The following is a 118379-nucleotide window of genomic DNA, read 5'->3' on the forward strand; positions in this document are numbered from 1 at the left end:
TACTCACAACGCATCCTTCAAATCGGGCAAAAGAAGGACACATTTGTCGGCAGCATCTGACAGACTTTACGCGCCGTGCTGTGATGTAATCAGCCCACAAGTACGCACTTGGAAGGATCCAGCCCCTGAATTGGGACACACCCTCGGCCTGCACATGGATCCTCCTCCTTCCTGTATATTGACCAATAGGAGAGGAGCTGGAGAGAAGAAGGCAGCCCTCCTCATTTGCATAATGAAGCAGAAATGCATACGGCAAAGGAAAAAGAGAGACAAGGAAATGTCAAAAGAAAAAAGGCATGTGTAAGGAAAACTAAAAACAAAACATTTACATTTCTTGATGAAAAACACATGTGTAAGGAAAAGGAAAAACAAAATATATATATTTCTGCTTTTATTTTTAATTTTGCCTGGCTCAAACATTAGAGGGCGCTGATCTGTTTAGCTAAAATGCTGGCACTTGGGTTGCAGATGCGCTGCTTCTTCAAACTGCAAATGACAGAAACATTATGTTTCAAATCCTTTTAAAAATGGTTATTTAGGAAGAATAAATTAAATTTTATACCTCAGGGATATGTTTTAGAGAGCTAGAAGAAGTCTTCAATAATTGTTTTATAATCATTATCTGTTTCCGGTTTACATGTCAGGCTCTGACACACTATAACATTAACTTCCATATGATTTCCCAGGGTGAACCACTCTCTTCACCACTAATGGAGAAAAGAACAAACCAGTGTATGTGTTTTAGACATGCCCTAAATGACAATCATTTGTGATAATAATTGAGAACTTCAGAAGAATGCAAAAGACATGGGAGAACAGTGTTATGTTATCTGTAGGAGATCTGAGTGGACAGCCACAAGGACTCATGTGCTTTAAGATTCCTGGGGAACCTCAGGATCAGGACTGAATAAAAAAAAACATTGAAATGTTTGCTAACATCTTATTGAAGGATGCAGGAAAAAAAAGAATATTTGAATGGGATGTAATCCTGCATATTTCTTATTTTTAAAGGGTTACTTTTTTAAATAAATAAAAAATATTTCTATTCTAGTTATAATTGCAGTAATAACTAAACATAACTGACATAAAATTGTTTTCTGTAAAAATCCCAGTTTGTAGGTGAAACTATATGTAAGTCATTACTGATAAACAAAAATGCAGTGCGTTATCTTTATTTACAGAGCAACTTCTACAAGAGATGCTGGTTAAGTTAGTCTGCTTTTGTAATTATAATTATTTGCCCCTTAGAGGGCCCCTGGGTAGATTTTAAGCATGAATGAAGCTGCTCTCCGTCAGTCATTAAACTCTTGTTGCTGCTTGTCCTTTGAGATCTCTGTTCACCTTTTAGAAGGTGCAAATACTCTATAACTGCTCTGCAGTAACTTACATCCCTTCTCTCCTGTCTTTACCACTTGATTTATCATTTAATCACATGTTCTCTTTAACCTCTCCACTTTTCCTCCATCCAAACCTTTTCTTAACCTTTAAGTTTCTGATTCCCACCCTTTTCAATGGCTTGCCCTGATCTAGCCCCCAGGTACCTGCTCTTTTTTGAAATACCAGAAAGGGTGAAGAGGCTAAACATTATATCTCTATATTTTCATAATATTTCTTCCTACTTGTGATGGATGCAAAGGTCTATCTTCCAAGAAATAAATGGTTTTATAACAGTTTAGTAAGCTGGCTTAGACTTGTGGAGCACTGCTTACCTGTGGAGTTGCAGACCAGGATGATGTCAGTCCCTGTTTTCAAGAAAGGGCTCAGAGAATGTGCTCCAACTAAAGAGGGACCACATATCTTAGCTTCTCTGGAAATGTTGCAGCTACTCTTGAGTGTTGGAAAGGAGGCTTTGACAGACCTCTGAATCCAGTAAGCTGTATGGTTTTCATTCTGGCTATGGAAGAGTAGTCATGGGAGTTTGGTCGTCCAGATGTGTGACTGTTTCCTTTGAAGGATATCACGTGGGGCCTTGCAGCAGTGTGGAGTGCCGATGGTGCGATTAGAGGCTTGTCTTGTGTCCTTGTGTGGAAATAGGCTGGAGGATGTCTAGCTTGGAAACCTTTAAGGGGTCATCTTATTGTGGTCCTTATATATTGGTTAACAAATATAAAAATATATATTTCTATTGTTGCTTTAATGCTGTTTCTAAATAAGTAGATTGTTAATTTGTATATAACACAAATAGATCATATAAATTAGGTATTCAGTATGCAAATCAGCTAAAATAGGCACAGTTGGACATAAGTGATTGCTAAATGGTGGCAAAGGGCTTCCAATATGATTCCTGGTATGTGCAAAATATGCATCCATGAGTATTAGTGGTACATAGCATGGCAGGGAATGTGAAATACAGTTTTCAATAAACTGCTGTCAATAAAGAAAGCATACACAAAAACAAGGGCCATGAAATAATCTTACAGAAGCAAAAACAGTAACCATTTTACTATGAACCCAAAAGCAACAAGAGAATCTCACAACGAGTGTATGAAGACAGGATGCATATATACTGGAGAATGTGATAACGATGCAAAACAAGGCAGTGATTACAAACGGGCAGCAGCAGAGAGGGAGTAGGATCAGAGGCACAGAGGGAATTGAGAGTAAATGGCTAAACACAATTACACAAGGGTAAAAATATAGCCAAATAGAACTTGTCCAAACAAAAAGCTAATCAGCACCATAAAACAACAAATTTATGAAAATAAAACCAACTTGTCCTAAATTTTCTTCAGCTTAAAAACATATTTTTGTTGATATCTTTTGTGAAATGAGTAAAGCAAAATACATTTTAGGGGCTGAGGTGTAATGAAATAGCTTTCTTTTCCAGGGATTAGAAAAACAGATTAAATATAGATATGTGAAAATTTCTTGATAAAGAACTAAATAATAAATGGTGCATCCTGATTTTCTTATGACAGTATACACAATCCCTTTTTACTCATCTATTAGTACTTGACCACACCCAGTCAATCAATCAATCAATCAATCAATTAAACTTTACTTATAGAGCACTTTTCACACAGCCAGATGTAACAAAAGACGGCAGAAACACACACATTAAAATGATTGAACTAAGTAAAGTTACAAACTGGATAAATAATTATATTGACAATAAAACACAGAAGAATTAAAAGAGAGTGATAAACCAATCAATTGTGTTAAAAATGTTTATAAAATTGTTAATAGCTAAAGATGAAATAAAACAATTAACAGCTAAGACCTGAAGGGCCAGTGAAGGGTGGGGGTGAGATAAGACCCTTAAGAGTTTTACAGGACAGTAAGAACACCTTTAAATTAAATCTAAAATGGGCACAAGTCAGAAGTAAGGTTATCACAACTGTATTGATTGTGCAGCATTGTGCAAAGAAAGCAGATTAGCACAGAGGAGCAAGTCTAATGTCAGACTGCCTATGACTCACACTTCTCTGTCTGATACCCCATACCTTCTAAACCCACACCTGACTCAGTAAAAGGAACTTTTCACAGGAAATCTACATCACTTCTGCAATCAAGAAAACAAATCATTAGTGGGGTTTAAAGCATCCAAGAGCATTTTGTTATAAGCAACCAAATTCCAGCTGTTGCTGCTGAAAGCATACTTAAAACCTTCATAAGAGACCTAAAGCAATGCTTTCTATCAAACTCTGTTTAGACAAGTCCACATATACAGATACTTGACAGTAGGACTACTGGGACCAATCAGAGCCTGCCTAGCACCTCATCAGTTACTCACAGACACCAGTTTATATTACTGCTTCTTTTACTCTGGCTAAATCCATATATGGGTTTGAGATGCAGCAACAAGGCTACAACTCTTTACTTCTCTTTAAGGGTAATTCCTGATGAGAGGAGATGAGATGGTGGATAACAGAGAGCAGGAGGACCAGAATGTCCAGTCTGTCCTGTTTGGATAGCAGCTTCTCGTCAGGACACACCGCATACATAAACACACGAAGGGTCACTTGGCCTCAGGCCCTTTGGTCACCATGGGGTCTCGTTTTGCTGTTGGGGTCTCCGGTTCCCCAACAAAGGGTCAGATTTAAGAAACAGAGACAACCCCACCAACAACCATATACACTCACACTCAGATAGACCAAACCAGAGTGCCAAAAGTAAGATAAATATTATAAACCTCCCTTGAGGTAATTTGTTTTCACTTTCATGTACCAACAGTTTCACATTGGTCTTGTCAGTTCATTGGTGAAATACTTAAACATGAAGCCTTATCATTGTTTTAAAAGTAAATAAGTTAGTGAAACTGTGTGCTTGTGACATGTGGTGATCTTTGAGACTCCTTTCAACGTCAGGCAGCAGCAAGCTGAATCCTTGGTCTTTATTTAGACCTGGACATTGAGGCCTGGAGACACGAACTCCTGACCTACCTTTTACTTAACACGGCTCAAATGTCAGATGGAGGTCTAAAGCTTGATAAAAGAACGAAACAGCCCCATTTACGTTTACATTATGAGCAGAGTTGCTGATTTGGTTCTTCTCCATGAGAGGCTGACCTTCTTGAGGCTGCAGGAATCACCTGCTCAGCGCAAAGCCTCACTGGCTGGAGGTGTTTCACCTGCAACCAGATCTTCTCTCATAACTTACAATTACAGTCTCTTCCATCAAGACTCATTAAGTTACCCCAATACTTTCCTTTTAGGGTGCACTGGCACACATGACGTAATTTAGGAAGAGAGCGTCAGTGCGCACCAAGCAGCCTGGCAGCTGTATTCCTTGGATCTGATTGGGCGGAGGGCGGTGATTCCTTCTGTCACGATTTGGGTCGCTCCCACCGGAGGACACCGACGCTCGAGTCCAGCTTTCAACGAGATAGTCAGGAGAGGAGGCAGGATTCCTCTAAAAAGGCCTGGGCTGTCAGCTCGGTGTCTATCTCCGAGGAGTAGAGAGAGAGGGAATAAAAGATCATCAGCGCTGGAGCTACCAGCTGCCTTTTTCCTCCATCGGGGCTGTGCTGAAAGTCGTTCACGATGCCGGTGTTTCACACCAAGACCATTGAGAGCATCCTGGAGCCGGTGGCCCAGCAGATCTCCCACCTGGTCATCATGCATGAGGAGGGGGAGGTGGACGGGAAAGCCATCCCGGACTTGTCGGTGCCGGTGGCCGCTGTGCAAGCGGCTGTCAGCAACCTTGTGCGGGTGAGTCCCGAGTTTTTAAAGGCAGGGCGTAAATCCTGTCTAAGCTTTGCATTTATCTCCCAAACTTCCAGCATTTCTGCAGACCAACTGGATCGATGAATGGGTCAGACAGGCGGCTTTATGTTTTACTCAATCAGTGTCATGAATCATAAGGAGAAGACACCATAAAACTGTCCTGGAGCTACAGTTGATTATTTTCTGTGGCTTCCAGAAATATGGCTTGGAAATCCCAACTTGGTCCTCACTCGCCATTAAAAAGACATACAACTGTCATGCACCAGCTGAGGCTCATGCTTGTATGTGTGTTAGTTTGACGGGCTTAGTTTTTGCTTTTCTTTCAGTGCAACATTAAATGTCAAACTTTGCACGGTTTTGTACAGAGAGCTGTCACGTTTTCAGTTGAGCTTGGAGTGAGAGGGGGGTGCGATTGGGGTCAGTATTAAAAAAAAAACAAAAAACAGTGGGACATTACTGATGCCCAGTGGCGGTTCGTTCATGAATGGTCCCCCTGGGCGAGCCCCTCCTTCTGCTCCATACAGTCAGTTTCAGTGTTCAAGTATTTTAGATTTTGAATTGGAGATTATTAACCCAGATTCTTAAAAAGATAGATAGATAGATAGATAGATAGATAGATAGATAGATAGATAGATAGATAGATAGATAGATAGATAGATAGATAGCCTTTTAAACTTGGACTGTGATTCAAATATTCCCCTTCCGACAAACTTAAAGACGCCCGATTATTGATCTAGTCTACTCGGAGGGACGGAGAGACCGCTCCGACCTCAAATTTGGGATATTTAACATGTTTGATTGTTTTGGCCCGATATTCTCGCATATGGGGTGTTTCCCGAGGACAAGCGAGCACGTGGGCTGTTGAATATGACGTTTAATGTGTGACGGAAACACGGAAGGGAATCCAAAATGGGGGAAAGCTCAATAAAATATAAGAACGGATAACAAATGGATAACGCCGTTTCCTGAGAAAAAAAACAAAACACAACAACTCACCTCCATATCATAGTGTAGCAAGTAGAGCCCCAGCTCGTGCTGTCTCCACTCCTTTAACCAACACCTTTTTCTTCTTTTCTCTGTTAAAATTACTCCACAAACTATCGCCATTAATTCTTCCTCGTCAATCATGTTTATTTACTCTGAACTCTCGTTTAATCTCGAGAGTTTTTGCAAGATTTCCCGTCTGACATCTGAATGTTCATCTGTTGTGTGTTGTGCTTGCTGTGTGGCTGTACACCAGACACTGTAGGACCAAACCCTTTATATCTACGATTTTTCTATCATCATGTGTGGGCTCTCTCAGGTTTTGAAAATCAAACGACAATTTTAAAATCTTCCCGTGTGACCCAGGCATTAGACTCCAGTCATTGTTAATTCACCAAAAACAGAGAGACTTTAGACTTGACTTAGACTCGCCCCTTAAAGACTCGAGGTTTGGGACTTGAGCGTCACGAACAAACTGTCTCCCATGTAATCAAGTGAAAGTAAGCCAGTTTGTAGAGATCATTTTAGTAAATGTCCCCTGAACAGTAACAGGAGAAATGTCACTTGTGCCACAAGAAGACATGTTTTGCTCTTTGAGCTTCAATAAACCTAGTCAAACTACCCAAGGATTTGAAGTCTCATGAAAAACTCAGCAATAATATTTACTTAATCTCATCTTGACTTTTTCTTTTATTTCATCTCTGACACAATTGAGTCACAATGGTCATTTTGAGTAGAAAGAGCCCAGCTTCAGTCAGATATTGATGCTTCCTGTGTGTGCACTGGCTGGAAAAAAATCTGTATGGGCCACATCATTAATGCTGATCTGGGTTGTTGTTATCGATGCAAGCTTCACTCACTCACTTGGTCACTCAGGAGAATTTGACAGCAGGCAGAAGTAAACACGCAGTCCCTAACACTATGAAAACAGGAAGAAATGTTATCAAAAGAAATCCTTTTAAAGGAAAAATCCTTTTATTCTTTCATGTTTTGGATATTTTAATGTGATAGTAGTTTAATTGGAGCCTGATTTCCTCTCTTAAAATAACCCTGTTACTTTTGATGTATCTCCACAACAGAAACGTATGCTAAAATATGTTGTGTTTCTTGTTTGTTACACACAGCAAATGAAATAGTTTGCCATACAGAGTTACTCAGTATGCTAAAAGACAATTAATGCCTGAATCTCATTATTTCTTGCTTTTCTGATGTAGGAAAGTAGTTAAAATATGAATTTGATCAATAGGTTGCAGGCTGAATTGGAGATAAAAAGTGAAGGTTTTTCCGAAGCAATACTATTAATCTTGATTGGGTTCTTGCTGTCTGCTGGCTATTAGACATGTTCTTCTTTTCACTCTGTTCTTGTGGGTCTACTTCAACCAGACAGCGAGCAGAAGGAGGTTAAAAGCCGCCTCAGGCTTGTCGCTGAGTATCAGATCATGGATATGAGAGCCTGCAAGGAGGAATCAGGGAGTTGCATGGAAAGCTGTCGGACACAGAAAACAGGATAGAGATTTACAGTACAAAGCAGAGTGATGAGGAAGTTATCACAAAAGAGAAAAATAAGGATGCACTTAAAAGTCTTAGCATTGAGAATTGTTGGTGTATTTTTAGAAAAAGGAAAGCTTTCAGACTACATATAGGCAGAGGAGAAAAAAGATGCATTTGGTGACAGATTTGCGGAAGTGAAGAAGTGGGTGACAAGAGAGCACAAACGCTGCTTGGGAATGCAGCTTGTGAAATATCCAGCACTCTGTTGCTGGGGGGATAAATTTATCTTGATGTAAAGAACACCAAAATCAAAAGTGAAGCTGTTTGGAGCACACATGCCTTATTTTAGAAGGATGATTCATTTCTAGGCTTGTGCAGGCTGCGTTAACATGGTACGCTATATAGAAATATAGCAAGATGCCACCATTGCCACAAGGGTCCCATTGCACACTGATACAGTTACAGTTAACCCCATCCTGGGTGGGCTGAGGATGATGGGATTGAAGGGGTGTTGCATGCACTTAAGAACTGGGCCACTAAGGCTCTTACAAGCACTCTAGGCAGTGTCACTCGAAACCCCTCTGAGGTTGTATGTGGACTGATGCAGATTCAGCTAAAGATGTGGGACATGCTACTTCTGCTGGTGCGTCTGTTTGAAAGTGCAGGCTTTTTGAGTGATCTGCTGATGACAGAGCTGGCTCAGTGATAGTAGTGTCTGCTCCTGAAGGAGTCAACATAGACTCTTTCAGGAGTGTGTCTTCAGGGGGGAGGGGAGAGGAGGAATAAATAGATTTAGCACCGAGTAAAGTAAGCACACACTTTACTGAACAGAGAGGGAGAGGATGTTTGAAAGAAGAAGGCCCGTCTACTAAAAAACACACTGATGACATGATGCATAAGGAGCTGAGGATGACACAGTAGAAGAAATGCCACAATTTTGCCAAACAGGCTCTCTCCAAGAAGGAAATTTAATTTCAATTAAACTGCCAGATCTCACCAAGAAAAGTGAAGTTTCTCTGTCTTATTTCTAGATCAGACCAAACTTCAAGATGTAGAAATTTAGATTTGTCATTTTGTTTTTTGGCACACAAAAGTCAGTCAGTCAGTCATTTTCTACCGCTTATTCCATAGTGGGTCGTGGGGGAGCTGGTGCCCATCTCCAGCAGTCTATGGGCAAGAGGCGGGGTACACCCTGGACAGGTCGCCAGTCCATCGCAGGGCAACATACAAACAACCACGCACACACACGCACACACACGTTTTTGACTTTATGCTGAACTGTGACATTTTTACTGTAAAGTTTGAGTATTTGATGTATTGGAAGAAAATGGCAGTTTCTTCTTTGTAATAAGATCAGATATTTGTGGCTTTAAAAGTCTAGCAAACCATCATTTTGAAGCAATAGCAGACACAATGACTTCTTATACACATTAGGCATAACATTATGACCACTGAGAGGTAAAATGAATAACACTGATTATTAGTGGGTGGGATATATTAGGCAGCAAGTAAAAATTGTGTCATTAAATTTGGTGTGTCAGACAAAGGAAAAAATGGCAAGAGTAGGGGTTTGAGCGAGTTCAACGAGGTCCAAATTGGGAATGCTAGATGACTGGGTCATAGCATCTCCAAAATGCAGCTCTTCTGTGGTGTTCCTGGTCTGCTGTGGTTTGTATCTATCGAAGGTGTTCTAAGAAAGGTGAGGGAACAGTCATAAAACAGCAACAGTCATGGGCAGCCAAAGTCCATTGTGAGAGCGAAGGCTGGCCCATGTGGTCCAACCCAACTGACTGGCTATTGTAGCTCAAATTGCTGCAGACGTTAATGCTGGTTCTGACAGAAAAAGAGTCAAAAAAGAGTGCATCACAGTTTGTTGCATGTAAGGCAAATAATCAAGGAATAGTCATGTTGCTCATGCTGGCCATAATGTTATGGCTAATCTGTACATATGAGAAAGGTCAAATGCAGGGTGAATAAGAACATGAATGACAGTCTACATTTTTTTTCTCTTCAAAGGTCCTTAAAGCACCCCCAGCGTTTTATTTTGGTTAAACATGCTTTTCGATGTCTTTTTTATTTTAACACTGAAGTTTTAATAAAGAAATAGACCTGGAAAAAGCAGAGTAATTTTTTACATAATAAATTTCATCTAGAGTGGAACATTTTATTTTGATTACAACAGCAATCCTAAGCAAAGGCCCAAAACCTCATCCATCTTTTATCTATAGTCACCTAATCCTTGTAGAGTTGTGGGGGCTGGTTTCGTATCTCCTGCAATAAATGGATGAGTTCAACACAGAAAAGACAACAATGCACGTACACATTCACACCCAAGGGCATCAAACCCACAACTTTCCAACTGCAGGACAACTACTCCTCCAATTGAGCAATAGTCTTTTATTATGAATGGTCATCTATGTTCAGACTTTCAGGTTTACCGTTATTAATGCATTTAAAAACTGTTTGATTTGATGCGTGGTTGAGGTGTGTAGAGGTGGCTGAATAAAAGTGTAACAGCAACAATTCTTCATTTACATCAAACCTCTAAAGATTTGTCATTAAGACCAATACATTAATGTGCATGGCTGTGTTTTGTTACAAATAATTAACAGTAGCAATTGTGTAATTTGAGATCGTAAGAAACTGTATTAAATTATGAGTCTCAGGTGAGACAAAGTGCAGTTTGAAGGCTGTGATCAATAGCTGTCAGTTTCCTGCTGCAGCAATCATTTCTTTTGAGGATGTACAAACCCCCCATACCCCCTGCTTCAGTGTCCTCTGAAAACCACTTTACTGCATTAATAATGCATTGCATAATCAATAACAAGTGTTGCTGCTTACAGGAAACAGTTTGCCTGGAGGACCCTTTTGGGTCGCCTACACATGTAGAACTGAATTCCTTAATGTTATATTTTGAACAAAGAAAGTCTCCATGTGAGCTGCAGGTCACAGGTCATTTTGACAGTTTCAGTTTGACGTTTTTGCAAACATATTGCAGTGTAAAATGTTTTTCAACTGATTATACAGCTTTATAACTTCAGAATATTGCCCAAAAGTAAGTCCGCTAGGCTTTAATGATAACATTTTAAGTCCACAGGTTGGTTTACACTTAGAATATAGCGTCCATTTCTTATGGGTTGTAAAACTGCCTTATTTTTTGTTCTTTCCACAAATCAGATTAGGTTGACTTTAAAGTTGCCTCACATTAACATATGTCTCCACAAGATGCTGCCTTCCTCCACATCCTCTCTTTCAAACTCTTTTCCAGCTCTTACACCACATTATTCTTTTAATGGACAGTTTCTGGAAAATTACTTATAAGTGATTCAGATGGAGAAGAAACATTAGTTTGTTTCTGTAAAATCTCTAATCATTCTCCTTCTAATGTAACGATTGTCATACAATAGTATTATGTATAGTATTGAATTGATAAGTATGAATTTGAGGGCAAGAAGGTTTTGCAATTCTGAAGTCTTTTAACCTCAATTCTATAACTACATTTTAGTGTGTGCTAATAGATTCTTACTCTTTAAATGTTTCCACATATTATGTCACAGCCAAAAACTCCAATTACTTTTTGCGATTTAATGTCAAAGACAAACACAGAGAAATTAATAAAGCATAAGGATAAAAGCATTGCATAAAAGAAACAAATGTTAAAATACAGATATTAAAGGGAAATTTAAATCTGACTTTAGACTGAAGTTTTAGATTTATATCCTATCGAAATCTAGCCTTACGTCTCACACAGGTCACTACGTGGTTTGTGCTTTACATTAGTGATTTATACACCAATAATATCATTTTAAAATCTGTTCTTTAACAAACAGGAAGCCAATGCTGTGATTTGAGAACTGACAGAAAAAAGTCAATGCAAAAAGTCTTACAAGAAATACTTTCCTAAAGTTTGCCACATGTGATGTAGAGAACACAGGAAAAGTGGAAGAAGATCCTCTGTGGAGATGAGATCTAAATGTAACCCTCTAGCATGCATGCAAAATGCTCTGTGTGGGGTGGAAACCTAACACTGCACATCACCTTAAATATACCGTCCTCTGGGTGAAACATGGCAGTGGCAGCATTATTCTGTGGGAAACAATTATCTTCCCCAGAGAAAGATAATCTGGTCAGAGTTAATGGGATGGAACCTAATACAGGGAAATCTGGTAGAGAAAACTGTTAGACTTGAGTCTGGAGTGGAGGTTCACATTCCATCAGGAAAACAACACTAAACATACTCCTAGAGCTACAATGGAATGGTTTGGTTGGCCCTGCCAAGGTCAACACCTAAATCCAATGGAGAGGTAATCTTTGGCATACTCCCTACCCAGTCTGACTGAGCTTGAACTATTTTGTAAAGATAAATTGGTAAAAATTATAGTAGATGTGCAAAACTGCTAGAAACATACCGCTAAGACTTGCAGCTGTAATAGCAGCTAGAGGTTGGTGTACAAGGTGTTGGGTCAGGGCTGAATGCAAATGCATGACATACTTTTCCGATCTTTATTTGTAAAATAAACTGTAAAAGCATGTTTCATTTTCCATCCGTTTTACCATTATGCGCTACTTTGTTTTGGTATATAAGATAAAATGCCAATAAAAACAAATTTAGTCTTATGAAGATGGAAATGGATGAAATTAGAGATTTCTCATGGTCATAAAATCAACCACCACTGAAGAGATACATTTCTTGATACATTGCTCAGACTAAAGTGTAAATTATAGCCATGAATAAAATGTGTGTGGTCAAAATAAGAAAATCTTGCACCTCATACCGACTGCGCAACCAGATTGCCTTCTCCTGAATCTCTGGAGCCAGAAAGTCTATTAACAACATTTCACTGAAGCAGCAGCAAGAAACTGATGTCATCATTTTGCTGTAATTGCATCTCAAATATGCTTTTGCTCATGTGTGTGTGTGTGTGTGTGTTAGTGAGAGAGCTTGTTATATCACATTTTTAAGGACTTTAAACCAGGATTCCGTTGGGATTCAGAATCTCTGTAGAGACTAAAATGTTGGATCACACAAATTTCTCTGGCTTTTTTAAAGCTATGAATGAGGTTTAGAATAATTTAAGCTGTGATTATGAAGTTTAGTGTAAAGGCTTTGCAAAGTGAGTGTTTGTCTGTATAAAGTAAGGGTTGTGTATGCTTGTGTCAGTGAAGGATGTCGTTTTGCAGCTATGAACGTCTTAAGAAGAAGCATCCAGTGTGTTGCTCTCTTCAAAGCAGCCGTAGCAACGTTACAATTTGTAAAATTACATAAAACTAGATTCTGACTATTATTTTTACCTGATTAAATAGTCAAGACAGTTGCTTTTGCGGCAATGTTCCCTAGAATCAGTGAAGTCACTTGATCTGAAAATTCTGCAGCTTAATATAAACAAGTTTTCCTGCTTTCATGCAGAGTAACAGACAGAAGAAATGAACAAGCTGCTTTCCCCCCCAGCTCATGAGAAATGATATGCATGCATGGTTGGAATAGGCGTGAATTGATACACACTCATTCACCCTTTCAGTCTATTAATAGTGCCCTTTAAAAACATTTCCTGTCTTGCTGCAGCCAATGATAATAAAATAAATTTGTTTGTGTTGCAGGTGGGGAAGGAAACAGTTCAAACCACAGAGGACCAGGTGATGAAGAGAGACATGCCTCCTGCTTTTATTAAGTAAGCCTGTTGCTGAACCAGTGCACATGTTGTGTAAAAATAAACAACTCTGCTGCTGTATCTCTGTCTGACAGGGACAAAATGTTGGAAATTATGCACTTTATCTCAGCACACAGAGAACTTGTTCAAATGAGGTTTCCAGGCGTTTTAATGTCAGGAAACCTGGCTCTGTTCCCAGCTACAACAAAGAGCCACTTCTGAGGCCGAGCCTGGTGCTTGTCCAGCCCCAGCATCCAGACCGCTTAGAGGCTGTTAGCTGTTTTCCAGCTCGGTTCCAAAGTGCTGACATATAAGCTCACGGTGCTCAGTGAGAGCTCCTGCTAACTGGTTCTGGGAATCAGTGTTTGATTGCTTCTTTGTGTAAATGTCACTGCTCCAGCTCCATGGTTCTCAACTATGGTATGAGTACCACTGGTGGTACTTGTGTTGCATTTAAAGAAATGCAGAACAAATTTTGGTATCAGCCATTTACGAGGTGAATGCAAAGGTATTTCATAACCAAAACCATAGGTTAAAGACACTTATATTTGCATCAAACGGAAACTACTTCAATGTGCTGCGGAAAACTCCCCCACCCCAGTTAACTGAAACGGATAAGAGTGAACCCAAACATTTTTCCTGCTACTTGTTTCCCTCTAAAGCCTGAACTTGGATTTAGAATAATACCAAAATCAAGTAAGCCAGACCCCAGTTTGAAGTCAGAAAACCACTGGTGTCTATGATAACTGCTGTGCTCAGTGACAAGCCAACTGCTATTAGCAATACAAGCTAATAATAGTTTTGTGTTTTATATTTTAAACACAAAAGTACCAGTATCAGAAGAGCAAATAAAGGGTTAATTGCTGCTGCTATCACTGTGATTTAAACAGGCAGCATGAATGCTGGATTCTAGGGTCAGGGTCAATATAAAAATTTAAATTTCCCACTTGGAAATTTCTGTATATTTCTTCGATTTGGAACTTGGAAATTTAGATTTTTGAGAAAAAACACAATTAAACGGCATCCTTCAACCAAACATCCAGTGTCAGACAATAAGAATGGTGCTGCGATTTTCTTTTTTTGTCCTTTTGAACAGACAAAAGACACTGAAACAGTAAAACTCCTGCTGTAGTTCTGTTTTTTAAATGCATGTTGATACTCTTGGTATGCTATAACGTATCTGACACATTAACAATTTCAAATATTTGCAGGTTCACAAAAATTATCCGGATCTCCAGCAGGTCGATTCTGTTGGTCTCACTTATACACGGACTACTGCACCATAAATCTGATTTGTGGCGCTTAGGAGCAGGGGCATGTGGGAATGCGAACCTGCCTAAATATAGATGAGCCATCAGCCATTGATACTCTGACCAATGGGGTTAGAATGAGGGGGGATTTAGCTTTATTTGAATCCTCATAAAATTCATCCCCTGTGGGTCAATCACTGACTCAAGGAATATTTAAAATTCGTGTTTAAAATTCAAGCCCACATTTCTTTCTTACAGTTGTCTCAAACTGAAGATAAAGTAAAGTTAATGGCATTGTAATTTGCACCTCTCTCACGTTTTTAGTCTGCTTCCAGGTTTGGCTCTCAAAACAAAGCAGACACACTCTGGACTATGTATCCAGTGAAAACAAAATTTTAAGGGGCATTTTATAATCTTGCTGAAGTCTCACTTTTCTACACATAATCAGCCTGTGATTTACTATGCTATAGCAAGGTAGGTTTCAAATTCTTTTTCTGAGGACATCTTACACACCATTCAAAGCCTAAATGTCCATCTGCAGTTTGTTTTCCCACAAAAACATGTTGTTTGGCAATAAAAAAAACTGTTACACAATCGTACAGCAGCTGTAATGGAACACTTTAGCTCAGACAAAATAGTCCTGGTGCAGTTAATAATCTTGTAAAAGAAAGCATTTTCTTGCTTGACAAACTTCTCGTACTCGTCGTCTTCCGCTTATCCGGGACCGGGTCGCGGACAAACTTTATGTTCACTAAATTGTGTTATGTACTCTTCCTTCAGCTTTGGCCAATTGTTTCAAAATCCTGGGTGAAAAGTGTTTCCAACCGAGAGACTGTTTTTGGTGGGTGAGGAGAGATCCCTCCTCCCTGCCCGTGGTTACTTCCATGGTGCTCACCTACAATTCCTGCACATATAACAAGTGCATCACAAGTGCTCACGTTATCTCTTTTCTCTCCAATAAGAGGCCACACACCAATTTAACATATTCTGCTTAAAGAGGTGTAACTTTTTTTTTGTCAAGAAGACTATTTGTTCTGTGACCAATGTGAGAGATTTCTGGATGGGGTCATTCTATACATTACGTCAGCGCTCGTATATGGAAGTGTATATCTGGTTTTGAGGATGTGACTCAAAAAGCGTTAAAGAGTTAATTTAAAACAAAATTGTTTTTATCAACTTCATGGAAACACAGATTGTGATTTATTTATTGCATACCTTTTTCAGATTTAGATTTTCAGATATTTTGCCTCTAAAATATGTATAACTAAATAAACATATATATATATATATATATATATATATATATATATATATATATATATATTATTTCCCTGAATATCACTTTACTTGGTGATTGCCTGGAGGTACTAGTCAATCCTTTTGTTGCAAAAAGATTTCCAAAGTCACCTGCATGATTTCAGGGTGGAGAACTCATGCTCGAAGCTCGTCCAGGCAGCTCAGATGCTTAAGGCAGATCCATACTCGGTTCCTGCCAGGGATTACCTGATCGATGGATCTAGAGGGATACTGTCTGGAACGTCCGACCTGCTACTTACCTTTGATGAAGCAGAGGTGTGTGTTTTCCTACTTGCACCAATATGCATTAGTGTCTTGATACTCACCATCCCATCAGAGCATGCTTTGGTCTCTTTCAGGGAATTAAAGCTTTATTTAGCAGCCACACAGAGGAAGGAAGAACTCTTGGAGCTGTAATGGAGGCTCAAATGCAGCTAGATCTAATCACAGAGATCAAATTACCTCCCTCTGTCATAACTCTGGATTTCTGAATGTGTGTGTTTGGGCATGTGTGTGATTGCATGATGGATCGATGGCAGCTCCCTAAGTGAAATCACATTGAGCACGTGATTAAGCTCAACATGTCTCATCACCAGCCTCATTTTCAGTAGAGCAGCTTTTCTCAGTCACAAGATGAAGATCACAAGACTCTAGACGCACACACAAAGACACCACAGAAACAACAGGAGGCAAAAAAAAGCTCACAGAATGAATGTAGTTGTTGTTGGAATGAAAGGAAGCACTTCTTCTTTTGTTCTTTGAGATCTCACCTGTTATTGCATTGTGTTTGCAGGTGCGTAAGATCATCCGTGTGTGTAAAGGCATCCTGGAGTATCTGACCGTAGCTGAGGTGGTGGAGACCATGGAGGACCTCATCACCTACACAAAAAACCTCGGACCAGGTCAGTAAAAATTACACAGCTTGACTACAGTGAGAAGATTCTATTAAAGCCAACTTATCTGAACAAATCAAAAAAAAATATTTACAGTGTCTTGCAAATGTGTTAATACCACTTGAACCTATTCATTTTTTCAAGTGAAAACCACAAACTTCAACGTATTTTATAAAAAATTTTTGCAACAGACCAACACAAAGTAATTTAATTTTTCAAAATAATTAAAAATAAAAGCTAAAAAGAATGGCTAATGGACCATGTTCTCCGCATCTATTGTCGATGCTGCTGCCCGTAGCTGCGGCCCTAAGGTCTGCGGTGCCTGTCGCAACGGCAATCCCCGAACCCGGTGGTGGACACCGGCAGTAAGGGACGCTGTCAAGCTGAAGAAGGAGTCCTATCAGCTGTGGTTGGCTTGTGGGACTCCTGAGGCGGCTGACGGGTACTGTGGAGCCAAGCGTGCCGCGGCCCTGGCGGTGGCAGAGGCACAAACTTGGACCTGGGAGGAGTTCGGTGAGGCCATGGAGAAGGACTACCGGTTGGCCCCGAAGCGATTCTGGAACCGTCCGGCGCCTCAGGAGGGGGAAGCAGTGCTTTGCCAACACTGTTTACAGTGGGGGTGGGGAGCTGCTGACCTCGACTGAGGACATTATCGGCCGGTGGAAGGAATACTTGGAGGATCTCCTCAATCCTGCCATCACGTATTCCCTGGTGGAAACAGAGGCTGGGGACTCGGGGTTAGACTCTTTCATCACCCAGGCTGAAGTCACCGAGGTGGTTAAAAAGCTCCGTGGTGGCAGGGCTTCGGGGTTGGATGAGATCCGCCCTGAGTACCTCAAGTCTTTGGATGTTGTAGGGCTGTCATGGTTGACATGCCTCTTCAACATTGCGTGGCGGACGGGGACAGTGCCTTTGGATTGGCAGACTGGGGTGGTGGTCCCCCTACATAAGAAGGGTGACCGGAGGGTGTGTTCCAACTACAGGGGGATCACACTCCTCAGCCTCCCTGGTAAGGCCTACACCAGGGTATTGGAGAGGAGAGTCCGGCCGATAGTCGAACCCCGGCTTCAGGAGGAGCAGTGTGGTTTTCGTCCCGGCCGTGGAACACTGGACCAGCTCTATACCCTCTACAGGCTACTCGAGGGTTCATGGGAGTTTACCCAACCGGTCCACATGTGTTTTGTGGACCTGGAGAAAGCATTCGACTGTGTCCCTCGTGATGCCCTGTGGGGGGTGCTCCAGGAGTATGGAATCGGGGGCCCTTTACTAGGGGCCATCCGATCTCTGTACAAGCGGAGCAGGAGTTTGGTTCGTATTGCCGGCACTAAGTCAGACCTGTTCCCGGTGCATGTTGGACTCCGGCAGGGCTGCCCTTTGTCACCGATCCTGTTCAGGATTTCTAGGCGCAGCCAAGGGCCGGAGGGGGTCTGGTTAGGGGACAACAGGATTTAGTCTCTTCTTTTTGCAGATAACGTGGTCCTGCTGGCCCCCTCTAGCCAAGACCTACAGCATGCACTGGGGCGGTTCAAGGCCGAGTGTGAAGCAGCTGGGATGAAGATCAGCTCCTCCGAGGCCATGGTTCTCGACCGGAAAAGGGTGGTTTGTCCTCTTCAGGTTGGAGGGGAGTTCCTGCCTCAAGTGGAGGAGTTTAAGTATCTCGGGGTCTTGTTCATGAGTGAGGGAAGAATGGAGCGGGAGATAGACAGACGGATCGGTGCGGCTGCCACAATAATGGGGGCACTGTGCCGGTCCGTTGTGGTGAAGAGAGAGCTGGCCGAAAAGCGAAGTTCTCGATTTATTGGTCGGTCTACGTTCCTACCCTCACCTATGGCCATGAACTTTGGGTCATGACCGAAAGAACGAGATCCCGGATACAAGCGGCGGAAATGAGCTTCCTCCGTAGGGTGGCCGGGCACTCCCTTAGAGATAGGGTGAGGAGCTCGGCCATCCGGGAGGGGCTCGGAGTAGAGCCGCTGCTCCTCCACATCGAGAGGAGCCAGTTGAGGTGGCTCGGGCATCTATACCGGATGCCTCCTGGACGCCTTCCTCGGGAGGTGTTCCAGGCACGTCCCACTGGGAGGAGGCCCAGGGGATGGCCCAGGACACGCTGGAGGGACTATGTCTCTCAGCTGGCCTGGGAATGCCTTGGGCTCCCCCCGGAGGAGCTGGAGGAGGTGTCTGGGGAGAGGGACTCTGGAGGACCTGCAGAGATCCACAGCTCAGGTGGGAGAATCTGTTGACACAACAACTATTATTTGTGAACTCCAAAAATTGGATCTTTATGATAGAGTGGCAAGAAGAAAACCATTTTTCAAAGAAAGCCATATGAAGTCTCCTTTAAAGTATTATCGCAAGTTGGGACGACAGCAAACATGTGGAAAAAGGCGCTCTGGTGAAATGAGAGCAAAGTTTTACTTAAACCACGTGTGGTAGAAAACACAGCACATCACCCTGAACACACAACCCCCCAATGAAGCAAGGTAGTGGCACCATTATGCTGTGAGGTTGCAGGGACAGGGAAGCTAGATAAGACTTGATGTAAAGATGAATGAAGCTAACTAAGGGCAATCCTGAAAGAAAGCATTTAGAGGAGCATACAACCTGAACTACAATGGAAAGATTCAGATGAAAGCAAATTCTTAAGTTAGACTGACCCAGTCAAAGTCCAGAACTAAATCCAGTTGACAATCTGTGGCAAGACTGATGTTCATGGGCATTCTCTGTCCAATTTGGCTGAGTTTGAGGTATTTTGCAAAGATGAATGAGCCATATTATCCCCCCCTACATGTGTAAAGCTGGTAGACATACCCCCAAAAACCTGCAGCTGTAATGACAACAAAAGGTGGTTCTAACAAATTATTGACTCAGGAGAGCTGAATACAAAAGGCAAGCTACTCTTTAGATTTATTTTTGTGAAACATTTTTTAAATGCTGTATCCTTAACCTCCAATTCACAATTATCCACTGCTCTCTGTTGGTCTGTCACATAAAATCACAACCTTTGAATATTAATGTTCAAGGGGTTTTAATACTTTTGCAAGTCATTGTATTCTGATAAGCAATTTTTAAATGACATTTTGGAGCAAAGTGCAAACAATTGTCCTGCATCTTATTTTATTTAATAGTGAACCATAAATCTTGCAAACTTAGGGTGAAGGTCAGGAAATACAGTCATAAAATCAGCAATTGTATGTTATCTATGAACAAGGATAATTCTTTACTTGAGACATGTATGATTACTCAACCATTAAAAATTACTTAGTAATTTACTACAAACAAGTTTATTAAACTGTTACATTAAGGACAAAGCTAAAATTATTTAGAATACAAAATTAAGTTGAAATATATTTAAAGTGTTTTTTAGGAGAGCAAAATGAAACAATTAACCTTTGCTTCTTATTTGGGTCAAAGATCCATTTGTTAGGACCTAGAAACCTAATTAACCACGGACTCCTCTGACATCAAGATACTTTTAGTGAGTCTTTCCACTGGCAGGAGGATCATAAACAGACCATTTATCATAAGAGGCATCGGGTTAATTACATTTTCAGAACGCTGTGACTTAATAAGCTGGAGAAACTCTGATGCTAAGGCTTCCTCACACTCCACTGATTCAGACATTGTTCAAGCTCAGTGGTTCATGAAGGAACAGTGTTTGAATGTGTCGATTAATCAGTGTATCAGCTGGGTCAAATTCAAAGTAAAAAACATTTACTGCAGCCTACCCACAGGAGAGATTGAGTCTAAGTAACCTTAAAATGTCATTGAAAATCATTTTGCCCTTCTTTCTTCTCTGTTCTGTTTCACCAGGTATGACCAAGATGTCAAAGATGATTGAGGAGCGGCAGCAGGAGCTGACCCACCAAGAACACAGACAGATGCTTGTCAGATCCATGAACACCATCAAGGAGCTGCTGCCCGTTCTCATCTCAGGTGCATACGGGTGAACTTGTGTGGGCTGAGCATCCAGCGGTTGCGTTAGTAACACTGGTAATTACAGTCATTAGGTGCTTGGGATGTGGGTCTGACGATGCACCACCCACATCAGCTACAGTGTATATAAATATATATATATTGAAAATAGGATGTATTACAGCTTTTACACTAGGGATGAAATAGGTCAAGTGATATAGTATGGAACACAGGCATCAAATAATATTTTTATACAAAGACATCAAAAAGTTGTTGAAAAATGTCATTTTTAGCTGTATCTTTATTTTTAATAGTTTTACAGAGACTTTTGCATAATTGTTACTTGTTTTCTGCTGCTCTTTTTCCAGAGTGGAATGATCATACTACGTACATCTTAAATTGACTTCAAAAAAGAAGAGTAGAGTGCACAAGTTTAAATTCTAATATTACATGTTCCTTAGCAAGTTGCACCTCAACCACATGGTAACCAACAAACACACGACATAATTCTGGCTAAATATTCACCCACTGATAGTTTATTCAAATTTGTTGATTTCTACCAGCTCCTCTTTTCAAACGTAGTCCACATATTTTTGTATAGGATTAATATTACCCTGTTTTATCTAATCTATAACCAATTTTGACTCGTGTTTGGGATCATTGTGGTGTTGGAACAACTAATTTTGACCAACTTTTAAACATCTAATCCAAATGGTTTTTTCAGAGGAAACTGGTTAAAATGATCAGGAACAGTTTATGAACCACCAAAGCTCAAGCCAGCCATCACCTGCCACAAACACAAGTGATGCTGTCCACAGTAAAACAAGATCTACATCATCATGGATTGAAAGTGTACTGATCAAGATAGAGGCCCCTGGTCCAAAATCGTTTAAGCTTGACTGAAATGTACGGATGCCCACATGGACAAGTTAAATTACTTCTGGAGAAGGTTTATATTCAGATGGCAGGAACCTGAGCTATTTGGACAGAGGACAAGAGGTATGTTTGGAAGAGTCAGCCTTTCACACTAAAGAACTCTGTACCTACTAAATGCATGGTGGTGGTAGCATCGTGCTGAGGAGCTGATGGTGGTGGTGCATTGCACAAAGGGGAAAGGACTACCTGCATATTTTTCAACTTCACCTCAAATCAGCAACTAGAGAGCTGAGATTTTTCTCCGTTTGGTGTTCCAACAGGACAGTAGTCCCAACCACACATCTTTATTTGGTTTGGAATGGATAAAGCAGTCCAGGACTGCATGGTGGCACAGTTGGTAGCTCTGCTGCCTTGCAGCAACAATGTTCTGGGTTCCAAATCCCAGGCTGGGGCTATTCTACATGAAGTTTGATGCTCTCCCATTGCGTGCTTGGATAACACCGGGTACTCCGGCCTCCTTCTACAATCGAAAACATGCATGTTAAGTTCATTGGTCTCTCTGAATTCCTCTTAGTGTGTGCATGCACTGTGATTGACGGGTGACCTGTCCAGAGTGTACCAAGCCTCTTGCCAATGACTAGTAGAGATGGGCAACAAACCATGCATAACTTGCTTTATTCAGCTTTTGGAAACCATCAATAAATAAAGTTTGCCAAAATGTGACTTTGAAATCTGATGTTGCTGTGGAACTCCCAACGTACAGAAACCACGCTTTATAACTTTATACTGTATATCTGGGGAAAATGGTTTCTGCACACCTTTGGACCAACGTACCCAATAGTTTTCCAGTGCATCTAATCTTAAACTTTAATTCTTTGGGTCAAAATCAAATATGTTCTCAATTGACGTAGGCTAATATTGATTCTGCATAAGCGCTTACCTAATGATTGGGAAAAAATGTTTTCTTTGAGGAATTTATAAAGAAAGAGCTAATTTAATTGACAATTTATTCATCCATAACATTCATTTGGGAATAACTGTAATTTCGTCTTCAGCAATAAAGATTTTTGTCGCAACCAAGAGCAGCCGAGGAGCGGGCATTGAGGAAGCCGAGAAGAACAGAAGGTTTACCTTTGAAAAGATGAGCACTGAAATCAACGAGATCATCAGAGTCTTACAGCTCACAACGTGGGACGAAGACGCCTGGGCGAACAAGGTAAAATCTGTTTGGCACAAGAGTTTTCCTAATTTTATACGCTAAAACCATTGACACAAAGTCAAATTGTAGACAAACACTCTCCCACTGAGGTGCATCTCTTTTACTTTCTATCTTCATTTTTGTTTTTGCTTGCTAGTTTAACTCCTGGTTTTTCTTTTTTCCTTTTCTTTCTTTACCTTCCTCCTTCATTCTTTTCCTCCCTGTAGAAGGTAAGCCTGTTTCTTTCCCCCTTTGTGGCTTCTACCATGCAAGCTTGTGGGTGTGTGTGAGTTTCTAAGTGTCTGATTGAAACAGAATTGTGTCCTCATGCTCACATTCTGCATATATGTAATTCAGGTATTCAAAAACAAGTGTGTCCTGTGTTTATGTCAACTTATAAGCAGATGTGGTGATGTAGAGTACTTCATCACTGCAGTAAATGGTTTTATGTGCATCTGTTTGTTCCTAGATGTCCATTTCAGTAGAATGGCCACGAAACAGATGACAGTTTTTTACTCATATTTGCAACAGCTGCTCATTGTGTGATTGAGCTGCCAGTAGAATCAGTAACTGTGCAGAAATGATGTTCAGAGCATCAAGAGAAAGAGTTTGTAGCCACTAATAGTAAAATTCAGATCGGTTTGACTCGTCCAACCTGTAAACCCTGCATGTTTTTCTGCACACCGCCTCCTCAGACAATGGTCTGTCTGTCTCTGTCTGTCTGTCTCTGTCTGTCTGTCTGTCTGTCTGTCTGTCTGTCTGTCTGTCTGTCTGTCTGTCTGTCTGTCTGTCTGTCTGTGTATAGTGTGGGAATACTGCATACTCAGTGATAAGCACTTACTGTCAGTGTGGAAGGGGAAAGCGCTGGTAAACGATGACAGCCATCCTCATGCCAGGTCATGAATTATAGAATTGAGCTGGTTGGTGTCCAGACACATCCATAATAGATGGCCTTTATTGAACTGTTCCACTTAAGCGTTTCATTCTCCTCCCAGCTGGAAGAAACTTTTCGCTTTCCTCATGGAAAGCAGTCAAAGAGTGATTTCTTTGTGTATGTGAGGTGGTTGAACTCAGTTATGTTTCCTTTTCTTATTCAGTGCTTCTTTTCAGTGAAATGTTTGTTGGTTTTTACATTTTAACTGACAACAATCAACTAATTATAACATAATTACATTTTTAGAAGCCTTTTTTCCAAAATATCTGGTAATATTTGTTTTACATGATATTATGTAATAAAATCTCAACTGTCAAAAGCAGCGTCACAGGCAGCTCTTAAATTAATGGCGATCTGGGCGAGTCTGTCCTTCTGCCGCCCTCACCTTCAAAGCACCTAAAAGCTAAACGTCAAATAGATTTGTCTGATATTAGGTATTTTGCTTTTTAGATAAGGACTGTTTAATGGTTAAAAGTTGCCAGACTGATGGAGTCCCTCCTTAATTTACCAAATCATGGCGGCCTTGTCTTGTCTTTCTTGTAACCAAGGGAAAAGTGTCATATCCTTGTTTCAGGCATCTGTCCAATGCACAGCAACGGGTGGGTGAGGGTCAGCACTACAGTAGTCTATACGACATACAGCCAGAAAAAAATTGTAACTCTGGCTTTTTTTGTAACGCTCTAATGAGAGGACTATAATGCATTGGATCGCTATGGTGTAACATTTAGTGGTTTCAAAACCTGTCTGTTTAAAACCTTAAACCTTGGTACCAGAAACTGGGCCATACCTGGTATGGACTCAAACTCTCAGTTGGATTTTTTTTCTTATAAGTCCAAATATCAACAGGTCATACTGTAGCTGCTGAAATAGTCTTGTATACACTATCCTACATCAACTCTCACATATTCTCACATATACTTATTTATGCTGTTTCCACAACAATACAAAAAGCACTAATTAAAACCAAACTCCTGGTTTATATGATACAAGAACATAACAAGTTTGTTTTAAAATAACTGTTGTTCTGAAAAAGCTCTCTCTCTTTCAGGACATGGAATCCTTGAAGAGATCTCTGGCTTTGATCGAATCAAAGATGGCGCAGGCCAAAAGCTGGCTCAAAGACCCGCAGGGACAGCCAGGTAGCACTGGATTCAGATTTTACATCTACAAGCCTTCAGCTAAAACACATTTGTGTCATTTAACATGTCTGTGTCTGTTCTGTGGCACAATGTTCTTGTCAGGAGACCCTGGTGAGGTGGCTCTGCGTGTCATTTTGGATGAAGCTGGTAAGGTAGGAGAGCTTTGTGCTGGGAAGGAGAGGAAAGACATACTGGCGACCACAAAGGCTCTGGGGCAGATGACTGATCAGATTGGAGATCTGCGTGTCAGGTAGTGTGTTTGTGCATACAGGTCCTTCTCAAAATATTAGCATATTGTGATAAAGTTCATTATTTTCCATAATGTCATGATGAAAATTTAACATTCATATATTTTAGATTCATTGCACACTAACTGAAATATTTCAGGTCTTTTATTGTCTTAACACGGATGATTTTGGCATACAGCTCATGAAAACCCAAAATTCCTATCTCACAAAATTAGCATATCATTAAAAGGGTCTCTAAACGAGCTATGAACCTAATCATCTGAATCAATGAGTTAACTCTAAACACCTGCAAAAGATTCCTGAGGCCTTTAAAACTCCCAACCTGGTTCATCACTCAAAACCCCAATCATGGGTAAGACTGCCGACCTGACTGCTGTCCAGAAGGCCACTATTGACACCCTCAAGCAAGAGGGTAAGACACAGAAAGAAATTTCTGAACGAATAGGCTGTTCCCAGAGTGCTGTATCAAGGCACCTCAGTGGGAAATCTGTGGGAAGGAAAAAGTGTGGCAGAAAACGCTGCACAACGAGAAGAGGTGACTGGACCCTGAGGAAGATTGTGGAGAAGGGCCGATTCCAGACCTTGGGGGACCTGCGGAAGCAGTGGACTGAGTCTAGAGTAGAAACATCCAGAGCCACCGTGCACAGGCGTGTGCAGGAAATGGGCTACAGGTGCCGCATTCCCCAGGTCAAGCCACTTTTGAACCAGAAACAGCGGCAGAAGCGCCGGACCCGGGCTACAGAGAAGCAGCACTGGACTGTTGCTCAGTGGTCCAAAGTACTTTTTTCGAATGAAAGCAAATTCTGCATGTCATTCGGAAATCAAGGTGCCAGAGTCTGGAGGAAGACTGGGGAGAAGGAAATGCCAAAATGCCAAAGTCCAGTGTCAAGTACCCACAGTCAGTGATGGTTTGGGGTGACGTGTCAGCTGCTGGTGTTGGTCCACTGTGTTTTATCAAGGGCAGGGTCAATGCAGCTAGTTATCAGGAGATTTTGGAGCACTTCATGCTTCCATCTGCTGAAAAGCTTTATGGAGATGAAGATTTCATTTTTCAGCACAACCTGGCACCTGCTCACAGTGCCAAAACCACTGGTAAATGGTTTACTGACCATGGTATCACTGTGCTCAATTGGCCTGCCAACTCTCCTGACCTGAACCTCATAGAGAATCTGTGAGATATTGTGAAGAGAACGTTGAGAGACTCAAGACCCAACACTCTGGATGAGCTAATGACCGCTATCGAAGCATCCTGGGGCTCCATAAGACCTCAGCAGTGCCACAGGCTGATTGCCTCCATGTCACGCCGCATTGAAGCAGTCATTTCTGCAAAAGGATTCCCGACCAAGTATTGAGTGCATAACAGTACATGATTATTTGAAGGTTGACGTTTTTTGTATTAAAAACACTTTTCTTTTATTGGTCGGATGAAATATGCTAATTTTGTGAGATAGGAATTTTGGGTTTTCATGAGCTGTATGCCAAAATCATCCATATTAAGACAATAAAAGACCTGAAATATTTCAGTTAGTGTGCAATGAATCTAAAATATATGAATGTTAAATTTTCATCATGACATTATGGAAAATAATGAACTTTATCACAATATGCTAATATTTTGAGAAGGACCTGTACTTCCTCTATTCTGCTTTTTCAGTTGTATACTGTTATCTCATGCTTCAGTTGGCTGTGTTTGTGGATTTTGACAGAGGCCAGGGACAGACTCCAGGGTGCATGCAGCGTGCAGGCCAATGCTTACAGGGCTTAGATCTGCTCTTTGGCAAAGTGGACAGTTCTGCTCGCAAACTGGAGGCTCTAATCAATGCCAAGCAGGCCATCGCCAGGAGGCTGGATGCTGCACAGGTCAGATAAACAAATATTCAACTTACTGGAACTTCTTTTTTATTCAATTAAAAACTAAAAAACTTCTTATCATTGAAAGATTTTTAAGATTGTACTATTTTCTATATGTTTCATCAGATTATGTGACACCCTTGTTTTTTCAGGCATGGTTGGCTGATCCTAATGGTGGTCCGGAGGGAGAGGAGAACATCCGAGCGCTTCTAGCAGAGGCCAAGCGCATCGCAGATCTCTGTGAAGACCCTAAGGAGAGGGATGACATCCTGCGCTCCATAAACGAGATAGCAGGACTCACAGCCCGACTCGTAGAGCTGCGGAAACAGTATGCTTTCCTCTGACTCGTTCTTAAACAGTAATTGAGGATGAATATTTAATTCTTAGGCCCTTTTCTTCCAGACCGAGACTGCAACCTCATGCCACCAACATGTGGCCTTTTTTGTCCACTTGGAAAATGTGTTGTTGCTTGTCAACCATGACCAATCCCTCCTGCATTAAGGTTTCTCAGAGTTTAAATGTGGTGAAATGGAGTCGCGGTGTCACAAGAAGGAGAACACTGGGTAGAATTTAAAGGGAAATACCACTTATAAAAAGAGCTGTTTACTCTAATTCTTTAGAAACGTATGTGTAAAGTGCACATATATATTTGTATTGCACCAAAATACAGTTGGTTGCAAAGGTTTTCACATCCCTTTAATATTAAAATCCTTTTTTACGTTACAACCACAAACATGTGTATTTAATGAGAGTTTATGTTATAGACCAACACAAAGTAGTGCATAATTGTGAAATGACAGGATAAAGATTTCCAAAAATTTAACAAAAAATAATCTGAAAAATGTGGTGTGCATTTATATTCATCCTCTTTTAATCTGATACCCCTCAATAAAATCAAGTAAAGCTGATTGCCTTCAGAACTGACCTATCAGTAGATAGTTGAGGCGTGTGTAATTTAATCTCAGTATAAATATAACTGTTCTGTGACGGGCTCAGATTAGAGCCCTGAATGAGGCTATTTTTTAATCCTGGTCCCACCTAATATTTTCAACCCATTCTGCCTGTCCCCACCTCTTTGATGCACTGTACAATTCAATAAATGTATATATGTATAGATTGTTTGTTTTATTGCAGTTGAAAAAGAGCAGTGTCAGTCTACTGCAGCTTTCTTCTAAAATGCTCTCTCTGAAGATGCACTGGACACACACTCAAAAGGAACCTTGCAAGCTCTGTCAGTGCAAGACGTTTTTTTTTTTTTGCTTTCCACCACTGAAGCCCCTCACATGAGTTTGGGACTGGATTGTCCAACGGTCGGACTCTGAGATATTCTGTTATTCTTCATCAATGGACTTTGGGCCTGAAGTAAAGAAGAAATATTTTTCCCACTCTGCAAACCCATCGTTTTTGTTTTGTTTGCTTTTTTTGGGTGGCATTGCATCCATGTCAAAGCCTGTCAAATGTTCTGAATGACTGAGTTTGGCATTTTTGGATCAAACTGGGCATAATCTAATTCATGTAAGTTGCTGTATTTATTTGAATAATTTTTAAACTTATTGATTATATTATGCTTTTATACTATTCATTTATCTCCAGTCCCCAGTCCTTGGCATTTCATATCAACCTCCTTCACTACAAACAATCTTGGGACCCGATGTCTATTTCAAGCCGCTCGCCCGCTTCTGCAAGATTTGCGTTGGGTCCCATGCAAACCATGGGATCCCAATCCCAATGCAGAGCTCTACCTCAGAAGTTTGTTAGAGAACATTAGTGAACAACCAGGATCATGAAGAACAAGATACACAGCAGACAGGTCAGGGATAAAGATGAGGAAAAGTTTAAATCAGGGCTAGATACTGCAAACGTGTGGAAAAAGGTGCTCTGGTCTGATGAGACGAAAACCTAACTCTTTGTTTGCATACAAAACGGATGTAAATAAAAACTAACACTGCAAATCACTTTAAACACATCATCCCCAAAGTAAAACATGGTGGTAACAGTATTATGCTGTGGGAATGCTTTTTCTGCAGAGACATGAACACTAATCAGAGCTGATTTGAAGACTTGCCATAAAAGACTTGGACTGAGGGAAACCACCTTAAACATACAGCCAGAGTTACAGTGGAGTGGTTTAGATCAGGGTTCTCCAAATCCAGTCCTTAATGGCCAGTTTCCTGTACATTTTAGATGTTTCTTTGCTTTTAACACAGCTAAATCTAATAGTTAGGTCATTAGCATTACTCTGTAGAACAGGACTGCATGCTGACGACGTAATTTAACTATTTTATTCAAGTAAATTGGGATGCACCAAAACCAGGGATGAACATTAAAGTTGCAGCACACCGACCCTCGAGGGCTAGAGTTTGAGACCCCTGGCTTAGATCAAAACACGATTAGGTGTTAGAATGACCTAGTCAATTAAGAATCTCAAGCAAGGCTTAAAAATGGACATTCAGAGGCTCCCCATCCAACTTGACTGAGCTTGAGCCAATTTGCAAAAACGATCTAGGTGTGCAGTGCTGCCAGTGACACTTGTAACTGTAATTGCAGCAATCCGGGGTTCTGTGAAGTATTTACATACTTTGTGTCCGTCTATCACATATATCAGGTAATACTCTGAAGTTTGTGGCTTTAACGTAATAAATTATGAAACGGTTTAAGGGGTATACATTTTGCAAGCCACTGAAGTACAGCAGTACATAGGCATGAGGAGCATTTCAATTATAAATGTTAGGAAGTTGATGTGGCTGTGCTTGTATACATGGGTGAATTATCATGCCCTTTCTAATCTGGAACAGGTTGTACAGCACACAATACACATTCCGATCATTCCTGTGTGATTTTATTAGAACTGTCCAAGGACACAAAATAAATTAATTATTAAGTTTTTAATCTTTTAGATTGTTTTTATTCAGAACATAAATATTTGTAGATTTTGTTGTTCTGTGAAGTGGGAAATTATAAATTTTTTATAAAACTTCAATTTAATCAAAAACAAAATAAACGGTCAAACTTCAAATAAATGCTTCCATAAGAGGTATTTCCCTTTTTAAGATGCCATCTAACGTATTTGTGGTGAGACCTTAACCAGGTGATGGGTTTGAAGGCTGGATTTAACGGATGGTTTTTTTCCCCTCTGTATATCATAAATCACCTTTTTCTTCCAATGGGTCATTTACTGTATGTGTTACCATCACAGGGGTAAAGGCGACAGCCCGGAGGCTCGAGCTCTGGCCAAGCACATTGGAGCGGCGCTGCTAACACTGCAGTCCAAAACCAACCGGGCCGTGGCCAACATGAGACCAGCCAAGCCTGCCATTACGCTGGAGGGTAAAATGGAGCAGGCTCTGCGGTGGGTGAACAATCTTGGGATGGATGACCGAGGTGTAGGTATGTTCAGATGCTCTGTAGGTGAAAGGATGGATGTTATGGTGCTCTGTATCTTTGTGTTTTTAGTTTGGCCTGTGATGATGATGGATTTAGTGATGAAAGATGTGGGATGTTTATTGTCCATGATGTAATGTCAGCAATTGTCTCACTCAGGAAACTGCCATTCATACTGTGATTCGACTCATGCATGATTCACTAAACGACTTAGTTTATTCTAACAGTATTGTTTCGTAATCCTTTGTTGTGCTGTCTTCCTGTTTTGTCATTTGATCATTTCCTCTCTTTCCCATGCTTCCCCTTGGGAGCAGAGTGTGAGAGGCTAGAGTGGAACACAGGTACCTGCTCACTGTAAGCCATGAAAGATAAATTGAAGCACTGTAATAGACACTGGCCAGTATTCTCACATTATGATAAAAGGACATAAAACTGAAACATGGATTAAAGAAGAAATATTTAATATACAGCTGCTAAATTTTGTAGACGTTGCCAAATATTACACATTTCTGCCAAGTATGACAAGCTTTTATTAGCTGGGTAAGCTAATAGCTTAGGTTATCCTCAGGTAGCCTGCAGTCAGCTGCTTAACAGGAATGAAGGTTATAGCTTGCTAACTGTAGTTTTAAAACGTGTTACCTTAATAGGAACAATTTTCTTAATAGGAGTTTCTAAGCTACTGCTGTCGGTATCTTTCCAAGCAGCAATGTCTTTCTTGTGCGCAAGGGCGAAGCGTAGGATCCTTGGTTTACCTTCATGACAGAAACGGGCACCAGCTTATACCATGCAGTTCAGTGAAAGAGTTTTTTCTTCTTCAGAAGAGATATCCTTTGTTTTTCCTTTCTTTGGTCACCCTTAATTATTTTAGATCTTTCAACTAAATTTCATATCGGACAAAGATAACCCGAGTAAATATAAAACTGAAATAAAAGCATTTTATTTATTAAGATGTCCTATACCCTATGTATAAATATTATTACCTCCATTGTTAAATCATGAATTAATTGTTATTAACCACATTATCAGGTTAATCAGACAGTCAATTTCATTTTCACCCATTGCTCTATTAGCTCTAGAATCAACAAATCACTTAAACAGAACCTGTATGACAGCATGAAGTAGGCTAAAATATCTTTATCCATCTCTCATGCTCCGATCTAAAGAAACTTAAGGACAGATGAGAGACAAAGTCATTGACATCCATTGTCTAGAAAGGGGTCCAAAGCCTTTCTAAGACATTCTTTTGGACTCCAGTGAACAACACTGAGGGTCGTTATCCACCAATGGAGAAAACCCAAAAACAGTTAAAACTGTTTTCTCTGTATTTACTCAGGTTTACAGAATAAGTGTGTAAAGCGACAAATAACACTGTTGATATTCCAGCATGCACATGTTTGACATGGTTGCCTTAAAGTCCACTTGTCATTGCTGCATTGTTTTTACTGAACACCAAGGGGGTATTCTTATCTTTAGGTGTGGAGTGAAATCTCTTTCTCATGACTCCACAGGTCAGGCAGCAATCAGAGGGATGGTTGGAGAAGGGAAGAGACTGGCGGGAGGCCTGTTAGGTCCATACCGACAGGACATGGTCGGGCGCTGCGACCGAACGGAGGCGTTGATGACAGCTTTGGCAGACATGGCAAGCAGGGGAGAGGCTGAGGCTCCTCATGCACGAGCCACAGCAGCACAACTACAAGACACGCTCAAGGTATCTCAGCATTTTACAACTCCTTATTACATTTAAATAAAACTATTCCTGCTTATTTCTGAACACAAACACATTTAGATTAAGATCACCAAGGTGCTTGGCAAATTCTGCGGGGAAAAATGCTGTAAGGACTATATAGGTGCTTCTCAAAATATTAGCATATTGTAATAAAGTTCATTATTTTCCATAATGTAATGATGAAAATTTAACATTCATATATTTTAGATTCATTGCACACTAACTGAAATATTTCAGGTCTTTTATTGTCTTAATATGGATGATTTTGGCATACAGCTCATGAAAACCCAAAATTCCTATCTCACAAAATTAGCATATTTCATCCGACCTATAAAAGAAAATTGTTTTTAATACAAAAAACGTCAACCTTCAAATAATCATGTACAGTTATGCACTCAATACTTGGTCGGGAATCCTTTGGCAGAAATGACTGCTTCAATGCGGCGTGGCATGGAGGCAATCAGCCTGTGGCACTGCTGAGGTCTTATGGAGGCCCAGGATGCTTCGATAGCGGCCTTTAGCTCATCCAGAGTGTTGGGTCTTGAGTCTCTCAACGTTCTCTTCACAATATCCCACAGATTCTCTATGGGGTTCAGGTCAGGAGAGTTGGCAGGCCAATTGAGCACAGTGATACCATTGTCAGTAAACCATTTACCAGTGGTTTTGGCACTGTGAGCAGGTGCCAGGTCGTGCTGAAAAATGAAATCTTCATCTCCATAAAGCTTTTAAGCAGATGGAAGCATGAAGTGCTCCAAAATCTCCTGATAGCTAGCTGCATTGACCCTGCCCTTGATAAAACACAGTGGACCAACACCAGCAGCTGACACGGCACCCCAGACCATCACTGACTGTGTGTACTTAACACTGGACTTCTGGCATTTTGGCATTTCCTTCTCCCCAGTCTTCCTCCAGACTATAGCACCTTGATTTCTGAATGACATGCAAAATTTGCTTTCATTCGAAAAAAGTACTTTGGACCACTGAGCAACAGTCCAGTGCTGCTTCTCTGTAGCCCAGGTCTGGGGAATGCGGCACCTGTAGCCCATTTCCTGCACACGCCTGTGCACGGTGGCTCTGGATGTTTCTACTCCAGACTCGGTCTACTGTTTCCGCAGGTCCCCCAAGGTCTGGAATCGGCCCTTCTCCACAATCTTCCTCAGGGTCCGGTCACCTCTTCTCGTTGTGCAGCGTTTTCTGCCACACTTTTTCCTTCCCACAGACTTCCCACTGAGGTGCCTTGATACAGCACTCTGGGAACAGCCTATTCGTTCAGAAATTTCTTTCTGTGTCTTACCCTCTTGCTTGAGGGTGTCAATAGTGGCCTTTTGGACAGCAGTCAGGTCGGCAGTCTTACCCATGATTGGGGTTTTGAGTGATGAACCAGGCTGGGAGTTTTAAAGGCCTCAGGAATCTTTTGCAGGTGTTTAGAGTTAACTCGTTGATTCAGATGATTAGGTTCATAGCTCGTTTAGAGACCCTTTTAATGATATGCTAATTTTGTGAGATAGGAATTTTGGGTTTTCATGAGCTGTATGCCAAAATCATCTGTATTAAGACAATAAAAGACCTGAAATATTTCAGTTAGTGTGCAATGAATCTAAAATATATTAATGTTAAATTTTCATCATTACATTATGGAAAATAATGAACTTTATCACAATATGCTAATATTTTGAGAAGCACCTGTATATAAAAATCAGACAAATATGATGTCACAAAAAGCATTAGTGCAGAGCTCCATCTTGTGGATAGTTGCAGCACTCTTTGCTTCTACCAGGAACTGAGACAGCATATGCAGGAGGTGATGACCCAGGAGGTATCTGATGTTTTCAGCGACACCACCACACCCATCAAGCTGCTGGCGGTGGCTGCAACAGCTCCTCCTGATGCACCCAACAGGCAGGAGGTCAATAATAATCAAAAACATGGTCCCAGCTCCTATGCATTGTTCTCAATTTTATACCACTAGACAATTTTAGTGTTATAATTTAAAAAGGATTATTGTGTCTAGAACAAAAGAAATGTTTCTCAAAGGTCTTTGAAGAGCGAGCGGGAAACTTTGAAACCCACGCGGGACGATTGGGAGCAACCGCAGAGAAAGCAGCAGCTGTGGGAACAGCGAATAAGACTACAGTAGAGGGTATTCATGCTGCTGTGAAACACGCCAGGGAGCTCACACCACAGGTGTGCATGTTTACTTTGGTTTTGCTTGCATAATGATGCAGACTGATGAAACCCGTAGCTGCTGAACTCAATCTGAGCGAGTCATGTTTGTTCATCTGCAGGTGACGTCTGCTGCTCGGATCTTGCTGAAGAATCCAGGAAACAAAGCAGCTTATGAGCACTTTGACACCATGAAGAACCAGTGGATTGACAATGTGGAGAGACTGACTGGTAGGGACTTTCTTGACCCACTTTAAATGGTGGAGACGGCTTTAAATTGAAGCAACTGTAGGTTCAGTTGATGTGGGTTTTTGTCCGTCTACACCTTAGGTCTGGTTGATGAAGCCATAGACACCAAATCCCTGTTGGATGCTTCTGAAGAGGCCATAAAAAAAGACATTGACAAGTGCCGAGTTGCTATGGCAAATGTGCAGCCCCAAATGCTTGTTGCCGGGGCAACGAGCATCGCGCGACGAGCCAACCGGGTTTTGTTGGTGGCCAAGAGGGAAGTGGAGAACTCTGAAGATCCACGGTTCAGAGATATCGTAAAACATGCCTCAGACATCCTATCGCACACCATCTCGCCCATGGTGATGGATGCCAAGGCTGTGGCTGGGAACATGCAAGACAAAGGTTTTAGCTACAAAAGCATTTCTGTAGGATGCTACTGTGAAGAGTAACTCTTATTTTTTGTCTCATCTGTTTCTTCTTAATGATTTTGCTCACAGCTCTACAGAAAGCATATTTGGACTCTTGTCTAAGGATTCTGGCTGCAGTGGGAAAAGTCAGAGAAGCCTTCCAGCCTCAGGAACCAGACTTCCCACCTCCTCCTCCTGACCTTGATCAGCTCCATGTAGGCACATGAGAACACTCACTAAACTTGAAATAACATGCTACTTTCTTCTTACTCTAGTTTCAGTTGTTTTATTTGAGACATTATTTCTCCAGGTTGGAATAATTATACAACAAACAACTTCCTCAATGACAAATAAGCTTCTGGTGTCCTTCCTGCAGAATTAAGAGACTGTGGCTCAGTAGGAAGAGTAGTTGTCTTGCAATCAGAAGGTTGTGGGTTCGATTCCAGCTTCCTCCTGCCATATGTCGATGTGCCCCTGGGCAAGGCACTTAACCTCAAATTGCCTACCGATTTGCGTATCGGTGTATGAATGTGTTAGTGAGTGCAATTGGGTGAATGTGGCGCTAGTGTAAAGCGCTTTGAGCGGTCTGTATGACTGGAAAAGTGCTATATAAGTTCAGTCCATTTACCATTTATTTACCATTTACCTTTAAACTGGGTTGTTTTCTAGCTCTGATACATTCCGACATGGCCCTGGTTTTCAGCTTTTTTAATACCTTTTCTGAGGTTGTGTTTGGTAGTACTGTGCACTGCCTTGACAGTTGGTTCAGTGTTTTAAAACCAGACTTTGACTCCTCCAGATGTTGTTTTCTTTTTGTCAGTTTGATCAAATAGCTCAATCTCAGTCTTGTCTGACCATAAAACCTTTCTCCAGAAGATGTTTAGCTTGTCCACGTGGATAATCACAAATTTCAGTCAAGCTTGAAAGAGTCCATTTTGAGACAGGAGGTAACATCTTGATTGGCACCATCTCAGTCCATGGTAAAACCTGCCTTACTGTGGACAGTAAGACTGGTGTGCTAGCAGTTTCCAGTTGGTGGCACACTTGGTTTTTTTTGGTGGTTCCTTGATTGTTTCATATCATTCTAAACTGTTTTCTTGAAATATGCAGCTTTTTGGAAATGTCTCTAAAATACTCTACTAACTTGTGAAAATCTATAATTTTCCTTCTTAGATCTTCACTGAATCCTTTAGTTTTTCTGATTGTTCTGACTGTTGGTCAGGTCAGTGAGTGTGGGCAAACAAGCCAGCTGCTTACCTTATTACATAAGTCTAGTAAAAAGACATTTTTGAACGATTAACATCACTTATTTATCACCCCAGGGTGAAAGACATCTTGGTCCATCCAGGTTTCAACTGCTGCGTTAAGCTGGTGCCTGCCCGACATGTTTGATTCTCTGGGGGGGTCTGCCCTGCTCTGTGCCAGGTGGTCTTGCTGCCAGGGGTTTGTACGGACCCTTGCTGGTGAACTACTTCTGTGCTGGGCATATGGGTGCCCTGGGTTTATGCGTTATGTCTGGTTGCCTGGGACTGCTGCGGCCTTCTAGAGCCGGGTCTACCTGCCCTTTGGTGTTCTTAGATGATGTGGATTGCAGGCCTTCTCAATATGGTATGCCTGAAACTCCACAACAAGACACATTAACAAAAAGCATTACTTATTTGAAACATTGGGGGAATATAACATAAAACATTGCCAATTGTGCATATAGGTATGAATTCCAATTTGAGCACCCAATTTTTGCTTTTAGAAATGATTGTGTACTGGAAACAGAGAGGTTTGAGTAAATGATTGTAAGAATAAAAGAGAGATTACATTTAATGCTCATTATGAAGCTAATTAGCAACTGTGAGTGTCAACTACTTTCATCTGTTCTTCTCATTTAATGTTTATTTTGATTTTCTCTTCACTTATTTAAATCTTTCAAAGGGATTATTTGCTCAGAAATTACCATTACTCTAAGTATTCTTATTGATTTTATATATTAAGAAGAAATATAAACATGGACATGAACATAAGCATGAATAACTTATGTTAAATTCATTGCTGTGAATCTTTTACACAGATTTGTTCCACTTGAGTATTTGTCGCCTAGCTATAGGAGTTACAAAACTATTATATAGCTATCAGATAATTTATTAGATAAATTAGAAGATTTAGGGGATAAACAACCATTCCCTATTCTGATTTACTTTACTAAAAGTAACTTGGTCTTATTTTTCAGGTTAGTGATGAACAGGCACCACCTAAACCCCCGCTGCCAGAGGCTGAGGTGCCTCCCCCGCGCCCTCCTCCCCCAGAGGAGAAGGATGAGGAGTTCCCAGAGCAGAAGGCCGGCGAGGTGCTCAGTGAGCCCATGATGGTGGCAGCCAGGCAGCTGCACGATGAGGCGCGCAAGTGGTCGAGCAAAGTCAGTTTAAACATACACAATCATAAACATTACAGCATAGAAACATCTGTGATAAATGTTTTAGTGAGAATGTTTAAAGATATAGTCTTAGAACATTGTCATTTCTCTCCATTGACAACAAGATGCTTTTCCTGTGATTTCCTTGCAGTTTGAGAAAAATAATTAATATCCTGAAATGTGGATATCAGTAGCATGATTCCACTTTCAGAGGAAAACTGGAAACTGTCATCTGTTCAGGGTGAAGTCATGTAGGGACTTCCACATTTACATGGAAAACTGTAAGAAATGTGCATAACACAAGGCACACAAGGATCGATCAGGGGGATTGAATATGCAGAGGAGCCTATATGTGTACATCAAGGTGTTTTATGTGCAGGACTGATATTGAATTGAATTTATTTGGTGATGGCACAACATTGGTACTTCATGACCACAGTCAAGTACCATCTCCGAGGGTAGAACACAAGAATGCCAAGAGCGTTTTTTTTTATTGTGGTCCTCCACTTTTGCTGAATATGAAGGATCAATGCCCTCTTATCATCTGTGTGTCTCATAACTTTTTTCTTTTCAGTTGCTCTGTTTTTCTAAAAGCATTTGTTTTTTTTATCTTTTGTACGCATGAGAAATGTGTTTGAAAACAGACCAAAAAATTACCTCTCATTAAGGTGATCTGTCATGCTCAGTTTCCCACCACACTGCTCAACTCTTAGACTCACCAATCAGATGCCAGACACTGATTACGGGTACAGGTGGACCTTGTTTGATTGTAAGTCATGAACTGTCAACTCAGCCATTGCCTCAGGCACGTCATGCCCTTGCAGCCCTCCTTGCTGGTCTCTTCTTTCCTCTTTTGTTCTATTCCATCAAGCTGTTTGTGCCCTTGCGTGCAGTTTCACCACCCTATCCCTGTTCTTTCACCACGCTTCTTTTTAATCTCCTGTCCTCTGTTCTTACATTCATGCTGCTCATACTGTACTAAATGCCTCCTTTTCCCATGCTCCCTCTCCACCTGCTTTTCCTGGCTTCCCCCGTACCCTTCCTCCTCCTTTTTTTCTTCCCCTTCCTCCCCTTTTGTTCTCTTTCCCTCCCTGTTTCTTTCAATCCTCCAACCACCACAAAAATCCCTTGCCCCTCCACCCGTCTTGCCCCTGCCTGGCCCAGCCTGAGGATGAGGAGGCAGTAGAGGAGAGGGAGGTAGATGATGAAGATGAGTTTACTGATGGTGAGGATGACTATGAGCCAGAGCTGCTGATGATGCCATCCAACCAGCCTGTCAATCAGCCCATTCTGGCAGCTGCCCAATCTCTCCACCAGGAGGCTCGCAAGTGGTCCAGCAAGGTCTGCACACATACATGCATTTCAGCGTACACACAGTTTCCAGGGTTTGACAATGCTGGGAGAATCTAACAGACATGTTTGAGCCAGCCCACACACACACACTTAAAGACAATGCATTGCAAAAGTATTCCATCCTCTTTACAATATGAGTCATTTTTATAAGGTTACAACCAAACACGTCATAAATAGACCAAGTAGTTTGTAATTCGGAAGTGGAAGGAAAATAATGTTTTTTTTTCTGATTTATTATTTTTTTTACAAATAAAAATCTTAAAAATATGGCATGCATTGGCATTCAGTCCCCCGAGTTATTAATGTGTATAACCATATTTTGCTGTAATTAAGGCTGCAACCTTTTTGGATATGTCTCTACCAGCTCTGCATATTTAGAAATGCTCAGTAATTTGGATGGAGAGGGCCTGTTAACATCCATTATCAAGTCTTACATCAGATTCTCAAATTAATTTAGGCCTAGACTTTGACTGGGCCATTCTACCACATGAACTTGCTTTGATTTGAGTCATTCTGTTAAAAGCTCTGGCTGTATGTTTAGGCTCAAAAGTGGACCTGTGCCCAGTCTTAACCGGTAAGGGGCTGTAAGACTTTTCTTCCTGGACTGCCCTGTGTTTAACTCCATCCAAAGTCACATCAACCCTTATCGACTGCCCTGTTTCTGCTGAAGAAAAGGATCCCCAGAGCATGATGCTACCACTACCATGCTCCAATACACAGAGTCCCCACAGTCCAGGGGGATGTGCAGTGCATGTTTTTCTGACACGTTTTTACATGTTGACTAAAAAGTTACATTTTTCTCAACTGACCAGAGCATCTTATTTCATGTTTTCTGGGCCCCCTTCAGTTGACTTGGGAACACATTTTTCCACCGGAGATGTGTATCTTGGCAGCTACTCCAGAGTTACAATGGGCCTTTTGGCTACTTCTCTGATTGCCTGTCAGTTTAGGTGCATGGCCATGCCTTGCAAGATGTGAAGTTGTGCCATCCTCTTTCAATGTTTGAATCTTTGTAAATTGTTTTAACCCCACTTTACTCCTTGACTTTATTTAGAAATTAGGTGATCTCTGAAGGAAAATGGGTGCACTGTATTTTATTTAGAGAAAGGAGGCTTAAAAATGCACACCACATTTTCCGATTTTGAAAACCATGCATTATGTTCTTTTACTTCAGAAGAATGCACTACTTTGTGTTGGTCTATTACATAAACTCTCAATAAAATACATCAGGATTTGTGGTTGTAATGTCATAAAATGTACAAATCTTCAAAAGGTATGAATACTGTTGCAAAGCATAGCACACTCAAGCATGCAAGACTACGGCCGTGCAAGACGAGAAACACTTTGGAGTTTTAGCTGACAGTGGCTGTGTGAACGATCAGCTGTGCATCTACCACCATGGATACCTTCCACCAGCTGCAATTGCTGTTTCACTGCTGCTGTGATTTTACTCAGAGATGGCTGACACCCAGGTATGCTGATGCCATACTAAGGTTGCACAGTGGGTCAAGGACTATCCCTTTCCCATGTTCATGATTAAAACTGTTCAGTGGACGAGTTTCAGTCTTACTCTTACTGTTATTGTCAATCACTGGTTTTTCTGGCCAACCTGTAAGGCCAAGGATGACCGTTTCCTAAAGACTCCAGGGTGATGCAGCTTTGACATCTAACTGCCTGCTTAGTAAGTATGATAACCTGCTTCAGCTTCTTATAGTTTCAGGTTTGCACTAATAATCGCAGCACCATGGCATCACCTCATAGGAACTAACTTAATTTGTTATGTCAGGATGATCGATAAAGTGTATATCATATCTTCATTACTCTGAAAAATATGTGCGAACTTTCTGAAACAGTGCATGCAGTGGGCTGTTAAACATCCTTACCTTTGATGCTTGTCTTGGTCATTTCATTCATTACCTCAAAGCACTACTTTATTGTTCCACATTTGATTATTGGACCAATTTGCAAAGACAAGGCTCATAGTGAATGCCTTTACACAATGCCCTGTTGCTCTGATTATAGCTTTGGCTTCTTCCCTCTTCTCCCCCTTTCTGCATAGGGTAACGACATCATAGCAGCAGCCAAGCGAATGGCTCTGCTGATGGCGGAAATGTCTAGGCTCGTGCGTGGTGGCAGCGGAAACAAGCGAGCACTCATTCAGTGCGCCAAAGACATCGCCAAGGCCTCAGATGAGGTGACGAGACTGGCCAAAGAAGTGGCCAAGCAGTGCACCGACAGGCGCATCCGGACTAACCTGCTGCAGGTATCAACAGTTAAGCCCCAAATCATTCATAGCCATGACAGATTTGATTTAGGTTTTGAATTTACTAGAGAATCTCTGGAGCAAGCTAAAGATTAGAGTGATGGCAAGAAGGTCTTTCAAACTCCAAGACTCGGAGTTTATCGCCAAGATAAATTGGCAAAATACCAGTGGAAGCGCAGAAAGGTCAGATGTTTGATTGCTGTAATGCCAAAAAGAGCTTTCCTTAATTACTGAGAAGAATATAAGTAATTTTGAAAATGCCAATTTGAACTTAAATGTAAATAAAAACAAAATTAATACTCCTTTATAATTGTTTTAACTTTTGAGAGATACCTGTCCCATTTCCTATAAGAAATTAACGTCTTGGTTTTATAAAAATCATTTAAAATCCTAGTACCACTTCCAGGTGTACAAAATATTTTAAACTTAATTGTACTTTATGTTGTAATTCCCTTTTTTTTCCCATTTGTTTATTAAAATAAATGTATATATATTAAAAGGTTGATTCTTTGCCTGTTAAGCAACTCTTTAAATTTTGTAATTATTTAGTTTTGCCCTTATTTTCAGTTTACCTTTAATTCAGACATAAATGTACACATTTAAGATTATTTTATAAATATATTTATAATTTTCATAATTACAAATAAGAAATTAAAATTTATAAATTTGAGGAAAATTTTTTTTTTTATCATTTAATTAAATAATTTGATACATTTACTGTTCAACCTGTTATGTACATTTTCTTCAAAAAATAAAGATAAAATTTAACATGACAACCTTTTGTTTGCAGCTTTGGGTTTCTGAAAGACTTTATTTGACCAAAAGAGCTTAATGTCACAAGCTAGATTCTGGCACATTTTCAAAAATGTAATTAATATAAATTACTTAAATTCATTTATTTAATTTTTTACTGAACTGAGGCCTGCCAATGAGAAAAACCTATCAAAAAAGTAGGAGGTGGGTTTGAAACAGACAGGAACTGTTTTCATAGAAACTGGTTTTGTAAATGAAATGTGAACCAAGTGGACTCGTTTCCGGTCTATGCCAATATAAAAGGAAATGCAGGACAGGACTCCTAGAGTTACCTTAAAATAAAGCTTGGATTGCTGCCATTTTTCTACTCTCCCTCCTTTTGCAGGTTTGTGAACGAATTCCCACCATCAGCACTCAGCTGAAGATCCTTTCTACTGTCAAAGCCACCATGCTGGGGCGAACAAACATTAGTGAAGAGGAGTCAGAGCAGGTAACACAGAGTAACAGAACCGCACCTTAGGCAAACACCATCCGTTTTTTATTTTGCTTTTATTAAATAAGATACCTGAGCTCAGAGAATCTAATAGGTGAAAATTATTAAAAGTTTGGACCAGAGATGGGGACTCGAGTCTGAGTCTTGTAAGACTCAAGCCACAGTTAACTAGCACAAACAAAGACCTGTGGCTTGAACTGGATTTGCACTCTAAAGACCAAGAACTTGATTCAGACTCCAGGTCTACGATTCAAGTCTCATCAAAAATCTTTTAACTCATGTAATCAGGGCTGAAATTCAACCAAACGTAAGCTACGTACAGCAGCTCTTACTGAGACAAATGTTGACTTATACAGGGGTGCATTTGATTTTTAGCCTGGGACGTTTGTGGACTGCTAGCTATTAGGATCTCACCAAATAAATGTAACTTTTCTTTGATATCCTATTGTCTCGCTTTTAAATCAGCACCATAACAATCTTCCTGTTCTTTAAAATAACACATGTTAAGCTATTTGAATGCTAATAAATATTTATATTGAACGAGATGCACATTACACTTTATTAATATTCAAAGTTATTCCAACTGTTGATCACTCTTTATGTTATGAATAAACTGCTCTTGTTAAATAAATGTAAGAAGCAGCGCATGATTATAGTGTATAACCTAAATCAGTGCAGTGTTACAGGCAGAATAGATGCCATGCATTCGATGAATGCATTAATCTCAGACTTTAAAGACTTGTGATCGTTCCTGGATTAGAAAAGTAATCCTCCAGTTCACACATTATGCACGTTAGGATGTTTCTTTTTCTTTTCTGTAACACTGATTATAACACAAGCACCCAGATTTTTATAGTGATCTTTAGGTTGAGCTAAACTGTTGATCAAACTGTAGAGGAAGGAAGGAAGGTATGAAGTGGTTAAATCCTGCTCCTGTACTCATTCTTACATTTAAAATAAATCTATTCGGAAAATACCGGCTCGTTTTGCAACAGGTTTCATACCGTCGCTTAGTCTGGCGGTTCTTTTGGGTCCCTGAATGCAACAGCTGGGAATATGTAGTTCAGCCACTGTGTTGAGCTGTCAGTCATGTTTCCGCACCCCCGTGATCTGAGAACAAGCCCCCCACGCCAAAACAGGGCCAGAAGTTTGAAGCCGAAAAGAAAATCTGCAAGTTAAAAAAAAAAACTTGAATCTGAAAAGTAGTTTTGAACTTATTTTTTCCAGTTTCACAATTGTTTTTTTTCAATTGCAAAACTTTTTTTTCCAGTTTTCAAATTTTTTGGGGGGATGTTCAAAATAATTTTTCAGGTTCAAACGTTTTTCTTTTGAACAAACTTTTATTTTTCAGGTTTACATTTTTTTTGTTTGCACAAACTTTATGGCCCCAATTTAGCTCCATACACCAGCTCTGAAATAAGTTAACTCCAACATGAACAAGATGTCATTCATTTATCATAGTATATCTGACACCATTTTTAAGTAGGGGTGTTTTTTAAGTTGTGTTTTTTTTGGGTCATGATGTCATTTGCCAATCAGCATATTGATTATGTAATAGCCTAGCATTTTAACTTACTTTAAATCAGTTTTATTCTCTCCTGATTGTTTTCACCCACATTTTATAGTGACCAAATTTCCTAAAGACAACATCTGTATCATTATTTAAAACAAAAGAGCTCCACTCATAACCATGTTTATTTGAAGGTTTTCTTGTACAACAGTGACTCTTGCTCAGTTGCTAATTTGGCATTTCTCCCACAAAAAGATGAACAGCTGTTTTGCACCCCACCATTTCTAATAAACTGACCAATGATAGTAATCTGTGGTTTTCACATATGGAAATTTTCTAGCTAACACTCAGTGTGTTTCAGAATATCTAAACTAATCACTGCTGTTGTTGCATCATGACTAATGGCTCCTCCATTTGATTCCCTATCCAGGCTACAGAGATGTTGGTCCATAACGCCCAGAATTTGATGCAGTCTGTGAAAGAGACGGTGAGAGAAGCAGAAGCTGCATCCATCAAGATCCGCACGGATGCGGGATTCACCCTCCGCTGGGTGCGCAAGACCCCCTGGTACCAGTGAACTTACCTGCTCTCACTGAGTAAAAGTAGCAACGTGTGCAAGAGTGCATCACGAGGACGCTGCAGGATTTCGAGCCATTCTCCACTGTAGTTTTAGGTGGGAATCTCTGATTTGTTACCATGCAGGTTTCATTTATGGACGTGAATTTAGCTTGGTTCTCTTTTATCCGCAACTATGGAAACACACAAGTCTATCAGGAGACTTTTTAATATATATTTTTGGTATTTTGGGTTATGAGACTTTATCCAAATCCTGGTTATATATTTTTTGCATGAGTCAATTTCTATTTTCTAAAGGCAATTTCTGACATGGAGACTCCTAACATTTAGAGGACGTGTGAAAAATGCAGTTTTTTTTCAGTCATGGTTTCGTAATGGATGTTGTATATACAATAATTACCTGTTTCATAGATGATACTCAGCTTTAATCACCATGTTTGCCACTAGTCTTGGCTGAGCTTCATGTTTGCTTTCAATCATCTGAAAATCTACGAAATCAACAGAGGTGCATCATTACTGTTGTCACTGATGAAGTTTACACTTTAGTAACTTAAAGATCTTGTGGATTTAAAAATAAAAGTGTAAATTAAAGTTAGTAATAGCTCAAAAGATGAGGACTGATTTGTGTGACAGTGAAGTTTAGCTAATTAATGTGTTTACTTTTACTGAACTTTTACATCGAATGATGCCAAAGGATCTGTTTTACATCTGTTTTACATTACTTTGTTTAACACTCAAAATCCAGGTTATTTTAAAAAAAGAATGCAGATCAGTCTCGTTAGAGATGCTCTTGTAATGCTTGATGTCTGTTACTTTCTAGCAAAAGCAACAAGGTTTGTGAATGTTTTCTCTGCTTTGCGATTTTTGTGGTTGCAGTCTGTAACAGTTGAACTGTTGGGGATTTACAGATTTATAACAAACTTAGTTTTATACCGTCCTCCTCAGCCATCCCAGTCCAAATTCTCTGATGCAACTCTTTATTTCCTCTTTTTTTAATGACCCAGGTGGTTTCAGAAGTATCCAGAGCAACAAACTATATTTTTGAAGATTTAGACATAAATACAAGAAATTGTTAGCAGTGTTGGTTATAAATTAAAAGAAGGTGAAAAGAAACTGATGTCGCATACAGATCCAGTCAGAAGTTTACTTGCACTCATCAACATGAATGTCATTCATGGGCTTTAGATTATTTATTTGATCCCTTCTTTTTGTTCTCAGAATAACAAAACAACTTTAATGGCTTTTAAAATAAAAATTAATTGCACAAGTTTAAGTGTATATTGCATTGTCATCTTTTTAAAATACTCCTTTTAAATGACTCCTCTAAACATTCTTCTTGTGTTAAAACAGTTCAGTCTTTATCTTATCTGATCACACATTTTGTTTTCCCAGAATGCATGTGGTTTGAAGGTGTATATTTTAGAGCAGGGGGTTGTTTCTTGGTCGGCAACCTCACAGTCCATGTTGAGGTAAACCTACCCTGGCTTTACAGGGGTTTTTATGGCAGGCCTAAAGGTTGCCTGGGTTGTTTTTAAAGAGTATCTGAGTGCTTTAAATGAATCATTAAAAAGACAAATGAATGGCATTCATGCCCAGGATGAGTGTATGGAAAATTTCTGACCAGAACTGTACTTACTACAGCAGTAAATGCATATTTTCATTCCTTTATCAGATTTTTTAAAAGTGGCTGGGTAAATGTTGCATTGAGACCCTGTGTGTATCTGTGTGTAGTCTTATTTTAACATTATTAGAGAGCAGTCCCTGGAATGATTAGGGATGAAGCTCTGATTTTGCAGACTGTTACCTGTTTTTCTCTTTTTTGGAGGGGTGGGGAGGGGCATACTGAACATGGAGTGGTCACAGGCTCATCTCAGAGAGCCACAGGGTGTGGAGCTGTATGTTATAGGTGTCAATCCACACGCTGAATGTATGCAGATAGCCTCTAGCCCTGCCAACATCTGCTGTGCCTTGAAAGAATAAAGACTATAATGAAAACAAGAGTCCGCTTCCTAAGTGGCTTCCGTATGTTTTTATGCACAAAACAAGCAAGGTCACAAAAGCAGAGCTACTCTCAGCCACTAGTGTCAGTGTGCTGTGCAATGTTTACTGAAATCATCGTCTCTGACTAACAGCATTAGATACTTTTTAGAAAATGCATTCAAAACATAATGGATAATAGGTGAGCCATTTTTGAAACAAAAATAAATAGAGTTACTTGTGGCACTCTGTTAGAAGGAATTTTATTAGCTTTACTTCATAATAATTAACAGCGAGCTTTGGACAAATGTCCCCTTTAAATTTTGAGAACAAATCCGACACAACAAAAGCCACAAAGAGGATTTTATGATTTTACAATAAGGCATCTGGATACAGATTCAACTTTTCGCATTGTTTTTAAATAGGATTTTTTCTAATATTGACTTAAAAGGCAAAACAGTTGCATTCAACATTATGTGAGGTTCTTAAAGTTGCTTTCCCAAAAATATACCTGAATAACTATTTTGGACTCACAGCATCCCAATGTAACACCTTACTGTGTACCTTAAATAATATAACTTTTCAGATACTTAACCTTCCTAAACATGCAGCTTGTGTGCTGTAGTGTGTGCTTTACAAAGCACTAAGAACTGTTCCTACAAGGCCACTGAATTAAATGCTGAATGTGTGCAGACATAATTGTGTTGCAACCATTCAGAATCTAGGCACTGCAAAACATATTTCCAAAAATTTCAACTTAAACATGTAAAATGGGCTACCTTGTACTATGTGAAACATTTTCACATAGTACAAGGTACTCTCAGGCTCTCAGGCAGCGTGCAGGTTGTATTATTCCGGTGCAGTGTTGTTAGATATTCCAAGGCAGAGAGTTGCATGTAAGCTTAGCCCTTTAAAGCAAAATATTCCCCTTCAACATTTTGAGCATGTTGGATAATGAAAAACATGTGCATATGTTGCATGACTTCATACAACAAGTAGAAAATCCTCCATACATTGCAGTACATTTAAACTAACATTCAACAGAAATCACATGTATTTTAAGGCGTCCCATTACAGGCCAATGTTATTCAGTCATATATATTTAAAATACCAAACATGGTTTACATGGGATAATAAATAGCTGTTAGAAGGCAGGTGTAAATTACTGACAATGCAAGTGGGGATATGTAAGACTTGTTGCTGACTCGGCAGTGTGGTAACCCCGCTCCCTGATTGGTACATCGGAATGCCGACCTCTCCACCCTCACTCAGGTCCGGACCTGGAATTTACCCGCTTTGGTCACATATTTCACTCCTTTAAATGGTTTGTACTTCTCTCCATACATGTCCAGACGACTCACTTTGAGACCTGAAGAAAAGAGGGTGAGCTAATTCAACCTTGAAGCTTTAAAAGGTCCTTTAAAATCCTACAATTATTGCCATAAAATACATTTCAATGAGTATTTGCTTATTATAATATAGGTGATTGATAGGTGATTGGCCACAACACTGATTTCTATGCGTATTTGTTTTCTGTAGTGCCAGAAAAAACAATTAAAAAACTCTCACACTTGAACAAAAATGTCCACTTGCTAAAATGTGCAACAAAAAAATTGCATGTTAATAATTTTTATTATTTTAAACCAGTCAGCCTTTTAGAACTACTTAAACCTAAAATATTCATATTATTAATTCTGCTTTAGGGATTTTAACCCTTTTACCACACGTCCACTGTTTATAAGGAAATGAACAAATAATAAAGTCCAAAATTAAATCTTCAAGGACTGCCTTAGTTTATGTTAAGATAAATGTGGATCAAAGACGGTTTTCAATGGGACAATTTTGATAGGTTTTGCATAGTTCAGCAATTTTAGGTTGGTTTAAAGAATGGAGAGGACAATTCTAAAATTAAAATAAGTGCATACCCTCCAGCAGCTTTGAGCTATATTTATTCAACACAGACAAAATGGCTTGAAAGTTTAAAATTATATTACACAAAATATCCCCCAGATTTTCTGTAAGTTATTTGCTATTATTGGTAAACTGGTCAGGCTTTACATATGAAACCTGCAGAGACCAAACCCAGGAAGGAAGGAAGCACTAACAGACAGATGGACGGATGAACTTCAGAGGAGGAAACCTTCAATCAGAGTGGATGGAAAGGAGGAATTATGTCTCTACAGACTAAATTTCTGTGGATTATAACCGGTGACAACAGCATGTTCTCAGAAGTCCTCCTCCCTAACTGCTCATTGATCAGCTCCCTACAGACTACTGGACGTGGTGGTGGAATAACTGTCTACAGAGAATTTTAAATGCAGACTTGACTACAATGACTTATTCTTTTGAACTGCTGATGGTTGTGGCTGAGCTCATGGATCCTTTTTTTTGTGCGCTTGTTTACCACCTAAATACAATATGGATTTTATTCAAGAATTCAAGAGTTTCTTTCAGATATCAATTCTGAATATGATAATTTTTTGCTCTGTGCGGATTTTAACATTCATGTGTGTTGTCCTACTGATTCATTGGCCTCAAATTTTAAGGCTGTTGTCATCTTTTAATCTGACCCAATCTATGAGTGGACCAACTCATCACCTTGGACATACTCTGGACCTTGTTGTATTGAATGGACTGTCCATTTCACACAGTGAAATTTCTGAGACTGCTATGTCAGATCATTTCCCCATCTTTACCGAATTTACAGCTCCCACTACAGCCAGTAGACCATTGGCAGCAGGTTGCATCCTCACCTCTGCTACTGCTGAACAGTTAACTGCTGTTATGGATCTGCAGTTCTTTATTTCAACCGGTCTGGATACCCAATCATGTCCTAATAACTTTATTTCCTCCTTTTACGACACTTGTCGTGAGATTCTGGTCTTTATTGCTCCTGTTAAGTTTACAAAGTCCAAACCCAATCCCGAACCATGGTTACACAATGATACCACACATGTACTTCGGTGACAATGCTAAAAGGCTGAACAACAGTGGAAGAAAGACAGATTGCCTGTATCTCCGCTCTCTTTGAGAAACAGTCTTGCTCAGTACCAGCGGACTGTTAAAGAAGCAAAAGCCCCGTTTAAAAAATTTCAGTTTGGCTTCAGAGAGTGACATAGCAGCACAGAAAGTGCCTTACTAAAAGGACACAATGAAATTGATACAGTGGGGAGAACAAGTGTTTCATACACTGCAGATTTTACAGGTTCTCCCACTTCCAAAGGAGTATTTAAGTATTTAAATTTTATCATAGGTACTTTTCAACTGAGAGAGATGGAATTTTGAAAAAAAATCCAGAAAATCACATTGTGTGATTTTTAAGTTATTAATTAGCATTTTATTGCGTGACATAATTATTTGATAGATCAGAAAAACAAAACTTAATATTTGGTACAGAAACCTTTGTTTGAAATTACAGATCTCATCAAGAACTACAGGAAACGTCAGATGTTTGCAGACACTGCAGCAGGGATTTTGGACCACTCCTCCATACAGATCTTCTCCAGATCCCTCAGGTTTCAGGGCTGTCGCTGGGCAATACGGACTTTCATCTCCCTCCAAAGATTTTTAATTGGGTTCAGTTCTGGAGTCTGGCTAGGCCACTCCAGGACCTTAAGATGCTTCTTACGGAGCCACTCCTTAGTTGCCCTGGCTGTGTACTTCAGGTCATTGTCATGCAGGAAGACCCAGCCATGACCCATCTTCAATTCCCTTACTGAGGGATGGAGATTGCTGGCTAAGATCTCCTGATACGTGGTCCCATCCATCCTCCTCAATATGGTGCAGTCATTTCGTCCCCTTTGCAGAAAAGCATCCCCAAAGAATGATGTCTCCACCTCCATGCTTCACGGTAGGAATGGTGTTCTTGGGGTTGTACTCATCCTTCTTCTTCCTCCAAACACAGCGAGTGGAGTTTAGACCAAAAAGCTCTGCTTTTGTCTCATCAGACCACATGACCATTTTTCATTCCTCCTTTGGATCATCCAGATGGTCGCTGGCAAACTTCAGATGGGCCTGGACATGTGCTGGCTTGAGCAGGGGGACCTTGCGTGTGCTGTAGAATTTTAATCCATAGCAGCGTAGAGTGTAACTAATGGTCTTCTTTGAGACTGTGGTCCCAGCTCTCTTCAAGTCATTGACTAGGTCCTGACATGTAGTTCTGGGCTGATCCCTCACCTTCCTCATGATCATTGATGCCCCACAAAGTGAGATCTTGCATGGAGCCCCAGACTGAGGGAGACTGACCGTCATCATGAACTCTAACATGTTCTTATAATTGCACCAACAGTTGTTGCCTTCTCACCAAGCTGCTTGGCTATTTTCCTGTAGCCCCCATTCTTGTGCAGGTGTACTATTTTATCCCAGATGGCCTTCCACAGCTCTCTGGTCTTGGCCATTGTGGAGAAGTTAGAGTTTATTTGTTTGAGTGTGTGGACAGGTGTCTTTTATACAGATAACGAGTTCAAACAGGTGCCATTAATACAGGTAATGTGTGGAGAACAGGAGGGCTTCTTGAAAAATAACTAACATGCCTGTGAGAACCAGGATTCTTACTGGTTGGTAGGTGATCAAATACTTATGTCATGCAATAAAATGCAAATTAATTATTTAAAAATCATACAATGTGATTTTCTGGATTTTTGTTTCAGATTCCATCACTCACAGTTGAGGGATACCTATGATAGAAATTAAAGACTTCATGCTTTGCAAGTAGGAAAACCTTGAAAATCTGCAGTGTATCAAATACTTGTTCTCCCCACTGTATGTCCTTTGATAGTAGGTGCCCTGTTGTCCTGGTGCTGCTGGACCTCGCGACAGCTTTTGATTCTGTCGATTATTCTGTCCTTCTGTCTCATTTAAGCCATTATGTTGGTTTCTGTGGGTCAGTGTTTAAATGGTTTGCATCTTATCTGACAGAGATCTTTCACAGTTATGATTAATAACGTATTTTCCTCCAGTGATTATACCTTGGTATCATATGTATTTCTACTGTTATGCAGATGATCTTCAGGTTTACCTGTCTTTAAAGCCAGCTATAACAGTCACATTTAGCACTGCCTACCAAAATGTCCTGTTTTAAAATGAACAAAAGACCGAATACATATTGTTTGGTGAGAATGCCACCATTGATGTCAGCACCCTGAATTTAAAATTTTGTGACACTGTAAAAATCTGAGGTTTTTTGACAATTATTTTAAAATTCAACAAACAAGTTGATTCAGTAGTCAAATTGAGCTTCTCCACCTTTGTCTTTTAAGCCTTTTTCAAGCCGTGCAGATCTAGAGAAGGCTATACATGCTTTTCTCAGCTCAAGGATTGATTACTCTAAAGGTCTCTATGTTGGTGCCTCCCAATTGGTCCAAAATGCAGCTGCACATCTTTTTACTGGCACCACCAGACATGAGCACGTCACAACTGTTTTATCCTCCTTCCACTGGCATGTTTGTGCTTAAGCTCCTAAAGGCCTTTATTATTCAGTAGCACTGTGGCATTTTATTCCAGATTTCTAACTTTTATTAATTCTTTTGTCAGTTTTATTTGTTTCATATGTTTTTGAAAGTTATTGTAAAGCAATTTTGCCATCTGGCTAGCTGTTTTAAAGGGGTTATATAAGTAAAAATGTTAAACAGACTTTGGTTTTAGTTTCCACTGGTCTTTGAGCGTTACCTGATATGGCCAGTTGTTGTATCTTCAGATCGATGTTGATTGAGGGGTTCTCTTCAGGCTTTGGGGCACCCACCTGCATGCTGAGGCTTCCTCGCAGGTTTGGGAGCTTCTGTGGGTTAAGTTTCCCGACGTCCCAAAGAACCACCTACCACAAAACGTGTGTAATGCTTTAGTGCAAAGATGTGTAAAATGCTATTAGGTATTTTCCTATTTTATTGCAGCAGGAAAATCTAATTTTTTTAAAGAGATTTGAGAAAAAAAAATTAAAGCATTTAATTAGCATACATTTATTTATTGAGAAAAAAGATCCTTCTCTAAAATATCCCTGTTTTTCAAAAGAAAATAATTGGTGCCATGTACTTGAACAATATTTTTAGGGCCTCTGAAGAAGAACCAGGCTCACTGTATCACAGACTCTACCACCTACTTATTAGTAGGTACAAGGTGCTTTTTTCTACATACTCGCCCTTTGTTTCACACCTAATCCAGTATTTGTTGTTCTTGTAAAAGTCTGGTTAGAGTTGATCAAACTCTGCATCTGCATGTTTGTGTTGGTAGGACAGACGAGGCATTTTAGCTGGCACGCCCCCCAAACACCTAGTTTGCATGTAGATAGATTTAATGATTGTTAAAGAGACTTGTTGCTCCCCAACAAATCACTCTTCGCTGCATTTCTCAAACCAGACATTTACCACTCTTACCATCCTCCTCACAATCCACATCCAGCCTCTTTTGTCACAGTTCCAGTTGTTCAATACAATTATTGCTCTGACTGCAGATATCAGTTGAGGGAGTGCTTCAACTCAATAAACACTGCTGGGACATTAAAGTCGGACGGGCTTTTACCTTGGTTGTCAAGTCAAAGGTGTAGGTTCCCTGAGTGGCGATGAGATTGACACTGAGCACAGATTTAGGCATTGGAATAGTGACCATCAAGGCCTCCACCATCTTCCCCATGGTCTGCTTTGGCCCAATTGTGATGTCCAGACGACCACAAGAACCCGTCTCTAAGAAGCTAATGTTCTGCTTCACGTACACCGGGATTGCTACAAGACTGAAACAGGAAACAGATGAACAGGAAGCCTCGGTCAGTATCATGTGGACTATGGTTGTTCACTGCAGAGATGCACCCTAGGTCTCTATTGGACTCATACAAAAGAGTATTTTTCTAAGAATAAACATCTTTGGAATTCATCAAAAATTATTCTACACTGAATTGATCTAATTTCTCAGTTTGGTTTGTAACAAGAAAAAAAAAAAACACCTGATTTCTGGCTGTGTTTTATTTAAACAAAACTAAAATTTTCACGCCCCAGTTGAATTTTTTTCACATTTGATCACGCTACAACCACAAACGTCAATGTGCTTAATTGGGATTATTGTGATGGACCAACACAAAGTAGCAAACACCAATTTTTCACCAATAAAAATCTAAATAATGTGATGTGCATAAATGTAAATCCCCCTTTTGCATTGATACCCCTAAATAAAATCAGATAAAAACTTTTGGCCAACGTTTCCACCTTGCAAGGTGGAAGATGGGGCTAAATACAAGACAAAACTTTAAAATTAAGGTTCACAAACGCTCTCCATCCTACTGGACAGAGCTCGTGAAGAACAGGCAAAAAACAAATCAACCTCTAAATGTTCAAAGCTTGTAGAGACATACCTCAAATTACTTGAAGCTGTAACTTTGACGAAAGGTGGTTCCACAAAGTAATGATTGTTGGAGGGCTGACTACAAATGCATGTCAAACGTACACTCACCGGCCACTTTATTAGGTACACCTTGCTAGTAATGGGTTGGCCCCCTTTTGCCTTCAGAACTGCCTTAATCCTTCGTGGCATAGATTCAACAAGGTACTGGAAACATTCCTCAGAGAGTTTGGTCCATATTGACATGATAGCATCACACTGATGCTGCAGATTTGTCGGCTGCACATCCATGATGCGAATCTCCCATTCCACCACATCCCAAAGTTGCTCTATTGGATTGAGATCTGGTGACTGGAGGCCATTTGAGTCCAGTGAACTCATTGTCATGTTCAAGAAACAAGTCTGAGATGATTCGTGCTTCATGACATGGCGCGTTATCCTACTGGATGTTACCATCAGAAGATGGGTACACTGTGGTCATAAAGGGATGGACATGGTCAGCAACAATACTTAGGTAGGCTGTGGCGTTGACACAATGCTCATTTGGTACTAAGGGGCCCAAAGTGTGCCAAGAAAATATCCCCCACACCATTACACCACCACTAGCAGCCTGAACCGTTGATACAAGGCAGGATGGATCCATGCTTTCATGGTGTTGACGCCAAATTCTGACCCTACCATCTGGATGTCGCAGCAGAAATCGAGACTCATCAGACCAGGCAACGTTTTTTCAATCTTCTATTATCCCACTTTGGTGAGCCTGTGTGAATTGTAGCCTCAGTTTCCTGTTCTTAGCTGACAGGAGTGGCACCCGGTGTGGTCTTCTGCTGCTGTAGCCCATCTGCCTCAAGGTTCTACAGGTCCTTCTCAAAATATTAGCATATTGTGATAAAGTTCATTATTTTCCATAATGTAATGATGAAAATTTAACATTCATATATTTTAGATTCATTGCACACTAACTGAAATATTTCAGGTCTTTTATTGTCTTAATACGGATGATTTTGGCATACAGCTCATGAAAACCCAAAATTCCTATCTCACAAAATTAGCATATCATTAAAAGGGTCTCTAAACGAGCTATGAACCTAATCATCTGAATCAACAAGTTAACTCTAAACACCTGCAAAAGATTCCTGAGGCCTTTAAAACTCCCAGCCTGGTTCATCACTCAAAACCCCAATCATGGGTAAGACTGCCGACCTGACTGCTGTCCAGAAGGCCGCTATTGACACCCTCAAGCAAGAGGGTAAGACACAGAAAGAAATTTCTGAATGAATAGGCTGTTCCCAGAGTGCTGTATCAAGGCACCTCAGTGGGAAGTCTGTGGGAAGGAAAAAGTGTGGCAGAAAACGCTGCACAACGAGAAGAGGTGACCGGACCCTGAGGAAGATTGTGGAGAAGGGCCGATTCCAGACCTTGGGGGACCTGCGGAAGCAGTGGACTGAGTCTGGAGTAGAAACATCCAGAGCCACCGTGCACAGGCGTGTGCAGGAAATGGGCTACAGGTGCCGCATTCCCCAGACCTGGGCTACAGAGAAGCAGCACTGGACTGTTGCTCAGTGGTCCAAAGTACTTTTTTCGGATGAAAGCAAATTCTGCATGTCATTCGGAAATCAAGGTGCCAGAGTCTGGAGGAAGACTGGGGAGAAGGAAATGCCAAAATGCCAGAAGTCCAGTGCCAAGTACCCACAGTCAGTGATGGTCTGGGATGCCGTGTCAGCTGCTGGTGTTGGTCCACTGTGTTTTATCAAGGGCAGGGTCAATGCAGCTAGCTATCAGGAAATTTTGGAGCACTTCATGCTTCCATCTGCTGAAAAGCTTTATGGAGATGAAGATTTCATTTTTCAGCACGACCTGGCACCTGCTCACAGTGCCAAAACCACTGGTAAATGGTTTACTGACCATGGTATCACTGTGCTCAATTGGCCTGCCAACTCTCCTGACCTGAACCCCATAGAGAATCTGTGGGATATTGTGAAGAGAACGTTGAGAGACTCAAGACCCAACACTCTGGATGAGCTAAAGGCCGCTATCGAAGCATCCTGGGCCTCCATAAGACCTCAGCAGTGCCACAGGCTGATTGCCTCCATGTCACGCCGCATTGAAGCAGTCATTTCTGCAAAAGGATTCCTGACCAAGTATTGAGTGCATAGCTGTACATGATTATTTGAAGGTTGATGTTTTTTGTATTAAAAACACTTTTCTTTTATTGGTCGGATGAAATATGCTAATTTTGTGAGATAGGAATTTTGGGTTTTCATGAGCTGTTTGCCAAAATCATCCGTATTAAGACAATAAAAGACCTGAAATATTTCAGTTAGTGTGCAATGAATCTAAAATATATGAATGTTAAATTTCCATCATGACATTATGGAAAATAATTAACTTTATCACAATATGCTAATATTTTGAGAAGGACCTGTATGTGTTGTACATTTAGAGATGCTCTTCTGCATGCCTTGGTTGTAAGGAGTGGTTATTTGAGTTACTGTTGCCTTTCTATCAGCTCCAACCAGTCTGGCCATTCTCTTCTGACCTCTGGCATCAACAAGGCATTTGCACCTACAGAGGAGTGAATGCTGCAAGTCACTGACTGGATGCAATCTGCTGGGTTTCCTTAGATAGAAAAACTTTTTATCCAATTTGAATAAAAAGCTAACTCCGACTGCACTGTTCAATTGTTAGGATTAATAGGAATGTATGTACCTGACTGTTGTGAAGTGCCTTGAGACAACATGTGTTGTGAATTGGCGCTATATAAATAAAACTGAATTGAATTGAACTGCTGCTCACTGGATATTTTCTCTTTTTCTGACCATTCTCTGTAAACCCTAGAGATGGTAGTGAGTGAAAATCCCAGTAGATCAGCAGTTTCTGAAATACTCAGACCAGCCCGTCTGGCACCAACAACCATGACACATTCAAAGTCACTTAAATCACCTTTCTTCCCCATTCTGATGCTCGGTTTGAACTGCAGCAGATCGTCTTGACCATGTCTACATGCCTAAATGCATTGAGTTGCTGCCATGTGATTGGCTGATTAGAAATTTGCATTAATGAGCAGTTGGACAGGTGTACCTAATAAAGTGGCTGGTGAGTGTATTTATAGAGAAATTTTAAACCATTTACTCTTCACTTCACAATTATGCACTATTTTGTGCTGGTGTAGCAGAAACAAATATTGGAGTTTGTGACAAAATGTGGAAAAATTCCAGGGGTATGAATGGTTTTGCTAGCCGCTGTACAACATGTGCTTACTTCTGAGAGATGACGTGATATGACATGAGCCTGAAGTTTCCATCAGGCGGGATGAAAGACATGACGCGCTCCGACTCCCAGCGCTTAAAACGCACGCACGGGTGAAAACTCACGTCATCAAGGAGACGAGGATTCTTAAAAAATCAAAATCAACATCATAAGCTGTGGGTTGATACACTGAGGCAGATATAGCAAAGCTGGTCACTAATTCATGCTGAAAGAAAATGGACCCACCATGAAGGACAGCGTGAGATCAGGCATCCCAGAGAGCTTCACACAGGCTTCAATCACACCCTGAATCTCCGCAAATACAGTCGTACCTGAAGATGGCACAATTCTAGTTATATCCTAAAATGTATAAAAACCTTCAACAAATGCCTTTTAGTCCTCCATAATAATCAAATACACTGTTTTTTTTTTTTACCTGATTTGTCCAGAATGGCATCGATTTCCTCTATCACATCAAAATAAGCCTCATTATTGGTGTATTTCACACCAACCCGTCTCCATGGAACATTAGACAACTGGCCTGTAGGCAGCATTCCCCCTACATTACTACCTCCTGAAACACACACAGGCCATGCATCCCATTAGGAGTATAGATTTTACTCTTAGTTTGGGGCTTGCTGCCTCAGCTGACCTCTGATTACCTGTGAGCGTATTGACGACTGACCGCAGGATGGTCGGAGGCCTTATCATCTCCTTGAGGACGTTGGACTCTGTTGCCAGTGGAAACCCATTGTCCAACATTTCCTCCAGCAACTCGTAAACAGTCACCGTGTTCTCCTTGATCACACTCTCTGAGCATTCTCCAAAGTAATCCTGTTGACAAAGAAAAAAAACTGTCCCACTAAGGCCAGAACAGCCTTTTCTGTAGCAGTAGTCAACATGTGGAACACTTCATCCTTTTCGATTAAAACCAACTTTTTAAGTTATTTTATTTGACAATATTCTGTTATTTTATTATTTGTTTTTATTTTTTGGTGTTTTGTGGGTCCTAATGGATGTTGTTTTTGCTTTTTTCCATATCTTTAATTCTATAATTTTGTTTTCATTAGCTGTAAGCCATAATCATCTTAATTAACAGAATTAAATGTTTTGTCTCTGTGTGTGATGATTCTATAAAATACATTAGTCTTTCATTTCAAATTGAATTTCTTAAATAATGTAATATCTACAGGGCTGATCAAGGTGAGGGGGAAGCAATTAACTGAGATTAGGTTAAGAATAGTGCAACATTTGTTAGGATTAAAGTGAGTTAATAATTTCCATGTCCACTAATGTTAAATGTGCCTGTAACTTGAACTTTAGCCACATTACTGCGTCAACCACACAAAGCTGACGAAGAGCAGGAAGACAAGACACATATTGAGTTTGTAGAGTTTGTTTTCCATACCAACACAATGATTCATTGAAAACGGAGAAGCCCAACAAAACAAATCATGCATCATGAATAAACCCACATGCACATGGTTCCAATCAGTTTTCCTCTGCGGTCATTACAATGAACTGGCCCCTAATGTTTGGGAAACTGCAATGTCCTGGGAGAGCTTAAGCTTGTGTACATACAGACGTGAAGGCACGGGTAGTCATTGGTATAAGAGGTAAAACAGTGTTTTAACATTTTTTTTTTTTTTGTTTCTAGACCACTATTCTCTTTAACACAATTTCTGTGTTGAAAAGTCCTTTAAAAAAGATGCCAGAGAAAGTTCTGGAGTGATAAAGGATTTCTTCAACTCTGTGGAGAGTAGGGTAAAACAAGTTCTGCCCCTCCCCCACATGTTGCTGACAAGATGACAGCTCAGCTGAGAGCTGTTTTTATAAGCAAACTAAAAACATATTTATTCAATCAGGGTTTTAACTAGTTAATCACTTCTTATAAATCTAAGCTTTGTTATTACTATTTATGGTTTGTTTTTGTTGTCTTTTACTGTCTTTATATGTTGTAATATAAAGACCAAACTATACAGATGTGTTTCATCAGTTCCTCATCCTTAATAATTATTTGATTTAACCCATTTTTCTGAATGTCATCATGTACAGCATGTTATTTATTGTATGTCTGTCCACCTGTTTGAAATGTCTCTAAGGCAGCTTGAGTTACACTTGTATGAAAACTGCTCTATAAACGAAGTATGGTTGAGTAAAAACTTATTATCTCTCGCATTTGTTACAAATGTGCTGGTTGTTTTTGTAATGTGTGTAAGTATTTTTAATAAACACGTGAAAGACGTTTTTCCAACCGGATTTTTGACTTAAAGCTGATGTTTAAACAAAGGAAACAAAAACTGCAAGTAAAAAGATTTCAGATAAACATCTGCATATCAGCCTTTACCATTAGATCACTGTATAACAGTAAACCAGCAACTGTTGTCACCCGTTTGTCTAGATCATCAAAAAAAAAAAAAAACTTCCAATAAAATACTCTAAAAGCTATGGGCTGAAATAGGATTCTCACCTTGAGAAACAAATACCAGAGTTTCATGTTATATCACCAGAATTTAATACAAAAAAACATGTAACTGATTTAAGTATTTTTTTATTTTTTTTTTAAGCAGGAAAGCAACTATTCTTACTGCTGCAAAAAAATGTAACACAATACGACCTTAGTGTGCAGAATGTTGGTCCTTTTCTTCATGACATGGTAGCTTGCCAAATGTAATTTTACAGTGTTACTCTAATCAGTGATTGGGGGCACTCTTTCAGTTTCCTCAGCATGACTGTCTTCAATGACCAGATATATTTCTAAACAAACTAGAATTTTTTCTGCAAGTGGGAAGAGCCTTTCTACAACCCCCTGACCGGCAGTGCGCAGCAGCAGCCAGGAAGAATATTCAGATTACGGACACTTTCTCTAGATTCTCATTAAAATGACTTTAAATTGTAGAAATTATATAAAAGGAAATAAAGTTTTATAACCTCTGTATACCTGAAAACTAACTGGTAACTGACCCATGTCAAATGCCATCTAATAGCCACATTCAATTTAAATAACTTTTAAAAACCACTTACTAGAAAGTTTGAATTCCCACCTGAAAAGTATCTGCCACCCTGTGCAGAAACTCAATGACAAAGAGTGGGGGGACTTCAGTCTGGGTGACTGAGAGGAAGAAGAGTTTGCCCCTGTAGATAGAGATGAGATAATGGTGTGGGGTCTGCAGCACAGGGGCCACATTCTCTGGGTCCCCTGCCTTCTCCTTGGCCTCGAAAAAGTAGTCACATACACTCCTGCTAATGACACTCTTCCAGTGTTTCTCCAGGAAGAGGTCTCCAGCGTGGCTAATCAGAAACAGGCTGTGGATCATCTCAGCTGCAACAATGAATAGGTGATTGTTGTTGGTCTGCCACTGAAAAAATACAGCAGACAAACACAACATCAGCACATTTACATGCATAAGGTATATTTTAAAGCAACTTCCTCTGATTAATAAACGCAAAATGTTATTTCAAGTTGTTTTTCAACATTTACTTCCTCCTGCAAGTCTGTAAAATTAACTTTCACATCAGTTGACTTCACGGTCTGGTTAGCCGTCTGATTGTGGACACTTCGTACATAATTACGAACTTTACTCTTAAAAATAAATTAACCGGACACGTACAAGTGTCATAATGATTTGAAAGCTTTTAATAGATTACATTAAACTGAAAGTTTGTCAGATTGTACAAAGTTTACCTGCTAAGTGCAGCTGATTGTGCTGACAAGACTTGACGCCAGCAGATCTCCCACGTCAACACACCTGGGGCACGTGTAAAAGGTTGTCAAAACCACAAAATACAACCTACGAAATTTTAGTAAAGTGTTTAAATATTTCTATCGGGCTTTTCCGGCTTCGGGATTTACTCTACTGACTAATTTAAATGTTTTTTCGCCTCCTTTTTAATCAGGCACTATTTGTGGGCAGCTACAACCCGGCGCCTGACGTTTATCTAAACGGAGTTTAAACCCTGAGTACAGTTTCGCAGGAGCTCCTTCTAGTTCCAATGGGTTTTACATCTTTTATTTTTTGGACAATGTTCTTGCGGGGAAATTCAGAGATTAAGACTAGTGTAATCATTGTTTAACTTCAATTTTTTTATTTGAATATTTTCATGCTTTTGAAGCTCATAAATATTGTCATATCAAGTGGTCACATGATGTGCTCCTTTGATGTATGGTTCAAATCTAAAACTATTTTAGTATTTTAAATATTTACAAACCACGAAATTAAATTGTAAAATGTGGAAATTGTCTTAAATTTGACTTATCTACATGTTAAGTGCATATATATTTTAATGTGAGAAAATAAAACTTTCACTGTCCTGAGCTGCAGGCATCCTATCTCCTGTTAGCCTTAAAAATAAAAGTCACTTGGTGGTGCTAACATTGTTCAATAGACCAGTTGATTGGGCTGCAGTTAAACTCTTTTAACTGGCTGTAACTTTTAACGTTACATTAATTAACATTTAACTTAATTATATGTGGATTAAAATATTTAACAAAGATAACTTTATTAAAGTTCACTTATCACTGAAGAAAGCAGTTTAACAGGAAACAAAACAAGCAGCACAAGTTGAGTAAAAATCGAAAAATACAAAATTATTTAATAAATAATAAATACACAAGTAAATAAATACATTTTTAACAACAAAACGTATTGGCTGATGGGGTTAACTGTTATAAATGAAAAAAAAAAACTGTAAATAAAAAAAATAATCATGTACTTCTTACGGTTTTATTTAAACTAACCTGTGACTAAATCTTAACCTAAATTATTTATTTCTTTAACAGTGTAACCTTTGGCCATTGATACCTGTGAGTCCTCACTCAGGGTTAATTATGTACATGAATAGACTGCATGACCGCTTTGAATAAGGTGATTGCAACGTGCTCAGTACGGACAGCCATGGCTTCTGATGAACCTAAAGCAAAGAAACTTAAACTTTCCGAGGATGAGAAGACAGAGTCTCCGAATAAAAAGGCTGCTACTGAACTAAGGTGACTAAAATCGGCTGTAATGATGTTTCTGTTCGGAGGGGGAGAGAAAGGGAAACAGCGTTTTCCTGAGTTGTGATTTGTGCGCCAAATCAGATGTATAAAGCGCTACCCTGGGTGCAATAATGTGGCTACTTAAATAACGAGATTATGCATTTAAAGTGTTTCTTGAGCCTGGTATGTTGTTCTTCAACCAGCACGGTGTGTGCAAAGTGTCTTTATCTGGTTATTCTTTAACACAGACAGCAAAGATTTAACCTTAGCCGTCCCTTAGGTGCAGCAGTGAGGATTGTGTTAGCTGGGCCAATATTTAATCTAAATTTAACATGACCGACTTGGCCTGCATGTTTAGGAGCTGCAGAAAGAAATGCTCAGGCCTGATTTCTGGAGACTGTCCGTGCAGGATCCATTCTGTACCAGCCTCCAAAAACAACAAAGGAAAACCGAGCAGTCACGTGGTCTGCATTGAACCATGTCATCATTCTTCTTTTTCCCCCGTTTTGTTGTGGAGAAATCAGATCAGAACCTAATTCATATAAGCACCGATCCTCAGCAAGATCCTCACGGGGAAATGAAGCTTCAAACAGTGCATTAAAATAGACCAGAGGTGTAAGAAACAAGCCAATCATGGGACAGAGGCAGGTCGCTGTGGCCCTTCCTTCCTCAGATGCCTCCAATCAGTCAGTCCCCAGTAGGAGGAGCTGCAGATGCAGGGAGAAGAAATCGATCGGCCCTCACGCTGAGCTCAAATTGTTGTTTTTTTTTTTTTTTCAAAGCTTAGCCTTTTCAGAGCCGTTTTTTTAGGTTGCTCAACAGGTCTGCCAGTGTCTTGTTGGTGCACACAGAGAGAAGAACATCATGTCTGCTGTGAGGTAAGAACATACTGATGGATGTACAACCAGCAGAGCAGATCTGGAGGCAGGCATGGGCTCTGGGTTAGTGTAATTGGCTGCACATGCCCATTTATCATCTCACTGCATACTGTCAGATGTGTGTGTTGGGGGAGATGATAGTAAGGGTGTGGCATCCTTTGGATAGATGTCATTTTCAGATTTAGGTGCCTTTCTTTGTTGCGTTTGTTTTCTGAAAATCATGTCTTCCATTTTCATCAGAGAGGCTTCCAGCAAAATATGGCAGCATATGTTCATATGGAGGGTGCATCTGTCAAAGACGGTCTCCATCTGCAGTTTTCCCACAAACACTGATATATCTTCAGGCTTGCAGAAGTAAAGCAAGTGCATTACAGATCTAACTTTTTAGTTTTACTCATATTCTGATTCCTCCTGGTCTGCTTACTCATAATAATCACAGGGTTTGTAGCTTGTTAGTTATGTATGTTCTCAGAGAGAAGAGGTTGCACCATAACCTTCTTTCTGTAATAGATTATCTAATTGCCAGAGGGGTTTTAGGTGGTGGCGTTATTAGTGACACAAAGAGCAGACGTGCATGCGGTTGTTGGCATCACGAGATCATGATGTTTTCAGGTGGTTAAGCCCTGCGGTTCTGGAAAAATGCAGAAACATGCAATTTACTTCTGTCCTTGGACTGGCTCGCTGCGAGTGTCATAACAAGAGCATGCATGAGTGCCCAGATCCTCACCACGGACCACATCTCCTTTTTTTTATTTGTCTGCATAAACATCAGCTTTTTTTGTGTTATTTCTGCTTTTCTCCTGTCTGAAGTTACAGTTTTCACAAGAGTAGCACTGCACACTCTGTCTTCTTTTTTTCTTTTGCTAAATATGTAAAAAAAAAAAAAAAAAAAGTGTCTCTGTTCGGAGCTTTGCAGATTATTTAAAGATTTAAATAATTATATTTATTGAAAATATATAATTAGTGTATGTATGTATGTAATAAAAATAAAGATGTTTATTTAGGAAAATGTTTAAATCATTATATTTCAGTTAAAGATACACGTATAATGTATAATTATTATGGAAATATAAATACGCCTAACTGTAAAGAATAATTAAAATAATCATTGATCAAGTCATAAATATTTACAATTAATTCATATATATATAATGTGTTACAAATGAATGCATTTAAGCTGTATTTTAATGAAGCAATTGAATAAATATATTTAAATGATTTAATGATTACTTTTCTACATATTAATAGTATTATTTTTAGATTTGTTAGATTATTTATTAAGCTTTCTTACTGTCTGAGAAGCCTTACAGTTGGTTAATTAGCAGCGTTAAACTAAAAGCAAGTTTCTGTTTCTAACATTCAGTTTTTCTTCCAGCCCTAATTTACTCTTTGGGATGGGAAACCCCTTACTCGACATCTCTGCTGTTGTGGATAAAGACTTCTTGGACAAGTAAGTTCCAGGAACAAAACAATAAAAACATTTTTAACATAGATGGCTTTTGGCTTTTTCGCTTTGTTTTTCTGACATTAACACATGTACTGATTTGTTGCATATGTTCTAAATAAGCAAAAGTACGCAACGAGCAAAACCAGATCAATTCATATCCGGCACTTTGTTATCAGTGAGGTCACAGGGAGATTATAGAGGGAAGACATTCATTGAGCCTTGTGGATCAATAAGGAAGGAAGCCAAAAAGTACAGAAAAAGACCGCTGATCCATTGCTTTAATGCATGCTGAAAATAAATTAACTGCCTCCGTGGCTCTTTATTTTGGTACAGTATCCCTGCAGAATGAAATACTCTTATCGGTCCTACAGTAATCCAGAGAATCATCTGAATCTTGAATTTGCCCCAAGGTATTGTTCCCTGCTCTGTCTGAGAGCTCTCCGTCTCCAGTGGACCAGATTTAAAAGGCCAAAGAGCTGCTTGGGTTTCCAGCTCAGTGTCCACTCAGAAGCCCTTTGTGTAAACTCCTGGATTAGAGCTGAAACCTGCCCTTTAATCCTTAGCAAACCTTTGTTTTTCTTTCAAGGAAATTGCTCTCTGATTAGCACATTGAGTGTACAGGAATTTCTCAGAGATTTATCTACTGTGTGATATGAATACTATTGGAAATGGCTTTTTTTTTTGCAATCTCGTGTAACTAATACCAGCTTCCCTTTTCTCCTGTTTTTAATCTTTCACAGGTACTCTCTGAAGCCCAATGATCAGATCCTGGCTGAGGACAAGCACAAAGCACTGTTCGTACCTCCGGTGTTGCAACATTTAGTGTAGAATACATGTTATATTAGCACCATCACACATGTGGACGTGTGTCAGGGTTTGGGTGTTTTTGCACAGTGAGAAAAATGCGTCCGAATATATCCCGGGTTTGCACCTCTCTGTTCTGGAGGGGTCCAGCCAAAACAGGCACGCACAGGAAAGCTGCAACTATTGACCCCTGCTCCTGCACAGATGGCCAATGGCAGCACAGCGAACTGCGCAGAGTGAGCCGGGCTCGTCCAATAACAGACCGGGACACTTCACCTCCCCAGTCCCGCTGAGATCAGAGCCAGAAAGCAAACATTTAACAGCAGGAGATAAGAGACAGTGTGTTCATACTGATCTGGACTGAGTCTGCCTCTTTTTTGAAATCCTGCTGATAAACTTTTAAGTTTTAATCTTGCTTTTGAGGATATGTGGTTAAAAATGAACTCTCTTCATTTTATGTATCTGTAGAGCAGAAGCTCTCATTGCCTGCGGTTAGAAACTTGCTTATTTACCTTGTCAGACTCTCTCATAATGATCCCTCAAAGAAACATCTCAGTGACACAACTAACAGACAACTAAATGTTTTTTTCCCCTCTCCTTCATTGCTCCACCTTCTCTGACCACTCACTTCCTCTCAGGACCCTTACGAGCAGTGGGCCTGTTGCGGTTCCTAATAATATATCTAAAAGCACACACTTTGTAGCACGAAAGCAACTGTTCCCCCATAGCTCTGATAGATGGAAAGAAATATTAAATTAAATGGGCTTTAGCCCAAAAGGAGAAACAAGAAATCCCGGCTGCATTGCATTACGTAACGGACATAAACGCCTTGTTTGTATAATCAGTGGTCAGTCAGTCTTAATACTAGGGATGCACCGATCCCAGTTTTACTGGTCGATACCAATCATCCCTTTTTCTTGGAAGTCTGATCGGCCCATTCTGATTTCTCTCTGAGGGTTGTAACTTATAGCCAAGCTCATGTCTGTTAGTTCAACAGTTAAATGTGACGGACATCAACTATAAAAGGAGAAAAAGGTGCAGCAGGTTCCCTGATAGATGTAGAAGTACTGAATCTAGTAGAAAACAAAGGGATTAGAAGATAATCTCCATTAATGAGTCAAAGCATTGTCTCTAACCTTCATCTGATTTTTAATAAGAGAACAAAGTGAACATGCAGCATTTAGAGATTTTTCAGTATTAAAATGTTTAAATTTACACAAACATCTTGATGTTATTACAGTTCTACTGCTGTGGATGAATAAATTACGATTTTTCTTCTCTGTGTAGATTTGAGGAGCTTGTAAAGAAATTCAAAGTAGAGTATCACGCTGGAGGAGCCACCCAGAACTCTGTTAAGATCGCTCAGGTCAGTCACACACACTCGGATGCCGCGAATGTTTGTCTCTGTGGGAAGACTTGATGTGCCGATGTTAATCTAAGCTGTTGCGACGATCCGCAGTGGATGATCCAGGAGCCCCATAATGTCGGCACGTTCTTCGGCTGCATTGGGAAAGATAAGTTTGGAGAGATCCTCAAGCAGAAGGCAGAGGAGGCCCACGTGGACGCTCATTACTACGAGCAGGACGAAGAGCGCACGGGGACGTGTGCTGCTTGCATCACTGGAGACAACAGGTGGGCGATTAAAAGAAGAGTTGTAAAGTGTGTGAATAACAAATCTCTAATTATATTGTTTCCATCTCCCAGGTCTCTGGTAGCTAACCTAGCTGCTGCTAACTGTTATAAAAAGGAGATGCATTTAGACTTGGAAGAAAACTGGGAGCTGGTGCAAAAAGCTAAAGTCTACTATATTGCTGTGAGTAGTTCACCCTAAAGTCCTTATTACCAACAGTGGGGGGCAGGGGGGGTCAAACCTTCAGAATTAGGTCACTTTTTGCTAGGCGAGAGGTGAACTGAATGGAGAGTGAAGGCACATGTCCACCATGGGTTCCAGAACCCATTTTCTCTAGAAGCTAACTTCTGGTCTACTGCGGCTGTTTTTTGAGTGCATTTTGACTGTCGGGGTCTGGAAGACGGGCCATTTATCTGGATTACGCCCGGTGACTCTGAGCGGGGCCTTGTCTTGTAGGAGTACAGGAGGACAGAATGAATTAAAAGCTGTGAAATCCAACTAACACAGCCTTAATCTCAGATAGCTTCACAGCGTTTATGTTTTAAAAGCCTCAGACTGCTAATCCAAACAGCGTGGAAATGGTAGGTTGTGTTCATTTTAAATTATCCCTGGAAAAAAAAACAGCTTCAATTAGGATTACAATCTAAATACATTATGTATGACTCTCTCATGGCGGTAAAGCTCTGAAACAGAATTAAAGCCAGTTTTTCCTCGGAGGTAGTTTGTAATAATCCACATATCTTTAACAGTTAAAGCCAGGAAGATGTGTCTCTGAGGAATAGTAACCACACACATGCAGCAGCTGCAGAGCTTCTGCTCCATTTCCAACCTAAAATTAGCGAATCATCAGCAATGCTGAACAACTGTGATTGGTTTCATCTATCTGTGTGGATAAATGCTCTGAAATATTTTCACTTAACCAGTTAGAATCTCTTTAAATGATTTTAATGAGAGGTTATCTCTCTCTGTATACCTGAAGGCGATGAAAGCTGAGCTCCGTGCTCCTTTTAATTTAATGTTTCCACTAAGGTTGGCGGATTTGATCAGAATATTTGAATATCAAAGATTCAAAACACCACAGTATTTAGCATGGAGGTTGGGCTTTAATTGTTCTCAAACAAAAATACAGAACTCCTGTCATGTCATTGAAAGATACCAAAAAATACATAAATTACTGCACAGGAGGATGAGCTGAGGAGTCACTGAAATAAAATTCAACCAAAGAGAAATAATTAGCAACCTCCCACCATGAAGCTTCATCTTCAGGTTGCGTTTACAAAGTCCTGCCTCCCTGCCGGTGCTGTTGTCGTGCTTTTGTCTGATTTGGTCCTGGTTGACTTTTCTGTAAGTGATTCATTAGTTGCTCTGGATGTCAGGCCTGTCTTAATAACGGTATGATTTCCAGGGTTTCTTCCTGACCGTGTCGTTGGAGTCTATCCTGAAAGTGGCGAAGCACGCGTCTGAACACAACAAGTTATTCTGCATGAACCTTTCTGCACCCTTCATCTGCCAGTTCTTCAAGGACAACCTCATGCAGGTTATGCCTTACATTGACGTGTTATTTGGCAATGAGACGGTAAGACGGAGACCCCCCCCATCAACATATTTCTCTGTTGTACTTGATATAAACCAGAAAGTTGATTATTTGTGCTAAATATTTGCTTATCCAGGAGGCAGCTGCTTTTGGTAAAGAACAAGACTTTGAGGTGAGTTGACATCCTTCTGAGAGAAGCTGCATTTTTCTTGTATTTCACGCATCCTTCAACAGGTTCTCTTAAGGTGTGGTTTTCTTTGATTTTTTTCTTAGACTAAAGACATTAAGGAGGTTGCCAGGAAAGCCCAGGTGTTGCCCAAAGTCAACTCAAAGAGACAGAGAATTGTTGTGTTTACTCAGGGAAAGGATGAAACCATCATGGCCCTGGGTTAGAGATCCTTTCTATTCATGTCTTTGTCTTAAGCCTAATCTCCACTTTAAGGTTTCCAGTCTAAATCCCTTTCCTTGTCTGCTCAGGTGATAAGATTGAGACATTCCCTGTTCTGAAGATTGACCCGAAGGACATTGTTGATACAAACGGGGCAGGCGACGCTTTTGTTGGAGGTGAGAATATTTAACTTTGTGTATCTCTTGTTTTATCTCTGTGTTCATCGTAACAGAGTGTCCTTTGGGTGCTGCAGGCTTCCTGTCTGGGCTTGTCCAGGAGAAACCTCTGGATCAGTGCGTTAGGGCAGCACATTACTCTGCAAATGTCATCATCAGACGGGCAGGTTGCACCTTCCCAGAAAAGCCTGACTTCAAATGAGGAACACCGGAATGTTTTTCCTTCGGCCTGAAAACCTCATAACCCACACTGCCTCCACACCTCAGATGTTTGTTCCCTGTTTTTTCCCTTCTTTTTTTTTTATTGGTCACTTAATCTTCGAAATTCTTTTTAAACTGTCTGCATATCTTTACTTGCCTATTTATGGTATGCCTCTATCCGGTTTGTCCTCAAGAGGTCAGTAGAGGATCATGCATCCAGATCAGGGGGTGTTTTGTATTTGTGGCTGATGATTAAGGAATCATTGTTGCAAGGTATTGGTTTGATTTATGTAAAAAATGCAAAAGCTTTTTCTCTTGGAGTCCCACCTCCAGCGTCTAGCTGCACAGACACCTCTCAGACTTTCCTACAAGCGCTCTTGTTGACGTCTCTCGAGTCTGGCATTGCTGCCTCTTCCAGAGACGGAGCACAAGCACAAATGAGGACTGCAGAGCAAAACATCACTATGGAGACCTATGGAGGTTTTTGAAGATGCAGCCCTAAAAACGTTCAGCAGCAATTTTAGATCAGTGTTTAATGTGCTTTAATAGAGCAGTTTAGAAACCAAATGTTTTTGTTGTTTTTAAATGTGAGTCATGTCAAAGCCTACATCCAGTTCATCCTGTTCTAACGTGTGTGTTTAACTCTGTCAGCGGGGTTTGAGGTGAGCTGTGGGCCTTTTGTTGGGTGAGCGGAGCTCTGGTCCTGGACCATGAAGCAGGATCATTGGTTTTGAGTCTCTCTGAGTGGTGCTTTAATGGTGCCACCACTATGTGCCATGATGCGGGTGGTGCGTTCAGTGTTATGATTAACCCTATTAATTAAATTTGATTAAATTGTAATAAGTTTAGAATTATATATATATATTTTTTTTCTAATCACTATTTTGATACTTCTGGGCATGTTCCCAGCTATTTGACTCAATTTAGCTAGAAAAACAAAAGATGGCCAGAATTTGTCTAATCTACTTTATATCACGGGCCTTAGATGTGTTCAGAAGATGTGTTTGTATGGAGCAAAGCTTGAAGCTACAGCCGTGTCTGGTAAATTGTGGCTCATGAGGGTGTAAATTTGTTTAGAAAAGGTTTAAGTTGTTGGACGTTATCTCAGTGGGCATTGAAATGAACACCATCTGTTCAGTTATCTCTTTAAATAGTCAACAGTGTCAGGAATTATAAAGAGAGGGTTTTATTTAATCAGGTTAGCTGCAGTTGTCAGAGGTAAAACTTCTGCTACAAAAATAGATGGGGTGGATATTCATGGGGGAAAAACTAGGGTAATTTTAATTATTGTGGGGCCAAAACGTTTATAGACATCTACTTAAAAAAAATTTGTGTGAAGTTGTGATCCGTGTAACACAGTTTTCCAGTTGAACGGCTCCGGTTATTGACACAGTCGATAAATTCTCAATTACCTAGAATAAAAGTGTGGTTTCTGAATAATGCAGAAGGTGTTTTAAAATTTACCTGCTTAAAATGTTTCACCGTTTGATGGGCTTTTTTTCTATGTATGTCCAGATACACCAAAAAGCCTTATGTGACCTTTTCTTCCTAGTCTCAGTGATACTCGAGTTACGCATAACTGTGGGACACTACGATATTTGAAAATTAATAATAAAATAAATACCAATTTTGCTTTTTGTGTTTTTTTTGTTTTGTTTTTTTATTTAAACTGTTCTAAGATCATTCTAACAGGATTCTAAATTGAAAGGTGAACACTTTTTATTGAATAAAGTAAAATTAGGAGCATTACTCATTAATACATAGATATCTACATACTATGAGAACTAACAATGAGTTGATGGCATCATATAATCTTAAATTCAGTCAGTCAGTCATTTTCTACTGCTTAATCCATACTGGGTCACGGGGAGCTGGTGCCTATCTCCAGCAGTCTATGGGCAAGAGGCTGGGTACACCCTGGACAGGTCGCCAGTCCATCGCAGGGCAACACACAACCATACACACTCATTCATTCACCTAAGGACAATTTAGAGAGATCAATTAACCTAACAGGCATGTATTTGGACTGTGGGAGGAAGCCGGAGTACCCGGTGAGAATCCACACATGCACAGGGAGAACATGCAAACTCCATGCAGAAAGACCCCCGGCTGGGAATCTAACCCAGGACCTTCTTGCTGCAAGGCAATAGTGCGACAACTGTACCACCGTGCAGCCCAATCTAAAATTTATCCTATATTTATCTTTTACCTGAGGTTACAACAAAAAGAAATGAAAAATAAGACTTATCTGTCTGTTGCACTGCATTGTTGACCGATTCAGAACAACATAAATGAGCAGCAAAGGTATTTATGTATCGCTTTGGTTATTTATTGATTCCAGGCATCTTTTTGTGAGAAGCTGGTTTTAATGACTTTCCTTTTTTTTGATAAGAATATATTCTTTTAACTAAGACTGGATGCATGCTGTCATTTCTTTAATTCAGTTCATTTTAAATTAATTCAAATATAGGTACAGTTAACACCAAATGTTTTCTCAAGGCACATCAATTCAAATTCAATTAAAAAATGCTTTATTAATCCCAAAGGGAAATTAAACGTTGTAGCTCATTATGAGGGTTTCTTCACAGAGCCGTTGTAGATGCTGATGGCTGTGGGCAGGAAGGATCTCCTGTAGCGCTCCGTCTTACAGCAAATGTGAAGAAGCGTCTGACTGAAGACACTCTGTTGTTGTAGGACAGTCTCATGAAGAGGATGCTCAGGGTCTCCATAATGTTCTTCATTTTATGAAGAATCCTTCTTTGCACAATGATCTCCAGAGGAGTCCCCAGAACAGAGCTAGCTTTCTTTATCAGCTTGTTGAGCTTTTTTAAGTCCCTGGCTCTGATGCTGCTTCTCCAGCAGATGATGGCAGAAGAGATCACACTCTCCACAACAGACTTATAGAAGATATGCAGCATCTTGCTGCAAACACCAAAGGACCTAAGCTTCCTCAAGAAGTACAGTCTGCTCTGTCCCTTCTTGTAGATGGCTTCACAGTTGCATCTCCACTCTAGTCTGTTGTCCAGGTGAACACCGAGGTATTTATACTCACTCTTCCACCACCTCCACTTCTTCTCCCATGATGGAAATAGTTTTTGACTTATTCCTGTTTCTCTTAAAATCTACAATCATCTCCTTTGTTCCACCCCACGACTGCAGAATCATCCGAGTATTTCTGCAGATGACAGGAGTCTGTCTTGTACTGGAAGTCTGAGGTGTACAGAGTGAAAAGGAATGGTGAGAGTACAGTCCCCTGTGGTTCTGTGCTGCTGACTACCTGGTTAGACTCACAACCCTTCAGTCTCACAAACTGTGGTCTGTTTGTCAGGTAGTCTTTGATCCAGGAGATTGTTGAGGCCTCCACCTGAGTCTTCTGGAGTTTCAGACAAAGAAAATCAGGTTGGATTGTATTAAATGCACTGGAGAAATCAAAGAACATGATCCTCACAGTGCTGCTGGCTTTGTCCAGATGACTGGGTTTGAAGAAGCAGGTGTATGATGGCATCTTCAACTCCAACTCCACAGCAATAAGCAAACTGAAGGGGGTCCTGATGGTTTACTGTTTGCTTACTCAGGTGGGCCAACAGGAGTCTCTCTAGGTCCTTCATGATGTGAGATGTCAGGGCAACAGGTCTATAGTCATTGAGGACTGATGGGTGAGTTTTCTTTGGTACCGGAACAAGACAGGAGGTCTTCCACAACACCGGAACCTTCTTCTGGGCCAGGCTAAGGTTGAAGAGGCACTGCAGAATCCCACAGAGCTGCTCTGCACAGCCCTTCGGGACTCTAGGGCTGACATGATCTGGACCTGCAGCCTTATTCCAATTCAGTCGCTCCAGTTGCATCTTCACCTGACTGTTTAAGACACACAGGTGGAAGGGGGTGGCAAAGGAAGCATCAGCATCTTCTGATATGGTTGAAGGCAAACATGTAGAAGCAGAAGGGTCTAGGGCTGGACAACCAGGTCTAGCTTATGTCCAGTTAAAAAGGTCCAGATTCAATCCAAAGCAATCATGTAGTCAGACCAAAATACTTTCACACACAGTCCAATTTATTAACAGTCAAATTCAGTTGATCATTTAAAGCCCGCTGTCAACAACATAAGAAACCGAGCTGACTGCATCAAGTCGTTGACTTTAAAGCAATCCTTCCTTCTAAGAAACCATGTGGCGACAGTGGAAAGGAACCTCTTATTTGTAAAAGGGTCCGTATGATTGAATAAAGAACAGAAAGAAGACTCAGCTAAACACAGAAAGCACTTATCCAGCAGTACTTTCTATATGAAAGAAAAACAAGGAAAGTTCCACCGCAGTAATTGCACCGTTAAAGATTCTGAAAACCATTTATAGTTTTAATAATATAGTGAATAGTCCTGTTTGCTGTCTTAAAGGAGCAGATCAGTGGTGTGGCCCTATGACACTGACATATGCAGATCTGTAACATAGCCTGTGGTCAGTATGAAAATATGCAAGCTGATGTTAAAGTTCACTTCTCTCTGCAGTGCCGCCCATATGACTGAGATCTCTGACATGTAGCTTAAACGTGATTTCATGTTGTATTAGTGTTGTGGGGTGTGTTTGTCACCAGTGAGTGTATGATTACAGAGTTATAAAAGGAACGAAGCGGCAGAAGTTGGAGCAAGCACTGAAGGGGAAATGTTTTTACTGCTATAAAGTGAGGTAAGTCTAAGTGATTTATATTGGAAACACATTGGACTGTGAAGGTTTTAGGTTTTTGTCAACTCTCGCTAAGTTTTTTGCACACTGACTTGCACAGACTGTACTTAGATAGTGCTCACTGTGTGTATCTCTGTACAGTATGTCTCTTCGTGATCCCCCGTATGAACCCCCCTCCGTCTCTGAGCTCCAGGAATTCTTATTGGCGGACAGACGACCAACTGGTCACGTCAATCAAGTCTGGCCTAACATTTACATAGGCAACGAGTAGGTTGACACCCATCAACATGCACGCACATGTGTGTACAGTAAGGTCATGCATCCTTACTACAGAGGTGAACCTGTGATCCTGTTTCAGGGTGGCAGCTCGTGACAGAGGAGTTCTTCATAGTCTGGGCATTACGCACATTGTAAATGCTGCTCATGGTCCCACGAACCCCAGCAACGTCCCCTGCTTTTACGTAAACACTGGCTCACGTTTCTACAGAGACATGACTGTGGATTATTATGGGGTGGAGGCTGACGATGCGACAGATTTCATCCTCAGTCCTTACTTCTATCCAACAGCGCGATACATCAGAGCTGCACTGGCCTTGGGAGGCAAGTCAGCACACTGAGTGTTGCACAGCATGTAAAAACCAGTTTACTTTCTTAGTTAAAGTTTGGTGCGCGTCTAGATTGCCACATACATTATGATCCATACACAGTATTTTAGAATCAAAGTTAGAAAACTGTTGACATTAGTTGCTTTGGATCTGGGTTTACAATGGCATACAGGTCCTTCTCAAAATATTATCATATTGTGATAAAGTTCATTATTTTCCATAATGTCATGATGAAAATTTAACATTCATATATTTTAGATTCATTGCACACTAACTGAAATATTTCAGGTCTTTTATTGTCTTAATACGGATGATTTTGTCATACAGCTCATGAAAACCCAAAATTCCTATCTCACAAAATTAGCATATCATTAAAAGGGTCTCTAAACGAGCTATGAACCTAATCATCTGAATCAACGAGTTAACTCTAAACACCTGCAAAAGATTCCTGAGGCCTTTAAAACTCCCAGCCTGGTTCATCACTCAAAACCCCAATCATGGGTAAGACTGCCGACCTGACTGCTGTCCAGAAGGCCACTATTGACACCCTCAAGCAAGAGGGTAAGACACAGAAAGACATTTCTGAACGAATAGGCTGTTCCCAGAGTGCTGTATCAAGGCACCTCAGTGGGAAGTCTGTGGGAAGGAAAATGTGTGGCAGAAAACGCTGCACAACGAGAAGAGGTGACCGGACCCTGAGGAAGATTGTGGAGAAGGGCCGATTCCAGACCTTGGGGGACCTGCGGAAGCAGTGGACTGAGTCTGGAGTAGAAACATCCAGAGCCACCGTGCACAGGCGTGTGCAGGAAATGGGCTACAGGTGCCGCATTCCCCAGGTCAAGCCACTTTTGAACCAGAAACAGCGGCAGAATCGCCTGACCTGGGCTACAGAGAAGCAGCACTGGACTGTTGCTCAGTGGTCCAAAGTACTTTTTTCGGATGAAAGCAAATTCTGCATGTCATTCGGAAATCAAGGTGCCAGAGTCTGGAGGAAGACTGGGGAGAAGGAAATGCCAAAATGCCAAAGTCCAGTGTCAAGTACCCACAGTCAGTGATGGTTTGGGGTGCCGTGTCAGCTGCTGGTGTTGGTCCACTGTGTTTTATCAAGGGCAGGGTCAATGCAGCTAGCTATCAGGAGATTTTGGAGCACTTCATGCTTCCATCTGCTGAAAAGCTTTATGGAGATGAAGATTTCATTTTTCAGCACGACCTGGCACCTGCTCACAGTGCCAAAACCACTGGTAAATGGTTTACTGACCATGGTATCACTGTGCTCAATTGGCCTGCCAACTCTCCTGACCTGAACCCCATAGAGAATCTGTGGGATATTGTGAAGAGAACGTTGAGAGACTCAAGACCCAACACTCTGGATGAGCTAAAGGCCGCTATCGAAGCATCCTGGGCCTCCATAAGACCTCAGCAGTGCCACAGGCTGATTGCCTCCATGCCACGCCGCATTGAAGCAGTCATTTCTGCAAAAGGATTCCCGACCAAGTATTGAGTGCATAACTGTACATGATTATTTGAAGGTTGACGTTTTTTGTATTAAAAACACTTTTCTTTTATTGGTCGGATGAAATAGGCTAATTTTGTGAGATAGGAATTTTGGGTTTTCATGAGCTGTATGTCACAATCATCCGTATTAAGACAATAAAAGATCTGAAATATTTCAGTTAGTGTGCAATAATCTAAAATATATGAATGTTAAATTTTCATCATGACATTATGGAAAATAATGAACTTTATCACAATATGCTAATATTTTGAGAAGGACCTGTATATCCTATCAGCCAAACAACAATCATATCGGTTTGGGGATAAATGTAAATATAACTTCCTTGCGTATATGTGCACACTCTTAAACAATGGCTTATTTTCGTCCTTTAGCCAAAACCATAGTTTGCAGAGATGTTACAAAGGATCAAAAGGGTCCCATTGAACAAAGGGTATCAGTCAGGATAACAGTACAAAAAATTCCATGTATACACCATGCCACAGTAAAGGCAGTCCTCAATAACTAGATAAACTATTGGAGAACAGTGTCATCACAAAAACTGGATATTTCTCCAGTTGATAAAAAGATCAGACTGGAACTGATCAAAGAGTCTGCCAAAAGGTCAACAGTAACACTGAAGAAGCTGCAGGATTTTTCAGTAAGTTCTAGTTGTGTTCCACAGGTCACCAAAATCGCCTGTGTTCTCCATGTGTCATGACTAAGAAGTAGCGTTGTAAACAAAAGCATTTTCTGCCACAGAACACACCCAGGCTAAAATCCTCCAAAACCTCGTGAGAGGAAGTGTGATGGACGAATTGACACAAAAGTTAAACCTTTGGGTGACAATTACAAAAGATTTCATAGGACCGAAACAGAAATGAGCATCACCAGAGGAACCACACCCTCAGTGAATTATGGGGGTTGCTAATACCATTCAGTTTGGATATAAAACCTTCATTTGTCTGCTAGAAAGCTGGAGATTAAGTGGGATTTCATTTGTCAACATCACAGGTGATCCAACCAAACACCAAAATCAACATAAGAAAGATTAATTAGAGGAAAATTAAAGTTGTGGAATGGTCTAGCCAGGTTCAAAACAATAAATAAACATTACCAAGCCAAGATATGATGTGTTAAAAGAGCCCTACACAAGAAAACCATACGCAGACATGTTCAGTCTTAGTTTAAGGGTGTGTACAATCATGCAACCTGGTTACTGCAGCTTTAATCTCACATTTTTTGGATTTGTTTGTTTTCAGTTAAACTGTAAAGGATAAATGTCAGATTAAAGGTGGAAAAAAGTTTTAAATAATTATCACGGTCTCATGTTTACAAACAACAGGGGTTTCTGCATTCTGAGACGGTACCTAATGTTTGTGTACGCATATCTACAGGTGGAAGGTAATAAGTAACATTTGTGTCCCAGGAAGGGTGTTCATACACTGTCTGATGGGTGTGAGCCGCTCTGCAACACTAGTGTTGGCCTTTCTGATGATCGTTGAGGGCCTGCATCTGCAGGAGGCGGTGGTTGCTGTAAGGCAGCACAGAGACATCTGTCCCAACCCAGGCTTCCTAATGCAGCTGCGTTGCCTCGACATGAGTCTAGAGAGAGAGAGGAGAAGAAAAAGACAGGCCCAGGCATTGTAAAGTCACACTCAAACACAAATCAATGAATTAGCATAAACCCAATAAGGCACCAGGACTCACACACATTTGTATTGCTCCAGAGGTTATTTAGCCGAGCAGGGCAAAACACCATCCCTGTCAGAACTGAGGCAAATACTGTGGACCAACAGGAAGCCTGTAGGGTCTATAAATGAAGTGTGGCCAAAACTCTATGTTGGAGATGAGTGAGTAGATCAATCTTTTTCAACATCCTACACTGTGGCAAAAAAATATAGAGTAAAACACATTGAATGTGTCTTGTGTCTGAAGGTCTGTTGCTCGAGATAAAGCCAGACTGTCATCTCTGGGTGTGACTCACGTACTAAACGCTGCAGCAGGTCAACACCGGATCAACACGGGTCAGAAGTTTTACACCGACATTGAAGTGGTGTACCATGGTGTTGAAGCTCCAGACCATCCAGAGTTTAATCTCCACCCTTTTTTCAACTCTGCTGCCCAGTTCATAGACAGCGCTCTGAAGGAAAACGGTCAGTAAAAACAAAATGCATCAGCAGAAGCTGGCTACGAATTACAGTCACATGGGTTCACATGAAAAAGAGTCGAATCATAGAAATAAACTGCCTAAATGTACAATACTGTCACTACATTGAATGTCAATTCATTCTTTTTATCTGTCATGTTTTTTTATATACACAGCTTTCACCATTACCGATTAATGATGATTTAGATCTCTGGAATGCAATCTCTCACTGATGATCACTTAAAGCTGTATACTGTGTATAATATTGATTGTAGAATCAATTTGTAGTTGAACATAGACTGCTAATGTTAGCCAGTCTGGATTGAAATATTGAAATGTAGAGTAAAATTGCATAAAACTTACAGAACACGAAGTAAAATGTAAAATTTAAGAAGCGGCTGTAATTAGCATGTTTCATGGCATTTGGCAGATTTAGTTCAATACAAAAGAATATTTCAGTATGATTAAAATTTTAATGTGCCTCCTTCTAACATTTGTGTGGATTTAATATAAAAAACATTAAATAGTCTCTAAAGGTGTAAAAATTATGGATCTTCAGGACCTGGCGTCATCCATGCTATACAATAACCCTCACACTTACTGCTTGCACCCCTGTTAAAATGTAGAAAAATCCTTAAATGTTTTACTTCAGTAGCATAGTCTCACATGGGATAATTCATTTACACACACATATACATTTAATTTGATCAGACTGATTAACAACTTTGAAGTATGTTTTATAATGATCCTACATGAACCTAATTCTCCCAGCCGCTATGCAAAATAAGAAAACACGGGAGAACATGCAAGTAAGGCTGATGTCTCTTTATAAATCTGAAAAGTAAATAGCCGATAACCTAAACTTGCCATTTTCTACAGTGAGAGCAATAATTAAAAATAAAAACTGGCCGCTGCATGGCTCAGTGGATAGACCAGGTGCCCCAAGCTAATAGTCCTCATTGCAGCTGTTCTGGGTTCGACCTCTGACACGTGGCCTTTACTGCATGTTTTTCCTTTTAAATATCTGCTGAACTGTGGAATAAAAGCCACTTGTTCTCCAAAAACGTTTAAAACAGCTAGAATTGGAACAAACATGGCTGGATGAGGACCAAAGTTTATTTTGCCACCAAGCACAGTAAGAAAGAAGGGAGATAAAAAAAAATATCCTAACCTCATTGTTAGAGAAATGCAGCAAAGCAGTACCTTAAGGTTAAAGAGTCTCCATAGCAACCATCATGGCTGTTTGGTTGGACAGCATTATCTGTCTTACTATCACAAATGTAAATGTATGAACTTTGCAGAGCATTAATCAACATTTAAGGCTGCATTGGTAGCACTGTTGCCTTGCAGCAAGAAGGTCCTGGGTTCAATTCCTGGCCTGGGGTCTTTCTGCATGGAGTTTGCATGTTCTCCCCGTGCATGCGTGGGTTCTCACCGGGTACTCCGGCTTCCTCCCACAGTCCAAAGACATGCCTGTTAGGTTAATTGGTAACTCTAAATTTCCCTTAGGTGTATGAATGAGTGTGTGCATGGTTGTATGTGTGTTGCCCTGCGATGGACTGGCGACCTGTCCAGGGTGTACCCTGCCTCTCGCCCATAGACTGCTGGAGATAGGCACCAGCTACCCCGTGACCCACTATGGAATAAGCGGTAGAAAATGACTGACTGACTAATCAACATTTACCTAGAAGTATGTGCTTTGGTCAGATAAGACCAAGCTTTTCTCCAGACATAGATGTTTCCACTCCAGATGGATTTGGTGTGGCGCTATATAAAACTGAACTGAATTAAAACAAAAGAATGAATCAACAGAAAAGCACAATTTTTAAGTATGGTAGAGGATTTATAATGTTGTGGGCCTTGTAAGAGAGGATGGCATCATTTTGCACATTTTTATTTAAAATCTGGTGGACACAGCCAGAAAACAGAAAATGAGTGATTGGATCTTTCAGCAAGATAATGACCCAAAACATATGACAAAATCACCACAAAATGGTTCACCCAACACAAAATCAACTTTCTTCCATGGCCATATCAGTTCCTAGACTTAAATAATACATTATGAAAATGTTTAAACATCTTTACCAGGGGCTGAAATAAGTGTGGAGGAGACTGTTAGCACAATGTTAGAAAATTGGAGAGAAAATGGCTCTCTACACACCCAGAGGATTCCTACTTAATCTGGAGAAATAGCCTACTGTTGTATAAAAAGACACTTCGCCAAGCCAGAAGAGCTTATTTCTTATCATTAATAGAAGAGAACAAGAATAATCCGAGGTTTCTCTTTAGTACAGTTGCTAAACTTACACAGAGTCATAGCTCTGTTGAGTCATCCATTCATTTAGCTCTCAGCAGTCATGACTTTATGGGATTCTTCTTAAATAAAATTGATTCTATTAAAAATAAAATCTATGACATACTCCCGAAGATGATTACTTCATCCTCAGAAAGTGAGACAACATTGGAAGCAACTGTAGAACTTGATCTCTGTTTGGACTGTTTTGATCCTGTGGAGCTTCCTGAGTTATCAGAAATATTAGCTTCATCTAAACCTTCAACTTGTATGTCAGACCCAATCCCAACCAAATTATTTAAGGAAGTGTTCCCTCTGATTACCAGCCCCATTTTAGGTATGATTAACCTATCCTTAGTAAATGGATATGTACCACAAGATTTTAAGGTAGCTGTAATTAAACCTTTACTTAAGAAACCTTCGCTTGATAGAGATGACTTGAAAAATTACAGACCTATATCCAATCTTCAGAGCTCATCATAGCACTGAAACAGCTCTGCTGAAAGTCACTAATGATATTCTTATGGCCTCAGATAGTGGACTTGTGTCTGTACTGGTTCTGTTAGATCTCAGTGCTGCAGTTGATACAGTCGACCATAATATTCTCTTAGAAAGACTGGAATATGTTGTAGGGATCAGGGGAACAGCGCTAGGCTGGTTTAAATCTTATCTGTCTGACAGATTCCAGTTTGTTCATGTAAATGATAAATCATCTTTAAACTCCAGGGTTAATTGTGGAGTACCACAGGGTTCAGTACTTGGGCCAATTCTCTTTACTATATATATGCTTCCAAAAGGTCAAATTATCAGGCAGCATAGGATACATTTTCACTGTTACGCTGATGATATTCAGCTTTACTTATCCATAAATCCTGATGAGCCCAACCAGTTAGACAGACTACAAGCATGTCTTGAAGACATAAAAACTTGGATGACTTTAAATTTTCTGCTTCTAAATTCAGACAAGACAGAAGTTGTCGTCTTTGGACCGGAGTCTTTAAAAAAGAAACTGCTTAGTCAATCACTTAACCTGGATGGCATTAAATTGACCTCCGATAATAAAGTAAAAAGCTTTGGTGTTATTTTTGACCAGGACATGTCATTTAAATCCCATATTAAACAGGTTTCTAGGATTTCCTTCTTTCATCTCCGGAACATTGCCAAAATTAGGAATATCTTATCCAGGAGTGACGCTGAAAAACTAGTCCATGCATTTGTTACTTCAAGGCTGGACTATTGTAATTCGTTACTATCAGGATGTCCACAAAATGCAGTTAAAAGCCTTCAGCTGATTCAAAATGCTGCAGCAAGATTTCTGATGAAAATTAAAAAGAGAGATCATATTTCTCCTACTTTAGCTTCCCTTCATTGGCTCCCTGTTAAATCCAGAATAGAATTTAAAATTCTCCTCCTCACATATAAAGCCCTTAATGATCTAGCTCCATCATACATCAGAGATCTGATTGTTCCATATGTTCCTAACAGAGCACTTCGTTCTCAGACTGCAGGTTTACTGTTGCTTCCTAGAGTCTCTAGAAGTAGAATGGGAGGCAGATATTTTAGTTATCAGGCTCCTCTCCTGTGGAACCAGCTCCCAGTTTTAGTCCGTGAGGCAGACACCCTGTCTACTTTTAAGGCTAGGCTTAAAACTTTCCTTTTTGATAAAGCTTATAGTTAGAGTGGCTTAGGCTATGTTCCTTATTTTTTACCTCCATCTTCTTCCCTCCCTGTTGGATGGAGTAAGGGGGAATCAGGTTTAGCCTAAACTGGCTCAGTTATGGTTGACGTGCAAACACACCCTCCATTTCTGCTACCTGTATGACCCCTTCTCTTTTCCAATGGTTATGGTCAATCTGACAGGGAGAGGTATCCCGATCCTTGTGGTTTTTAGTATAACAATGGCCATCAGTGGGCTCTCAATGGACAAACTTTATCAGGTTATTATTTTACTTAGTGACCCTACACGTGGCCCGTTCTGGGGTGGCCGGGCTCTGGCTCTCGGTGGTGTGGTCTGGGCGGCCCGGTGCCGTTCCGGACCCTTTGTGGGGTTGCTTTGAGACAACAATGTTGTGAATAAGCGCTATGTAAATAAATAAACTGAAACTGAAACTATCTCTGTAGTTATGCTGCAATAGGCTTAGGCAGCTGGAGGACATAATGATCACTTTCACCCTCTTCGCTACATTCTCACACTACTCTCCAATTTTGCATTATTTGCTGTTATTTCAGTTTTTAACTTTATTTTCTCTTTTCTTTTCTCTTCCTAGAAGCTACACCTGGCCTGACTCTGTGTCTACCTGTGACACCTTTCTGGAGAGGGGAATTGTCCAAGCTTCTGCTGGCAACAGCTTAATGCTCACCTTCTACAGATGATCCACTTGGCCATGTCTTTCAGTGTTTAACCTTTTCTCTCTCCTAGATATAGCTACTGACTGAGCTTTTACTGTAACTAATTATATGTGCTCTCTTTCAGACTCTATCCTTGAAAACTGGCTCAAAGTTTATCTGTTCTTTCTTTCTAGGTGAAATGACTAAAGGAGCTACATCCACTAACATTTACTTTTCCTTCCCATAGAAAGGACTCCTGGATCAGTGCTTCTTTGTTCTCTTTATGTCTCTGCTCTGTTCTCTCAAACCCCGAGTCGGTCGTGGCAGATGGCCGCTCACACTGAGCCTGGTTTTGCTGGAGGTTTCTTCCTGTTAAATGGGAGTTCTTCCTCTCCACTGTCGCTACATGCATGCTCAGTATGAGGGATTGCTGCAAAGTCAACGCCAGTGACTGTCCACTGTCTCTACATGCTCATCCAGGAGGAGTGAATGATGCAAGTCACTGACTGGATGCAATCTGCTGGAATTCCTTAGACAGAAAAACTTTTTATCCAATTTGAATAAATAACCGAATCTGACTGCACTGTTCAATGGTTAGGATTAATTTAAATGTATGTACCTGACTTTTGTGAAGTGCCTTGAGACAACATGTGTTGTAAATTGGCGCTATATAAATAAACTGAATTGAATTGAACTGTGTGCTGGCTATATAAAGATATTAATGTGCAGCCTGGTACCTAAAATCACAAATAATCTTTGTGTAATTGAAAACAGTGAATGTGTATTCTTACTGCAACTGAGTATACTGAATAAAGTATCTTTCAGGGAAAGTTCTTGTTCACTGCGCCATGGGTGTGAGCCGCTCTGGTGCATTGGTTCTGGCCTATCTGATGATCCACCGCGGCCTGACATTAGTGGAAGCCATCATCGCTGTGCGTCTCTGTCGAGACATTGGACCCAACTCTGGATTTCTGGAACAGCTTAGACAGCTCGAGCTAAGCCTTTGTACACAGAGCAGGCAGATTACGGAGGACAGAAATAAAGAAGAAGAAGCTGTTTCTGTGTAATAAGTTTTTACAGGAATCTACAATCTCTCCTTTGACAAATTGGTTTTGTGGGATGTCAGTTTACAAAGATATACCCACTGAACATTTAAGGTTTTCCCCAGAAACAACTGCCAAGTTGTTCCTGGGGAAAACCTTAAATGTTCACGTCACAGATTCTTGACTTCAACATTGATTTAATAAAACAAAAGTAATTTAATACTCATTGTTATTATGCAAGGATCATAATTGTGCTAAATCTCCTTGTAGGTTCAAGGATTGTGTCATATTAAAATATTTGAAAAGTCATAAAGGGCTGGAATGCATTTTTGGATTGTGTGTGAGTGTGTGTGTGTGTGTGTGTTCCTGTCTTGGCATCACAGTGAGAACCATTTTCCCGATTTCACCATCAAATTGAGGACCGTTTGTACCAAAGTGAGGACATTTTGCTGGTCCTCACAACCTATTTTGCTAACGGTTAGGTTTAGGACTAAGGTGTGAATTGAGTTTAGGGTGAGGTTAGGGTTCGGCATGCACTGGTAATGGTTAGGTTTAGGGTTATTGTCAAAGTTAGAGCATAGAAAGAGTTGAAAATGACTGAAAATCAATCGAATTCAGTGGGAGTCAACACATGGTCCTCACTACATATAGCAAAACAAGAGTGTGTGTGTGTGTGTGTGTGTGTGTGTGTGTGTGTGTGTGTATGTTTGGGTGTGTGATGTTATTCAGATCAGGTTTTATAGCCCAGCTGTCTAAAAATATAATCTTAAACAGCCTCGGAGAAACAGCCTTCAGGTTGTTGTTTCTGTCTTTAGTTGTTCAGTGTTGGAAGACATGCTTAGCGACAGATTTAAATAACGTAAGTACTTAATTTCTATTCACATTTTTATGTATCTATTTAATGCATCTGAGTAATCTGAGTACACATAAGCTTTTGTTGTCATCAGGTAAAGCATAAATGAAGGATGATGCTGAGATTATAATACACAGCATCCTGAAAATGTGGTGTATAGTCTACTCTGCGTAAAAAAACATTTTGCTGTAATTACAGCTGCATGTATTTTTGTGTGTTTCTGCTTGTAGTTTTTAAGTCTTGCCCCTGATATTTAGTTGGATTTAGCTCTGGATGTTTCCTGAGCCATTCTAACACACGAATATGCTTTTGATCCAAACCAGTGTTCGTCAAACCACCATCTAGCATGTTTTAGGTGTTTCCCTGCTGCCATCCCTGATGGTATGCTGAGGAGGTAATGCCATAATTTTAATCAGGTGTATGGCCCCAAGGACCAGGATTGAGAGCCACTGACCTAAACCAGAGGTCTTCAACAATGGGGTTGTGACCCCTAGTGGGTCCCTGATCCCTAGTGGCTCCATGTGGGTACTGCAGGAGGGTTGTGAGATCTTTGGTTTTTTAGACCTTTTAATAATTTCTTATTTCAAAGTTATGCCTTTAAATAAATGAATGTGAATCCAACATGTTGTAGCAAACTGATGAATAGAGGCATAAAAATAAAATTATGTATTCCAGTGCAGACTGAAAAACGTTGTAGACCCCTGATCTAAACCTTTTCCTTGGAGCTTGGGATGTATTCTGGAGGTCGTTGCTTGGCCATTAGAAGGTGAATGTCTGTTGTGGGCTCAAGTCTATCTGTCAGGATTGTCCTGTATTAAGCTTCATCCATCTTCCCACCAATTCTTACAAGCTACTCTGAAACAAACATTCAAGGTTTTACAGAAGAGGTGCATTTATATTAGATTGCAAACAGGTGGACTCTATTAATTATGTGGCAATTTGTTGCCACATGTAGGAGTATGAGAGTAAAGGTGGCTGAATACAAATGCATGCCACACTTTTCAGATTTGAATTTGTAAAATTAACTGAAAACCATGTTACAATTATGCACAAACAGAAGAAAATGTGCTTTTTGTTTAGAAAAATGTAGAAAGGATCATGTGTAAAGAATATACTGTACATAGATTAAGGTCAAAACTCAGAAATATGCAGTCTTTCAGGTACAAGGGCATTGCTGGGGAAGTGAAAGATCACTGATATCAAATTGGTACCTGTGAGTTTCATGTTGGTTTTGTTTTAAATATGATACCCTGTGTCCATTTAATGTGCCTCATTGTCTTTTATGACAGGGATGTATGCATTTATGTGGAATAACAGAGGAAAGATGACCTCCCGTGTGCTGAAATCCAGAAGAAGTAATCCATATGCAGCAGTTCAGGTGTACCATGACAGTGACTACATCACACCCGGAACATTAGACCTGGAACAGCTTTTCTGGACCGGCACCACAGCTCAATATACACATGTCAATCAGGTCTGGCCAAGAATTTACATTGGGGATGAGTGAGTTATCTCAGAAAGCTTTGTTTGTATAAATGCACTCATACTATAAATTATTTGAATACAGAGATTGTGCTGAAAGCTAATTTTTGAATGTGTTGTATGAAAACAGGAAAACAGCTCTCGAGCGGCCTAGGCTCAGGGATTTGGGTGTCACTCATGTCCTGAATGCAGCAGAAGGAAAGTGGAACAATGTGCTGACTGGTGCTAATTACTACAGCGACCTGAACATGCAGTATTTTGGTGTGGAAGCTGATGACAAACCCACCTTCAACATCTCCCAGTACTTCTTTGCTGCAGCAGAGTTCATCCATGAGGCCCTCAGCCACCCACAGAGTGAGTTTTGGAGAAGAACCAGATTGGCTATCCTTTTGCAGTACAGAAATAAGTAAACGTTTAGCCCCTGAAGAAGGTGCTTGTAATTTGTTCTTTTGTCTGATGTATCCACCTGTTTTTCAGATAAGGTGCTGGTTCACTGTGTGATGGGCCGAAGCAGGTCAGCCACTCTGGTCTTGGCGTACCTGATGATGAAGAACAGCTTAACTGTAGTGGAAGCTATTGAGCATGTCCGGCAGCACCGCTGCATCCTGCCTAATCATGGCTTCCTGAAACAGCTCAGAGCGCTGGATATCACGCTGCAAGAAGACAAGCTGAGACGGAGAAGAGACATGGAAGACCAAGCATGCAAAACATCAACATAATATACCTCTGTACTTCATTTTCTATGATGTAACCTGTTTAAACATAAATATATATATTTTTAATAATTCTCATGTACTTTTCTTCTTCCTTCACTGTGTTGCAGGTCCAATGACAAGTTCAGAGAAATAGTAAATAAAATTTACCAAAGGATCAAAAATAAAAGTTAATACCAAGTAAAGCAAAATCAATTGTATTAGTTTATTTGCAAATTGGGCGTTATCAGTAGGCATTTTGTTGCATCAAAGCGCAAATAAATATCATAATAAATGAAAAACAAACAATAACGTAACATGTGAAGGACGTTTAATTCACAAATTAAGGCAGCGTAATATATTTGGTCCAAGGCATAAAGTAGAGCACACATAAATACATGTTTAAGCTGATTAATCAGTAGTTTTCAGCATCAATGTGTGGCCAAAATGTGTGTTTGTTTTTTTAAGTTCAATTATTGAGCTTCATGTAGAAATAGATGAGAAGACTTGGGTTGATCTTAACTGTTATTACATAACATCCTGTTGTTGGACCAATAAATTAAAATTACAGATAACAGACAGATTCACAAGGTGATAAAAGTAAAACAAAACTAAATATAGAGACCTTCAATGTCTTCTTTTGATTTACATAAATACACTATTTACAACCACTGCTGATGTCATGAGATAACAAGGACTGAGGAAACAGATACAGAATTATGTCAGAGAACGGGACACAGCATCCTTTTTCTGGTCAGCTCTTCGTCCAGCTTTAGGAGGAGCGTCAGGAAGTTCCGGTTGGGATAAATGGCCCGTTTTTTCACAACATGTCTCAGAGCATCTCTTAGTGAGAAACGATGACTCAGCATGAGGTAGGCTAGGACCAAAGTGGCCGATCGACTCACACCCATGATGCAGTGAACCAACACTTTTCCTATCGGGAAGGATAAAAAAACACAAGGGAAAATTAATTATAAATGAAATTTTTGCTTAAAACTAAGAAAGATATTGAAAGAAGTGTACCATCTTTGCTTTTAAGGCCTTTATGAATGAAGTCGGCAGCAGATTTAAAGTATTGACTGAGGTCAAAGTGGTCTGAATCTTCCGCTGGGATGCCAAAGTAAACACACGTGTTCCCATAAAAGCTCTGGTCACCGATGCTGCCCTGCTTGGAGTGTGCTGCGTTCAGGACATGAGTGATGCTAAACTTATGTAATGTGTTTTTATTCTGTGCAACAGCCCTAAGAATCATACAGAGGACATATATAAAACAGAATTATGTAATTATACCATGCAACAACAATTTAGCAGCACAGACAGTGATATAGGCATTTAATAAGTATTATATGTTGAAGATAGGAGCACCCATTTTTAATAGGTTCAAGCTGATATACAAATTCACTATTTAAAATAGCTGATCAACCTTAAAACTGATTGTAGATGTTATAAATGGCAGCTCTTCGGAAAATGGTACAGTTGCTTATTTAAAACATTTACAGTGCAATTATATTTGCTTTCACATGCAAAAATCTTCCAAATGTTCAAAATTTGAGGTGCTCCACTAGCCTATACTAGACTATACAACAATGATAAAAGTTGAAATAAACAGCTTGATTATGTATTGTTTCTGCTTTCAAACACAATACACTCACACATTTCCTATGTACAAGTTGGGCCAGACTTCATCCACAGGCGTGAGCTCCAGTGTGCAGGAGTCCAAGATGAGCTCAAGTTCTTTAATGACCACCAGGTTCTGCCGCTGGCTGTTCCTCGACATTCTTCCTGTGCACAGAGTCCGACTTTGAGCAGACGCCTGTGCTGCCCCTGCTACCACAGCCCACCGCCCCTTCATCAGCTTGGTGACAGGCATGAGCAGCTGGTTGATTTATTGGGTGGCACCCAGCCCTGCTCCAAAATTAGCCCGGTGTTTTCAGAGTGTTCTTTCTGGCAGGATATTGGAGTTATTTAATGTTGCTGGAGGATTGATTGGTCTGTTCACATGTGATTCTCTCGCTCTCTCTCTCTACCTTTCTCTCAACATTAGGGTCAAATGAAAAGTAAAGTTCACAAATGCAGATCGTGATCCAGCTGTAAAGATCTGTGGGGCTTTGGTTTAGATAGCAACATTGGTTATTTTGTATTGAGTTCATGTTTAAATTTTTTATGTTTTTGGTGTTCATGTTCAGTTTACGGATTATTTTCGGACATGTGTTTCCTTGTTGTTTAGACACCTGCTAATTTTCTCTCAGCTTTTTCTCCCAGTAATTAGACTCCCATGTTCTGCATTCCAGTAATCATCTCCTCCTGTATTTAAGCCTCTCCGTTCAGTCACTTCTTAGTCAGATCCATGTTTGCTGTTATCTATGGCTCAACAGTTTGCTCCCTAGTGTTTCGCTTCATACTTCCTGTTGTTTGTTGTAAGTCCCTCTTCTATTCTAATAAACATCCAGTTAACAATGGTTCTGCCTGCCTCCTGCCTGTGTTTGGCCTGACTCATCCATAAACAACAACAGGAAATAAGCTGAACTAATTTAACCAACTAATAAAAGAGCCGGTTATTTAAGCTAATTTTTTCTTTCAACACGCAGTGTTTGTTCCAGGTCTATAAGCTGTCGTATAAATCCTCTGTTAGGGAAAATCCAGCGCTTCTGTTGCACACAGCGTATAGAAGACAGGAGACTGAAGTGATGATGAATCATCAGGTAGGCCAAAACCAACGCAGCCGAGCGGCTCACTCCCACAGCACAGTGTACAAAAATCTTCCCTGAAAACCATTAAAAAAAACAAGTATGAAACTTCAGTTCTTTCATTGTTGTTTCATTGTTGTTTTTCAAAACACGTCGGCTATACCTCCTGATAGCAAAGCCAGGTGAATAAATTCTGCAGCAGGGTAGAAAAAAGGTGATAGATTGAATGTTGGGAGGTCGTTGGCGGGAACTCCGTAATATTTTACCGTGGTTCCATAGAAATCATCACTGCCTTTGCAGCAGAGTTTTCCATGGGAGGCGTTCAGCACATGAGTGATGCCCAGCTGCCAGAGTCCAAACTTGTCATGAGACATAAACCTGGAATAAGTGTTAAATACATTTATTAAGTCCAAAGGTATAAACATAAAACTTTTTTGTAACTCATATTATGCAAGTTTCTTCAAAGAGTTGTAGATGATGATGATTGCTTTGGGCAGCAAGGATCTCCTGTAGGGGTCTGTGATAAAGTGGATATGAAGAAACCTGACTAAAAGCACCATAACATGATGTAAAACCACCCTTTGCTGCGATTACAGCCCTTTTGGCTCATTCTTCTTTGCTATATTGCTAAACTTTGGTCAAATCATTTAGACATCAATTTCCAAGTCTTGCCACAGATTCTCAACTGGATTTAGGTCTGGAGTTAAACTGGGCCAATATAACAGATGAATATGCTTTGATCTAAACCATCTAATTGTAACACTGTTTAGAGTTGATGTACTGCTGGAAGGTGAACCTCTACCACAGTCCCACATCTTTTCTTGCCTCTGAAAGGTTTTCCTCTAGTTTCGCCCTTCATTTGGCTCCATCCATCCTCCCATCAATTCTGCTCAGCCTTTCTATTAATACTGATAAAAGTAATGCCACGTGATGATGCTGCCGCCACTATGTTTCACAATGAGGATGCTCGTGGCAATCCGCAGATGGGACTTTCTTCTTGCCCCTTTGATAAATGCCAGATTTGTAAAGTGCATGATAAATTGTTTTCCTGTTGCTGATTCTCCCTCCTGACCCATGATGCTCTGTAGCTCTTCCAAAGTTAATAGGGGTTTCTTAGCTGCTTTCATACTCTCTCTCCACCACCTCTCAGTTTTGGTGGATGGCTGAGTTTTGAAAGGTTTATTGTTGTACCAGACTACTTCAATGATTAAACACATTACTTTGTGTTGTGGTCCATTACAAAAATTTCAAATAAAACATGTTAAAAATTTGTGGTTGTAAAGTGACAAAATGTGAAAACATTTTAAGATCTATGATTAAAGACACAATAGTGTAAATAACTGTGGAAACCTAACTGCAGACCAGGTCACTCACATGTCTCCCAGAAAGAGATTCGGCCACACCTCATCTGCATGGTGACACGAGCGTGGAGCTGAGTGTAGAAGCTCCTCGAGCTCCTGAAGAGTTGGAGTATCACCTGTACTGCATGTCTGTTCTTCCTCCTCTTTCGTATCTGTCTGCTTTGAGTCCTCTGTAACACATTTCTCTCCCATTCTAACAACTGAGATTGGCTTTCTGTCTGTCATTGCTGTGTTGTACGTGCTTATGCTGCTCTGTAGTTTTCCTGAAGAGGAAGAAACCGTCCCCTCCACTCAGCCAGTGACTGACACAAACAGGTGGTGCACAATGGCACAGGCTGATAAAAATGCGCAATTATTTCACATATGTTTGCAAACATGCCAGTTTTTAAAATGCACTTAATGGTTCTGGTAAATGGGCCAAACTAAAACCCTTATTTTGCCCTTTACTGGTTTATCTGGTGTAAGATTGGCTATCAGATCCTTGCTTTTCATAGAACTGGCCAGCAGATGTCAGTGTGCTCCCACCTGCAGGTCTGCATTAAGCAGTGAGTTCTTCTTTGCTGAAGTTGTTCATTGGTGCTGTCTTCCTGTTTGATGTTGCCTAGTTGTTTGAGACATGTTGGCCATGACACAATCCTGGGAGTGGAGAAACTGGCAGATAGTTGCTCTGAGACTTCCAGCAGCACTGTGACACTGGGACGTCTAAGGTAGGCAAATATTGTTTAATGTTACTTTTTACAGTAAATTTAACACCGCACATTATGCTTTCTGTGACCTATTTCTTCTCAGCTGAAGATATTCCCACCTATTTTAGGTTTCTAAAAGAATATGTTTTTGTGGTTGTGTTTTGGGGACACTGTAGGTCCTTTGTCGAGCTGTCTATGTCTGAAACACACTGGGAGCTTTCTCTGTCCCAGTTGTGTCACTGCTCCCAGTGACTCAGTGTAAGCTGGCCAAATGTGCTGACCTGGCATCTATTCATCCCAAGTAAAGCCCCGGCCACAGAAGATGCCAGTAAACTCTGAAGCCTGGATAAAAATAAGCGATTTCTCTTTTAGGAGCAGAGCAGAAGCTGTGCTGGTGAGTTAGTTAAGTTTCAGATATGTAAATTATTAGTCCTAATCCTTACCACCAGTGCAGCCTCAGGATGATTTGCATTCAGTGTGGGGTAAAATGATATAAAATATTCTATGTTTGAGACAGGAGGTTTCAGTAGCAGTAACACATTTCTCCTCTTTGGACCAGTAAGACAACTTTCAGTGAAGTGATATCATGTTGGGTGAGGCTGTTGTTCTGGGAGGATACTCTGACCATTTTATTTTATTGTTACTTACAGTTTTAATCTGTTTTTATTTTGAACACTTTTTATAGAAATAGAATATCAAAATTGTTCCAGCGCTTTCAATAGAGCATGGATGTTGAACTTAGATTTTGTGGTATTTCTCAGTTCTTTGTCCAGTCCAACAGCAAATCAAGGGTGGGGACATATCTTTTAATGCATAAATGGAGAAAACAGAGTTACTAAATAACTACAAAAGCACCAATAAGGATTTTCCTGGCCGGTACTGGTTTTCTGATTACTTTTAAGGTCTTTCTATGCAGATTTTTGTGTCTGTGTGTGTGTGTGTAAAAACTACAATATATGGAAACAAAGACCTAGTGCACTTCACAGAAACGGATATCATGAGGAATCATGTTGAAAAATTTTACCAGTATCTCTAGACATCAGCCAGGGGGTTAGAACCTGGCCAGAAATGGGTCTTCCAAATGGACAGCGACCCTAAGCGTATCACCAGATTAGTTACAAAGTGGATTAAGGACTACAAAGTCAGTGGTTCGGAGCGGTCATTACAAAATTGTACCAAATACGAAGGAAATGGATTCAAACCGTTGAATCTGAAGAAAATTAAAAACAATTCTCCTAAACATTATCTCACCAATATTCTGGCATGTGTTAAATATGAAAACTTTTGTTCCCAGGTGATTTAAAACAGGAAAAGTTTAGTCTGATTTCTATGTCAGTGGATAAAAAAATGGTTAATGTATGTCAACAACTGATTTCTGTTGTGTATATTTTCTTTCTGAGCAAAACTGCTAAAAGGTCTAGTTTACAAAAAACATGTTTTTAACAGAAACATAAAAGCCACCAAATATTTCAGCTTGAAACTGGTCACAATTTTACCATTCAATAAATGTTAAAATATATATAATATGTAAAAAATATATATATTTAATTTAGTTTAACATTTAGGCTTCTATATAAAGACACTAAAATCAGTCAGTCACAGCGTAAACCAAAGTCAGTTATAAAGAGCATGTTCAGCAGGCTCATCTCAGCTTAATATAACCATTAATATTAATATCCAATTAATATAATTTGAAGTGTAATAATGTCTTAAATGCTAGTTGCATTTCATATACTATAGGTTGCAAAAATCAGCTGGCTGTAGAGATTTTAAGTCCATCAAGTGTCTCTTCAGCATGCAAGCTATCAGTTATTTTAGAAAGTCAACACAAATCCTGTCACGTTGGTGCAGAGTTGCAGACCTTTGGAGCAACATCGTTGCAAGCTTATCTTGAAGGTCAAAGGGTGAAAACTGGAAAAAAAAAAGCTGAAGCACCAAAACTAATTACTCAATGTTGATTCTATGTGGAAGGCAGAAGGTCACTTACTTTGTTTCTAGCAAATATTTTGTATAGTCTGCGGCTTAGTGTGTTACTCCAAGTGATATGTTCATTTATTTTCTCTAAACTCTAAAACAACAGCTTTAGAATATAGAGGACCATCGTTTGCTTTGGCTTGACCTTTACCTGCTTCATGCGTAACATAGTGCATACTTCTACTACAAGCTACTGGTCTGTTGTGGTGCAAACTGCCCTGAACACAAACAAATGCTTTAACACTCAAAGCTTGCAGGGTAAATCGCATTAAATAAGAGCTGCAGAAGGTATACCAGATCCATTTTTGTAATCACTATTAAGGAATTTTAATTAGGGCTGAAACAATTAATTGGATTATTGGCGATTAATCAATTATTGAGATAATTGTCAACTAATTTAGTAATAGAATAATTATAACCTAAGTGTACAGACTCTAAAACATGCAATTTGCTGAAAGAACAACCCACTCAAAACAGTAATTAGGCCAAAATTGTACAAAAACTATACACATTTTGTGTTTAAGATGAAAAACCTTCTTTACCTGTAAATATGCTCTATCCAGAACATCTCAAGTGGCATAGTTTTAGCTTAACCTGATTCAAATTCTGTAAAAAATCTCCTATTAAGCAGCTTTTTGCTGTCCAATTATTAATTGATTAATCGAAAAAATAGTCGACAGGTTGATCGATTTAGCAAAAGAATCGTTAGTTGCAATTTAATTCACAGAACAACTGGCCAAAATGTGTGTGTGGGGGGGGTTTGACAGCGTAAACAATTAGCTGGTTAACTGATACATGAGTAACAGCCTTGGTAATTATTCCTCCGTTGTTGAGGCAGAAATTACACATTTTTGGTTAAATTTGGAGTAATATGAAAGTAGGAAGGCATTTAAGATTTAACTTGACATTTGAGAATATATGAATGGACACCTTTTTTGCATATCATTAAATTATTAGCCTTTTGCATATTTTGCACAATATCAATCAAAATAGTAGGGTAGGTGGTTGTGATCAGCAGAATGCGTAGTGCATTGGAGAAGTACATATATTTAGACTTTATGTTGTAGAAGTGGAAGGAAACTATGCATATTTTTCAAAATTATTTATTGAGAAAAATCTAAAAAAGGTTATGGCACGTATATGTGTTCAGGCCCTTCTAATCTGATACAATAAGTATAAAAAATACTAAACCAAACCCCGACGTGCAACCAACTGCCTTCAGACGTCACTTAATTGGTGAACAGAGTCCACCTGTGTCTAATTTCATTTTAGCACAATATGGTTTTCTGAAGGCCTTGAAGGAGTGTCATACATCGTTCATAGATCCATCATTCGTTGGTGAACAAACACCATCATAAAGACCAAGGAAAAAAGCAGATGGAAAGTTGTAGAGAAGTTTAAAGCAGGGTTAGGTTCCAAAACAATATCCCAAGCTGTGAACAGTTTGCAGAGCTGTTTAATCCATCATCTGGAAATGAAAAAGGAACAACTGCAAACCCACCTAAACTAGGCAAGGAGAGCATTAATCAGAGGATTAGCCAAGAAGTCCATGGTAACCCTGCTGGAGGAGCTGCGCAGACCAAAAGCTCAGGTGGGGCAATCTGTTGACAGAAATACTATTATTTATGCACTCCAGCAATCTGACCTTTTTTAAGAAAGCCTGTTTGCAGTTTGCTAGAAGCAAAAAGTGGAAGAAGCTGCTCTTGAGACTGAAATATAACTTTTTAACTGGGTTTGAAGAAGTCAATAAAAATGGGCAAAAGCTTTAGTCTCTAAAGCTGGTGAAAACATACCCCAGACACTTGAAGCTATTAAAGCAGTGAAAGGAGATTCTACACAGCATTGACCCAGGTGGGCTGAATACAAATGCACCCCACACTTTTCAGATTTCTACTTTAAAACCCTTTGATTTATTTGTCATTTTCCTTCCGCTTCAAAAACCGTTCTCTACTTTCTGTTGGAGTATCACATAAACTTCTAATAAAATCCTTCGGAGCTTTTGCTGAAATGCTACAAAATGTGAGACATTTCTAAAGGTCTGAATACTTTCCAGTGTGCTGTAAATCAGTGAAGACATTACAGAGAATGATCACTGTGAAACACCCATTCATGCTGTTTCTGTTTCTGTGTGCAGCAGGATGTCAGAGTTAGATGACCGTGTGAGTGCTTGGAGCAGCAATCGAGTGGCCCAGTGGCTGCAGGAGGAAGGTTTCGGGCAGTACGTGGGATTGTTGTGTACACACCACCGCATTGATGGCCTCAGTCTGCTGGCTCTGACTGAGGCCGACCTGCGGGGTCCCCCGCTGAGCCTCACCGTGCTGGGAGACATCAAAAGACTGACCGTAGCCCTGTGGCGCCTCCAAATGGAGAATAAACCTGAGCTAGAAGAGCTGGGGCTGTGGCCATTAGACAGTCTGTCTGCGGGACTCGAACTGGGTGCTCCACGGGCTGAGTGGAGCTGTGATGGAGCTGAAATGAGGGGATGTAATGGAGCGGATCATTTATGTAATAGACCGGTGCTGCGTCTGAGGAACAGTAGCAGTCTTGGATGTGTGCCTAGGGCAGTGTTGTGTCAAACACACTCCAATGGGAGGTTTCTACAGCCAATGGCAGGCAGATTGGATCCAGAGGCCTGGAAGACTGTTATCAGTTCCATATATGTATTCTTAGTGTGTGGACTGACCTCTTTTGTCATGGTTGTTGTACATGAGCGTGTCCCTGACATGAGGACTTATCCGCCTCTTCCTGATATATTCCTGGACAGGTAGGAACCAGCCTGTTTATCTTGTGTGTTTTGCAACAGTACCTATCAGTGAAAATGCACATGAGGATTCCAGCGCTTGTTGAGCAACATCTAATCAGACTGATATGGATGTTTTCCTTCTTTTGCAGTGTACCCAGAATCCCTTGGGCTTTTGTGATGGCTGAGGCCTGCGGCCTTATCTTGTGTTACATGTTTTTGTTGATCCTGCTCCTTCACAAGCACAGGTATTCCCACTTCCAACCAATCCCATCACACTGCCCTCTGCTCATCATGCCAAGAGTTTTGAAATGAGCCTTTATTCTGTCTGTTTCAGGTCAATTCTCCTCAGACGGCTGTGTTCTTTGATGGGAACAGTGTTTTTGCTTCGTTGCTGCACCATGTTTGTCACCTCGCTCTCGGTGCCTGGGCAGCACCTGAAGTGTGCTAGCCTGGTGGGTAAAACATTAGAGATACTGTAAACGTCAGTTATTTGTTTGTTGTTCCTCTGTAATTTATCATTGAGTAAGTAGCTGGTAACTACAATCATGAGGTCACTCTTTGGTTAACAGCATTTTTTTTTGTCCCCCCAGTCATATGGTGATACCTGGGCAAAGATCCAGAGAGCGATGGCTATATGGAGTGGGTTTGGGATGACTCTTACAGGTGTCCAAACCTGTGGAGACTACATGTTCAGTGGACACACTGTGGTCATCACGTTGCTCAACTTCTTTGTGACTGAATGTAAGATTTGTTCTTTGTTTGCTTTTATAGACTGACTTTAAAATAAAAAACTTTAAGACTTATTGACTTAAAGACATTGATCAATATTTATCTTTTTTGTCTAGTCTCTAAAATATCAGCACCACCTCAAATTATATGCTTGACAGTTAGTCCTACCAGGCACTGGTAGATGTAGAATGTAAACAGGCTTCTAGAGCAGCGGTTCTCAAGCTCGAAATTTAAAAATATACATAGACAATGGTATAATAGTATTCTTCCTAATTCTGTATTTTTTTAAAACTACTGTAAAGAGATTATTCTTCCCTACTATATCATTTATATTAAATAATAGAGTATGCTGTATGACTATTTTGTTCTAGAACAGTTTAAAGCAAAACAATTAAAAACTAAATAATTCTAGATTTGTATCATCGATGAGTAATTGTGAACATATGACCAAACTGAACAAGTAAGGGTTAGAATGAAGATAATCAGATAATCTGAATGCTGATGTTAGCCACAATTAAAGGATATGTTACCTAGTTAACCCATTTGATGGTGCCTCATGTTTTAAATACATAGGAATTAAAATATATACAGGGTTCCTGCACAGTCTGGAAAAAGTATGGAATTTGATCTCAGTATTTTTCTGGTCTGGATTAGTATGGAGAGAGATAACAGGAATATGGAAAAATATCTGTTTTTTACAGACTTTCTTCTTAATTCCTCCTTCCTTCCTTCCTTGCTCATTACATTATCTTCATCAGTCATCCCTCACGACTTTCAATCTTTCCTTTTTTTTATCTGCATCCTCCATCCTGCCTGTCTTCATTGTATCCTCATTCCTAACTTTTCTTCCCTGTGTCCTCCTTTCTTTCTCCCATGCTTCCTATTTTCTTTTCTTCTCTTCTTGTGTTCTTCCTTCATCATGTATTTCATTCTTTCCTTTTCTTTCTTTTCTATCTTGGCTGACCACTGTAGAAAAAGCTTTCATAAACTTGTAGGAAATATTTCTCAATAATTTACAACTGACTCTGGAAAGTTGAGTCTAGAAAATTGTGAAAGTTTCACATAAAAAACTGCCTGCATACACTTTTACCAGATTATTCCTAATAATTGCTTGTATTTTTAGACACACCAAGAAACTGGAATCTGATCCATACAATCTCCTGGGTGTTGAACCTGTTTGGGATTTTCTTCATCCTGGCGGCTCACGAGCACTACTCCATCGACGTCTTTATCGCCTTCTACATCACCACCCGCCTCTTCCTCTACTACCACACATTAGCCAACACCCGCGCCTATCAGCACAGTCGCAGGGCGCGTATTTGGTTCCCCATGTTCTCCTTCTTTGAGTGCAACGTGAACGGTCCCGTCCCCAATCAGTATCACTGGCCCTTCGATAAACCTGCCTTTATGAAAACTCTAATTGGATGAAGGGTTTTCAACGGTCATTGTGCTTTTGTAGCAGTGCCTTGAAGGAACTTTTTTAAATGTATTACATTAATATTTTTCCTTCATTTGCTAAATTAAATTATTTATTTTTCTCAGGTTCAAATGAACAGTTATACAGTTTGGGTTGCATACTTTATATAAAAAGATGAGAAGATTTACACCACTCCTGTCAGTCTGCTAAATATGAAGCTACAGCTAGCAGCTCGATAGCTGAGCATATAGAAAACTTAAAAAAAAAAAAACTTACATGGAGCTGTCTAAAAAGTAGAAACCATGTACAGTTTTAGTGCTAAACAGATTTAATCATTCTGAATAGAAAATGTTGAATAACTTGCATTTCTTAGGTTTTTGTGGGATGAATTCAGATTGCTGCTAGCTAGCTCCAACAGTTCCCTCATTATTAGCACGTTCCTCTGATAACAGAGTTGGCTAAATATGGTTTTAACAACATGTTAAACTTTTCTTTAATATTTAAATCACACATTTCCAAATAAATAAAAACTACTGACTTCTATATTATAAAAGCAAAGGGTGTGGGCTTTTTCTGCAAGATTTTAGACTTTCAGGTATGCAGCATTGTGACTAACTTCCACTTTGGAAAAGTTTACAGTTCTTTGGAGATTTGTTCGTCTGTTTACAGTTATGTGTAAAACTGATTTTTTTTTTCAGTAAATTTGCTGAAGGTTTACATTTTGCTGCAAAGAGCACTTCAGTAAGTTCAACCAAAATAGCCTTTTTTTCAAAATGCAACCAAATACAGGGGTTGGACAATGAAACTGAAACACCTGTCATTTTAGTGTGGGAGGTTTCATGGCTAAATTGGACCAGCCTGGTAGCCAGTCTTCATTAATTGCACATTGCACCAGTAAGAGCAGAGTCTGAAGGTTCAATTAGCAGGGTAAGAGCACAGTTTTGCTCAAAATATTGAAATGCAAACAACATTATGGGTGACATACCAGAGTTCAAAAGAGGACAAATTGTTGGTGCACGTCTTGCTGGCGCATCTGTGACCAAGACAGCAAGTCTTTGTGATGTATCAAGAGCCACGGTATCCAGGGTAATGTCAGCATACCACCAAGAAGGACGAACCACATCCAACAGGATTAACTGTGGATGCAAGAGGAAGCTGTCTGAAAGGGATGTTCGGGTGCTAACCCGGATTGTATCCAAAAAACATAAAACCACAGCTGCCCAAATCACGGCAGAATTAAATGTGCACCTCAACTCTCCTGTTTCCACCAGAACTGTCCGTCGGGAGCTCCACAGGGTCAATATACACGGCCGGGCTGCTATAACCAAACCTTTGGTCACTCATGCCAATGCCAAACGTTGGTTTCAATGGTGCAAGGAGAGCAAATCTTGGGCTGTGGACAATGTGAAACATGTATTGTTCTATGATGAGTCCACCTTTACTGTTTTCCTCACATCCGGGAGAGTTACGGTGTGGAGAAGCCCCAAAGAAGCGTACCACCCAGACTGTTGCATGCCCAGAGTGAAGCATGGGGGTGGATCAGTGATGGTTTGGGCTGCCATATCATGGCATTCCCTTGGCCCAATACTTGTGCTAGATGGGCGCGTCACTGCCAAGGACTACCGAACCATTCTTGAGGACCATGTGCATCCAATGGTTCAAACATTGTATCCTGAATGCGGTGCCGTGTATCAGGATGACAATGCACCAATACACACAGCAAGACTGGTGAAAGATTGGTTTGATGAACATGAAAGTGAAGTTGAACATCTCCCATGGCCTGCACAGTCACCAGATCTAAATATTATTGAGCCACTTTGGGGTGTTTTGGAGGAGCGAGTCAGGAAACGTTTTCCTCCACCAATATCACGTAGTGACCTGGCCACTATCCTGCAAGAAGAATGGCTTAAATCCCTCTGACCACTGTGCAGGACTTGTATATGTCATTCCCAAGACGAATTGACGCTGTATTGACCGCAAAAGGAGGCCCTACACCATACTAATAAATTATTGTGGTCTAAAACCAGGTGTTTCAGTTTCATTGTTCAACCCCTGTACCTGACCTCCTTGTTTAATGAAAAAAAAAATCTTTTTCAGGGACATTTTTATTTCTGTCTTTTTACATAAAAAAGTGAATGGCTGCTTTGTTGTAATCAAATGTAAAATTTGTGTTTTATTGTATTTGTTTTCTTTATCCTACTTGTTTTAAATAATCAGAGGATGTACCAAGTATAGAAATACTTGACCTTTACCTGGTAGAAGAAAACACTTTGTCCACCAAAGTCTAGAATTTTGTTTACAATAATGTGGCTTGTTGTTTTTTATAACATTTTTGCCTTCAATCTAATGAATGAAGTTTACTGCCAAGGAAAACTAGTTGTGTGCATGTGTCTTTGAATAAATTACCAAAAAGAGCATGCTGCATCTATTAGAAGAATATTTCTCTCCATTCTGAGAATTGTGTATTGAATGTGAAATTTTAACCTAATCCGTATACCTGCTCCCCACCTGAAAACAAATGTCCTATGAATACCTGTTAAAATATTTGAATTAAAGATATGCAGGGCTGCGCACCCTCCGATATAAACCATGATTGTGACTCTCAGCTCTCATACACTAACCTAATTTTGACTGGATCGGAGCTCATCCGAACATGGCATGTATTTGATACAAAGGGACTCCTGTAATTTTTAATATGTTTGGAATAAACTAAACTTTTTTGTAGACTGGGTATATGTTCTGTTTTTCTAATGGTTTAAATAAAAATATGAATAAATCTAACTCATTGCAGTCGTAGTGTAATGTGTAAATGTTATTTTAGTTAGGTCTCTGGATGAAATCTGTCCGTTTGTACAACCAGTACAAATGTATTGAAGCAATTTTTCACAGAACAGTTGTTTCTGCTTGACTCAATCAGGCTTCTAGGGTTTGTGCTGCAGATAATAAATATAGATTGTGCGCTACAGGAAAGAAATGTAGTTCATTAAATTTAAACAAATCATACAAGCCCGTGTACTCTCCTGTGTACTGTAACAGTATAAAACCTCAAATTTATGTTTTATATAAATCAAACAAATTGCTGGCAATTTTAATTGCAGTGTTGCTTTTGAAACTAATAAACCCAAAAAGGTCATTTTACATCAATCTTTACTGTATTAACTGAATTCGACCAATGTGTGGTAATAAACCTCAGAGACTATAAAACACCATGTTCACAGATGCCTTTTTTCAGGCTTCTCTTCATGTCCTTTTTTTGTCTGCTGGGTCTTTTTGTCCTGTGTCACTCTGACTGCTTCTTCCAGGAGTTGGTGATAAAAGATTTAACAAACCCTCCAAAAGTTGAGTATTATCCAGCAACCTGCAGAGAGAAACGACAGCATATACAATGAAGTGCAGGAGAAGATTTGGGTAGGCGGAAAGCTTTCTTCATTACTCAAAGCGTTTAGAAAAGCCAACTGGCTTTAGGTTTTAAAGCCACAAACAAAAACGTTTTATAGCCTAAAAGGATTTAAAATGAGCATGACAGAAATCTTGGTAGCTGTTGGACACTTTAACATTGTTGGTGACACCCACTTTCAGAGTCAAATCATATAAAAACCACAATGCAAAGAATAATACACAAAATATGAGCAGCTGTTGTGAATTTATCAGATAGAGATGAGCACATCAGATTCTTCTCTAAAACAGGTTTAATTTGTTTACACACAGGGTGTGTGGATGAAGATGTGAAGGAGGACCATTTCGGTTCTGAATGGGTGAGTGAGTGCATGAAGTGCTCATGCACAATACAGGGTTAGAGCTGCTGCAGCATGTAAAATATCTGTATGTTGTTTGTTTATTCTCTTTCTTACAATATTTTCTTAAATATTTCTATTATATTATTTTCCCTCCTCTTAAAACAAGAATTTTCTTCCTTCTTAACATTTAAAACATAAGCTTAATGGTTGCATGAGATCAGATCTCAGTCTCAGCACCTTCATAATCCAACATGTCTCCTATGAGCAGACCTGTTGTGAGTTTTAAAGTGGATATTTCCTCCAGGTGGATGTGTGAAAAAGTAAATGCTGTAAAGATAGTTAATGTTCAGACAAAATAAAGGCAGCTCTGTGGGAGGCATCATGTCTTTCTTTTCACAGGTCTTTCTAAGACCTGTGAAAATTATTCAACTGGTGTTTTTTTTGTGAGAAAACTAGAACACTGATACTGAAAAGAAACTACTAAAAAAAACTACTAACCATTTATTTTTATTTATCTGGAAATAAATAAGCAGGCTATATAAAGATTATAGGCGATAAAGTACAGAGCCTGGTAAAAGTATGCATAATTCTTGAACTTTTTCCCATTTTGTCACATTACAACCACCCATTTCAATGTATTTCATTGGGATTGTTTGTTTTAGACCAACACAAAGAAGCAAATTGTGAACTGGAAAAAAGGATACAGGGTTTTACATTTTTCTAAATAAATTAATGTGAATAACATGGAATACATATATTCAAACCCCTAAATAAAATCCAGGTCACCCAAATAGGGTACATAAGGACCATCTGCGCATAATTTAATGCCAGTGTATATACAGCTGCTGTGTGAAGGCCTCAGAGGTTTGTTAGAGAACATTAGTGAAGAATAGCATCATGAAGACCAAGGAGCTCAGAGAAGAAGCCAAAAGATCCATGAGTATATTTAGGCGTGCAATCCACAAATCTGTCCCTTATGGCAGGAAGAAAGCCATTTTGAAAGAAGGCCAGAGACATCCTGTTTGCAATTTACCACAAAGGAAACTCTAAACATTCAGGAAAACGATGTTGTGATCAACTTAGACCTAAATAAAATGTTCTGTCCTACTTGAAAAATGCTTTGTGTGGCCGAAAACAGACACTGCACACCACTCTGAATGTACCATTTCAATGAATAAACAAACATAGTGTTGGCAGCATCATGCTGTGGTGATGCTTTTTTTCAGCAGTGACTTTGATTTGAATCTGGTCAGAGTTTAAAGTTCATGGATAAATCCAATTGAGAAGCTGTAGCAAAACCTGAAAAATAATGAAATAATAGAGCTTGAACTATTTTACAAAATGAATTTGTAAAACATTTAGTCTCAGCCTAGGCAAAGCTGATAAAAAGATGCCTCATCATACTTGCAGCTGTAATTACAGGGGAAGGTGGTTCTACCAATTATTGACTCAGGGGGTTCAATATATAGGAATGCCACAGTTTTCTGATTTTTATTTGTAAAAATGGTGTAAACCATGTTCATCAAATCATTTTCCCTCTAGTTCACAATAATGTCACTTTGTGCTCGTCTATCAATTAAAATCTTCTTAAACTACATTTCTTTTACAATATCTGAGTTACAAAAACATGAAGATGATATTCTCTGTTCCCTTTTGGGTCTGAAGTATCCCTGATGAAGGCACCGTAGATGTCCCTGAGAAGTGTGAGCTTGTTATAGATGAAGACTCCAGTTCTGCCAAGATTCTGCAGAAGTGAGACAAAACACAGGAGTGTAATCCTCTCTGAAGACACTTTTCAAACCTTAATGTAAAAGAGACGTCAGTCCAATCTTGTGATGCTTTTCTATATGTTTGTGTTGCATGTTATACTTTGGTTACACTGTTTATACACATAAACCATAAACAAATATCAGTACCTATTTTACTTTGTCTTGTCGTAATTTAAATTCAACTGCTAATAAAGTTGCACCTTCCAGCTTTAATTCTTCTTTGTCTCCATTGTGTCCACAGTCTTTGCAGCAGCAGATGTAATATAATAACTTCACCACAGTGTGACAGCAGAGATCGAAACTCGGAGGGTCTCTACCCAAACACAGCCCAATTATAGCTGTTCTCCCCTCGCTGCTGTTTCTGACAGAGACGCTCTGGCTATGATGATGTTCAGCTCCTTCTTCAACTCTCCTCCCTGTGGACTCACACCTGTTCAGAGCATCATCTTCTGTCTTCAAGGCATCACAGAAACTCTTAATTCAGCCTCCGCCACATGTGAGTGATTCATGTCTTCCAGACAATAATGATGTAATGAATAAGATAACAATTCAGTTGAAGCGAGACAGAATATTTAATCACTTATAATGCATGCAGTGTGGGATATTTTCTGTAATCATGTTGCTTAGTTTTTTGACATACAAGTGTTTTGTAGGAATTTATGTTTATAAATGTTTTTGAACGATGCATTCAAACAATACCATTTGATTGTTATCATTTTATTAGAAGTGTGTGTAGATTTAGCACCAACATTGTACAAAAGGAAAAGCAAAAAAGCTAAGAACCTGTGGAAATGATAAGACTTATTAGCAGTACTGTTTGGAAAGGTGAAGATAACAAATCTCATTATAGTGGAAATGTATTTAAAGGACTCACCCGCAATCCGTGACACCCCACGCAGAGAACAATGAACCTCAGGTCATTATCATAGGTTTCCAGCTACCTTTACTCTGAGTCTCCACATACAAAAGACAAAAGAGAAGAAAAATGCTCCTGAATGCCTGAATGGCGTATATGTGGACAGTTTTTTTTGGATATATCCACAATGGCTTCATGTAAGATATAATGTGGAAAGAGCAAAGTAGCAAAAGATTTTAAAGGTTTTTGCACATTAACATGTAATTAGAATACATTTTTTCTATAAATAATATTCATGACATCATTAAAGGGTACTTGTGGCAGATAAAGAGAATGTGAAATTGCTATGTGTTAAACAAAATGTATTTCTAAGAAAAAATGCAAAAAAAGAGAAACTGTAAGAGTGATAAAGAAAACCCCTCTGTTTGCTGCACAGTGCTGCTTCCTAAATATAAAGAAAAAAACCAAGGTGAACAAAAATTACATTCAGCTATTTGTTTATTACCTTGTGAGCTATTTTCTGAGAGATGGAGGACAATTTGCTGAGGAAGACAAGAAGAACAAAATAGAGTGAATGGAGCCAGGCAGGTCATGATGTTCCCTTATCCTACAGAGATTCAGCTTAAGGATGCGGTCATCAGAATATCAGAACTACAAGCTGAATGTCCATCCCACGGTGTCGGATGATGATAATGGGCATTTTGTCCCTGGTGTTTCTGGTTCATATCTGATTTAAGGTCTACATCTAAATAGTGGAGGCAATACAATTGTTTTGTCACCCCTTAATAAAGAATGATCAATGCTGTGCCACACTGCCCATAGCTCAGTCCACACACTGACAGAGTAGCTTAGTAAGGAGGCAACGTGAAGTGACAGATAGCTAAGTGCGTGTACTGCTAATAGAAAGTGACAGTCTCATTTTGTTTATGATGTTGGCTTTGACAGCACATTGCAGAGGAATGAGGGAAGACGGCTTGAATCCATTTTTAGGCTTCTGACAATGTCACGCCCTTTCACTTTGACGTACCGCATCAGTCATTGTGCAAAAGACAAATCTCTACTTCAGGGTATGCACAGTAATTTTAGTGCTGTGTTCATCCTAAAACCTGTGCGGATTTGTGGGCAATGAATGGAGTCAGACAATATGGTGAAAATGTAAAAACAAAAACGTTTGGTTTTGGTATTCATAGAGTTTATTGTTAAGACTTGTTTAAAGTGGAATTTTTTTCCAACTCTTTTATTGCATTCAGGTCTAACAAAGTGTATTTTTAGGGTATATATGACATTTTTAATAAATTTTTTATTTTCAATTGTTATATTCATTTCCTTAACTGAAATAAAAATAAATATCTAAAATACCTTAAAGAAAAGTGACAAGTACTAAGGGCACTAAGTGCCAAAAGTTGCAGAAGAGTAATGACGTTAGGTATGACATTTTAAATTTGGGCATAAATGCATAACATGCTGTCCACCTTAGGTTATAGACCTAACGAACCAGCATTCTATGGAGGGAGTCACAAATGCTTTGTCAAGAACATTGTAAAGAAAAGCATTTGTTTTTTTGGATAAACCTTATGCTAACAAACAACAGCTGCAGTCGCCTCATGGTTTGGGTTTTATCTGTGTTTGTCTTTGAGCTACCCAATTCCTAGCCATGGCTTGAACTGTGTTGTGTCATCTTCCTCCAGGTTTTAGTAGTTCGTTCCCTTAAATAAAAAAATGTTTCAGAATAATGGGAGAAAATGTAATTCACACAGAGAAGCTGTTTTGGTGGGTATGGAGGAATCCATGCTCCTTACCTGTTGCTTTCTAAAGAACTCGTGCTTTTCCTGCATAAATTAGCTTTGTAGCCAAAGTACTTCCTTTATCTTATTGTCTTGCCAATAAGCAACCATGAATCTATTAGACATATTGTTGTTAAGCATGCCTTTTTTAATTAAGAAAACGTTCTTGTCCTTTGTACAACAGTGGTGCTCTTAAAATGTCTTATCTGCTTTGAAAACTATTGATAAGGAAGATTATTTTTTATTTATACTTTTCAAATGTTGAGGTTTTACCTTTAAATTTTTATATTTTTAATTTTAAGGAAAGCAGTCTGGCTCACAATGGCAATGTTAATGAACAAATCCAGTGTAAAATGTCAATTATTAATTATCTAAAAGTATTAACGGCAAATCATGGTTGAAGTATTAAAGTATTACACCCTACGAGGTAAAATGTTTAATCAAGATTAAGATTTCATTTTCAAGAGAGACCTGGTCGTGAAGGCAAACAATTAACAACAAATATAATATAATATGATATCAAGTATAAAAAAAGTAAAACTGATATTCAGCATAAGGAAGTAAACAAGCTAGCTATATGCGAAAACAAATCAGCAAGTACATCCAAAACCGTCACAGTGACAGAGTAAACCCTTCTGTCATTCCATTAAATTGTCCTCAAACTTCACCACTTCAGACAATTTTAGGTCCCTTCATAAATTATTTTTAAAAACAGGGGTGCATATTCCAAAACATCCTTTCTAACCTAATATAAGTTTCAGCTTAGAGACAGTCTTTAATGTAGGTTTTAAATGATATATTCTGTTTGATAATGATGCCTAAATTTTTAGAAGAGGTTACTGTCTCATTTTAAGCCCCTTAGGGGTTTAGACAACACTTTTAGTTAGTCTACATATAACACAGTTTTAGGCTTTTCTAAACAGAACTGGTGAAAATGTAAAGGTTTAGACTGGTAATGGAAATGATCAATTTATAACTGTGTCATCAGCATAAAAATGCAGACCAGCATTTGATAAATTCTCACAAAGAATATTTTTAGAGAGAGTGAATAGCATAGCTCTTAGTTTTAAGCTCAGATTATGTAATTTGGATAAAAGGATGAAATAAGAACTGGACCCAGCATAGTGGACACACTGTGTTAGAATCAACAGATAATTTGTGAATCAACTTGCAGCACTTGCAGACATGCTAATATGATTTTACCTGTTTTCCAGAACAGTACTGTCAACCTTTGTATTAATAAATAAAAGGCAAAAATGGCCAAAATAAATCTCTATTTACTCACAAGAAATGTTTAGGCTCAATTTTATACTGCTTTCTACAAAAAAGAAATCAAAAAGGGTCAGAAATTAAAGTTTAAAATTTTTTTATTACAGTAAAGTGTATAAAGTCTTTACCTTAATGTGGCAGTGTCATGATCCTAGGGTGTTAGACTGGTTTTCATTTGTGTTTGTGTTTTCACCATATCCTTGTTGTTTATTTATGTTCTATAGCCCCTGCCATTTAGTGTTCATTTCTCTGTGTTCATTAATGTTAGTAAGATCTTGGCATATTAATTCATTTCATTAGGTTTAGTTTCTTACTTATTTCTGGTGTTCGGTCCTCTGCATATTCTAGTTTATTCCCTTAGATCAACATTTGCCTTTTCTGCTTGGTTCAGTGTTTCTTTGAATTTTAATTCAGCTCTTTCTGTTTCCCTGCTTCCATTCTGTACCTGCTGCTCCACAGGTCTGATCTTCTGATTAACACACCTGCCTTTGACGTCTTTCTCCACACCTTCCTCAGTATATAGGCTTTCTATTTCTCATAGTTTTCCACTGGATCCTCCCAAAAAAATTCCCATTACTCCATTACACTGCCTGTCTCTCTGTTGCTCCATGTTATGTTTTCCTCATGCCTCGCTGTAGTTTTGTGATTTGTTATTATTAAAATCCTCCAATTCATCATGAGGCTCTTGAGTTCCTGTCTGCACTTTGGTCCTTTGGTTACAGCCTCACAACTCAGGACAGGCAGCTAAAGCTCATGAATAAATAATGTAGTAAAACAAACCAAATATTTGTACCTGCCATGTAATCAGATAAGGTAGCTTAAAAAAGCAGCACTCAGTTATGGGAATAAGTGAACACTGTAATTAAGCAGCCTTTGACTGAATTCACTTAGTTAACATAAATTTACAACGAATATTACATTTGGTGAAAGGTATCACTTAAATTATAAGTAGGGATGTCCCATTCAGATTTCTTTTGTCCATGAAAATGATCTGAGCCATTTAAGGTTAAACATTTGTTGACACCAGCTCCTAATCTAGTAATACATTAAAGATAATGAATATATATATATATATATATATTCATATATATATATATGTATACTCAAAAACTTAATAGCTTCAAAGTGCAGAATAATACCTTACAACATTTAATCAGTATTATATGGGCTATTTAAGTATTTTTCCGGAGTCCAACTTAACTCCCTCACACGTTCAGTTACTACGGTTTTTCTGTTTCTTTTGACAGCGACAGATATTTTGTCCCAAGTGGAGTTTCTGCAGATCAGCCTTATGTTTCTAAACATATCTGATTGGCACTTATAGCTACAGTAAGTTGGAGTGGTAGGCTATCACTGGCATGTTTTCATTATGTTTTGATGTGGATCATTTATAATTCGGTTTGTAACACATTTCAGCGTGGTTACAGGTAATCACGTTAGGACAATATGTCGGGAAAAAGTCCTCATGTTTCATAAACCTTGTGTAAAATCTAATAACTATTGTTTTCAGTAGCAAACAATAAAATCTCTCTCCTTCAACAACGGTGCTGTAAGCCATCCACACAGAGCCGGTCACATGACACAGACAGACTGGAAGGTGCAGCAGCCAAAACAGTCTCTCTTTTATTTTAAAAACGGGCAGTGCAATTGTGACCACACAGCTTGCTGGCCAACTATTGGTGCATTACAACTATTGGTACAGCGGACAAAAAAAAAAATCAGAATGTACAACAACATTCTGTGTTGTACATTTTCAGTGTGATTACCTGGAACCACGCTGAGAATGTTACAAGCCAAATCAGGAGGTTTTTTTTTTAATTAGAAACTATGATACAGATTATTTAAAAATGCCTTGATCAGGATAATTGGGATTGGATCAATATTACTAATTATTGCAGTGCATTTTGACAGCAGAATCCACCGCACCTATATTTTCACATGTTCAGTTAATTTACTGCCGAGCTTCCTCCTGACTTAATGAGAGGCAAGTCAAGTTTCTTGGCAATCAATTTAACTGACATTTGTATAAACATGTGAGCCTTAAGAAGATGCATCACTAGAATCTATAAATGCTGTCTGTGATTAATGTTTATCATTAGTCATTTCAGAGGTGATTTGATGATGTTCATAAGCTTTTCTCTAAGAAGCCCTAACATAAGACATCTATCTTACAATGTTTTCTGTAATAGGCAGGGGTGAAAGTGAGCCGGTACCAATGTTGCCAGGTGTACGATAATTATCGTATTTGTACGATAATTTTGCTCTCTGTACGATGTACGATCAATATTCCTAAAAAAGGCCAAATGTACGATAATTTGACCATTCCGTGAATGGGTGGTTGTAATCAGTTGTCATCAGCCTATCGCCAAAGTCTGTCGGTGTTTTTTTATGAACTCTGAAGGCATCTGTGTCCGGATTCGGAAACAGATGCTGGAAATTCCAGCCAATCGTACTTTTCTAAATGTGACCTATGAGTGACGTAATGCGTTTGCCTCAGAACAACGGCCATGATTGGCTGAATAGTCCACTGCGCCCGCCCATGATTGAGGAAAAGAAAAAAAGAAAAGAAGAAGAAGCAGAGCCTGGGACTGTGGGGCTGCAGATGTTGATAAATCCATTCCATACTGACGCCACAAAGCTGCGAGTGCCTGTTAGACGCTATTCAACACATCAACAGACTTGTTATTTTGGTTATGACGAATGTACGATAATTTCCCTCAAAATACGATAATTTTATGTCTCTAGTACGATAATCCTACATTTCTCACCTGGCAACACTGGCCGGTACGGTCCGGTACTGCGTACCACTAAAAATTCTGCGTCGGTACGCAGTACCGGGAAGAGGGAAGAACGGCTGTCTGCTATGAAGCCGTCATCCAGAACCAGTTACGGCTGCAAAAATTCACGAGCACACAAAGAATATCAGATCCGCTACCAATAGGCAGTCTAAAACATAAATATAGCTTTTCATCCCCTCATTCCAAATAGTTTCTGAACTGCTCTGCTTTGCTGGAGCCTCAATGCTCTTTGCTTATGGGGTAAGAACGCTGTCAAAAACAATGTGTATGTAAAGGCGGAAATGTGTGCATCAGTCAATAGTTGTGCATAAGTAAAATCCAAAAGAGGTATTTTATATTTTCTCTAAAAGAATACAAAATAAAATATTACAGCTTCAAGAAATTACAAACACAAATTTCAAGTTTATAGTTGTGGTTTATTCTTTAATACAATATGCTATAACAGTTTGTGAATACGATTTATTTTCTATGAGAATAAAAATTTACATCAGCGACTTGGTGTCACGTGATCTCCGGCTGGTTAGTAGAGCACAGAGTCAATTCGCGTTGCGCATGCGCTGTCACACTCCTCACCGCCAGTAAACGTAGTGCCGGAATGGGAGATAATTCAGTCTAAAAGGAATATCAGGAACAGAGGGGATATAGGGGGGAAATCAAGAGTATTATAAATAAAGCATTATTCTTATTTCTTACAAAATTAAAAGATAGAATATAATGGGTGGAGTTATACAATGATGTACAGTAGGTGGCGGTATGCACCTCTGAATTTGTTGCGAACCGCCAGCAGAAGAAGAAGAAGCAGCACTAGCGCCAAGATGACGGACCAAGAGTATATATTAACGACATTAAGACATATATAAACTTTTTAACATTATCTGGCTTTGTACTGTAGTTTCTTGGTCCGTTACATTGTCAAGTGATTCTAATTTCTGCCTTATACAGACAGCCTAAAGTAAAGTAAAATATTGATACGTTTTAATTAGTTTGAGTTTGGACTTTGCTGAGAGAGAGAGATCTCCAAGGGGCCACAAATGAGAGTAACAATTACAACACCACACATTATATATATATATATAAATTTAAAACTACTTTCACCCCTGGTAATAGGCATGTATTAGGATTAATAAATTTCTTCCAAATGTTGTTTTTCACAGAACTATATAATTTCTACATAAACGGATCATTTGACCTAAAGGATTCATTGCACCTAAAATGTTTTTCTCTGTTTTTCCTCTGTCTCAGATGTATATTTCCAGTAGATTGGAATGGATGGTTAGATCCAGAGAGATTTAGTGATATGTCCTTCAGTGCCAACACAAGCCCATCTTCTTTACCAACATCACCTCTGCTCTTCAATGGCTCCAACTCTTCACAAACTCTGCTTTGGGAGAAGGAAAATGCCAGTCATGAGTCTGTGCAGCTATGGCCTGAGAACAAAACCCTGCTTATCTCAGACCTCTCTGCTCTCGAGCAGGAAGAGCAGTGCCATATGTCTCCCATCCTCACAACATGTCTTGTGGTGTGGTACAGTGCTACCATGGTGCTGGGGCTGGTGGGGAACATTGGCCTCATTTGCATCATCACCCATCGCAGAGAGAAAGTCAATGTCACCAGCATTTTCATCTGCAATCTGTCATTCTCTGACATTTTTGTGTGTGTGTTTTGTCTCCCCTTCACTGTCATTTATACACTTATGGATCACTGGGTGTTTGGGTCGCTGTTGTGCCGTCTGGTGCCGTTTGTCCAGTGCGTATCTGTGACAGTGTCAGTGCTGTCTTTAGTCTTCATCGCTCTAGAAAGACATCAGCTCATCATAAACCCATCTGGATGGAAACCAAGCATTCCTCAGGCCTACATGGCAGTCATTTTTATCTGGATTCTTGCCAGCTTCACATCCACACCCTTTTTAGCCTTTCAGTTGCTCACTAATGAGCCATATACCAATGTGGTCCTGCCACTCCATCCCCAGCTTTCTCCCCATGTTTATCTCAATGCATCTCCTTCTCAGCTTGTCTCCAGTACTTACAAAAACTCATCTGTGCCTTTAAATGTATATCGCTCTCTCTTCTCTTATGTCCCCGCCTCCCCGCACATGGAGGCCTGTGTGGAGCACTGGCCATCTCATGAACATAGGGTAGCTTACACCACATGGCTCTTGCTCTTCCAATACTGTGGTCCACTGCTGTTGGTACTCCTCTGCTATATCAGAGTTTTTGTTCGCCTTCGCCACCGCAAAGACATGTTGGACCGTGCCAGGACCCCAGAAAACCAGCGCATGACCAACAGCCGGCGAATCAACATCATGCTGGTTGCACTCATGACAGCCTTTGCTCTTTGCTGGCTTCCGCTCACCATCTTCAATGTGTTGGCTGACTGGAACCTGGAGGCTCTGCCTGTCTGCCATCACAACCTCCTGTTTTCACTCTGCCACCTGCTGGCCATGTCCTCCACCTGCATCAACCCCATAATCTATGGCTTCCTCAACTCCAACTTTCGACAGGAAGTGCGGGAGATGCTGCTCCACTGTCGCTGTTTCCCACAAGGAGAGTCTGAGCATTTTCCCATGTCCACAGTACACATGGAAATGTCTCGCACCTCTGTGCCTCTCCAGTGCAGAAGCAACTCGGTCTGACATACATCACGCCTTTATAATTGGATGTAGTCACATAAACTGCCCAATTTTTGGACTCAGATTTTGTTTTTGTTTTATCACTGGTTTAAAACATAGTGTGTGTTGTAGTGTTGGTTTTTCTTATCTTTACATCCCTATAATTAAGGAAGGAATGGTAATAAAAATAAAAGCATTTGTTTTAAAAGATTAAATTCAATGTGAAGATATTAGTTAAACGTTTCTGTGAAAAATTAATTTTGTCAAACTGACTAAAAAATGTTCATTTTCAGGTGGACTACTGTGATAGTGTAGTATTTTTTGTAATTATGGCAATTGTGCAGTGTAAAGAAGAACATGTTTACAGTGAAGAATATGGGTTTGTTTTGTGCTTTATGTGACAAATAAAAATAACAGCATAGTGCTTTAGAACATTGCTAACATTATTTTGAATGAGCTCAGTTGTTTACAAGCTGTGTTTTAGTTTTGCTTTATAAAAATATAAAAATGTTTATTTAGCTTTTGCTTCAAACTGGTATGAGCTATAGAAATGCACCAACAAAGATGGGCAATATTGTGTTGTTTATCGAACAGCAGAAAAATTAGGAATCCTATTATAATGCTATGATATCCAAACCCATCAAAAACGAGTTGTTGCTTTTGCTGTTTGAACTATTTTCCACTGTCAGTTCAGTCAGCACATACATACAGTTGGAAACAAATATTTTCATCAAATGTTTTGTCACTTTATTTTAGACAAAGGTTTACCTGTTTCAGCTCGGTTAGGATAACCAAAAATATTTCTATTTTAAAAAGCCTGAGTGATGAGTGAGAGATTTCTTTGAAGTTTCTTCAAATTCAGAAGTTTCCATACATTACATTAGTCAGTCAGTCATTTTCTACCACTTATTCCATAGTGGGTCATGGGGGAGCTGGTGCCTATCTCCAGCAGTCTATGGGTGAGAGGCAGGGTACACCCTGGACATGTCACCAGTCCATCACAGGGCAACACACAAACAACCATGCACACACTCATACACCTAAGGGCAATTTAGAGTGACCAATTAACCTAACAGGCATGTCTTTGGACTGTGGGAGGAAGCTGGAGTACCCGGTGAGAACCCACACATGCATGGGGAGAACATGCAAACTCCATGCAGAAAGACCCCTGGTTGGGAATTGAACCCAGGACCTTCTTGCTGCAAGGCAACAGTGCTACCAACTGCACCACCGTGCAGCCCACATTACATTAGTTTTTGGTAAATTGCCTTTTAAAGTGTATGACTTTGGCCAAGCATTTGGATATCCTTCCACAAGCTTCTCACCGCGGTTTGCTGGAATTTTGGCCCATTCCCCCAAACAGAACTGGTGATACTAAGTAAAGTTTGGAGGTAACGTGGTGACAGACTCATTTTCAGCTCTTCCCACAATTGACTTTGTTGTCTTTAAATCAATTTGTAAGGGTCATTGTCCATAGGAAGACCTTTTTGTGCCCAAACTTTAACTTAGTTCAGGTCTTGAGATGTTGCTTCAATATTTCCACTTGATGTTATTTCCTCATGATGCCACCTACCTTATAAAATGCACCAGCCTCTGCTGCAACAATAGACCCCTACAACAAGATGCTGCCACTGCCGTATTTTACAATTGGGATGGTGGATTTGAGGCAAGCTTCCCCTTTTCCCCCCTATATCTAACAATGGTCATTATGCTAAAATGTTTCAATTTTAGTTTCATACTACAGGGGTTGGACAATGAAACTTAAACACCCTTCATTTTAGTGTTGGAGGTTTCATGGCTAAATTGGACCAGCCTGGTAGCCAGTCTTCATTAATTGCACATTGCACCAGTAAGAGCAGAGTCTGAAGGTTCAATTAGCAGGGTAAGAGCACAGTTTTGCTCAAAATATTGAAATGCACACAACATTATGGGTGACATACCAGAGTTCAAAAGAGGACACATTGTTGGTGCACGTCTTGCTGGCGCATCTGTGACCAAGACAGCAAGTCTTTGTGATGTATCAAGAGCCACGGTATCCAGGGTAATGTCAGCATACCACCAAGAAGGACGAACCACATCCAACAGGATTAACTGTGGACGCAAGAGGAAGCTGTCTGAAAGGGATGTTTGGGTGCTAACCCGGATTGTATCCAAAAAACATAAAACCACAGCTGCCCAAATCACGGCAGAATTAAATGTGTACCTCAACTCTCCTGTTTCCACCAGAACTGTCCATCAGGAGCTCCACAGGATTAATATACACGGCCGGGCTGCTATAGCCAAACCTTTGGTCACTCATGCCAATGCCAAACGTCGGTTTCAATGGTGCAAGGAGCACAAATCTTGGGCTGTGGAAAATGTGAAACATGTATTGTTCTCTGATGAGTCCACCTTTACTGTTTTCCCCACATCCGGGAGAGTTACGGTGTGGAGAAGCCCCAAAGAAGCGTACCACCCAGACTGTTGCATGTCCAGAGTGAAGCATGGGGGTGGATCAGTGATGGTTCGGGCTGCCATATCATGGCATTCCCTTGGCCCAATACTTGTGCTAGATGGGCGCATCATTGCCAAGGACTACCGAACCATTCTTGAGGACCATGTGCATCCAATGGTTCAAACATTGTATCCTGAAGGCGGTGCCGTGCATCAGGATGACAATGCACCAATACACACAGCAAGACTGGTGAAAGATTTGTTTGATGAGCATAAAAGTGAAGTTGAGCATCTCCCATGGCCTGCACAGTCACCAGATCTAAATATTATTGAGCCACTTTGGGGTGTTTTGGAGGAGCGAGTCAGGAAACGTTTTCCTCCACCAGTATCACGTAGTGACCTGGCCACTATCCTGCAAGAAGAATGGCTTAAAATCCCTCTGACCACTGTGCAGGACTTGTATATGTCATTCCCAAGACGAATTGATGCTGTATTGGCCGCAAAAGGAGGCCCTACACCATACTAATAAATTATTGTGGTCTAAAACCAGGTGTTTCAGTTTCATTGTCCAACCCCTGTATCTCCAAACATTAAGGTCAGAAATTAAGGTCTGCTTTCACAAACTGTAATGATATTTTTAATGTTGTTTTTGAAATAAATGTTTTCTTCCCCATTAAGGGGTCTTTCAGCCCATATCAGTAAAGAACCCGTTTCACTAGGGGTGATGACACTCTCTTACCAGCCCTTACCAGTATCTTCATGAGGTCTTTAGGTTGTATTCTGAGGTTAACTTCACATCAAAATGATCTTAACATCATTATTGTGTTTATGCTTGTGAGTAATTGTTTAAACAGATAAATGCAGCACCTTCAGGCATCTGGAAATTGTACCCAAAGATGAGTCAAAATTGTGGAAGTCCACAGTTTTTTTCCTGGTGTCTTGCCTGATTGCTAATGCTTTTTTTTCTCTATGATGTCACAAAAGGAGGCAGTGTATTTGATGTGTGCCTGACAGTACATTTACAGGTGTGCCTCCATTTACCTCAAATGTGAATTATGCTATCAGAAGCATATAAAGCCATGACATCATCATCAGGGCTTTTCCAAATTGATTAACTGAGGAGTAATTGCTGCAAGTCAAAGACTTATTTCCATATATAGAACACTTTTATACCAATTTGAATAATAAACTAAACTGCATTGTTTGACAGCTAGGATCCAATTGACACGTAGGTAATTGCTTTTGAATCTGTCTGTATGTTTGGATTTAATTGACTTTTTTTGTATAGTGCCTTCAGACAATATTGGCTGTGAATTGGTATTATATAAATAAAATGAATTGAACTGGATTAATAGTAGTCTTAATATGAGTAAACGTGTGAATTGGAAGAAAGGCACAAAATAGTTTTCTAAAAACATTCTCTCACATTATTCTGTTGTTCAGCAAATACCAACAATTTTAGTAAAGTAAAGGTAAGGTAAAGCAGGAAAAGTTTAGTTTGATATAATCTCAGATGGATATGTCATTTAATACAGTGTATGTAAATATCTAGGTTCAGCTCTAAACGCTGCTATATGCTTTAAACTATCATTGACTGGAATCATTATTGCATACTTGTTAACAGCACCATAGCCTTGCATATTGGTTGTGACACACCTTAAGTTTTATTTATTATTTTAACTTGTGTCTGTTGTACACCTGGTACTGTTCAGTTCTTCAGTTCATCAATACAATATTGGATATACTTTGGATATGCCAACACATTTAGTTATTGACAAAAATAAAAAAAAATAACATCTGTTTAGGCTCTTTAAATGACACTATCCACATGCTGTCACAGCAGCATCTAACAGAAAGTTAAAAATGGCTCCACGAATTGAGTAATGGAGTAGCCTAATAAATATTTTGTAAGTTTAATCTTTAAAACAACTTTTGAGTTTGTGAGGCTGTATATTTTATGCAGTGAAAGGTTCACATTAAAAAAACTTTTTCAAAATTCACTTGAATAGTTATATTGTTTTATTATAACTTATATTGTCGTGGCAATAAATGCCAGAACATCTAGTGATAAAATGCTAAGTACATTTCACTAATCCTTGAAGGAAAACTTGGACTAATTAATTACTTCGGGATTAATAAAGTATTGTTGAATTGAATTGAACTGAATTGAATTGGAAGTCGTTATAGATTATTATAGCAGTAGAAAGGAAGGATCCCCTGTAGTGCTCTGTGTTGCAGGCAACCCCAACAAGGCTCTGATTCAACTGGTGTTGGGTTACTGGATTCTGAGGAGGATGCTCAGGATTGTCCATCATTTTTTTATGAGGCATACTTCTTTACTCAATGATTCCTAAAGGCTGCAGAATGGTCCCCAGAACAGACAAAACTTTCTTTACTAATTTTATTGCAACTGGCTGAGGTGCTCCTACCCTAAAAGATGACTAGATATAAGCTTGTACCCTCCACAACAGACTTATAAGAAACATATTGCTGCAACACTGAAGGACCTACATGGATGTTAAAAAGTATTTACATCCTCACAGATTTCTTCCTTATCTGCTCTTCTGTCATAGTTACATGGTCCAGATCAACAAACGTATTTTATTATCAGACAAAGATAAGCGCCACCACCATGTTTTATTTTTCGGTATGATCTTCTTTTTCTGAAGTGCAGTGTTACTTTTACATTAGAGGGAACTAGATGTACACCTTCTGAAAAGTTTTTCTTTTTTTATGTAAGTCCAATGAATATTTTCCCAAAGGTATTTGGCATAATCATGGTATTTTTTAGTAAATGTGAGACAGGCCTTTTCTTTTTACTCAGAAGTAATGTATCCTTAGGGGGTACTCGATGGATGGCATTTTTGTCAGTCAGTCATTTTCTACCACTTATTCCATAGTGGGTCATGGGGGAGCTGGTGCCTATCTCCAGCAGTCTATGGGCAAGAGGCAGGGTACACCCTGGACAGGTCACCAGTCCATTGCAGGGCAACACACAAACAACCATGCACACACTCATTCATACACAACAGGCATGTCTTTGGACTGTGGGAGGAAGCTGGAGTACCCGGTGAGAACCCACACATGCACGGGGAGAACATGCAAACTCCATGCAGAAAGACCCTTGGACGGGAATTGAACCCAGGACTTTCTTGCTGCAAGGCAACTGTGCTACCAACTGCGCC

The 118379-nt window shown here is 39.8% G+C and overlaps 8 protein-coding genes across 19 annotated transcripts; 5 read left to right on the forward strand and 3 right to left on the reverse strand.

Moving 5' to 3' along the window:
• The first annotated feature begins 4783 nt into the window (after positions 1-4783).
• Positions 4784-46145, forward strand: LOC124859235 (vinculin-like). 7 transcript variants are annotated; one of them, XM_047351895.1, is made up of 24 exons: positions 4784-5150; positions 13239-13309; positions 15960-16110; positions 16628-16736; positions 20538-20660; positions 22571-22731; positions 22941-22943; positions 24696-24786; positions 24889-25036; positions 26741-26894; positions 27038-27213; positions 30082-30272; positions 30581-30607; positions 31775-31974; positions 33770-33898; positions 34027-34176; positions 34278-34386; positions 34486-34788; positions 34884-35008; positions 37015-37200; positions 38362-38538; positions 40610-40813; positions 41952-42056; positions 44000-46145. In XM_047351895.1, the coding sequence occupies exons 1-24, from the start codon at positions 4983-4985 to the stop codon at positions 44144-44146; spliced, it is 3408 nt and encodes a 1135-aa protein (XP_047207851.1). In that variant the 5' UTR covers positions 4784-4982; the 3' UTR covers positions 44147-46145. The 7 variants fall into 7 exon arrangements, with proteins under 7 accessions (XP_047207851.1, XP_047207855.1, XP_047207852.1 ...); XM_047351899.1 differs by lacking the exon at positions 38362-38538; XM_047351896.1 differs by lacking the exon at positions 22941-22943.
• Positions 46146-46368: 223 nt separating this feature from the next.
• ap3m1 (adaptor related protein complex 3 subunit mu 1) lies at positions 46369-60672 on the reverse strand. The gene is made up of 9 exons (XM_047351902.1): positions 60380-60672; positions 59739-60053; positions 57357-57528; positions 57131-57268; positions 56941-57026; positions 56707-56840; positions 52636-52843; positions 51790-51934; positions 46369-47491 (listed from the first exon to the last, which is right to left on the reverse strand). Exons 2-9 carry the CDS (start codon positions 60009-60011, stop codon positions 47391-47393), a joined length of 1257 nt encoding a protein of 418 aa, XP_047207858.1. The 5' UTR covers positions 60012-60053; positions 60380-60672; the 3' UTR covers positions 46369-47390.
• An 851-nt stretch (positions 60673-61523) lies between these two features.
• Positions 61524-70362, forward strand: LOC124859238 (adenosine kinase-like). 2 transcript variants are annotated; one of them, XM_047351903.1, is made up of 11 exons: positions 61524-61681; positions 63926-64000; positions 64738-64791; positions 66089-66167; positions 66261-66433; positions 66506-66614; positions 67837-68007; positions 68102-68137; positions 68239-68353; positions 68443-68529; positions 68607-70362. In XM_047351903.1, the coding sequence occupies exons 1-11, from the start codon at positions 61542-61544 to the stop codon at positions 68729-68731; spliced, it is 1164 nt and encodes a 387-aa protein (XP_047207859.1). In that variant the 5' UTR covers positions 61524-61541; the 3' UTR covers positions 68732-70362. The 2 variants fall into 2 exon arrangements, with proteins under 2 accessions (XP_047207859.1, XP_047207860.1); XM_047351904.1 differs by lacking the exon at positions 61524-61681 and adding an exon at positions 62386-62550.
• A 6553-nt stretch (positions 70363-76915) lies between these two features.
• Positions 76916-86550, forward strand: LOC124858750 (dual specificity phosphatase 29-like). 2 transcript variants are annotated; one of them, XM_047350945.1, is made up of 6 exons: positions 76916-77149; positions 77234-77356; positions 77442-77659; positions 85459-85672; positions 85782-86005; positions 86129-86550. In XM_047350945.1, exons 1-6 carry the CDS (start codon positions 76956-76958, stop codon positions 86368-86370), a joined length of 1215 nt encoding a protein of 404 aa, XP_047206901.1. In that variant the 5' UTR covers positions 76916-76955; the 3' UTR covers positions 86371-86550. The 2 variants fall into 2 exon arrangements, with proteins under 2 accessions (XP_047206901.1, XP_047206902.1); XM_047350946.1 differs by lacking the exons at positions 76916-77149; positions 77234-77356; positions 77442-77659 and adding an exon at positions 84060-84175 and having other exon boundaries at positions 86129-86531.
• A 107-nt stretch (positions 86551-86657) lies between these two features.
• Positions 86658-88806, reverse strand: LOC124858751 (dual specificity protein phosphatase 13-like). The gene is made up of 3 exons (XM_047350947.1): positions 87996-88806; positions 87367-87584; positions 86658-87277 (listed from the first exon to the last, which is right to left on the reverse strand). The coding sequence occupies exons 1-3, from the start codon at positions 88211-88213 to the stop codon at positions 87066-87068; spliced, it is 648 nt and encodes a 215-aa protein (XP_047206903.1). The 5' UTR covers positions 88214-88806; the 3' UTR covers positions 86658-87065.
• A 95-nt stretch (positions 88807-88901) lies between these two features.
• LOC124858752 (dual specificity protein phosphatase 13-like) lies at positions 88902-90608 on the reverse strand. Its single transcript, XM_047350948.1, has 3 exons — positions 90405-90608; positions 89194-89408; positions 88902-89107 (listed from the first exon to the last, which is right to left on the reverse strand). The coding sequence occupies exons 1-3, from the start codon at positions 90581-90583 to the stop codon at positions 88908-88910; spliced, it is 594 nt and encodes a 197-aa protein (XP_047206904.1). The 5' UTR covers positions 90584-90608; the 3' UTR covers positions 88902-88907.
• A 361-nt stretch (positions 90609-90969) lies between these two features.
• On the forward strand, positions 90970-98493 carry LOC124859207 (sphingomyelin synthase-related protein 1-like). 4 transcript variants are annotated; one of them, XM_047351845.1, is made up of 7 exons: positions 90973-91098; positions 91254-91471; positions 95186-95815; positions 95944-96039; positions 96129-96246; positions 96385-96535; positions 97647-98493. In XM_047351845.1, the coding sequence occupies exons 3-7, from the start codon at positions 95190-95192 to the stop codon at positions 97949-97951; spliced, it is 1296 nt and encodes a 431-aa protein (XP_047207801.1). In that variant the 5' UTR covers positions 90973-91098; positions 91254-91471; positions 95186-95189; the 3' UTR covers positions 97952-98493. The 4 variants fall into 4 exon arrangements, with proteins under 4 accessions (XP_047207800.1, XP_047207801.1, XP_047207802.1 ...); XM_047351846.1 differs by having other exon boundaries at positions 95189-95815; XM_047351844.1 differs by lacking the exon at positions 91254-91471 and having other exon boundaries at positions 90970-91098; positions 95189-95815.
• A 5321-nt stretch (positions 98494-103814) lies between these two features.
• Positions 103815-113723, forward strand: LOC124859412 (neuropeptide Y receptor type 4-2-like). Its single transcript, XM_047352186.1, has 2 exons — positions 103815-103942; positions 111396-113723. The coding sequence occupies exon 2, from the start codon at positions 111451-111453 to the stop codon at positions 112783-112785; it is 1335 nt and encodes a 444-aa protein (XP_047208142.1). The 5' UTR covers positions 103815-103942; positions 111396-111450; the 3' UTR covers positions 112786-113723.
• Positions 113724-118379: the final 4656 nt, after the last annotated feature.

The sequence above is a fragment of the Girardinichthys multiradiatus genome, chromosome 22, assembly GCF_021462225.1.
Source record: "Girardinichthys multiradiatus isolate DD_20200921_A chromosome 22, DD_fGirMul_XY1, whole genome shotgun sequence".
Lineage (NCBI taxonomy): Eukaryota > Metazoa > Chordata > Actinopteri > Cyprinodontiformes > Goodeidae > Girardinichthys > Girardinichthys multiradiatus.

Coding starts and splice junctions, on each gene's coding strand:
- LOC124859235 (XM_047351895.1), top strand. CDS start 4,983: ATGCCGGTGTTTCACACCAAGACCATTGAGAGCATCCTGGAGCCGGTG. Junction 5,151..13,238: donor CTGTCAGCAACCTTGTGCGG/GTGAGTCCCGAG, acceptor TTTGTGTTGCAG/GTGGGGAAGGAAACAGTTCA. Junction 40,814..41,951: donor TCCGGACTAACCTGCTGCAG/GTATCAACAGTT, acceptor CTCCTTTTGCAG/GTTTGTGAACGAATTCCCAC.
- ap3m1 (XM_047351902.1), bottom strand. CDS start 60,011: ATGATCCACAGCCTGTTTCTGATTAGCCACGCTGGAGACCTCTTCCTG. Junction 52,844..56,706: donor TATCACGTCATCTCTCAGAA/GTAAGCACATGT, acceptor TTCCTGTTTCAG/TCTTGTAGCAATCCCGGTGT. Junction 51,935..52,635: donor CCTTTGACTTGACAACCAAG/GTAAAAGCCCGT, acceptor GTTTTGTGGTAG/GTGGTTCTTTGGGACGTCGG.
- LOC124859238 (XM_047351903.1), top strand. CDS start 61,542: ATGACCGCTTTGAATAAGGTGATTGCAACGTGCTCAGTACGGACAGCC. Junction 64,792..66,088: donor GAGGACAAGCACAAAGCACT/GTTCGTACCTCC, acceptor TTCTCTGTGTAG/ATTTGAGGAGCTTGTAAAGA. Junction 68,008..68,101: donor TGTTATTTGGCAATGAGACG/GTAAGACGGAGA, acceptor TTGCTTATCCAG/GAGGCAGCTGCTTTTGGTAA.
- LOC124858750 (XM_047350945.1), top strand. CDS start 76,956: ATGGGTGTGAGCCGCTCTGCAACACTAGTGTTGGCCTTTCTGATGATC. Junction 77,660..85,458: donor CAGCGCTCTGAAGGAAAACG/GTCAGTAAAAAC, acceptor CTTTTATGACAG/GGATGTATGCATTTATGTGG. Junction 86,006..86,128: donor GGCCCTCAGCCACCCACAGA/GTGAGTTTTGGA, acceptor CCTGTTTTTCAG/ATAAGGTGCTGGTTCACTGT.
- LOC124858751 (XM_047350947.1), bottom strand. CDS start 88,213: ATGCCTGTCACCAAGCTGATGAAGGGGCGGTGGGCTGTGGTAGCAGGG. Junction 87,585..87,995: donor AACTTGTACATAGGAAATGT/GTGAGTGTATTG, acceptor TATGATTCTTAG/GGCTGTTGCACAGAATAAAA. Junction 87,278..87,366: donor AGGCCTTAAAAGCAAAGATG/GTACACTTCTTT, acceptor CCTTCCCGATAG/GAAAAGTGTTGGTTCACTGC.
- LOC124858752 (XM_047350948.1), bottom strand. CDS start 90,583: ATGGGAGAGAAATGTGTTACAGAGGACTCAAAGCAGACAGATACGAAA. Junction 89,409..90,404: donor AATCTCTTTCTGGGAGACAT/GTGAGTGACCTG, acceptor CACTTATTCCAG/GTTTATGTCTCATGACAAGT. Junction 89,108..89,193: donor CCTGGCTTTGCTATCAGGAG/GTATAGCCGACG, acceptor AATGGTTTTCAG/GGAAGATTTTTGTACACTGT.
- LOC124859207 (XM_047351843.1), top strand. CDS start 90,986: ATGTTGCCTAGTTGTTTGAGACATGTTGGCCATGACACAATCCTGGGA. Junction 96,247..96,384: donor ACCTGAAGTGTGCTAGCCTG/GTGGGTAAAACA, acceptor TTGTCCCCCCAG/TCATATGGTGATACCTGGGC. Junction 96,536..97,646: donor CAACTTCTTTGTGACTGAAT/GTAAGATTTGTT, acceptor TTGTATTTTTAG/ACACACCAAGAAACTGGAAT.
- LOC124859412 (XM_047352186.1), top strand. CDS start 111,451: ATGTCCTTCAGTGCCAACACAAGCCCATCTTCTTTACCAACATCACCT.